Source organism: Diceros bicornis, chromosome 8 (genome assembly GCF_020826845.1).
Source record: "Diceros bicornis minor isolate mBicDic1 chromosome 8, mDicBic1.mat.cur, whole genome shotgun sequence".
Classification (NCBI taxonomy): Eukaryota; Metazoa; Chordata; class Mammalia; order Perissodactyla; family Rhinocerotidae; genus Diceros; species Diceros bicornis.
In genome coordinates this window covers 53,603,692-53,747,870 of record NC_080747.1, presented here as the reverse complement: position 1 = coordinate 53,747,870, position 144,179 = coordinate 53,603,692, and the positions used below count along the sequence as shown (strand labels likewise).

General features: G+C 36.3%; 2 protein-coding genes across 2 annotated transcripts; both read left to right on the top strand.

Moving 5' to 3' along the window:
- Positions 1-24,855: 24,855 nt before the first annotated feature.
- On the top strand, positions 24,856-64,472 carry LOC131409236 (transmembrane protease serine 11D-like). The gene is made up of 10 exons (XM_058546331.1): positions 24,856-24,928; positions 25,638-25,787; positions 28,012-28,130; positions 41,195-41,262; positions 49,449-49,606; positions 53,040-53,078; positions 55,790-55,967; positions 59,339-59,598; positions 60,998-61,140; positions 64,311-64,472. The coding sequence occupies exons 1-10, from the start codon at positions 24,856-24,858 to the stop codon at positions 64,470-64,472; spliced, it is 1,350 nt and encodes a 449-aa protein (XP_058402314.1).
- A 16,949-nt stretch (positions 64,473-81,421) lies between these two features.
- Positions 81,422-143,764, top strand: LOC131409649 (transmembrane protease serine 11C-like). The gene is made up of 10 exons (XM_058547179.1): positions 81,422-81,477; positions 87,758-87,867; positions 98,641-98,759; positions 110,502-110,569; positions 114,365-114,528; positions 131,795-131,833; positions 135,281-135,452; positions 136,642-136,901; positions 138,175-138,317; positions 143,603-143,764. Exons 1-10 carry the CDS (start codon positions 81,422-81,424, stop codon positions 143,762-143,764), a joined length of 1,293 nt encoding a protein of 430 aa, XP_058403162.1.
- Positions 143,765-144,179: the final 415 nt, after the last annotated feature.

Here is a 144,179-nt window from a genome sequence, read left to right as displayed (position 1 = left end):
ATACATACAACCTAGTAGCAACCATGCAATTCCACTCTACTTATGTTTATCATCGCTCTCCCCCATATCTTTCAAATACATGAATCAGCACACCGACCTGTGCATTCACTTCTACTATCATGCCAGCCCAGCTCACTAGCAGTGAAAGGTTTAATCAGACTGTAGGCATGACACCTACCACCAAGTCCTCATTACCAGCCGGGTGGTGAGTGATCCAGCCCTCAAATCTCATCTTAACACCTGTTTTCTTCGAGCTCTCTCAGTACTACCAGTACAGGTTGGGTTTTCTGAATAACAGACACTTAGACAAAGTAAAAGTATAAAAGTTTATTGAAAAGTAACACCTATTAAAAAAAGAAAAAGAAAAAAAGGAAGCAGCATTGGGCAGGGAGAGCTATCAAACCGGAATGCCAATCTGACAATATCTCTGCCAGACCACTGGGAACTCTGGAGTAAATACTACCTGTTAAAGAAATCCACACTGGGTGAAAATGGCTAGGCCCTTGTACCACCACCTTGCTCAGTCACTGGCTGAGGGCTACCCAGAGAAGAACATGCCCTTGGCTTGAAAATTGAAGCAAACCTTGACAAAGCTAACAGCTAGAGGCTGTCAGGTTGTAATAGGCACATCTTTTTATTCTGATGCTTTGATATCTGGGGCCTACTGACCCTGGAGGGACTGCCTCTCCCAAGGCTAGCTAATTTCCAGAGACAGCAAATGACTCCCCTGTGTGTGTGCCCTTCATATGTAAACCAACTAATCCAGAGTTCATACCCCAAACACTTCCTTTTTTGAGCTCTTACACTCTGGGTCACTATCCCCCAGGGAATAGTGTACCCACTAGTACAGTGTCCCCACCCCAGGGCCAGTTACCAGATAGCTAGGGACAGCCACTATACCATAGAGCCCAATGAAATTATAACAACTAGCCAACCCTAAGTCTTCTTACTCTGCTTCACCTGTTCCTTCCCATGGAAATCACAATCAAGGCTCTCGCCCACAGTTCTTCCTTTTTCTCTCTGCCTCCTTATTGACCCTGGTGCTTCCTCATGTGGCCCTGCATGGAGTGGCATGCCCCTTCCTCTTGGGGGCAGTAAATAACAAACTATCTTTTCAATGGCAATCTCTCCTCATTTGTTGGCCTCATCATACCTAAATAAAAATAAAATCTATATTTTAAAACACAGGTACTCATACTCTTTGCAGCTATGTAATTTGTCTTGAAGGATGATCTGAAGGATATCTCCAGGTACCCTACAAGAGTGATTTTTTTAAACAGCTCAAACATGGCTGTAGTACTTCAGAAAGCACTAAATTTTTATTCACTATTTTATTCAATAATTCAAAAATTATTGAATGAGTAGTTGAACATATGCCAGGTAGGGATGACAGGCTCTGAAAACACAGAAGTCCTCTCCCCCATGGGCCCTGTGGTCTACTGTGGAATAATTTCAAAAAGTGTGCTAAGTGCTGTAATGAGTGTGAGTATGAGAAGCAAACTGATGTAGGATCACAATGAAGAGGAACCAACCTATCCTAAGAGGTAAGAAGCCTTCACAGAGGAAGAAGCACATGGGCAGACCTGAAAGATTATTCAGATTTTGGAACTAAAAATAAATTTATTGAAAGAGGTAAGAAAGATGATCTAAGCTGAGGGAACAGACCTGGAGGAGATAGTGAGGGCAGTATATTCAAGTAACTAAAGGAAATTCAATGGACAGAACATAGAGTGTGAGAAGGAGGGTGGAGAAGGAGGGTGAAAAAGTAGGAATGTCCAGATGCTGCAGGGCTTTCCCACCCATGTTAGAGAGAATGAACTCGATCTTAAGTGCAAGTGAAGCTACTGAAGAGTTTCTAAAAGGATAGTGGCATAATACAATTTGTAACAATCATTCTTGTAGGTGTGAAGAATGGACTAGACTAGAAAAAGATTAGAGGCAGAGAGATTCATCAGAAGACTGTGGCAATAACCCACCTGATAAATTATAGTGGCCTGGAGTCATGTGGTAACAGTGGGGACAAGGACAAGGGAATAAATAGGTGCAATAAATATTCATGCACATAAGACATTGAGATACTACACGGAGTCAAAGATGACACCCAGATTTCTGGTGCAAGAAACTGGCTGAATGGGAGGTGACTTGTAGAAATAGGGAATATTGGAGAAGCAGGTTAAGGAAGAAGATGTGCGTACAAAGCACAGATGAAAAGATTAACCTTTCAAGGAAGGACGTAAATGTCTTTCACTATAATAGGAAGGGTATAGGCAGATGCTAAGATTTATAGATATGATAATAAGTAGCGTGGCAGTGTCCATCTGAAGGCTTCTATCTTTTTCTCCAAAAGTAGAACTGGAAGTCCTCTGTTGAAAGCAAGGGCAGGGAATAAGGGATAGGAAATAAACATATGGGGAAGAATAGAGAAGATTTGAAATGGTTTTTATAAACACTAAACTAGACACTGACCAGGGAAACCTAGCTGTATTTCCGGGCAGTACTGAAGAGCCCGCTAAGTCCAATAGTCATAAATTGATAATGGAATCAATCTTAAAATAGATACTACTTATAATAGTTATATGTATTCATACTGTTCTTATTATCAACCAAATAAAAGATCACTTAAAAGCCTTTTGTGGATATATTGGATAATTTTAATAGAGTTTAGCAGCCAGACCCTTCAGTTGATGAGATGATATATGTTGTATTATATTTATTTACCCCGATTGCTTCTCTGAATGTGGAGAAAAAAATGCGAGAGTCAAATTTGTGTATGTATGCAGGAAGGTGAAAATTAACCTCCACAGGAGAAAACAACTCCATGCAGCTCAAGGGAGATGGATGTAAAGAACGTAGGAGAGAGGTAAAGGATACATACTTCTTTCTTTAATAAGATAAAAAGGTAACCTATGACCAAGATGCTTCTTTGACATCTTACTATTAGAAACTGGTAAAAAAAAAAACGTTCACATGGAAAGCACAAGAAAATAACTGGCTGCCAACATGAAAGCCATCATCGGTTGTAATAAGCTTTGGATGTCTTAAACCATGTTTGAAGGAAGGCTTTAGGAATAAGATTGGTTTAGAGAAGCAAGAGCATATGTGTGAATCTAGGGAGGGGGTGTTTTAAAAACACCCAGGGCCATTTTCACACTCTCTCCATCTCTCGGAAACAATGACCCCTAAAAGTGTATAAACACACAAACACACACACACGGCCTTGAGAATCAGTGCTGAAGGAATGACTTATGTTACACATTGTTGACCATGCCAGGTGCTTTACATTTGTTCATTCATTTGATTTGATTTGACTGAATTTAATTTTCACAACTCTATAAGAATGGTATTTTAACTCCATTTGTACATGTAAGAAAATTGAGTCTTACAAAGATAAACAACTTTTCTGAATCCTGTTGGGTAGTAGATAGAAGAACCATGATTTGATTCTAGGTGTATTCTAACTCCAAAGAACATAGTGTTTCCACTACAACATGCCTTCTGAATATACAAAAGCCTTTGAAACATAGTGGGACATATGTATTCCCTTAGCCCCAACTACCTACAAGTCATAATCCACAAAATTAAACTTGGCCACACTTACAAAACCCAGTTATTACCCGATTTTTAAATTTACATTTACAATAAATGTAAAGATTCATATTTAACTAATATTTTACTACTTTCAAATGGTGGGCACATCCATTATCTTTCTTTTTCTATGTATATAACAACTCTGTGACCGAGGTCATGACAAATTCATTACCAAACATAGCCATATGACTGTGCTGCCCTGGACCTGGACAAACTTCAAATTCAAAAAAAAAAACCACTACTGGCCACACTTTTTTAGAGCATCTGCTTTTTGGTTGTTGTTTCTGCTGGTATTGTTATGACAGGCTCCACTAGATGATTCATACTTCTTTCAAAGCTAGGTCTATTATCAGACATTTGTGTATTGAGATATTCTCTTTACTACGATCTCTCCCCCTCAGCCTGGGTGGGCAAAAGAACTAATCTTGTTAGCTCGTACACTGGTTTGTACTGGTTTGTACTGGTTTGATGGAGGATGGTTTATCCTCCATCAAAATAATGATCTCTTCTATTTCCCTGAAGCCTGTTCCTGCCAGTCATCCTAGGTCAGGTTGTCTTGGTTTTCTGAATGTACAACTAGAGGAATAAAATCAAACCTATGACAGGGAGGAAGAGGATTCTAACATGTTTTGTATAATATCATTCTATATTCCTTATTCTTTCAATGACTGCCACTTAAGAATAGAGAAGGTCAAGTCCTATCCTGCCACTCCCTGAGGATCTGAAGGTTAAGAGTCAACATCTTTTGAACTAGTTCCTGCTAAGAGCAAGTCCTTTGCCTCACAAATAATTTCATGCCTCTCCTTTTCTTCTGTGTTGAGTTCATCACAGACAAGCAGGAAGTCACTTTCAGACTGAATGCAGTTTTCCCCAGGCCATTCCTCTGACTCATTTCCAAGTTCTGTTGGGAATAGTGATGGGTCACCAGGATCTGCATTAATACATTCAAACAATATGTTGACTAAGCACCTACGCGTTAAAAAGACCCTTGCTGAGTACTCTAGGAAATAGAAAGATGGAGGAGAAAGAGCATACATATTTGGGGGAAAGGGCTGTCAACAAAAACCAGAAGACAATACTTCACATCCTTGAAAAAATTATTTTAAAAAAAGTAAATTTTTAAAAGCCATTAAAATATTTAAATAACTTAGCCCAATAAATTATTTTTCCTTTCCATTTATTTCAAGGAGAAATTCAGCAGTTGGGTGAAAAAGAAAAACTATGTTCATGAAGGTGGTCACTGAAAGAACCATCAACAATAAAAAAAAGAAAATATCTAAATATTTCACATTAGGAGATGGTTTCAGTACTTTGCAATGAATCTATTCCATATAATATGATTCACCCTTTAAAATGCAGCCATTAAAATTGTTAATAATGGATGAATCTAGGTATTACATTCGCAAGTTTTCTGTAAGTTTGAAATTATATCAAAATGAAAAGTTATAAAATATTTTTATACAGCTACCAGATACACGTACAACTACTAGAAATAATATACACAGCTACCAGAAATAAAAACTAGTAACACAGGGATATGCTTATGAAATAACACTAAGTATAGAAAGCGTAATACAAGATACATACATATACACTGTGATATAAGTGTGTGAAAAAGACCTGTACATGTGAAAAGTACTTAAGTAAAATGAAAATGGTTTGTTTAGGTAACCTTGTTCAAAAGTTTTTAAAATATTGTTTCATTCTTTTTACCAAAAAAAAAAAAACATAAACAAAAAAACCAACAACGTCAGAATATCAGGTATGAGATATCGGATCTGACGAAAATATATAAGGGAAGGGTGGGGATGAATCCACTCATTTCTGTCCCTGTTGTCTGGTTTGTATGTTATATGAAAAATGTATAAGAAATTGAACACTTCTCTAAGTGCAGTCCTGGAGTGAATTTATTAGCCATTAGCTATCAGTATTTACAAGATAAAGTCAGAGAATTTTAGAGTTGGAAGAGTCCTCTAAGACCACCTGATTCAGCTTCTTGTGTTCTTAGCGCATAAATGAGACTCGCTGAAGAATAAGTGATTTTTTTCTTAGGCTACACAATTAGTTGACGAAAAAGCTGAGACTAGAATTCAAGTTTTAATACCCAATCTAATTCTATTACACATTCCAATTCTTTAGTATTCATTATTTCTCACAAAGCAACCCCAGCACAACCTTCCAAATTTGTCTTCTACTCCTTCCTAACACATTGGACAGGGATGTCCTTTCTCACTTCCATGCCATTCTTGCCTGTGTTCTTTTCTTGGGCTCTGTCCCTGCCTGGAAACACTGCCTGACACTCTCCATGCTTACCCTGACCACATACATACTCCCACTACACTCTGCTGTCCACGCATCTACTAGTAGTAGCAAGTTAGAATACTTTTTTCAAAAGACATACTTGGAAAAAGATGAAGTGAATTTTAGTTTTAACTGATCTACTTGCTTATCCCACAACTTTGTACACCTACTAAATTACTTCTCTGAATTTCTGTTCCATATGCTATGAGAAAAACAGTATTTTATCACAGAGAAGGGGGAATTCAGAGGTCGTACTACCCAATAATACATGAAAAGTATTTTCTGATAGTCCTTGGCTTGCTGTGGCAAGAAATGAGGAGTATGATGATATAACACGGGCATGCATGGCACATTCTCTTGAATTAAAAATAGTGACTTTACTGCATGTGAAGTAGTTGCAAGCTTTCACAAAATACCTATCACCTGTTACCATGTTTAATCACAATTTACCAGAATAAATGAAATTCTTACTGATTTTTGAAATTCCCTGTTTCTGACTCCATTTCACACGTCATACTATTGGTTCAAGTTGTTTCCTTCAGACTTGTTTAGCAAGTTAGATTTTAATTACATGAGATTTCCTCCTTTGTCTTCAGCTCCTTCACAGATCACACATAATATATAAGAGTCATCCATTTGAGTGGAAATCCCAGAGCCGTTGAATAGGCAGAAAAAGATACCTCTTCATTATTCAGGATTAAAATGTATAGGTAAGTCCTGTTTTTGCCCCTGTAGTTTTGGAATTTTTACTGTATAGTAAAGCATGTGAAAAATATACAGAAGCTTAAGAAGTTTTGGCTGTGTGTAGCAATCTTCTAGTTACTTTTCCAGAAACTTCACTGAAAATCCTAGATATTGTTTCGATAATGTGCTTGATATTGTATAAATAAGGTGCTTGGTTGCCTGACTGAATTTTTTATGAAATGAATAAACCTAAAGAGATGGCTTAGCATTATGAAACCATATCTTTAAATAAGGAAGTGTTTTTGTTTTCTCATGTTTAACTTTTCAGACAGTGATGTGTGGATTTTAAAAATGTAATCGGTAAAAAATTCCTCTGTTTTCAAAATTTTTGAGGATTCTGTATTTTTCCTCTTGTCACAGTGACAGTGTCATTAATAGCTATTAAATATGCAATCCTGAAGTCCTCTTTAAGAAAGTAAAGAGACTATTTGTCTACTTTTTATATATTTAATAGAATATTTTCAAGTAAATTCTTGTTGATAGTTAAGAAAAAATTAGCATTTATCTAGTTTTCAGTTAATGAATATTTATTTTCATACACTTTCACACAAAAAAAGCAACAAATATGCTTTCACAACAAAAAAGCATAATCTAGAGTCAGATGGTACAATCTTAAAATCATTACATAATCTGATGTGTTTGTTGTGTTTCTACGAGCATACATAGTGTTCATTTTGTTTTTCCATGAACACAGAAAAATAGAATACTGATAAGTCATTTCAAAAGGAAGATAGATCAAAGCATGGGCAATGTGTTGGCTATGTTAAGTGTAGTTGAATTTATTTTAAATCTCCTGAACGTTACAAAACTCAATCAAAATTCAAATCATTTTAATAAAATATATGGACAATTATGTGCACTTGAATATATATAAAGATGAGTGAAAAGTGGGTAACAATCTGTTTCCAACAATAGACAATAATTAACAATTAACAATAATATAAAGAAAATAAAATACATTATTTCATATTCATGTAATGGATAGGTTTAATGCCCTATTCAAATAGGTTAAAATCTACAAAGTAACTTATATACCGTGTCTGTTGTCATTTTATGTGAAAAACAAATCACAAAATTGTATTTACTCATTGACAATCACTTTGTAAATCTATACATGTGAAAAAGTCTAATGAGGAATATAAAACACTAATCATGTTTGTTGTATTAAAGCAGTGAGTTTATGAATTATATTTTTTCCATTATGCTTAAACTTTTTATAACAACATAACATTGTTTTGGTAATCACAATACAGTTTGAAATGTGTTTTGCTGAAACATTTTTAATTTTGCAAAGAAATTTCTCTGATTTTTAAAAAACTGACCCCTATAAGCAGCTAAATGTACATCAAAATGTCATTCAAAGGAAAACAAAGGAAGATATGTAAACAATGCAAATAATGAAAGAGATGTACAATTTCAGAATGCCTTGAATCAATCTAATTTCTAAATTGATCCATCCTTACAAGAAATATGACAATCAGAACTAAACTTCCAATTACAAAGAACTCTTCTTTGGAACTTTGGTTTCTATGGATCAGACTTTGAAATATTTTGTCTCTATAACAGGCTGCATCTACTAATAATCAGTTTTTTCTTTTTTATTAACCGAAAATATATATAACTCCCAATTAGTTTTGTTCATTGGTTGGTTGGTTGGCTTTTATCAGAACGAGATCATCAGAGTTACCACGCCAAACTGATGAAATTTTCAAAATAATTTAATTTATGGACCCTTATTCATCAATTTGAGGAACCACGACCGGGAAACAATGCCTTCTGTCAACCTGAATAAAGAGCAGAATTTTCAATAGGAAGAGGAAAGCATATTCAACTGGAGAGTTAAAAAAATAGACAAATTCTTATTCTGACAATCTTACTTCTAAGCCAGGACACCTGCCTGAGTTTAATATTGCAAGGAAAGAATTAAAATATACAGTTTCCGTCTCTGCTGAAATATTGCCATCAGCATAAAGACATGTCATACTAACTCCAACTTAAAAAAAAATCTCGGGGCCGGCCCGGTGGCGCAAGAGGTTAGGTGTGCGCGCTCCGCTGCGGCGGCCCGGGGTTCGCTGGTTCGGATCCCGGGCGCGCACCAACGCACTGCTTGGTAAGCCATGCTGTGGCGGCGTCCCATATAAAGTGGAGGAAGATGGGCACGGATGTTAGCCCAGGGCCGTCTTCCTCAGCAAAAAAAAGAGGAGGATTGGCGGATGTTAGCTCAGGGCTGATCTCCTCACAAAAAAAAAAAAAAAAAATCTCCAACTCCATTATTTTCCAATTCCTCCATATACTTTAAGGGAGCAGGGTATCCAAATTGGGTAGGGGAAGGGAAATGGAAAGGTGTAATATATTTTTTAGGTAATTCTAGATCATTTTTAGGTAATTTTAGGTAAATCTCCAAGTAATTCTGAGATACCTTTGGTTGACAATGGGCTCTCTTGGATGGTTTTATTACTTTTATATATAAATTAAACTCCCAGACCACTTCCAGGTTCTCCTCTCTTGAAGCATGCAAAGACAGTGTGTTCCTTTCTTTACCCACCTTGTTCTCCCTTTCGCTCAAGAAGGAAATGCTACCACAGGGCCCAGGAACCTAGGCAGCTGTGTTATAATGATATAATCATTATTCATTTCAAATCCTTGGGTATTCCAGATGTTCTCAGGTCCACTATGAGAGTGTCTATGTCCTCTGAATTACATAAAAAGTATGAGACGAGGTTTGGAAAATACAATGAAGATTTATAAGCTGGAATTCAGAATGTGGTTTAGATTTAAGGTAAATGAGCATATCTCAGCTCAGGAACAGACAAGTCTCAGCAGGATTCCTCCCACCACAACAAACGTTATTTCCATTTTCTTCCTTTTGGTCTGTGCTCGTGATACGATTAATTGACTACAGAGACATGTCAAAGCCAATCAGGTGCCCTGCCTCCTAACAGCTCAAAATAACATGAGACAAAAGTTAGGGAAAAAAAGCCAGAGCTGTCAAAAATGCATTCCAGACTCTGCCTGTAGTTTCAACCTAATTTGTGAATTGCTATTTTAACTTTCAAAAACCATGCTTATAATTGTAAATCACTAAGCAAAGGATACATTTCTTAGTAGAAACTAGGCAAGTGAACACCAACTTATCCTTACAGTTAGAGCCAAAAATAGTGCATTTAAAGTACAAGTTTCTGCTCACAAAAACCTCGGGACACATGCTAAAACAGTTGCCACATTTGGCCAGAATTTTGTTTCTGATGGTGGTATAGACTGGGGCAGTGGCAACAGCGTTATAATACACAGAAGGATCAGCTGCAATCAGTCACTTAAGAACACATATTGTCTAGCAAACTCTGTCATGTCCACCGCCAATTTTTTCTCTGGAAGGCACTCCCAAGCTATTTCTTCTGAAATTTGTCACTTATCTAACTCTTATGCCACTCCAGCTCCCAAGATAGCTATGGTTGACACCCCTAAAATAAGTCTTGAGGACAAGAGTCAATATCTACTATTCTAAGGGAACTTAAAGATATTCAATCCAATTCCTTAAAAGATGTTGCTCTAACATGAATGACTCCATTTTCTTGAACAAAGAAAACGTGCCATGATTTCAGTTTTTCAGAGTATTCTTTAAGTCTAAATGTAGCACACACTCATGATACGTAAAATAAAGCACCATCCCAAGTCAAAAACCATTTGCTGGGTAACTATCTAAAATGATTGGAGATAAAATTGACTTTGGAATAGTTTACATTGATGACTAACTCAGCAGAAAGAAAATGACAGATTCTATTGAATATTTACAATATCCATTTGCCAAGGGTATGAACAAGTGTATCAGCGATTAATAAAAGGATGTGTGAGCTCAGGCTTCAAGGCAGTGGATTAAAAAGAGCCATTGAACATATTTTTCTAACCTAGAAAAATTTTTATTCTGACAATCTTCCTTCTTAGCTAAGATATCTGCCTGAGTTTAATACTGAAAAGAATGAATTAAAACATACAGTTTGCTTCTCTGCTGGAATATTCCCATCAGCATAAAGACATGCCATAGTATCTCCAATTTAAAAAATATTCCTCCCTTGACCCATATACCCTCTCCAGCTATTGCCTCATTTCTCATTTCCTCCCCTTAACAGCAAAACTCTCCTAAAGGTTTATCTAGACCCACTGCCTCCATTTCTATTTTCTTCTCCCATTCACTCATTTTACTTTTTAAATATTTTTATTGTGAAATATACTATACATAGAGACTAATTTAAAAAACAAACCTCTCGGTACTTAGCATTTATTAAGAAAAATAACATCATCAGTACTATAGAAGACCCTGTGGGCCCCTCCCCAATTACACCCTGTCCATTAACTGCCCTCCCCCATCATGCCCAATGTAGCTGTTTTCTGGCATAGTATCTAAATTTCCCTCATTTTCTTTATGGTTTTACCACTCATGGATAGATCCCCACATAACATATCATTTAGTTCTACCTACATCTGAAATTCACATAAATGGGATCAAAATTATGTTTTATAAAGTGTGTAGTAATAATTTATTCATGTTCACAGCTATATGATATTCCATTGTAAGAGTCTACTATAACTTACATATCCACTCTTCTGGAATCTTGCCATTACAACCAATACAGCTGTGAACATTCTTGAATAGGTCCAATGGTAGAAACATGGAAGACTTTCTCTTGGGTATGTTCCTGCAAATGGATTTTCTGGGTCATAGAGTATGTGCATGTTTGTCTTTAACCTATTCTCTCTTATTCCATTACAAATAGGTTTTCATCCCCACAGGTCTGAAATAGCTCTTGTGCAGCTCTTCACTGTGATCCATATTGCAGAATCCACTGGTCAGGTCTCAGCACTCACTTTACTTAGTGGCTCCACAGCAGATCATTCCCTCCTTGAAATATAGTCTTCACACAGCTTCAAAACATCATTTTCTCTTGATTTTTCTCCCATACCACTGGTCAAACTTTCTGAGTTTCTGTCACCGGATCCTGTTCATTATCTTGTTGCCCAAATTCTGAGTAATTTGAGGTACAACTTCTCTTCTGTAGCTATACTTACTTTCTGTGTAATTCCATCCAGTTCCATAGTTTTCAGTACTATATAAGCTGATGGTTCCCAAGGGTAGGTAGTGGTCCCTCAAGTCCACAATCATCCACTAGGAAACCCAAAATGCTCTTGCTAGAAAGCAACTTTTAATTCAATATGGCAAAATAAGCCATTTGAATCCTACATACCCAAGCACTTTATTTATACCTCCTTTATGGTATTTACCTTATTAGTTCTTCTATTATATTTCATTCATTTATTCATTATTCATTCATTGAAAAAATACCTGCTTTTTGAGTGCCTAATTTGTGTGAGCAGCTGTGTTAGGTGCCAGACATACAGAAATGGAACAGAAATGCATGGACCCTGATCTCGTTGTTTATTGGGAAGACAAGCACTAAAAAAAAAACAAGCAAGTACTTATCTAATTATAGTCGTAGTAAGTACTGTGAAAAAAAGTTTAGGGGCTTTGGTTAATTAAGATGAATGGAAGCAACTATCACTGAACACACTTATTCTATGGAAACCTCAGCAGAGCAAAAAGAAGCTTCCTGGCCAGGAGATGACTATATCAGTGATTAATATGAAAATTTGTGATCTCATTTTGATTTGTTTAATAAGATAATATTAAAATAAGCATTATAATAGAGGACACTACCTAGGAATTCATGGAAGTCTTTTCTGAGGAAGTATTTTTTAAGTAGAAACTTAAATGCAGTCAGGAAACAAATCATGCTGGTCTTTGAAGGCCATATTAAAGAGTTGGGATTATATCCTAAGAGAAATGCTAAACTGTTAAAGATTTGACAAGGGCAGAGACATTATTATATCAGAATTTTTGAAAGATCATCTGCCTCTCTATGGAGAATGATCCCTGTGGCGAGGGGAGACACTCGCTGATAAAGGAAGACCAGTTACAGGCTAGTTCAGTACTTCAGAAAAGGAATGAAGACGGCTTAGATAAAAGTGGTGGGAGTGGCAATAAAAGTTGAGACATATCTCAGAAATAAAGAGGCTGGGACTTGGCACTCAATCAGATGTGAGGAACGAGAGAGGTGTCAAGTACGATTTTCAGGTTTTCTACATGAGTAACTTGGTGGACATGGGTTTCATTTACCGGAAAAAAAAATACCAGAAAAGGATCTATTTGATGTGGCAGAGAGAGGTTGTGAGTGTTAGAAGGGAAAAGACAATCAATTCAGCTTTGGAAACGTTAAGTTCTAAACATCAAGTGGGGATATGTGAAGAATGCAGTTGGATATTTCAGTCTGAAAATCACGTGTAGATCAATGTTTCTCAGAGTGTAATCTTCGGTTTATGTCTATCTGCAACCCCTAGGATACTTGATAAAAATGCAGATTTCTGAGCTGTAAGACCAGATGTACTGAAACAGTCTATCTGGGTGTGGGATGCAGGAATTTTTGCTTTTCCAAGCTTCTCAATGGATTCTTATGCACACAAAAACTTGAGAACTGTTGTCTCAAATGGTAACTGAAGCTGATTGAATGAGATCAACTAGAGAAAAAAGATATCACCCAAGACAGAATACAAAGCAACACCAGACACTTAAGGTTGAATAGAGGAGAAGCAATCAGCAAAAGACATTTAAATGGAGGAATCAGAAGGATAAAAAGAGTATAGAATCATGGAAATCTAAAGATAGTGTTTCAATAAAAAAGGAAGGGTTAAGGTTGTAAAATGCTGCTAAGACTATGGCTTATTCTCTCTCAGAAAGACATGAGTGCCTTAAGGCAAGGACAGTTCTTTAGTCATTTTTTAAATGTCCCCAGTACCTAGCAGAATGGTATGATAAGTACTCAATAGCTGTTAATTTTTCCAACATTCATTCAACAAACACTGTGTTAATAGAGGGCCCACCCTGTCCTGGGTTGCAAAATACAATAAGACTTCAGAGAACGAGCACAGACAAAAAAAGTCAAGAATCCTCACTGTGGCACCACTTAATCTCTCTGCATATCAGTTTATTCATCTGTATAATGGGGAAGTTGGAATGGATATTCCTAAAACTCCCTTCCATTGCTAACATCCTGTGATTCAGTGATTCTACAGAATGTTATCACTCTTACAAAACGCCATTATAAAAAATTATATTATTTGCAGCTAAACCTGATTTCTATCTAAAAGAGGAATGTAGACTTTACCATTTATTGAACATAGGCCAGAGTCTAAGTATTTTACAAACAGCATCCCATTTAATTCTCACAACCCTTTGAGGTATTTTATGAATGAGGAATCTAAGGCTTAGGGATGTTTTATCACTTGCCAATGGTCACGTGGGTCTGTCTGATTACAAAACTCACGATTATCACTACTATACTATATTATCTTTCTATATTACTTATATAGTAATTAAAAATACAGGCCTCTGGACAGGACTAGTATTTCATAGGAATATTTATATAAAAATAGAAGAAACTGAGTAAACAGATGCATTTGTTCAGGAGACAGAAAGGAATCCCTTATGTGTGTGACTCTTCATGCCCATGCTAGAAGCCATGGCAAAGTTCACTGAGTAGACAGGGCCTCACTTCCATCATCTAATCCCTCCTCTCACTGTGCAGACTCACTTAAAGAACAGACCACTGGAAACTTTGGGAGATACAGTGGAGAACTAATCACAATCAGTCCCTGCCTTCATTTTTTTGATTGACCAAGCACTGACACAGGGCTGAGTGCCAGACATTATTCTAGCTGCGTTAACAAATTTTTAACTCATTTATCCTCAAACAACCTGGAGGTAGGTACTATTGTTCCCTCCATTTTGCAGATAAGGAATTTGAGGAGAAGTTAGTTGGCTTCCCAGGTCCACATAGCAAGTAAATGGCAGAAGTAGAATTTGAACCCAGTTAGCCCAGCTTCAGAGTCTGTGCCCTCAACTGCTGCCTCTCTCACGGAGCTTACAGTCTACTGGGGAGGGGAGGAGAAGGTGTGGGGATGGGGAGACAGATAAGGAACCGGTAAGCAGACTCTCTTAAGGAATAAAGTGTTTGCAAAAGTTGAGAGTGTGCAGTAGAAGTGAGAGACTCTACCTAACAGAGTGGTCATGGAAGTGAGAAGAAACCATCCTTGTGAAGGAGGAAGGAGGATAGAACAGTGTGAAGGTGATAAGTAAACTCGCTGATTCTTCGTTTAAAGACAAAGAGGAAACTGAGGTCCAGAGAAGTGATTTGCCTCATGTCAAGCAGCTTTTCTGATCACTTCAACAGTGTTTTACCCCTTCCATGCATACTGCTTCCCAAGATAAGAGCTATATCTGTGGCATTTTCTCTGAGCTCTGAAGAATACATTCTATTTTGTAGGTCTCAAAAATATTTGTATCAGTGATCTTGGAACTCTGTTCATTTCATTATGACACAAAATCATGCTGGTAAACTGAGAATCTCAATTCTTTCCTCTGCTTCTGTAGGCAATTTGGGCAAGAAGCCACTAGGATTAAACTCAGAAGAGCCTGAGTACAAGATGTTGTTTTAAAAATATGTTGATGCAACTAAATATTACTCAAGAGCATTTCAAAGAACTAATCTTGGGTTTGGTCCATGATTCATTAAAAGCTACCTTTTTTTCTATGAGGACAATTATCATTTACTGGATATGGTTAAATAGAACTAACCACGATGATTCCAGTCTCCACTCCTCCCCTCTAAGTTACTGGTAATAACCCTCAACCAGTTGTACTAAGAGAATAGTTCCAGGAAATTTCTGGATTCTCTATTCTATCATGCCTGCTAACTTATTCCATCCAGTTTGTGCTGAAATGTCTTTCTTGCTTTAGACCCTTTACTAATAGATTTTTACTTCTTTAACGTATAAATTTAATAATATATGATATTTCTTTTTTCTTTCTTCTGTCCCATCATTTATAGCACCTCCTTTCCCACCTCCCTGCCCATCCCCCCAAGTAAAAATTGTTAAAAACCTTGTATATATCCTTCCATACAAATTAAGCAGGATTGTTTCCTTGGCAATTGTTAGAATCTTTGTAGATTTGGGTCTATATATAACAATCAAATCAAACATTGGATCATAAACACATTTGGGGCAAAAAATCCTGCCTTGAGCTTCTCTGGAGTGTGATGCACCAAATTCCTCACCTCATTGGGACCCACTTTGTAGAAACAATGAAATAGCCTGACACTTTCAATTTAGTATTACAAATCAGTTCACATTGAACTGGGAGTAAGGGCCCCTCAAGCCATTACTCATTTATTTTCTGTAAAAAGCAAACATGTATTTAGTTCTAGATTAGGGTCAGTATATTTTGACGAAGCAATAAGTTAAGGTTTGGAACATTTTATAATGATCTTAGAGCAGAAGAGCATTGTTTATGTACTTGGACTTTAGGAAACAGAAAAGGAACTAGTATGCCTTCAATAAAATCACTCTTTTGTCTTGGAGCTACTCTGATCTAATTGTACCCAAAACCCTTGTTACACAAAGTGTGATCCTTGGACCAACAGCATCAGCATCACCTGGGAGCTTGTTGGAAATGCAGAAGCCTGGGCACAACCCCAGATTAACTAAATTAACACTTGCATTTTAACTGGCAATTCATACATACATTAAAATTTAAGTACTAAACTAAACAACCACAACTAAACTAAAGAGCTACAAGGTAGTCTCTCAAGTATCCAAAATGGAGAGAGTGGTACAGCAAGAAGCATCTTTGTGTATTTAAATATGAATAAACATGCCCTCTAAGCTGGGCATGCGATAGAAATCCCATTCCTCTCCTGCAGAAACAATACCTTGGGCAAGTTAGAACTCACAGAGAAGCATTTTCTTAACTGAGTTCCCGGAACACTGTGCTTCTCAAAATGTTAGGTATTTCAGAAATAAATGTTTCTGCGCTCAAATAAGTTTGGGAAACACTGCTATCTAGTCAGTTCAGGCTGCATAATGGAAGGAAGAAACAGGAGAATTACAAAATGAGCAAAGAACAAATGGCTTTTTGTCATTTGGCAGCTTGAATTTAATGTTTTTCTCTAGGACTTCTCAGCCTTTTTTTCCCACCTGACACATGACAGGTAATGGTAATATGTGTGGCACACTCCCATGGATCTAACCAGGCTTATAAGCAGCTCCCAATGTAGTGCTTGTAACTCCACCCCCCACAAAAAAAAAGAAAATGCAAATGAGTGAGAGGAACGTTATGCCAGAATTATCTGCTCTAAATTGTGTTAAGAAGTAAATCATTTCAAAACTCTGATGCTTTAACTGTTATTTGTAACAAATTGCTTGCCATCAACAATAATACACCACTATATTCCAACCCCTCACTGAGAATTGCTTTCTAGGAAATGGCATTGAAACTTGAAGTGAATGGGTTATTGAGTCGTTTTCTGTTTCTCTGAGTTCAAGCCCACCCTCATTGTCAATTATTCACTGAAAGCTTGGTAATTTTGTTATTGCAGTAAGTTAACAACCATTAAAAGATAAATTTAATTTTAACAGCTTTATTGAGATGTAATTACATACCATAAAGTTCACTCCTTTAAGTGTACAATTCTGTGGTTTCTAGTATATTTATAGAGTTGAGCAACCATCACCAAAATCCAATTTCAGAACATTTTCATCATCCCAATAGATACGCTTAACTTTAAAAATTAATTTCAAGTACTCATTTCCCAAAGAGCATTTTGACGATAAAATATCACTTATTTATACTGTCATGAATACTTCTTTGTAACTTGCAGAAAGCTGGCAAAATAATGTTGGTACCAATAAAAGTTAAAGATCATCTTTAGTTAAAAATAAAGAAAAAAAGGAAAGAAAATTAAGGGAAAGAATAAAGAAAAGAAAAAGGAAGGGAGAAAGAAAACCTAGATTCTGAAAACTAAATCCAGATAGGAAAAAATGCTATTTGGAGGAAAACAGACAAGGAAGCAAATCTTCAACTTTATGGTTCTTTCTTGCTTTGAAACTACTCTGGGCTCAATGGCTCTGTCAATAGCTACACTTTCTACAACTCAGAAGGAATATTAGCATTGAACAGCAGTGCCCTCTAAAGTACATGCTAGGCTCTCCCTAACATTAATCAGCAAGGAGATCAGTAACCTGGGGCAGGACTTTCTTTGTTACAATTGTTGGTATTGAAATACTAGGTACATGTTCTTCAACAACAGTAAAGTGAACAGTATTGCTCCCATCACTTTGTGGATTTGGTGACTCCTAGAAAAATATACTTAAAATATCAGCATCATGAGGTTTCAGAAGAAATATTTCCATCCATTTTGTTGTTTTCAAACAGATCCTAGGTAGGATCATCTTCGTAGACAATGCCACCTTCTACCATAATGCTACTGTGCCCATTTGCACCCTGAAAAAGCCCCATAATCCCTATTATGGAAACAAGAACCTACCCTTTGGGCAGCTGCACAGTTCCAACAAAGACGACCTTCCTTATAAACACAAGAGTATATTAAGTGTAGCAGAGCAGTAACTAGAATATGACTCTAACGCTTTAACTGACTCTTGTCAGTCAGTCATCTTCAGACATCTTCTATTCGTCATTACACAAGGCTGCTTCTACAACGTAAATCCCCTAACTGCAGTTCTCTTTCCACAGCCCCTGAGAAGTCTTTTACAATGCAAGAATTAAACACTATGCTCAGAAGTTTCAAATCAATTAAAGGAATATTTTATATCTTAGAGCCTTCATTTCAAAAACATGACTGATGTTGGAACAAAGGAAATTTCAGAAAAGAAGAAATAATTATTTTTAATTGGAAAAGTTCCACACCTGCGTTACTTATCGCAGAAACATAAACTGAACACTATTAACAAAGAATACATTATAAAACTGGAAGTATTTTTCAATTACAGCAGGGTCTAAATAAATTAATATTTGGTACACTGTGATGAAGGATAATCTACAATATTTTCCTTCTCTAATAATTGTTTAATACAGCCTCAATCACTAGAACTCAGTGAAATTTTTTTAAATCAGGTAACAATTGCTATAAATCATATTGAAATACATTTTAGTGCTATAATAATAATAACAAACTGGAGAAAGAACGCTCATGGCCTTCTAGTATAGGAAAACGATTCCTTCAAGTCTAGAACCAATTAGACAAAGTATGACTAGAGCATCATTAGGGAAGGCATTTATTTTTCTCCCAGCAGTAAAGATAGATTTGGCCTACTGTGGCCACAGCCTCTCATGGTGTTCACTCTGTGATCTAGATCTGTTAAAAAGAACCTGAGTTCCAGAGTATAGCCTGAGTCCTAGGAAAGAAAAAAACTTAACCAGCCTTTGAGGCAATTGAGCCCACACTCTTAGTGGCAGCAGCTTCTCATGAACCATCGTCAACTCCCAACTCACCTACTACATTCACATCTACATACATACCTATCAGTCATTTGTCTGTATCAACTTGCAAACTTTGTGAGAAGAATTTGAATCCTGGATTTGCTTTCCCTACGAGTAGCAGATTCCAGAACTTCAACATATCATTTCAGGTCTGCTATATACAGTTGTACAGTTTGCACAATGCACAAAAATGCATGGCTCAGCGGAAGACTGGAAGTTAAGGTGGAGCCCATGCTCCCTGCCAAACTCTTTGCCCCAGAGTGGTGCTGCATGCAGCCCAAGGAGTAGTATCCTTTTATAATTGTCTCTCTCTCCCAGAGAAGTTGTCTTTTCCTAATTCTCCCAAAATCATTATACTAGCTCAGGTCTCATACCACTTGCCCAACCTCTGTATCCTCAGGAAGTATAAAGTGATGTATATCCTCAAGGAATATAAACTTATTTGAATGCTACCCAAAATAAAAATAAATTGGAAAGTAAATCATTGAATTAAAAGAAAGTCATGTAGTGCATGCCAAATGGACACACACACCAAGCGTTATGTATTTGTGATTCAAGCATAGGATTCTTCCATATGGACCCAGAGTTTTCAGAATGCATCATGGTTTAATAAAACAAATAGATTCAATAAATTTTAAAACTGTGGCACTGACTCTCCACCATCCAGTTGTTCAAGCCTGAATAATCCTCTGTGTCTCTTTCCTTTTACAGTGCTCCTAAGTTCATCAAGAACAAAAAAACTTAAGAAATTAATAAATAAATAAAAGTGTTGGACTAGATCAGTGATTTGCTGGAAATAGGAGAGGGTCCTTTTCTCCCATCCCAAATTCAGACAGAAAACCTACTCCATTTTCATCTGTTTTCCATTATTGGGCTTCTAAGCAAGACCTTGTTTGAACAAAGTGTTCCTCAACTTGAAAAAACATTAAACCATTAAATTGGATAGTCTGTACTGTCTGGCTAGTGGTAACTGTCTAGAGCTAATGAAACTGGCTAAAATAGAGTAAATCCCTTTACTTTGGAACCATTTCTCATATTCTTCATAACTCTAACATATAATGTAAACGCACATATTCAAATATATGTTTGTATATGCTGTAAGGATATAAGGTCCTTAAGAAATATAGAAATATTTTCGAACTTTTCATTTCTTAGCATCAACAATAAGGTAGTAAGTGTGATAGAAATTAAGAACAACAATGTGATAATTAACAGAAAATCTCCTCCCATCTGATGTGGACATTTGCAGTTTGAGCTTGACAGACCTCGACTCACATTCCAGCTCTGTCACTTACTAGCTGAGTAACTAAGCCTCTATTTCATCATCTGTAAACCAGGGTTATTTACAAGGATTAAATTGAGTGATGTAGAAAAACACAACACAGTGCCAGGTAAGCACTCAATAGACAGTCGAGATTATTCTCTGATCTATATTTTATTTGCCAGTATTCAAAACAAGAATGCACGACAAGAATCCTATATCAAGTCCCTCCGAACTATAGTAAAATTATTTTAAACCTCTCTATGCTGTGTCATTCATCAATTTTGCCATAAACAATGCCTGATGTGGAGTCTGTAATGGGTATTGTGCGAAGAATGGGGCATAACTGACAGACAAGATGCATCTCTACCTTTCATGAGTTACAGATTAGAGGTGGGTGCAGGCAAGAAAGTCATTGTTTACCATGTGAAGTGATCAGGACTAGAATAGAGAAATTCACTGGGCGTGATGAGATCAGATGAGGGGGAGCTAAGGGAAAAGAAGATAACTACCTGGAGGGAAAAGAAAGATGCTTGAATTATCTTAAGAATAAAATGGGAATTCACCAGGTAGCTGAGGAATGATGTTTCTCAGGCAAAGGGTCATCACATATAGAATTGGCTGTAACATTTGGTCTGGCTGGGGTTAATTGGGCAGGTGAGGATGCGGCAGAAGAGGAAGCTGCAGAGGTAATTGTGATGAGCCTTAAATGCCATATAGAAGGTTTGGATGCATCCTGAGGATCTTGACGAACTATAGATAAATTTCAAATGTGGTAGGGGAAGGGGAGGGTGTCAGAACCTAAGATTTAAATTTAAAAAGTCCCTAGAAGGATTTTTAAGGGTTGATTGGAAAGAAGCAAAAACCTTGGATTCACTCCAGATTTCTTTTTTTCCCCACATCTCATAACTGAACCATCAGCAAATCCTCTAGGGTCTAAATTCAAAATATATCCAGACTCTGACCACTTCTCTCCACTTGTTACCACCCCTGTCTAAACTACCATCATCTCTCATCTTGATTACTGAATGACCTCCTAAATCATCTCCCACTCCATCGCAGGCCCACCACTCCCCCCACATCACCCAGAGTGACCCTGTTAAAGAAACAGATCTCATGTGACTCCTTTGCTCAAAACCCTCGAAGAATTTCTATCTCACATAGAATAAAGACCAAAGCCTTACATGCAAAGCCCTAAATGATCTGTCCCCACCCACTGACTCCCTACTCCTTTCTGACCTTCTCTTGCTCTAATGTCCCCCACCTCTAATTTGCTCACTCCACTTCAGTCCAGCTGCCCCTTTGCTGTTCCTCAAATTCACCAGGAGAACTTCTCGCTCTGGATCTGCTGTTCTCTCTCCCTAGATCATTCTTCCCCTGGTATCTTCACGGCTTATTCAACTCACTTATTTCTGTTCTTTATTCAAAAGTCATCTTCTCAGCACAGCCTTTCCTGGCCATTTTATCTAAATTTTCAGCACCCCATACTCACTCCCTTTCTCACCTCCTTACTTGTTACCATTATTTTACTTATCTTATTCATTCCTGTCTCCTTATCCCCTACCCACTAGGACTGCTACGTTTGTCTATTTCTTTTCAGTGTATCCCCAGCACCTAGAACATTGCAGGCATTCACCAAGTGTCTCTTGAATTAACTGATTAGTCAATGGAAGAACGGAGACCAGTTAAGAGGCATTTCAAGTAATACAAGTAAGGAGATAACAAGCAAAATTAAGAAAGAAATACAGGGTATAGAGAAAAAGACTTAGGTAGTAAGCTAAACACTGTTTGGTGACCTCTTGAATGTGGGAAGTGACCAAGAGGGAGCAGGTGCAGCTAATTCCTGGGTTTTTAACTAAGGATACCAGGTAGACGGTAGTGACATTCGCCAATATTAGAAATAGTGAGGACTGAGTGCAGGCTGAGGAAAAAGATAGCAAGTTCAGTTTTGACTTAAACTGTTATATTTAAGGAGGTTGTAAAGCTTTCATAAGATGTCCAGTGGATAATCAGAAATGATGGTGTGAAGCTCAAAGACAGAGGTCTGGGCTAAAGATCTAGCTCAGGAAATATTACCCTATTGAGTGCTTGCTGAAACCATGGCCTAGGATGGGATCACCGAGAAAGAATGCATAGCAGGAATGAACCAAACCTTTGTTACTATGATACCTGAAATCTTATTTAAATGGACACAAAATTGTCTAAAAGCTCTGTATAAATTTAATATGCGTATCTGAATTTGCAATTACTCTGTCACTGTTTTCCTCCATTTTTGCAGATAATGGAAAGTTATTGCCAAATGGCTCTATTAATCCACAGCCAAGTATTGGTTGTACCTATATGTCAGTGACAGAGATTAATTAGTATTCCTACATAAATTTGATAATGTAAGGTGTACTTTCAAGATAAAATTAAATCAACAATTATTTTATTGCACACTACCATGTGTAAGACAAAGTCCTAGCACTCAATTTAATAAGCACTCAATAGATGTTGATTACCTTTGCTTCCCTCAAGTGAGGTCAGGAGAGATAGGAGTTCCAAAGCTTTCTGTCTCCCACAGGGTGAGAGAAGAAGCGTATGTGAGAGGAAGAGCATCTTCTTTGATTCCAACCAACCTGGTTTCCATTTCCAGCTGTGTCACTCCTGAGTAATTATGAGTTTTTTACTCTCTGAGCCTGAGTTTCCTTATCTTCAAAACGAGGATCATAATACCTACTTTACAAGACTATTATGAAGATTAGCAATACACATGTACAATGTCTGACACTTAGGCTTTCATAAGAAAAGTATAGAATAAGTTTTCCAACATTCATGTAATTTTCCAAGTCAGTGAAAGAGAAAAGAAGAGAGGGAACCTTGTTACTGTGTCACAACTGAATATTTGTTCTGCTGTTTAAATGCAAGCACTAAAATTCTTACTGGTCAGGACCCTGCTTTAAAAGCAAAGTATTTTCTTGTACAGATTTCCATCGAATGATGAGTCAAAATTCAGACAGTGTTCACAAACATATTTTCTCTAATAGTTTACAAAGTAAATATTGTGTACGACTTAGTTTCTCTTGGCATAAGCTTTATATCAGCCACATACAGAGGCTCAACGATAAGTTGCACTACCAAAAGCAAAGCAGGTAATTCTCCAGCTGTTTCTACAGGGTGGAACAACCCATTCTTATGCAGCTAATTAAGGCTTGTGAGATTAAGGTAATTTGGGCTCCACACCCTTTGTTTATTGAGTCATATGTCTCATGGTGCTTTTCAGTTATTGAGTTTAAGGAGTGTTACGTGAAGTGAAGCAAAGTGGGCTCTAAAGACATTCTCATGGGAGACTCAGCTGAGCAAAAGCACATACTAACTCTAGCCTTTGGGTTTTGTTTTTGGGGGTTTTGGCATTCAATTTAATTCTAGTTTTTTAGTACTTCTCACTCCACACTCATAAACCTTGACATATCAGTTCATCTCTGGAAATACAACCAGTCCCTGGTTGTTGAGGTGGAGGATCCAATCAGTTTGAAACTTATATGGGTTTTTGAGCTTACCCTTGCCTCCAACTGTCTTCCTTTGGCTCTGCCACTGCTCAGCAGCCACTAACATTTACTAAACTCACAAATGCCAAACGCTGTGCATTTGTGATCACATGTCATTGGCACAACAACCCCATAAGGAAACAGATGAGTAAACTCAGGCTCAAAATTTAGCAAACGTCAAAGTGCCAATTTTCTCCAACTCGAAAATTACTACAGTAGTGGTTTCCAAACGTTGCACTCTGGACCAGTGTCAGTGAAAGTCAGTTTCCACTAGTATAGCAAAATGAACAAGTAAGAGCAATGTAGTAAAAAGATATCATAAAGTTTGAGCTAAATTACTCATCTCATTATTCTGAGATTATGTCCCTCCTACTATTATGTATTTAAATGCCCTTTTACTAAATGATAATGTTTGAGCATGGTCAATTTTTTAAATTTTTAATGTGTTTATTCAACAAAATTATGTTGGCAAGTCTTTGTCCACCTCCAATAATCTTCTGAACTGTTACTGGTCCCAGAGCCACAGCATACAATGTGCAGATGGTTACGCTGTAAAATTCCAGGAGGTGCCCTTTCATAGGTATGTGAGCTGGGCAGAGCCCAAACAACACAGGCGACCCTGCTGTGAGACCTACATGTCTGGGAATCACTGACCCTCAGAGCATTCCCTTCATAGTTATATCCTAATGTTAGCAAAACAAATAGGAAAAAATGAAAGACTATATTCTGGCTAAATGTAACTGCTTTTCAGCTTTAAAGCTTTTAAATGTAAAACACGCCCAGGAGTTAACACATGCAACAAATACTTATAAATATCATAAATATTTATGAACCACTTATATACAGCAGGCACCCTACAAAGTGTCAGAAACAGAAGCATTAATACCATCACGATCCTCAAGGTTTTCACAGCCTAGTGGATAACCTATTAATAGAAATATATACTTCGTAACACCTAACATAACCTCATTGATCTTCAAAACAGCCTTGTGAGGCAGGTACTATTATTCCCATTTTTCAGATGAAGAAAGTCTCAGATAAATGACGATATGATCTCTAAGCAAACAAGGGATAAAACAGGAATTCACACTCGGCTCTTCTGGCAACCTCCCCAATTTGAACGTGTGTAGTGCTGGGGAGGGAGGCAATGAAGAAGAGAGTAACGTAGGCTCTATGCCTAATATAATACCAGATACTGTATCAGTACACATCTATTGCCTTACACTGCAGTTGATGAATTTGTAGGGGAAAAAATGATAAATTACACAAATTCTCTGCTGTCGGTGCAGTTCTAATTCATTTCAGGTGCCTGCTGCTCTCCTGGATCTCAGCACTCAGCCTCTGGCCACATCCCCATTTTTAATAGTGTGAAGAATATTACAGTGAGGAATGCTACTGTTCTGACTCCCTCCACCCCTGCCCCCACCCAAAATGATCTCTCTTCCGTACATCCCTGGGGATGGTGCCCAGGAAAGGGAGCTTACTACAGTAGTGTCCACATAGGATCCTGGAAGGAGTTGTAGTAAAACAGAGAACATAGTCATTGTTCTTGAGAACTGCATCAACTGGTAGAAGGGAAAGCAATTGCAAATCATAGATTTCCTTATTCTTCTGTCGAACCACCTAAATGTCAACATTTTTGTGTTGAACAAAAATTTGAAAGAAACACCATTGAGAAAAGTGTTGTTCAGTTCAGGTTCATTTGCAGGACTATATTCCTATCAAGAATTATTCAGTTTCCAATATAGAGAGCCATGTGCAAGCTAAGACACTTAGGAAGGCAGACAACGATCAGGAACACTGAAATGATGGCTTCTCTGAGTGAAATGAGTGGCTTTTATTTTTACTCTTGTTCTAAGGCCAGCACGGGTGCCATCGACCTCAAGATTCCTGAATCCATATGTAGTATGTTTTGTTGTTGTCGCCGGGGTGCTGATCCTGGCGGTGACCATAACTCTACTTGTCTACTTTCTAGCTTTTGGTAAGTACCAGAATATTAAAAGTACCACTTTTCAGACTAAATAACTAAATATACTTTAGGATTAAAAGTTTGGCAGTCTCTCTTTTATTGCCTTTTATTTTTTAATATAACATAATCATATGTCTTATTTATATATCCCTAACTATATGCTCATGTCTATATTTTCCTTCAATCAATATTTTTTCTCTTCTCTTTTTTGGTCTTTTTTATTATACTAAATATTATTAGCCAGGCAAACATTATTCTAGCCAAAGAAAAAAACTGGATACTTTTCTGATGCTAGGATTTTCCCATTTTGTTTTTTCATTAATACTATGATTTCCTTCTTCATTTAATAACCTGATAAAATTGTAAAAGTGAAATATTGCAAAGAACTTTAAGTTTCAACATTTAAAGAATGTGCCTAAGTATTTGTTAATTCATGATCTGTCTCCTGAAAACAGTATCAGGAGCAGAACAGTTATGATAGGAGATAAACTTGAGGTTAAGAAGCAGAAAGGGGTAAAAATAAACTTTAAAAAGGATTCTGTTCTTTTATTATTTGTTTCTCTTATTTTCTTGAACTTTTTTATTATTAAATCACAAAAAAATAGGAAACAATGACAAGGTACAAATAATATAAAGAAGACATATACCCTGCTCATTCACAAACAACTTTCCTTAATATCACAGCGAATATTCTTTCAGATGTTTTAATGCAGATAAAATGTGTCAAATTTCACTAAATAATATATGTTATAATCTGCTTTTTTCACTTAAAAATATACTTTAAGGTTATTTTTATTTTAGCTATAACTTTTAAATTATGTGTGGGGGCGTATGTATGACTGTGGAGAGAGAGAGAGAACATAATTTATTGTATGTCCTATTGTAAACAGGCAAAAATGCTTAACTATGTAAAGATTGAAAAACTCCCAATGATGCAATAAAATTACGAACATTAGAAAAAGCAGTAACTAGGAATAATCTTTTCAACCAATTAAATTATATAGTTGTGGTTAAATTTTGCTTTTGACTACATTTTGCTATCAAATCACCTGGAGTCGATTATGTCTAAGGTGAATTACAGAAAAAGGAAAAAGAAACATCAAGTTCCAAGTTAAATTAATGAGTTTTTACTCTTAATGACACTGTATAGTCATGCATTGCTTAATCACATGACTATGTTCTGAGAAATGCATTCTTAGGTGATTTCGTCATTGTGCAAATGTCATACTTACACAAACCTAGATAGTATAGCCTACGTACACACTTAACCTATATGGTACTAACCTTGGATGTATGGTACTAATTATGGATCCACCATTGTATATGAAGTCCATCATTGACCCAAACATCATTATGCAGACGTGACTATATTGTCACACTTAAACACAAAGGGGAGAGCCTAGGTAAGTCCTCTTCAAACTATATCCCAGTGACCACTTATGGCCCTAGAAATACTTATCCCTCCACCACAAAGAACTACATACCCTTTGCCCAGGATCTCCAACTCTTTCCTCTGACTGAGGTATTTCTCTGCATAAACTACATATACAAATGATCTAAGGGAAACAGAGATTTTTCCTGAGACAAATTATGTTATATTATGTCCATGTTCATAATATTTCTAAGATGAGTACAAGTATATTTTAAAGATTTTTATTTCCTTCACACAGCTGAGTATGTCCTCTGGAAGACCCTTTTTGATGGAAAAAATTCACATTGGACAACCAGATTACATATCTTGGCAGAAGACTTGTTTTCTAGCTTAATCCAGAAAGACTAATGACAATCACTAACTCCACCATAAAGAATATTATTTGAAATAATTTTTTAAACTATTCAGAATTACTTAGGGTTATTCCTTGATGATAAATGAATAATAGCAAATTACAATCATTAATATTTCTTGAATGAATAAATCTGCAATCACAAATCTCCCTAAAATATAGTAAGAATGAAAATGATGATACTTTTGAACAATTTTTAATTTCTCAAATAATAATGCTGTTCTGATTTTTATACATCTTTAACAGTTCTAGTTTTGCCAATCTTTTTAAAAACTGATAGAAAAATCATAATTTTATTATAGTTACATTTATATTAAGTTTAGAGTTTTCTTTCTTTCAAAGCAAGTAAATTTTTTAAAATTGCATAATATAGCCTCTCATAATCCTAAATGTACTAAAGATTAAAGTACTTAGTAACATGAGACTGACTCTGCCTTTTCTTTGTTTTACAGATCAAAAATCTTACTTTTACCGTAGCAGCTTTCAAATCCTAAATGTTAAATATAGTGATCAGTTAAATTCACCAGCTACACAGGAATACAGGACTTTGAGTGGAAGAATTGAATCTATGGTAAGTTAATATTTTATCCATATTTATTTTATTCCATCAAATTTTATTCCATCATAAAATGAATATGATAATAAACCTAATATTTTGTGATATATTTGCAATTGCTAAATGCTATGCATATTTCCCTCACTTGAATGGTGAAAGATGTGATTCTTTGTGCCTTTTCCAAGTTAATTTGCAGGTATCCTGGTTCTTACTCACATTTTAAGTTATGAGTGAAAAGTATTAGATGGATCATGAGTATATATGTATTTTCTATGGTTATGACTTCAAAGACTAGAAGTCTATTGTTTGTGCAAGTTAAGCATTTATTATTGCTCCCCTTGAGAATGCCGTTATAAATCCTTTCATGTTGCCTTCTTTCCTCTTTCTGTATTCAACTAAACACAGAGGTAGAAGATGTTAAAAGGTATGTTTGCATGTCAATAATACCATAGTTTGGACATCACACCAAAATATGTTCAACGATAGACATAGAAAATATACAAAGGAAACTTGGATTTTCCCTTGAAGAGGCCAACAGGCTGCCTACCAACAACCTCACAAGTGGACCCTTAGCATTTGTTCATCACCACTAACCAGGTCTGCCTGAGTCAGAGTTGACCAGTCTCACGGTTGCTCACTTACTCTTACCTTTTTTAAGAGTCCTAAGAATATAAATTAATCTAATGGTTCCAAAATTTTAGCATGTAACAGAATCACCTGGAAGGTTTGTTACAACACAGATTTCTGGGCCCCCATGTCAGAGTTTCTGATTCAGTAAGTCTAGGGTAGCCCCAAGAATTTGCATTTCTAACAAGTTCCCAGGTGATGCTGATGCTAATTGTCCATGGACCACACTTCAGGAACCACTGAGTTAATCTATAATGAGAGCTATCATGGCTGGGGGACTGAATCATCTGCTGATCTAACATTTTTCCTCAGAGGCAAAATTCACTGGAAGCCAAGTTATGAGCCAACTGCTTGCTGAGCATGGAATTAGAGCAAGGGAAGTTAGGTGTATCATTTAAATGTTTAATGAGATCAGAATAAACAGCTGAATCAGAATGATTTGGGAAGAGAATCTAGGCCAGGAGGCAGACGTAGGGTTAACATTGAACAAGATCAGTTTATCATGTCAGAAGTGGGAGCCTCCTGTCCCTGCAATAAAGTTATTAAGCATCAATCCTGCCAAATGCTGTGGATGTACAAAAACGGAGTAGATAGTGGATCCTGCACTTGTGGAGCTTAGGCTAACATGGAAGATTAAACAAGCCTACAGATACTTACAAAACAAGATATATAGTGAGTATGTGACATGAGAGCAACGCAGACATAAGTTTGTGGTAAGAGGATAAATTATATCCAATCAAGGAAATCAGAGATGGCTTCTTAAAAAAGATGACTTTTCAGGTTGGCTGTAAGAATGAGTAGGGCACACTACAGCCAAAACATAAGCCAAGGCGTAGAGGGGAGAAGGCGCTTAGCTAACAAGTTTGGACTTTATTTTGTAGGCAAAGTCTTGAGCTGGAGGCAACATGATGGAACCAGCTCCGAGAGCTTCATGTCCAGAAATGTAAAAATTAGATTATAAAGAGAAGAGCCTGCCCACAGTAAGACTAGCTAGATGCTTATAACAGCAGTCCAGAAAAGAGCCAAGGAGCTAAGAGCTTGAATTAGGCAATATTCCAGAAAATGTGGAATTGCAGATAAAACTTCCATCTTAGGCCCACCAAAGCAACTCTTCTCCCCAACTTACTACTTTCTCCTCCCAACCGGTTCTGAAAAATCAACATAAATATTTAGTTATATCATTTGTATCATGAGATAGCATTGTTTGGACTTCAAACCAATGGATATTTTTAAATTTCTTGAAGAAGCTACTAGAGATATAGACCTCAGGAGGCCAGTCTGAGGACAGCTCATTTTATTGAGCTTCACTTTATTGTGCTTCGTAGATATTGCAATTTTTACAAATTGAAGTTTTGTGGCAACACTGTGTTGAGCAAGTCTATTGGCACTATTTTTCCAACAACATTTGCTCACTTCGTATCTCTGTGTCACATTTTGGTAGTTATTGTAATATTTCAAACTTTTTCATTATTATTATATTTGCTATGATGATCTGTATCAGTGATCTTTGATGTCCTTATTGTAATTGTTTTGGAGCACCACAAACTGTGCCCATATGAGACGGTGAACTTAATGGATAAATGTTGTGTGTATTCTGACTGCTCCATTGACTAGCTGTTCTCCTATCTCTCTCCCTCTCCTTGGGCCTCCCTATTCTTTGAGACACAAAATTATTGAAATTTGGCCAATTAATAGCCCTACAATGGCGTATAAGTGTTCAAGTGAAAGGAAGAGTTGCACATCTCTCATTTGAAATCAAAAGCTAGAAACGATTAAGCTTAGTGAGGAAGGCATGTCAAAAGCCGAGATAGGCTGAAAGCTAACTCTCTTGTGCCAAACAGTTAGCCAAGTGGTGAATGCAAAGGAAAAGTTCTTGAAGGAAATTAAAAGTGCTACTCCACTGAACACACAAATGATAAGAAAACAAAACAGTCTTATTGCTGATATGGAGAAAGTTTTAGAGGTCTGGATAGATCAAACCAGCCACAACATTCCCTTAAGCCAAAGAATAATCCAGAGCAAGGCCCTAACTCTCTTCAACCTTATGAAGGCTGAGAGAGGTAAGGAAGCTGTAGAAGAAATGTTTGAAGCTAGCAGAGGTTGATTCATGAGGTTTAAGGAAAGAAGCCCTCTCCATAACCTAAAAGTGCAAGGTGAAGCAGCAAGTGCTAATGTAGAAGCTACAGCAAGTTATCCAGAAGATCTAGCTAAGATAATTAATGAATATGGCTCCATTAAACAACAGATTTTCAATGTAGATGAAACAGCCTTATATTGGAAGAAGATGCCATCTAGGACTTTCATAGCTAGAGAGAAGACAATTCCTGGCATCAAAGCTTCAAAGGACAGACTGACTCTCTTTTTAGGGGCTAATGCAGCTAATGACTTGAAGTTGGAACCAATGCTCATTTACCACTCCGAAAATTCTCAGGTCCCTTAAGAATTATGCTAAACCTACTCTGCCTGTGCTCTATAAATGGAACAACAAAGTCTGGATGACAGCACATCCATTTACAACATGGTTGACTGAATATTTTAATCCCACTGTTGAGACCTACGGCTCAGGAAAAAAGATTCCCTTCGAGATATTACTGTTCATTGACAATGCACCTGATCACCCAAGAGCTCTGATGGAGATGTACAATGAGATTAATGTTTTTTTCATGCCTGCTAACACTACACCCATTCTGCAGCCCATGGATCAAGGAGTAATTTCAATTTTCAAGTCTTATTATTCAAGAAATACATTTTGTAAGGCTATAGCCGCCACAGATAGGGATTCCTCTGATGGATCTGGGCAACGTTAGCTGAAAACCTCCTGGAAAGGATTCACCATTTCAGATGCCATTAAGAACATTTGTGGAGCCAGCCCTGATGGCCTAGTGTTTAAAGTTCGGTGCACTCTGCTTCAGCAACCCAGGTTCAGTTTCCGGGTGCAGAACCACACCACTCATCTGTCAGTAGCCATGCTGTGCCAGCAGCTCACATAGAAGAACTAGAAGGACTTACAACTAGAATATACAACTATGTAGTGTGGCTTTGGGGAGGGGGAAAAAAAAAGCAGAGGAAGATTGGCAACAGATGTTAGCTCAGGGTGAATCTTTCCCAGCAAAAAAAAAACCAGAAGAACATTTGTGATTCATGGGAAGAGGTCAAAATATCAACATTAACGGGAGTTTGGAAGTTGATTCCAACCCTCGTGGATGACTTTGAGAGGTTCAGTGGATGAAGTAACTGCAGACGTGGTAGAAATAGCATGAGAACTAGAATTAAAAGTGGAGCCTGAGGGGCCGGCCCAGTGGCACAAGCAGTTAAGTGCACGTGCTCCACTTCTGCGGCCTGGGGTTCGCAGGTTCGGATCCGGGCGCACACCGACGCACCGCTTGTCAAGCCATGCTGTGGCGCATCCCATATAAAGTAGACGAAGATAGGCACAGATGTTAGCTCAGGGCCAATCTTCCTCAAGAAAAAAGGGGAGGATTGGCATCGGATGTTAGCTCAAGTCTAGTCCTCCTCACAAAAAAAAAAAAAAAGTGGAGCCTGAAAATGCGACTGAATTGATTCAATCACATGATAAAACTTTAATGGATGAGGAGTTGCTTGTTATGGATGAGCAAAGAAAGTGATTTCTTGAGATGGAATTTACTCTTGGTGAAGATGCTGTGAAGATTATTGACATGACAATAAAGGATTTAGAGTATTACATAAACTTAATTGATAAAGCAGCGACAGGGTTTGAGAGGATTGACTAATTTTGAAAGAAGTTCCATTGTGGTAAAATGCTATCAAACAGCACGCATGCTACAGAGAAATCATTCATGAAAGGAAGAATCAATTGACACCACAAACTTCATTGCTGTCTTCTTTTAAGAAATTGCCATAGCCACCCCAAACTTCATCAATCACCACACTGATCAGTCAGCAGTCATCAGTATCAAGGCAAGACCCTCCACCAGCAAAAAGATTATGACTTGCTGAAGACTCAGATGATGGTTAGCATGTTTTAGCAATAAAGCACTTTTTAATTAAGGTATGTACATTTTTTTAGCCTTAATGCTATTGCACACTTAGATTACAGTATAGTATAAACATAACTATATGCGCTGGGAAACCAAAAAATGTGTATGACTCGCTTTATTGTGATATTCATTTTATTGCTGTGGTCTGGAACCGAACCCACAGTATCTCTGAGGTATGCCTGCATTCATAACAAGGTCCTCACACACACACAAAGACATCTTGTAATGTTTCAGCTGTGTACTCAGTTTAATAAAGGGAGCAAACTAAAAGGGTGTATATAAGAATCCCAGCTTCATTATAGGGAATTAGAATCCAGCTATTTGCTGAATTCAGCAAGATGTCAATGATGTCTTCAGCCTCAGGGAGGTCACTCAGGTCCTGCCAGACAGACTTAGCATGTTAGATCAGCTCATTTTTAATAGACAACATGCAAAATTGCAAAAGGCTAATTTGGAGAGAAATGGTACAAAACATAACATATGTTCAGCAATGTAAAGAGCATGAACTAAATAAATTTCTTTTGAAAAGTACTACCAGCACTTTTGGAAGATATTCAGTAAATTTTAGAACACAATGCCAATGACAAAAAAATATGAGCTAGCTTGTTATTTTTAAATTATTCTCAAAAATATTTTGTAAAGTAAATTATAATGCATATATAAACCTTGATATCAAAAGAAAGTAGTTTTAGTATTGTCTCTTGTTATAAATATAATACAAAAACATGTAGCAAATTCAAGGTATTCAAGAAATATAAAGAAGAAATATGCACAAAATTCAACACTCAGATATATTCACTAGTAGAATTTTGATGTTTCAGATACAGTTCTATGCAAACTACATACATCATACATGCAAAAACATAAAATTTCCTGTCAATGGAATCATACTACATATGCTAGTTTACTATGTACTTTTTTCTTAAAAATATGTCATAGAAGTATATAAATACCAACAAATTTAGAAATATACCACTTTAAATAAGCAGTATTATAGTGTGTAGATGTACAACATTTTATTTAACCAGTCCTCTATTGACAGTTTAAATTGTTCCCAGTTTTTCACTGTTATATTTAACATTTTGAAGACCATCCTTGTTCACACATCCTTGTACATGTGATTGATTATATTTTGGGGATATATTCCCAGAAGCAGAATTATCAGAGTATAGGGCCGATGCAGTTCTTATTTTTCTCTAGAGACTTTTAATTTTTTTAATAAAGATTTTATTTTAGAAGTATTTTAGTTTATAGAGAAGTTGCATCACCAGCAGTATACAAGTATGGATAGGTATGCTTATTTCCCCACCACACTAACACTAGGTGGTGTAAATTTTTTTAATTGTTGCTAATCCAATTGGTGAGAAGTGATATCTCACTATCATTTTGATTTGCATTTCTTTGCTTACTAGTAAGATTTAATTTGTCTTCATAAATTAGCAGATCATTTTTATTTAATTTTTTGAAATATGAAATTTTCCTTTCATTTTTATAATTTCATTTCAATTGCCTGGTCATGACCTTCCCCATTTTCCTACTGGAGTATTTGGTTTTGTTAATATGAATTTGAAAAAAACTTTTTCCTTATTAGAATATTAAAATTTGCCTCTAACTCATGTTGCATATATTTCTCTAATATGTGGTCTGACTTTCAACTTTGTTTATAATATAGGGTATTTTTAATGAAAAATAGATTTAATTTTTTATGTAGCCAGAATAATCAATCTTTTTTATGATTTCTCACTTTTGCGCCAGGTTAAAAGTGGCTTTCTCCACTCCAAATACTCTTCAAGATCTTCACTCACATTTTCTTTTTGTAATTTTATTTCAGGTTTTATAATTTTATCTTTGATTCATCTGTAATTTATTTTGTAATAAGGTAAAGATCCAGCTTTTTCCCCTCAAATAGCTAGGCGGTGGTACCAAAACAGTATGTTAAATAGTGCAATGGATTTATTTGTCATGCCACCTTTACCATATGCTAAATTCTTCCTTTTCTTTTTTCTGTACTCTACTCTCTTTCGCTGGACTATCTTTGCTTGCACCAGTACTAAGCTATTTAGAGTACTGTAGCTTTATAATATATTTAAACATCTGGCAGAGCAAGGTTTCCCTTGAAATTCTTCTGATGTATGATTCCCATAGTTAATCTCATTTATCTATCTTTCTGTAAAAACCCTTTTAACATTAAAAACATTATATGAATATTACTCTAATATAGTGCTTTATAGTTTACAAAGCACTTTCATATATATTATCTAACCTTCCACTCACAATAGCCATATGAATTAATAAATCATTTTTATAGATGGGTAAGTAAAGGTTGTGAGATTAAAAAACATGCCACAGGCCATTCAGCCGAAAAGTGGTAGAGCCAGAATTCAAACTAAGGTCTCTTGACTCCAAATCCAAGAACAATACCATTGCCCAATGATGACGTGAGTACCATCATTATCCTTGTCCCATAGACAACACTGCTATACTTAATGAGCAGTGGAATACTCCCAGAACATTCTCTCATATTAAGCAATTCACTTCTCTTTTCTGTTTATTCATCAGTAAAATAAAATCATTGGACTAGATGATTTTTATAGTACATTCTAACTCAAAAAATCTACAATTTTGTGATTTTAATGCAAGATATCCATGCCACCCATTCACCTGTTTTTCTTATCCTGCCTCTCTGGCCACTTCTTCTCAGTGTCCTTTATAGCGTCACCTTCCTCTACACTGCCAATAAATGTTGAAATTCCCCTAGGCTTTAATCTACACCCTCCTCTCTTCTCACACTATTTTCTATCGCTAGATGATCTTCGCTAGATGACCATTACCTCAACCAGCACTTACATACTAATGACAGTCTATCTCCAACCCAAACTTTTCTTCTGTGCTTCAGACATTTTCACCCACCTACCAGCTTGATATCTCTATGTGGCTGTTTTAAAAATATCTCAAATACATATGTGCCAAAATGAAACTCAGTCTCCCCACGCCATCCTAGCTTTCTTCCAATAATCCTATCCCCATTAACATCAATACCATTTATTCAGTTTCCGAAACTAGAAACCTAGAATTCATCCTAGACATACTGCTCTCTATCATTCCAAATATCCAATCCATTACCAACCCCCATAGGTTTTATCCCCTATATTTCCCTCAAATCCATTCATTTCTCTCCATATCTGCTACCACCATGCCCAGGCAAGCCATCACCTCTACTCTGGAGTACTAAAATAGCATCATAGCTAATTTGCCTGATTTCGTCCCTAAAATTGATTATCCATATGCAGCAACAGAGATTGTTCTCAAATTGCAAATCTGATTACATTATCCTTTTGCTTAAAACACCTCAGTGACTTCCCATTATTTACAATAAAGACCAAATGCTTCACACACTAACAAGATCTGCATGGTCTAGCTTTTCTATCACCCTAGCATCCCTGCTCGCTATGCTACAATTGCACTGGCCTCCTTTCATTCCTTAAGCACAACCTGTTTGTTCCCACCACAGGACTTTGCACGTGCCATTCCCTCTAACTGTGAGGCTTTTTCTTTCCTCTTCAACCAGCTAACTGATTTTTCCTGAAGATCTCAGCTCCATAAGCATCTCCTCTGAGCAACTTCTCTAATCTCACTGGCTAGACCAAATTCCTCTACTATATTGCTACATTTATCAGAGTTATAATTTTCTTTAAATGTGGATGATAATTTGATTAGTGCCTATCTCTTCCCATTGGATGTAAGCTCCATGATGGCAAAGACTGTTTATCTTCTCTCACCACCGTATCCCAGTGCTTGCTAGAAGGGGTCTAGAGCACAAGAGGTGTTCAAAAACTCCTGATGAATGAGTGAAAAAAGGAACAGCACCGTTTAGAAGTAATGAAAGCACCTGTTTGCAAAATACATGTATCAAAACTATGAGTACATTCTGATTGAATGGGTCTTTCCAAGTAAAACAAGAGACTTCAATCAGGATTCATACCTGGGATGAACTGAATCATTGAAACTCCCCTTTGGTATTAGGGGTGGTATTGCAACAGATTCTGCATACGACAATTGCCGTTTTTTCCAAAATATACCTAATGATAGTCCCATAAACAAACAAGGACACAGAAAGAGAAAGAAAGCAGTATCAATTTGAAATTAATCTTATCACATCACTTATACCATCAGGGCTTTTGGGTAAAATTCATTTCAGGCACATCCATTTAACAAGCATTGATTGTTGCCTAATGCCTAAAAGAGAATTTGGCACATACTTGGCATTCAAATATTTGTTGAATGAATGAATAAATGATACATTCTATCTCTTGGTTCCTGTGTCAAGTCCTAGGGACACAAAATAAAGACATGGTAGCAGTTAGGGTGGAGCTCACAGTGGTCTCCAACGCGGGGCTGTGCACCTCAGAGAGGAATTCACAATAATTTTTTGGAGTGATGGAAGAAAATACTCAAACGTCACTGCATGTATTTTTCTCTTAAAGAATTAAAAAGAAAAAAAACAGGAAAGAAAAAAAGAACCTTAGGTTTGTTACTATTTACAAATGAATTGATACTGGCACCCTTGTTTGGATTTATGTCAGCTGGTCCCACACCATGTGTGTGACGATATCTTGAGGGAAGGGGGTGAGGGCAGCAACACAATAGAACTGACTGGGCTTCAGCACATATTTACCTGCTCTCAGTAGATTTCAGTGATGTGAAGTTTTCACTGGATTAAAAATTATATTATCTAGTTCTAAAAGTAAACTAAATCTCCCCAAAATTAATAAGGGGACTAAGAAGAATCCTTCAAAATGCAAACAAATTTAAAAACTTGCAATTTGAACATTACTCTAATATGTAAGCACAGTAACGAACTAGTAAATGAACAGTATGCTTCTAGCTAGAGCCATATTACCAGGTGAAGCAATACCTTAGGTAAAGCCATATGCTTCTTAGAAGATATTTAATACACACACACACACAGACACACACACACACTCTGTCCCTTCAAGGTATAAGGTATTAACCACTTTTTAAATAAAACTCATCGTATGGAAAGAAGACTTTGAAAATATATTTTTAGCAATGTGCCCATCATTAGGTGACTGAGTTTCATTTTGCTTGGCTGGAAATGATGTATGTTATTTGTAAAAGTGCAGACATGCATACATAAAAATTTGGGGGAAAGGATAAGTTCTCATGTGTGGTTGATTTTGAACACATTTCTTTCTTTCCTTTTTTTTTTTTTTTCCTAAGATCAGCCCTGAGCTAACACCCACGCCAACTCTCCTCTTTTTGCTGAGTAAAACTGGCCCTGAGCTAACATCCACGCCCATCTTCCTCCATTTTATGTGGGATGCCACCACAGCATGGCCTGACAAGCGGTGCGTCGGTGCGCGGCGGGGATCCAAACCCGGGCCACCACCAGCAGAGCGTGCACACTTAACCGCTATGCCACAGGGCCGGCCCTGAACACATTTCTTTAAAAATATATATAAAATGAAATACCTTTCATTTGGTTTGCAAGGATAACCAACTGATATCAGGGAAGATGGAACGAGACCATTCCACGATGGGTGAGACTGACAACTTAGTGTCATGATTTATTAAGTTCTGTCAATGATGCCCCTCATGCATTTGGAGCCACATAATTGTGTGGAAGCTTCTTCAGCACTTCAAACAAAGTATTTAAACTAAACTCAGAATCATACCTTTGAGTCATTTTATCACAAAATGTTGCAAAAGTTATAAATTCTATCCAGTCATATTGTTAACACTGAAAATATAATTATTGAAAAGATTAACAGAATAAGGGGCCGGCCCGGTGGTGTAGCAGTAAAGTTCGCATGCTCCACTTCGGCAGCCAGGGTTTCACAGGTTTGGATCCATGGCGTGGACTGATGCACTCCTTGTCAAGCCATGCTGTGGCAGCATCCCATATAAAGCAGAGGAAGATGGGCACAGATGTGAGCCCAGAGCCAATCTTCCTCAGCAAAAAGAGGAGGATTTGCATTGGATGTTAGCTCAGGGTTAATCTTCCTCACCAAAAAAAAAAAAAAAAAATTAATGGAATAAAATACCTAAATGTTTATTCTGTAACTCAGCCTTTTTAATTTCTAATTTTTTCAAATGTTTTATGATGTACATTGTTAGTACAGTATTATTACATGCATATAATTTATAAATAAATATACTTGTTTTGGCTCCTCACACACAAAATGTTTTACCCACAGGAGTGTATAATCAAAAATATTTGGAGACCATTGTAGTAATAGACAGATCATATTTGCCATATATTTTATCTCTTTCTTGAAAGCTAAGCTTTCCAGATCTTCCGATTAAACAGAAAAGAAAGTTGTAACTGGAGGATGATTGAAATCACAAAAACAACATTATTCCTATTATTCATCCCATGAATAATATAAACAAAACTATAGCTATCAAGTAAGAAGGGACTGAAAATAAGGTGATTTATCTTCATGGGTAGCTAATGAGATCTTTTCCCTCTAAAGATAAAAAATATGTGACAATTATAGATAATCTATACGTAATGTTTTACCCTTTATATGATCTGTTCTATTAAAGATTTAAAGATATTCGCTTTGTTAGAATTTACCAAAATAATCTGTATCTCACTTCAGTTCTTACCAATTATGAATATTACTGAGGTATGAGGGTTCTAGACTATTTTAGAATACAAAGATAGTATTGTCACCCTCAATCAGGAAGGAATATAAAATAGTTCTCTCTTTTTTTCATTTTTTACTGGATTTTTGTCCAATGTCACGGAAGGGTCATAGTACAGGTTACAAAATCTAATGAGTGTGAAAGTAAACTCATTTGACCCTTTGAACACAGTAATAATTTTGAAGGGAGAGAAAAGGCCAAAAAGGTTGACTGTAAAGCTCACTAAAAGTAGATGCATAGTCTCTGGGAGTTGTAGTAGTCAATTGCATACAGATAAATTTTTTTAATACACTTTTGACTGTTCTCCTTTTATAGATGGAGAAAGTGAGAGGAAGAAAGGTTACGAGGTTCATCCTCCCACACCGTTAACTGAAATATAGCTTACCAAATGACAGCAACAATTAATTCTAGATATAGAATTTGGGGTGACTTTTTGTTTTCTTCTTAATACTTAAGAGTATTTCTTGAATTTTTTAAAAAGGAACACGAACTATTTACATGAAAGCAATAGTCTCATTATTCTTAAAAATGTTCAAGGCTTTTCTGGAAAGAAAGAAAATGATCGGCTGGCCTGGTGGCGTAGTGTGCACGTTAAGTGTGCACGCTCCACTGCGGTGGCCCAAGGATTCACAGGTTTGGATCCCAGGCACGCACTGACGCACTGCTTGTCAAGCCATGCTGTGGCGGCATCCCATAAAAAGTAGAGGAAGATGGGCACGGATGTTAGCCCAGGGCCAGTCTTCCTCGGCAAAAAGAGGAGGATTGGCATAGAATGTTAGCTTAGGGCTGATCTTCCTCACAAAAAAAGAAAGAAAGAAAATGATCATTTTCTCTAACAACTGGTTGGTCTGATACCAGCCTATACGAATGGATATTTAAAAAGATATCGTGTGGTATAATCGAGATTGCATAAACTTTACAGTTTCAAGAAGAATTAGCTTCAAATCCTGACTTAATGTAATATTCAGCAGACGACTTAATTTCCCCATCTTCATCTTTTCATGTCCACCTCCACCTTGTTGCAACCTCACAGTACAAGCCAACAGAATCCATTCTCCCTTATGAAAATTCAATACCTCTGACCCTGCATCTTGGAAGAACTGTTCCAATTACAGAACCACTCCTAGTTCACTGTGAAGCTGATCTTTATACCTCAAGAGGACCATCCTTGCTGGGACTGGCAATGATTCAGGGAGATAGATAAGGTTCAGATAGCTAAAGAAATTATCAACTGATGTTAAAAAATAACCTCTGAGGCTTAGGCATTAATCAAAAATAACAAGGAAAAGACTGTCCTTGCTTCTCCCCTTTCTCACCACACTCTCCACTGCTACTCATTTTAATCTGGTCTTACTCATTTAAAAACAGTTGTGAGAGATCACACAATGTAAGTTATATCAGTGGATTCCCCTAGTGTTGGCTTGGCTCCTGCCTCAACCCCCTTGGAAACAGTCACCAAATCACATAACATGAGCTCTCATTGAGTAAAACATCTGATGCGTTTAGAATGACTTCTAATGAAGACAGATCCCGTTCATTATCATGTTTGTGTAATAGATGAAGAAACAGGCACTGCATCAAGAGATTACATAACCAATCTAAATCAATCCCACGTGTTCTGAGATGGAATTGAACTAAACTGAACTGAACTGAAAACTCAAGTCTCCATTCCTCATTAACATAAGTCCCGTGTTACAGGGCTGGGAAGAAGGAGAGGAAGAACTGTAATTACAAAGATGCCTTTTTCTTTTCTTTCTACAGATTACTGACACATTTAAAAAGTCAAATTTGGGAAATCAGTTCATCAAAGCTCATGTTGTCAAAATGAGGTGAGTGGAACTATATCAAAAAATATATAAGCATAGATACAATTTGGCCCATTTGACTTTTGTTCACAGCATGGATGATGAATGAGACGTTCACACAATTTGTTGCAATATTATGAAAATAGTATCATGGGCAGCTTAAAAAACAATGCCAAAACAAAAACACAAACAAAACATGCTATCTGTGATTTACCTACTAATGTAAATAACCATATTACTTCAATTCTTGGTGGGAAAAGGAGGAAAGGGTGGAGAGAGAGTTGAGTGAAAGTACAGTAACAGGACTATCCTATTGTATAAATCCAGTGGATACCATTCATATTCCAGTCTATGTAAACAGTGCCCCCTGAAGTTGTGCCATGCTGTGGTGCTGGACATATTCATCCAAGATCAGAGCACTGTAACCAACTTCAAAAGTGGCTTCTGGTTTTTGTTTGCCTGAAATTCTATAACAGAAAGGATGCTGTTGCTAAATCCAAGCATGTCTGTCATGAATTAATAACAGAGGGAGTAGCAGCATGCATGCTAGCTATTTGCCATTCCTGCCTTAGTTGAACATTCACCTATCCAGGTGATGTGACAAAATGGGCCCTCTCAACTAAAACAGTCACCGTTACTGACCCTACCACAAACACCTCAAATGCCTACACTGCTCAATCCTTCAAGTAATATGCAAAAGTTCTTTGGAAGGGAGAATAATTGTATTAATTCTTTCTCGAATACTAACACCACAAGAAAATCAATTTTTCTTATTCTCTGTAGAGTCACCTAGTAAGTACCCAGGAGCATGGAGCTCTGGTTAGATAAGTTTTGTTGAGGAGTTAGAGGAGTAGGCAGAATCTACGGGAAGAGTATTTTCCAAAATGCATTTCAGTCAGTTCAGTACACATTCACATTAGTACTTTCTTGTGAACTCTCTGTATTAGTCACTAGCTCTCAAAATTTGTAGGACTGAATGATCCATCTGTATTTTCTCTCCTTTTGTCCGCTTCCCACTTACCACTCAATCCCCTGAAATCTCACTTCTGACCCCACCACAAAATGCTAATTTGTTCTTGCCAATTTCAGCAATGACATCTAAATCACAGACTCCAAAGAAACCATGTCAGTCTTCGGTTTGGACCTCTCAATGGTATTTGGCACTGTTGAACTTCAATTGTCCTTGAAATAGTATCACCCTGTGCATTCTATGACCCTAAACACTCCTGATTTTCTCTTAGCTCTCTAGTTACTCATCAGTTTTCTTTACTAGTTTTTATTCCTTCTCTGTACATTCCTCAAATGTTGTTGAATGTCAGGCCATGCTATAAGCCTCTCATCTCCATTCTCATTCTGTCCTTTCTGTGGCTTCATTGCCACCTGTATGCTGATTATTCTCAAAGTTGTATCTCTAGGCTAGTCCTCTCTTTTCTCTAGACCTGAATATACACAGCCATCTACTTGACATCATCATATGGATATCTTGCAGACAACTCAACTTTAATATGTCCAGACCTGAATCTATCCTCTCCCCCACCAAGTATGTTAGTTACTCTTCTAGTGTTGCCTACCTCTATAAATGACATCACCTTCAACATAGCTGCTCAAGAAAGAAATATGAGAGTCATCTTTAATTCCTGTCTCTCCCTCAACCCACACATGTAATCATCTAATCTTTACAATTCTATTTCCTAAATATCTCTAAGATCCATAACTTGTCTTCAAATACACTGCCTTCAACCATGTCTCTCCTAGACTATGAACAGCCTTCTAGTGAGTCTCCTTTCCTCCAGTCTTGCTCTACTCCACACTCTACATTGCAGCCAGAAAGATTTTTTGAAACAGAAACCTAAACATACTATTCTCTTAGATAAAATCTTTCAAAGGGCCACTCCTTACCCTTACATATGTCAAATATCATAAATAAATAAATATGTATGTATCAAAGATACATGTATCCTTGATACATACATAATGGATATATATATGTATATGTACATGTATGTCTCCTGAGACATTTACACTGGTGAGTAAAGAACAAGGTGGAGGGGCCGGCCCAGTGGCATAGCGGTTAAGTTCGCACGTTCCACTTTGGCGGCCCAGGCTTCATCAGTTTGGATCCTGGGTGCGGACATACTCACCACTCATCAAGCCGTGCTGAGGCAGCATCCCGTATAGAAGAGCTACAGCTCTACAACTATGATACACAACTATGTACTGGGGCTTTGGGGAGAAAAAAGAAAAAGAGGAAGATTGGCAACAGATGTTAGCGCAGGGCCAATCTTCCCCAAACAAACAAACAAAAAGAACAAGGTGGACAGTAGTGGAAGATAAGCCCAGAGATGGAGATGGTAGGAGGAAGTCAGATAAAGAAAGTTTAGTAAACTTTGTTTTAAAATTTTCACTGCTCCAAACCTTCCTTTATCTTCTTATTGATCTGTAGGAGTCCTATATTTATAGCAGGTACCAACCATTTGTCACTTTCTGAGTTGCAAACATATTCTGCCTGTCTATAGCATATCTTTACACTTTGTTTACGGCATCTTTTGTTGCAGAAAATCAGTTGTAAAATGTCTTATGTAAGAAATCCTTTCTCCTCCCGTATATAAAGACATTCTCCCACATTTTCTTGTAAGTTTGAAATTTTTGCTGTTCATATTCAGATGCTTTGTTTGTATACGGTATAAAGTAAAGATCTAATTTAACGTTTCCCATATGAGTCATTTTCTTTCAGATTTGTAATTCCACTTCTGTGATACGTTGTTTACATATGTCTGTAAGTCAGTTTCTGGATGATGAATTCTGTTCCTTCCTATTAAGCTTAATAATTATGTCATTCAAATAAAATCTACCACTATGGATTTGTCTATTTCTCCTTGTTCAATATATTTTAAGGACATATTATCGAGTGCCTATCTCTTTAGAATTGTTATATCTTCCTCATGAATTATTTCTTTTATCAAAGTATTAATCTTTTTTATCCCTATTTAGTGTTTTTTAATCTTAAAATCATTTATGTCTCATACTATTATGGCTACATTGAGTTTCTTGTGGTTATTATTTTTCAATATATCTTTATCCACCTTTTTATTTTCAACATTTATATATCCTTATAGGTTAGATATTTCTCCTAAAGTAAGATGACAGCTAGATTATATTTGCTAATGCAGTCTGACCATCTTTGTCTTCAATTGGAATTTACATTTACTGTGATGACTTCTACATGTGCATTTATTTCTTTCATATTATTTTGTGTTCTTTAGCCTGCTTTTTCTGTGCCTCTTTTTCCTACTGTCTTGCCTTCTTTTGTATGATTGACTTTTCTTCATTTTCTTTTCTTCTTTCACTAGTTTAAAAGTTCTACATTCCATTCATCTTATTTTAGTAATTATCCTTAAAATTTAAAAAAGGAAACTTGGCTTAATCCACTACCCTGCTTCCAGATAATACAAGGAACTTGAAACTCTTATTCATGTTATTATTAATGATGTTTTAGTTCCACCTGATTTGTAATAACTCCAAATTAGTCATTGTAATTATACTGTCAATGTCTTTTTAGATTACCAGTTTACTATTTTGTTTGTTCCTATTTCTTCCTGTATCTTACACTCTCCTTTTGGGTTCAATTTCCTTCTTACTGAAGTACCTCCTTTATAAATTCTTTCACAAGAGTACATGAGCAATAAACTACACTTTTTGTTTTGCTTTGATCTGAAAAAATGTCCTTATTTTAGCCTTATTCTTGAATAATACTTTAGTGTGGATATAAAATTCTAAGTAGATAGCTGTTTTCTCTCAGAACTTTGAAGATACAATATATACTGCCTTACATTGTTGCTATTAAGAGATTTTCCTTCAGTCAAAATGTTCTTTGGTAGTTAATCTTTTCTCTGTTGTTTGAAAATCTTCCATTTGTCTTTGGAGTTCAGAGTATTATTATGATGTACTATTTGTGTGTGGGTTTTCTTTTATTTAGTATGCTTCAGACTCATTGTGATCTTTATCAATTCTAGATAATTCTCATTATTTCTTATAATATTGCTGCTCTTTTATTTTTCTGTGCTCTTCTTTAGCATTGCATTAGGAAAACATTGAGCCCTCTCCTGTCTCTTAGCCTCTGTTTGATCTTTTTCATCTCTTTATCTGTTTTCTACATTCCATGTGATTTCTTCATCTCTATCTTTCAGTTAACTCATTTCTCTTCAGCTTTGTCTAATATTCTGTGTAATCCATCCAAAGAGTTTTTTAAATTATTTCATTGAGGTCATATTGGTTTATAACATTATGTAATTTCGGGTGTACATTATTATATATCACTTTCTGTATAGACTGCATCTTTCTCACCATGAATAGTCTAGTTTTCATCTGTCACCATATATATATTCTTCTTTACCCCTTTCACCCTCCCCCCATCCCCTTCCCCTTTGGTAACCACTAATCTGTTCTCTTTATCCATTTGTTTATCTTCCACATATGAGTGAAATCATATGGTGTTTGTCTTTCTCTGTCTGGCTTATTTCGCTTGACATAATACCCTCAAGTTCCATCCATGTTGTTGCAAATGGGACAATTTTGTCCTTTTTTATGGCTGAGTAATATTCCGTTGTGTGTGTGTGTGTGTGTGTGTGTGTGTGTGTGTGTATACATACAGCACACCTTCTTTATCCATTCATTAGTTGATGGGCACTTAGTTTGCTTCCAAGTCTTGGCTATTGTGAATAATGCTGCAATGAACATAGGGGTACATAAATCTCTTTGTATTGTTGATTTCACGTTCTTTGGATAAATACCCAGTAGTGGGATAGCTAGATTGTATGGTATTTCTATTTTTAATTTTTTGATAAATCTCTATTCTGTTTTCCATAGTGGCTGCACCTGTTTACATTCCTACCAGCAGTGTATGAGGGTCCTATTTTCTCCACATCCTCTCCCACATTTGTTATTTTTTGTCTTGTTAATTGTAGCCACTCTGATGGGTATAAGGTGATATTTCGTTGTAGTTTTGATTTGCATTTCCCTAATGATTAGTGATGTTGAACATCTTTTCATGTGCCTGTTGGCCATCTGTATATCTTCTTTGGAAAAATGTCTGCTCATATCCTCTGCCCATTTTTTGATAGGGTTGTTTGATTTTTTGTTATTGAGTTGTATGAGTTCTTTATATATTTTGGAGATTAACTGCTTGTCGGATATATGATTTGCAAATATTTTCTCTGAGTTGGTGGGCTGACTTTTTGTTTTGTTCATGGTTTCTTTGCATTGCAGAAGCTTTTTAGTCTGATGTAGTCTCATTTGTTTATTTTTTTCTTTTGTTTTCCTTGCCTGAGTAGACATGGCTTTCAAAAAGATACTGCTAAGACTGCTGTCAAAGAGTATACTGCCTATATTTTCTTCTGGAGTTTTATAGTTTCAGGTCTTACATCAAGCCTTTAATCAATTTTGGGTTAATTTTTGTGTATGGTGTAAGATAATGGTCTATTTTCATTCTTTTGCATGTGGCTGTCCAGTTTTCCCAACACCATTTATTGAAGAGATTTTCCTTTCTCCATTGTATGTTCTTGGCTTGTTTGTCAAAGATTAGCTCTCCAAGGACGTATGGTTTTATTTCTGGGCTTTCAATTCTGTTACATTGATCTATGTGTCTGTTTTTCTGCCAGTGCCATGCTGTTTTGATTACTATAGCTTTGTAGTATATTTTGAAGTCAGGAATTGTGATGCCTTCAGCATTGTTCTTTTTTCTCAAGATTGCTTTGGCTATTCAGGGTCTTTTCTTGTTCCATATAAACTTTAGGATTTTTTGCTCTATTTCTGTGAAGAATGTCATTGGGATTCTAACAGGGATTGCAGTGAATCTGTAAATTACTTTAGGTAATATGGACATTTTAACTATGTTTATTCTTCCAATTCACGAGCATGGAATATCTTTCCATTTCCTTATGTTTTCTTCGATTTCTTTCAATAATGTCTTATAGTTTTCAGTGTGTAGGTCTTTCACCTCCTTGGTTAAATTTATTCCTAGATATTTTATTTTGTTTGTGATGATTGTAAATGGGATTGTATTGGAAAGGAAGAAGTAAAACTCTTGCTGTTTGCAGATGACATGATTCTATATATAGAAAACCCTAAAGAATCCACCAGAAAACTATTAGGAATAATCAACTACAGCAAAGTTTCAGGGTACAAAATCAACTTACAAAAATCAGTTGCATTTCTATACACTGATATCGAACTAGCAGAAAGAGAAGTCAAGAATACAATCCCATTTACAAGCCATTGAGTTTTAATTTCAGTTAAAAACTACATTACAACTATGTTTTCCTGTCTGCAAGCTCTATTTGTGTCTTTTGAGAATCTGCCTGGTCTGTTTTGATAATGTCCCATACTTTCCTAATATTTATGATTCCCCCTTTTATGTCACTAGTCGTTTCAAATATACTTACATGACTATCTGTTAATTGTATCATGTGAAGTTTTTGAGGATGCTCTCCTTGTTCTGCTGATTCTAGCTCATGATGTATTGTTTACCACTGGGACTGTATGCTTATCTTTGATCCCACTTTATAAGTAGATCCTATACAGCCTGGATTTAACATAAATACCTCCACAACATTTGCTTCTATCAGACACTCTAGGAGGATCAGCAGCACATGGACCATTTTTTGGTTAATTTCTTAGCGTAAAGGTTCTACCCTGCAGGTAATATTAATGCAAACTTTCATGCAGCCAGGCTCATAATTGTGAATTCTTAGGAGAAGCTTCTTTTTTCTGTCCAGACCTGGGCTTCTGAGACACATAAACTTCTTTATTTTTCTTTTATGACATGATGAACAGATTTTTTCTTTCTAATCTATGCTTCCACTAAGGGTTTAGAATCTTTGCCTTATTCTGAAACCTCATGTCCATCTCCCTATTTTGCACTAGCCCAAAGCCTCATCTCCAATATTTATGTAAATGCTAAAACTCAGGGCTATTGGATATTCTAGTGCTTACCACATAATATTCATGTTCTTCTTTATTTTTAGTCTTCCATGATTACCTTTCCTTTCATGTGAGCTCATTTCAAATGGAACTTACTATATTTTATCTAGCATTTCTGGTTGTTTTATGTGGAAAGTTTTTAAAAATTATTTAGCATTTCATGTTGCTAGAAATGGAAATTATAATTATTTGTTCAGTATCTGCTTTTGCATCTAAATTGCAAGATCCTTGAAAATGGCAACTGTGAATCTAGGTCATAGCTAATTTCTGAAACTAAGAATAGTGCCTAGCACAAGACGGTGCTTATTTATTATTTGCTAAGTAAATATTAAATTAATATCTGGAATGAATATTATGGCAGAACTGGCGATTGAAATGAGAGGAAAAGGTCTAGGGTGAATATGGTAGCTTCAAAACCAAATTTGCCTAATGTACATTTTCAGAAAAGACAGCCAACTTAGGTGGAAGAAGTGATTTACATGGTAATTTACATGGAAATAAGTGGAAATTATCTCAATTTTAGATAGTTATAGCCATTAGTCAAATTATCAAGGTTCATTGTGAGGAATATCCATGGTTAATTGAAATGGAGATAAAATCTTAACATATGACCACAAAATTTGTTTTTGTTAAACAAAACAAAACAAAATTTTGTTAAAATTTGCTTTTGTAACCAGATGAATGGGTATAGGTACCAGAAAATTAACTTGAGCCTCTAAGTCACATAAATTTGGAACCTGATCTCTTTGTAAGTTTGTTTAATGAGATAAGGTGTTCTTTTTTTTTTGAAGATTTGTGAAGTCTAATAATAGCTAATACTTATAGTGCACTTACCACATGCTATGTACCCGTCCCAAAATTTCTGCATATATTAATTCATATAATCTTCATAACAACCCATTTTAATGGGAGTAGACTTAGATAAAGAAAGATTAAGAAACAAATAACTTACCAAAAATCGAACAGTAAATGGTAGAGCTGGTATTCACTCTGGCATTCTGACTTCCAAGCCATCTATATTGAATGGTGGGTACAGTGCACTATGCATTGGAGTCAAATATTTGTGAGCTAGCATTGTGATATATCATTACATATGCAAACAGTGTTATGTGAATCTGTTCTAAATTCCTCAAGTAAAATTTTTTTAATGTTTAATCAAGAAGAGTATATAAATAGAACAGCAGAAAATTATCATAATTACCCATTTTTAAAAATATCTTTATGGTTTTCAGACAAGGTGGTACTGGTGTGATAGCAGACGTTGTCATGAAATTTAAATTCACTAGAAAGAACAACGGAGCATTAATGAAAAGCAGAATTGAATCTGTTTTACACCAAATGCTGAATAACTCTGGAAACTTGGAAATAAACCCTTCAACTCAGATAACATGCAAGTACCATTTTTTATATACCATTTTATTTCAATACATCCTCACCTTAACCAGTTATAATTCACATTTTAATTTAATGAGATTGACTTTACGAAAACTATATTATAAAGCTAGATATAATATACAGCTCTATAATATAAAACATTCTAAAGTTTATAGAATCATTTAGCATTCATACAGTAAACTTTATTTGCTAAAAATTCTTTATTAATTTTCCCTCTCAACACTCCTTAGGAGGGATGTTGTTATGACATGTTCAATTGTAGGTATGCTACAGGAATGGTAAATAGCTGCTCAAGGTCAGAGAACAATTTAGTCTATGATCCTCCTCACCCAGAACAGAGCATACAATTGGAAGGCATCTGGTAAATACTTGTAGAATAAAGAAGGAAATTAGAAGACAGGATTTTTCCTATCTCCTCTCTGACGATCGTCTCTACTTTTGCCTGTCTTGAATCAATTTCCATTTTTTTCCATCCTTATGCTACCACTCAGGTTCAAGCAAACATCATTTCTTACTTAAACTACTGCACTAGCCTCCATACTACCTCCTTATGTACTTTCTTGGCCCCTTCCAATTCATGTCCATATATTGATCAAGGAAATATTTTAAAATACAATCTTGCTTAAAAGCCTCCCATGGCTTCCCACGAAAAAACCACCTGTAACTGGGATGTCATACTTCCTGGTTAGCCCAGGAAGTCAATAGTTCATGAAGTCCCAGTTCATGTCAATTGTCCAAGAATCATTATTAATATTGCTCCCTAAGTGTCCTGGTTTGGACAATAAATAATATGCCCATCTCATCTAAAGCACTGAATGAGCTGGTTCATACATACCCCTCCAGCCAGTTATTATACCACTCTCTTCCTCTTTCACCATAATCTGGCCACACTTTCATTTTCTCTATCTGCCAAGCTCCTCTCCTTCCTGCCTCAAGGCCTTTGAGTACATTGTTCCAGTTTCTTATAACACTCCCTAGAGCACACCCTTGCGTCTGTCAGGGCTCATCTGAATCACTGCTTTCTAATGTAAGCCTTTTCTAACTTTCATTACTCAATCATTTACCTGTGTCACAGACTCCTTCATTTTCCTTCATAACGTTTATCACAACGGAAACTACAGAATTATTTGTGTGATTTTTGTATTGTTTGTCTTCATCCTACTCTGTAAACTTCCTAAAGGCAAGAACCAGTCTGCCTTGTGCATCCTACTGACCTTCTACCACCCAGTATCTAGCACATAATAGATACTCCATTAATATTTGTTGCATGACTAAAAGAAAGGAATTTCTTAATACGTACATAGAATTTAAGGACACTCCTCCAACTTTGTCATGTACTGCTAGTTTAATAAACCATGATTCCCTCCTAATAAGCTCAAGATTAAAGGATTTTGGTGGCTCCCACACTGGACTGGGATTCGATCAGCATACACCTGTCACAGCTGTACTAGTTGTTAAAATATTGAAACGCTTTCCTATCTATTGGTAAACAACCACTGCACCAGGCCTACAGAGTTGTCTCCCCAGCCCCTCCAAATCCTCCCATCCCAACTCTGGTCCCTTACAACTAAAGAGTTAATGGTTAGCCCACAAGGACCTCCAAGACACTGCTCCAGCTCCATGGCTGGCTGTGTCCTTTCTGAGTGGCTGATGTTTATGCATTTGTTTATTCCTCACAAAACCATATCTTATAGATATTTTTATTGTCCTCATTCAGAAAAAATAGATAATTATCCAGGGTCATATTGTCAGCATGTAGGAGAGTCAGGATTTGAACTCAAGTCTGTCTTGTTCAAAGAAAGAAAAGGAGTGGTCAGCTCTTTTCATTCTCTGCCTCCAAGAGGATGCTTTGGCTCCTCTGACACTTACAAAGCAGATGTGACACGCAAACCTTTTGAAACTTTTGGCAGCAAATAAGTTTGTATAAACTCATTTTAGAGAGCACAAAAACCTGTCTGAGAAGTTTAGATTTATCTTATAGGAAATAAGAAGCTGATTTACCATTAAAAGACTTCAAGCAGACAAGGATATGATCTGACACATATTCTTAGAAAAATCACATCTGACATTCATTTTTAGAAAAATCAGAAAAAGTAGAGGTGGATGCCCTGAAAAATGCAAAAGTGGAGACAGGGAACCCAGTTTGAAGATTATTTAATAACATGCTACTTCACCCTGCACTTTTACATTATGAAGATGGCTTCTTTCTTTAAACCTCATGAACTCTGCTAGTTTCAAACTTTTCTTCTGCAGCTTCCTCACCTCTCTCAGCCTTCAAGGAATATAAATGTCAAATGACGAAAACATGAACTAAAGTAGAACCCAAAGAGATGGGGAGGATAGGATAATTCAAAGGATAGTTAGAGGCTAGAAAGGACAAAATCTTGAAACCAGTAAGATGTGGAAATGACAAGAAAGGAGGAGGCAGAGATCATTTCAGATTTGTAGCTACTGGTGGAAGCGGTGTCATTTACTAAAGGAGGAAATATAACATAAGAAGCAAATTTTGGGTAAAATCTGGTCAGACTGAGTTTGAGTTGGCTGTAGGACATGCAGAGAAAACTGTCCTGTAAGCAGACCTTCTACTGGAATAGACAGACCTTCACTGTCTGATACCAACACATTCTCCTTTCCATGATCTCCCACCATTTCCCTTCATGCAGCACTTGCACTAGCTCTACCAACATTATCACTCCACAAACATCTTCCACCTCCATGCTTCTGTGCCCACTATACCTTCCACCGAATACCTTTTCACCTCTTGTCTCCCTGAGACATTCCTTGTAGGTCTTCAAAATACAGCTCAAATGTTATTCTCACCAAGATAACTTCTGAAATCTCTCAGATAGCAATAGCTACTCTCTCCCTTCTCCTCTCCACTTTGTACTTAAATTTATTCGAGTGATTCCTTGATTAATTTCTGCCTGTAAATTATGTGAGGGCAGACCCCTTGTATTTTTCTCATTGTTATACCTGCAGTACTGAGAATAGCATCAGGAGAGTAACACAGATACACCTGTTCATATATACATATATATTAGAATAAATGAAAAATTAACTTCTCATAGCATTTATCACATTGTATCTTAATGACTTGCTTATGTTTCTGTTTTCCCTACTAAGCTGAGTGAGTTGAGAGCAGAGATATCTTTTAAATATTTTTTCAGTGTTTGATAAGAAATTAAAGCACAGACTTTAGTTTACATAACAATAAATTGGGGAAAAATTGCAAACACAGATTTCTGGGGCCTATGACTCAGAAATCCTTTCAGCAAGTCTGAGATGGAGTCTGGGAATCTGTATTTTAGCAGCTCTCTAAGTGATTCTGATCATGGTTGTCTGAGGACTACACTTTAAGGAATGAAGGGGAAATGATATACAGTCCTTATTGTATTCATCTTACTTTCACTTTTTTTTTTTAACACCAGCAATTACTGACCAGGATACAATAAATCTTTTCACTCAAGGTAAGTCTTAAAATTATTTTGTAAATACGGTTTGCCAAAATATAAAGAGTAAATGTTCAAGTCATTTGTGCTCTTTGCCAAGGCAATGTCTATTGAGGTGGTATCTTTATTCTTAGTTCAATCATGTGGGTTGCTGTTGAGACAAGACATCGCTGATTCCATTGGCGCATGGAGTGATGGTTAGGTTTAGAAGAAGGAAGAAGTAGTAGTGGCATTCCACCCAGTCTGTATCAAGTTTGAACTCATGAAAATTTTTTGGCAGCTTTGGGAAGCTTTTCCTGCCCTGGTTCCATGGTGGCATTTCTGTAGACTTGTAAACTATGTCTGGTGACATCATTTATATGGCTTCTCCTAACTACCAGAATAGCTTGTTTTGTTGTGGATCTAGATTAATCATAAAGTATAATAAAAAGAATTATAAAAAGTGTTGTCAGTTTTATGTCTATAACCTGAAGGAAAAGTCGCTACATTCCAATGTCATTGTGTATACTCTCAGGCTAGTACAGCAGAAACATAATCCCTGGAAAACAGCAGTTTACTTCTCTGGCTGATAAAATATAGTTAGAAATTAGTTCCAATGTCCCTCGATAGCTGGCCAATCTCAGATACTTAAGTGATGTTACAAGGTAATGCTACCTCTTTGGGTGTTTTTCTACTTCATTATATATTTAATTCATGCTTCTTTTCAATGAAAATATGCTTAAGTAATTTACTAGAGAATTTGGTTGGAGAATGCAGCAAAGGAACCTATGTTTCATGTATATTCTTAATAGAAGTCTGGTCCTCCTCTATCTGGGAAGTCTGTTAGAAAAAATGCCTTTGGATGGTTGTCCTATTGACGCAGTATCACTACTTTAGAGCCAGCCCAGCAACAGAAATTGTTGGTGGTGATTTACCTTTAATTTCTTAGTAATAGACTAAACAAGAGGAAATAAATCATGGGAATGGGAGGTGAGAGAAGTTAAGTGATCAGCTTACCCCAGCCCATTTCAGCTTTGGCCACTGGAGTGTTCCTGGGCTCTCTTAAGATGTTTAAATAAACCTCATCTAGATACTTAGAAACCCTCAGTTACCTTCAAGAACATTCTGTGGACCTAAGGTAACTCCTTATCAAGGACATGATTGGTAATATACAGTCAGTTATGGAGGTGGACAGGAACCTCCATGATGAACTGCATTACCACTATGGAATCTTCTTGTGAGAACGGTTTTCCTCCAACTTCAACGTGCACATGAATCACTCATTAAAACAGCTTCTAATAAGTTCTGAGGATCTAACGTACAGCATGGTGACTATAGTTAATAATATGATACTGATTCTTGAAAGTTGCTGAGAGTAGATCTTAAGCATTCTCATCATGCACACACACACACAAAAAGTGTTAACTATGTGAGGTGAAGGATGCGTTAATTATCTTCATCTTGGTAATCATTTAACAATGTATATGTATACCAAATCATCACGTTGTACACTTTAAAAATATACCATTATATTTGTCAATTATTCCTCAATAAAGTTGTGGGGGGGAATGCAGCTTCTGATTCATTCTCTGGTGTGGGTTTGAGAGTCGATATTTCTTTTTTGTTTTTTAGGTTAGAGGTATAACTGACAAATAAAATTGTAAGATATTTAAAGTGTACAATGTCATGATTTGATATATGTATACATTGTGAAAAGATTCCCCCCATCTAGTTAGGTAACACATCCATCACTTCACATATTTACCCCACCATTTTTTGTTTGTGGTGAGAACATTTGTTCTACTCTCTCAGCAAATTTCAATGATATAATAGTGTTATCAACTATAGTCGCCATATTATACATTAGGTCCTCAGCCCTTATTCACCAGCTAAAATTTGTACCCTTTTACCAAAATCTCCCATTTCCCCCACCTCCTAGTCCCTGGTAACCACTTTCTACCCTCTGTTTCTATGAGTTTGATTTTTCTTTTTCTTTCTATTTTTTTTAAGATTCCACATAGAAGTTATACTATGCTGTATTTGTCTTTGTCTGGCTCATTTCACTTAGCAAAATATCCTCCAGGTTCATTGATGTTGTTGCAAATGACAAGATTTCCTTCTTTTTAAGGCTGAATAATATTCCATTATTCCATTGTGTATATATATGTATATTCCATTGTATATATATATTCCATTGTGTGTGTATATATATATATTCCATTGTGTATATATATATATATATATTCCACTGTAAATATATATATTCATATATATATATGCTACACTTTCTTGATCAATTTATCCACTGACAGGCACTTTGGTTGTTTCCACACAATGTCAACATTTCTAATAAGCTCCCAGGGGATGCCCAAACTGCAGGTCCACAGACCACACTTTGAGTAGCAAGGTGGAAATTTCCTAGTGAGCCTATGGCCTGAGCTAGTACGTCCACCACTGACCTATCTTAACCCCCAGTCATGAGAAATTCCAGAGAATTTTGAAGCTGCTCCAGAATTTGAAGCCCATATGCCAATTAAATTCAGAAATCTTCTCTAAAATGTAGTCTATAGACAAAAGTAGTCACATAAGTACTCTAAAAATATAACATATTGATCATGCTTTTGGAAAGACGAGCATTTCCTGGGGAAAAGTAGATAAAAGGCAAGGCATAAATGATGGAGAGACTTGCAACATCTCCCAAGTGTGTGAATTATGATCTTCCCAGCACATTAATCCCCTTTTCTCATTAGAATGTGGGGCCCGTCCGGACCTAATAACATTGTCCGAGGAGAGAATCATAGGAGGCACTAGGGCTGAGGAAGGAGACTGGCCGTGGCAAGTCAGTTTACGGCTGAATAATGTTCACCACTGCGGAGGCGTCCTGATCAGTAACACGTGGATCCTGACAGCAGCTCACTGCTTCAGAAGGTGAGGCCACAGCTACCTACCCATCTGGGAACAACTAGGAGACATATACATGAGGACTCCACCCATACCCCCAGGACAGAACATGATTGGATTGAGTCAGAAATAATTCAATGCAAAAAAATTAATGAGTCTTTTCTTCCTATTTTATTATGATAACAAAAATATTTTTCTTCCTTCACCTTGCTAATTTACTCCTACTTCTCTGTTTCAGGTTATAGTATATCATCATGGTAAAGAACAAAGATTTATATGTCAGAATGTTTCAATTAAATCCTAGGTTTGAAAGCTTAGGAAATATACTGAACCTTCATAAGCTTCTTTTTTTTTTAGTTTGTTTTCAAATTAGGGGCAAATTAGGGACATACTATTGTTTGTATGTATGTATATTATTACTACTAATAATAGTCTAACACACTGTATTATGGTTATTAATAGGATTAAATACACTAATGTAAACATACATTAAATGTTAGCAAAAAGAATTGTTGCAGGAAATTTGCACGTTATATCATGTAAGCTGATCAGCGGGCTGATGGCTGATCTCAGACTGCCTCATGCCATTAATTTATTCGTTCAAAAAAATGATTGACTGTCTACTATGAGCACAGTGTTGTCTATTATAGAAGCTAATTAAACAAACACTGCCCCTACTTTAAGGGAGCCTACATTTTAATGTTGGAGGTACACATGCACAAAAATAATGATCAATTATAGTTATTAGTATAAATAATATGAATTTAAACAACTTATAGAGAATTCTTCATTGATGTGACTAAAGGCTATGGCTAACATTAGGGTAATAAACTGCCAGTGGAGAGTAGGATGCATAACCTTATCCTACTGGCATAAAGAAAAGGTCCTACTGCCCATAACAGAAGGACTTTACACTTCAGCATGACTACAACCTGTTAGGGTCAGACATACCTCATTATTGGGGCATCCTAGACCCCAACAGTTGTTGGGAACTAAACACAAAAAGTTCACTCAGAAAAGGGATGGTGATCTGACCTCGTGTGTCTCTGACCATATCTATTCTCTTCTCAGATTCTTTCAATAACCGCTGTCTAAAATCCAACCTCCTTACCACATTCCCAAAAGCCCTCCATCAGATCAATCCAGACTTATTTCTCAACCATGAACCTTGAGGTCCAGCCAGATTGTATTATTCTATTCCCCTGGCCTCTGCCTACATATTCCCACTTAAAAGCATTTGCTCAATCTGCTGCTTCTCCCTAAAATGTTAATAATCCTTCCAAATCTCCATTTCTTCCTATTCGAATTCTATAAAACCTTCACTATTTCTAAGATGTCTTTTGCAGACTTGAGGGTACTGCCTCATAATACAGTGCCTGTTATAAAAAGTGTTTGTTAAATTAAGAGGGAGCAAAGTTTAACGAAACTAGTGCATGGTTTCTGAACAAAAGTTTTAGGAAACCCCAAATTATTCTGAATTTTTATTATGGCTATTTTATAACAAGATTTTTTTACACAGTCAATAAATTTGAAACTTATTCTAAAAGATACTTTCAGAGTTATCAAATTTCTGATTTAGATTGACACATTTATTGCTGTGTCTCAAATAATACAAGAAATGAAATTCACAAAAAATTTCAATCTTCATTGTCACCTGAAAGGCCAAAGAAAAGGAATGGCACTAATTGATTTCAATCACTTCTGAGTGTGGAAACTGGAAATGCTAATACCTGGATTTAGCAGGCACTTAGCATAATCAAGGATGTAACAGAAACATTACTGGATTCTAAGCCCTATTCTGACCCAATCACCAAAAGCTAAGTAAAGAATATCACTGTAATGAAAGCCACAGTTATAAATATCATCAACGACTGCCCAAGGAATCCATCATTTTAAAGGCTTAGAACGTCTTTGAATTTTCCCTCTCCAAATATTTCTATTCATGACCATGATTGATCCAGGAGAGCTGACAAACTATGTGAACCTTGTATTGGCACCCTCCCTGTACACTTGATTGTCACTGAGAACCCATCGATGAGGATTTGTTTGAGGCATGACCAGCCTTATATCAAGGTACATAGAAGTGATGAGGCCCTCATAGAGAGGCTTCTTGAATTGTCACCTCCTCTATGAAACTTTCCCTGATGCTCTCTTCCCTCCCCCCATGTTATTCCCACAGAAATTTGCTTATTTATCTTTAACAGTAGTCCCTGTGATTTATGATAGTTAATTTGTCTCTATCAGTCTCCTCCGTTAGTGTGAGAGATACTCAAGGACAGAGACCATAATTATTTACATTTTTATTCTCAAAGACTCACATTATTCCTTATACAAAGTGGGCACTTAGTAATGGCTGGTTGAACTATAATTAACAAAAACAATAGTTACCTTCATTGAGCGCTTACCTTGTGGCAAGCACTAATTGACACAATTTACTTGTCTGAATTAATACTTACAATGGTGCAAGAGGTTATTATCAATCACATTTTATGCAAAAACAAACTGAGAATTAGAGATATTAAGTAACTTGCTCTAAATAACACTGTTAATATGTGACATAACCAAGATTTAAATCTAAATCTAACCGGTTCCAAAACCGTACTCTCATTTACTTGCTGGAAGAAAGGAAAGGAAGGGGGGGGGGGAGGAAGAAAAGAAGAGTTTCTTTAGACTCTTCCCCATAAAGACCCTGAGCAAAAGAAGTTCAATGCAAAAAATCATGTATTTGCTTGTTGTTAACTATTTTTTTCTTCAAAATTTTTAACTAGCAGTCACTCTTACACAAGCTACTGTACCTTATAAAAGTCATATATGCATATACACACACAAACACACACATACATACACACACACATATATACACCAAAATCTTCAACAAGTATCCCACGTAGTACAAAAAAATTCTTCATCCATTAACAAGAAAAGGAGCCCCTTATCATCACTGTTATTTAAACGGAGCTTCTAGCTAAAGGCAAAGAACAGAAAAAAATAATGATTGGAAGGAATGAGTTAAAACTAAAGACGACATTATTTCAGACTTCTTATAGTTGCTTGGATGGGAGGATGTAGAAAAGGGAGAAATCAAAGAGGAGATTTGTGGTATAATAATTATTACCGAAGAATCAGAATATCCTCACTGGAATAGAAAAACACCAAGATGTTCACCACTCCAAGATATAATTTTTAAAATCTTTCTCTGTTTCTTTAGACAAGTGATTACTCATTGCATCAGTAAAGAGTTAAACTCATTTACTGGCCATGTAATACAGAAATATATAGCAAAGAGATATTGATCTAATAGCTCCTAGATGGTGGTGGGGGATGACAAACAGAAAATCCAAATATTTGAAATGTTCACAAATTCCCTATTCAAATAGCATGTTTTCATACTTTTTCAGCTACTCTGATCCTCGGCAATGGATTGCCACCTTTGGTATTTCCACAACATCTCCTACACAGAGAAGAGGAATAAGGACTATTAAAATCCATAACAATTATAGACCTGCAACTCATGAAAATGATATTGCAGTTGTGGAACTTGACCTAAGCATCACCTTTACCAAAAATATCCACAGGATATGTCTCCCAGAGGCTACCCAGAATATTCTACCTGGTTCCACTGCTTACGTAATAGGATGGGGATCTAGAAAATATGGTGGTACGTATCTCAGGAAAAATAAAACCAAACCAAAAGAACAACAATATCTCCTGGTACCTGTTATTATGTAATTTTTTAAACCAGGGAACACCTTAAGGACAGGTTCTATGGACAGAACTATCCTATATTCTGGTCAGCATAAGCTCTAGTTATTCCTGAATTTCCTCAGCAAAGCAAAGCAATGCCTCTAGAAACTATGTGGAATTCTCAAACATTGTAATAGGGAAATATAAAAGAAAGTGATGAAGAAACATGAGTTCTTCAATGATCCAGAGACTGTGTAGGATTCAAATTCCTCCTCTATAAAGAAAAAGAAATTTTGGGGGGCCTGCCCCGTGGCGTAGCAGTTAAGTGTGCGCACTCCGCTGCTGGTGGCCCGGGTTCAGATCCTGGGCCCGCACCAATGCACCACTTATCAGGCCATGCTGTGGCGGCGTCCCATATAAAGTGGAGGAAGATGGGTACAGATGTTAGCTCAGGGCAGGTCTTCCTCAGCAAAAAGAGGAGGATTGGCATGGATGTTAGCTCAGGGTTGATCTTCCTCACAAAAAAAAAAAAGAAAAAAAATTTTTTAAAGAGGATTTGGATAGGTGTTCTCTAAAGGTTTTAATACCCTTTAAGGTATTGACAGCCATTTAAGGTATTCTGGGATGAAATAAATCCTGGCTCTAGAGCAAGAAACTCTATGTGTACATAAGCATTGCTCACACTTGTTTATTGAATGAATAAATGGAAATAAAAATGAGGGCAATGTGAAAGAGCAAATATAGCCACGGAGAAATAAGAGTATCAGCCAGGGAGTGGAAGGAGAGCAGTAAAAATTCCCATGGGCTTCTACAGCTGTTGCAGATGGGCTCTCCAAGGAATAATGCAAAGGCTTAATTATCCTAGAAAATATTTCATTGTATTTTTACAGCCCAAAGTAATTCGGTGGAATAGACAAAATTTGTGCCAATCACGAAAATGGCAGTGCCATTTTGAAGGAACATACATATAAAATAAATTAGCCCCTTAGCCTTGAAACCAGATTGATTTCTCTTTTGTTGCTAGATTAAAGGTTACTAAATATGTAATTTTCCAATTCAAAATCTCAGTGGGGAATTTAAATGCTACTAGTCAATTTTAAGATAGCCGATTTATTTTTTTTTCTCTTAAGGTCTAAGGGACACTGTATCACAAAGCTAAAGTAAAAAAAGAAAAACTTACCTGTGTAAAGGGGTTATCCTTCTCTACTATGGGAATCTTTGCTGAGAAAAAGCTCCTAAGTACATCTTCAGTAGCCTTCTTTGCTAAATAAGAAATAATGTTTGGAGTACATTTATTCCTTCCCATTTTCACCATAGAGTCATTAATTTATATATCCTGAAGTCTATTTTCTTCCTGCTTTTATACTTAACAGGCAACACAGTTGCAGATCTAGAGCAAGCAAAGGTCAATATAATAAGTAATGATGTATGTAATGCACCAGCTGGTTATGATGGAGCAGTCTTGCCTGGAATGCTATGTGCCGGACTACCTCAAGGTGGAGTGGATGCATGCCAGGTAAATTGAAGACAATGTTATCAGTGTCATCATCCAAGATTATAAGCACTTACTAGCCTGTGATACTGTGACAGGCATAGAGGTAACATAATTATAATTGACAGCCCTGATCCTCTAAAAGTTTATGATCTATAGAGATAAAATTCTTATATGAAGTTGATCTATCATGAGACACTAATTCTGAGAAGCCAAAGTGCAGAACAGTTAAAAGTCCACGCTCAAGAACCAGACAGATCCGAGTTTGAATTCCTTAAATCTCTATAACCAATCCTTTTATCTATAAAGTGGGGATAATAAAGATAGTATCTAACTTTTTAGGTACTACTAAAGATTAGATGGAGATTAAATGTGTCAGGTCCATACTAAGCAACGAAGAAATCTCAGCTACCTCAGTTGTTTCTACTGTTGTTGTTAACCCAGACGATCATCACTAATATTAATAACTTTAATCTCAATCTTTTAACCATTAGGAAGGATTAAATAAATTAATCACTCATCTAAGAGTCATAGACAATAATTGATTTTAAAATAAATAACACCTAAATATCAGCATCTTGAAGATAGAAAATTTATATAAAAGACTTAGTTACTTGAGATACAACAGTTCCCACAGTTGTAAAACAACACAAATGAGAAAAAAAATCTATATAGATCTAGCCTGTAATTTTCAACCAAATATAAAAACATAAACAATAAATATGAAATTCTTACAAAGTAATTAGAATAAGATTTTAATACTAAAATTTTAATGAAATTATCTGAACAATTGATGTGGTTATATCTTTTAATAGATTTTATTCCTATGTCTGAAACCCAACTCCATATAATAACAGCAGCAACTACTCAGTATCAGAAATTACATTTCTGAAATTAAGAAAAATCAATCTGTTTTCTTGAGGAATCTGCTGCCGTTTTCCTGGGTGAATTGAATGCAGAAAAATAAGGTTTATTCTTTCCTCAAACATTACTGACTTTTATATTTAGTGCTCACATTATTGAAAAAGTGGATAAGAAGTAGTTCCTCCAAATTTTTGCAAAGACCCCAATCCATGAGCACTTTCCCCAAAATGAAACATTTTTATTGACTGCAAGTTGCGTGTAGGTGGAGGAGAACTGTTTATCAATTTTCAAAATACTATTAGTTACCCTGTGGCCCTTTACTCCCTTTAAGTGGAGATGTCTTTGTGGTAGGGAACGCTTCTTGCACTCCTTCCTATTTCTTTTTTATTGCTAGCCCTGTAACAACAAATTCTTAACTTTCACAGTAGTTTTCCAAAGAATTTACCAATCAAATAAGCAACACACCTCCAGACTGACAATTCCAGATGTACTAAGAGCATTAATTAGAACTGACTTATGGATACACATGAGATATAAAAAGGTGTTACTCATGCTTTACTTACGATGCCCCTTACCCTCTGCATACACAAATTCTGCTCTTCCTCCTAGTCTAGTTCAAGCCATAACTCTTCATGAAACTTTCTCTGTGTGTTCCACTCCAGGCCTCACTGATTTTCAGCTGAAATAATAATGCATAGAGCTAGTGTCTCAAAAAAAGTCTCTACATAAGAGCTTACAAGATCCTATTTGTTTCTGTTCATTCATTCATTCATCAAAAAAAAAAAAGTATTAATTACTTTCTATGCGCCAGAAACTGTGCTAGCACAACAATGCAATCTCTGCGCTCAACAAGGCTATGGTCTAAAAGAGAGAACACAGGCTTGAATGTCTGCCCAATCAGGCAGTGAAGCCGGCCAGATTCAGGAAAAACGACACGTCCCTCTTAGTTTAACATTTGCTTGCCCACTCTTGGTAAGACATTATGCAGAGAAATTTCTTACTATAGAAGAAATAGCAGCAAAAACACAATGATGAGAAAGCACTGAGAACTGGTTAACTGGGCACATAAGCATGATCTAAAGAAGGCAGGGGCCAATCAACTCCATGCCGTGCTTGCCATGCAAGTTGGTGATACACACACTGACCCTTCTCCCCATCTAGACTGCTAATTAAGTAGGTATGGAAGAACTAGCTACTAAGAGCAGTCAACGAATGACAAACTATTCTAGAAGCACACTTGGTAATAATAACTGCCTTTTATGAGTACTGACTATATGCCAGTCTGTAGTCAAAGTGCTATGAGTGTTTAACTCATTTAAACACATAAAAACATTATTTACAGATGAAGAAACTGAGGTACAGAGAGGTATTAAATAGCTTACTGAAAGTCATATAGCTGGTAAGTGGAGGATTCAAACCCAGGCTATCTAACTCCAGAACCCACAGACTCAACCCATCATGCAGCATGTAAGACCTAATAAATTTGTCTCCCCAACTAGATTATTGCATGCACAAATATATGTTGGTTGGTTTATTATTATAATTGTCTGGTAAGTGTTTTATAAGGAGTGTTTTACTCATTGCCATGTAAATTTTTTTTTGATTTTTCACCAAAAGAACTTTTGATGACATACTATGCATCAGACACCATGTAGAGTGCTATGAATAGGAAGATAAGTGAGACTCCTAAAAGCTCATTCATTCAACAAATATTTCCTTAGTATCTCCTATGGGGTAGAAGCATAGGATACAGTAGTGTCCAGAATAGGTATGCCCCTTCCCCGATGGACCTTACAGTACAGCCAGAAAAACAGACACTGAACAAGTATCATAAATGCAATGGGTGTTGCAGAGATGTGCAGCAGCTACAACGAGGGGAGCTGATCCAGTGGGAGTGAGTTCAAACAGGTAGACAAATGTGCTTGCATAAAATGATGACGAAGCAGTGAGATACACCCAGGATGTGGAAACACAGGCGGTGAAAAACTCCTTTAGCCCAAAGCTGGAAGGGGTGGCATGGGGAGGAAGGCGCAGGTCAGGGAAGGCTCCTTGAAGGAGGTAAAGCCTGGGATGAGTAGCAGTCAACCAGGCAACTCATGGAGTCTGGGAAATGTGTTTCTCATCTTCTCACACTTGTTGAAGGAGGAACGTGTGTACTTGGAGGATTTCAGTAATTTTCACGTGACTTGGTATAATAGTTTGACACGAAATGTCATACTAACTTTATTTACTGTCATAATGGATGTGACTTCTACTGCCATAGAAAGAAACTCCTTAATACCTTTGGGTTGTCTTCACACTTACATAACCAATCATTCTGTTTCCTTCAGGGTGACTCTGGTGGCCCACTAGTACAACAAGACTCCCGGCGGCTGTGGTTCCTCGTGGGGATAGTAAGCTGGGGGTTTCAGTGTGGTCTGCCAGATAAACCAGGAGTGTACACTCGAGTGACAGCCTACCGTGACTGGATAACCAAACAAACTGGGATCTAGTGCAACAAATGCATTTCTGTTGCAAAGTCTGTATGCAGGTGTGCCTGTCTAAAATTCCAAAACTTTACTTTTCAGCCACAAAAGAAACTGAAAGTGTCCTATTTCAACATCCTGTTACATACATATGGTTTCACAAACACTGTTTAATCTTTCTTTATTACTACAGATTTTATATTTTCTCAAGAAAACTATATGAATATGGCATAGCACTGTGGCCATGTGCCAGGGGAAACAGGAAACTAGTGACAGAGATAATAATTTTATTACAGTTGTGATAAGTGCTAGCAGTAAGGAATACAGGTACCCTGAGAGTGGATACCAGAAGGACCTGGATTTCTTCAGGGTCACAGGCATCATCTCTGAGGAAGTCTCATTGAAGCTGATAAGTGGGCAAAGTTTAGAAACTTGCAAAGGAAGAAGTGGTGGAATAACATTCAAGACAGAAAGAACAGCATGTGGCAAGAAAAATACTATTTGAAATTTCTGGTTACTCAATATTTTATAGGTGGTGTAAGTCCTAAAATTAAATATATGATGTCATTTTACAGTTCTACGGCAATCTTAATTATCCTCTAAGAACACGCTCCCATCTGAACTAACTGATGAATTTCAGGCATTTAAGATCAAAGCTAAAATATTCACTCCTCAACTGAGACCCAAAGAATTATAAATAATTTTCATGATAACTTTTATTAAAAATATCCTTCATCTACATGAAGGAGAGAATATATCTCCTCTGTAGAGAAGCTGAGGAAATACACCTACACAACCTTCTCAGGCAACTTATAACTACACAGTACTTTTTAACAAGTAAATAAGAGTAATTTTAAGAACTAAAGATCACCAGTGGCTGTTACTTTTGAGAGTTTAAGCACTTTCAATGGCTAAATCCAAATAATGAATTGAAAGTCATGAGGACAAAAATGGGAATAGTTGGTTTGTAAAAAGAAAGGCTTTTTAATAAAATTATCTTTTAGAGAAAAGGAACTTCTCTCCCTCCCTCCCTCCTTCCTCTATACACACACTACCAAATAACAAATTCAATAAAATCCATTAAAATTTAATGGTACAGCAATTTATATAGTCTGAATCATGAACGTTACTGAATTTTTATGGGACCCTAGCATAGCTAAAGGTTGGTTATGCATGATTTTCATCTATGTGTCAGGGCTTCCTCCTTCTAAAAGGTAACTCACAACACCTGAGTGTCAGAACAACTAAATTCATTGTGATGAAAACTTCTTGTATTTTCTCATGTAAAACTGTGAAGAGATCTGCCTTAAAATTTTAAGGAAAAGAAAAGAATATTTAACAAATTCTTGGTGAAATGTACAAATAAATCATTGGTACACCTTATTTCAAATAAACTCTTGGAAATCATTTCCCTGCCTAAGTATTTATGGAAGTTATGATTTATGAAAGACAACCCAAAACAATTTCTTTAATTGGTTCTCCAACAAGAGAACTGCTAACTAGACTAAAGGCTTAGACCTTCTGCTGCCCTATAATCCAGCTCTATAACTGAGGCAAGCGCCCAGCTTGACACTCCCTGGCTACACGCCGTGAGGACATCATTTAGAGGAAGACTTAAGGGGAGTGTGTTTCTGTGCATGGGTGTGTTGGTGTGTCTGTATGTGTGTGTGTGTGCATGTGCCCTCATAAACATATATAACATATCATATCATAAACATATTTTTGTTTATTCCTGTATATTGAAAGCTATAAATGAAAGTATTTATTTAGCAGAAGACAGAGAACATTCAATTATTTATTAAAAATAAAATATTATTTAGCAAAGATGCACATTTTTATGAAGAGACATTTGAACATGAGAACACCTATTTTAAGAGCTTCTTTTTTTTAATGTACTGATGAGTTCCATTTTCCTGATAGCTAAGTAACTCCATGAAAGCAATTTTGAATATTTATGGGAGGGGTAGTGATTCATAAATCCTTTCAGTCCTTAAAAAATCATTCCGGAAACTCTGACAGGGACTTTCTAGCACCCTAATTCAGTGCAAGAAAGAGTTAGTAATTCCAGAGAAAATCCTGTTCAGCATATAGAAAACACACAGACTAACCAATAAAAAAAACATGGCACACACAGTGAATATTTGATATTTAAACGGAATCCTCCTGAGTTTAAAATAGTGAACAGAACTAATAAAAAAAGCCAGAATTATTCAAGCAAGTTTAGAGCAAACAACTGATTATTGCACTACTTGGAGGTGCAATTAATTACAGAGTGTAGATCATTCATTTAACAAATTTGTTGAGCCCTACTATGAAACTAAGATAAACTAATAAAGCTAAGATAAACAAGACATAGTCCCTGCCCCTAAGATACTCAGAATGGTGGTGTTGACAAACATTTATACAATATAACATAATGGATACAACGATAAAGAGTAGAATATTTATTACAGGATAACAAAAGAAGGGAGGTCGTCCTAGAGGACTCAGGGAAAATATTTTATAATAATATCAAAAGTGAGTCTTCCAGAGCATCAATTTGCCATGAACCATAATTACTCTGTGGTTAGAGAGACGGGGATAAAGAACTTCTCAGATTATTCATCTAAATCTGTCACAGGCTCTAATCTATACAATTCAATTCTTATTTTCCAATTTGCTAAACATCAAATGGTTCAAACAAATCCAAAATAGATTTTCTCTTTATAGTTTTCATTCATGTCTATATAATCCAAATCTCAAAACCCAGTCCTTTCCATTTATAATCAATCAATTTGATTAATCTCCTAAGGAGAAAACAGGTCATTCCCCTACACCCATATTTCTAGTGATTCATTTCTATAAGAATCAGTTGTCTTTTGAAGAAACGGGTCCCTTATCATCGAAGATATTTAAGCATAAGCTAGATGATCACCTGCAGAAATGTTTTAGAAGGGCCGGCCCCATGGCTTAGCGGTTAAGTGCTCGCGCTCCGCTGCTGGCGGCCCAGGTGCGGATCCCGGGCGTGCACCGACGCACCGCTTCTCCGGCCATGCTGGGGCCGCGTCCCACATACAGCAACTAGAAGTATGTGCAGCTGTGACATACAACTATCTACTGGGGCTTTGGGGGAAAAAATAAATAAATAAAATTATAAAAAAAAAGAAATGTTTTAGAAGATTTCTGCAATGAGTCAGGCTTAAAAACAGATCATTTTCATGGTCCCTTCCAGTCTAAGATTCTACCCATGATAAGCAAATAGTTTTGTGGGAGCATAAGATCTCTGTGAGAAAGAGGAACTTCAAAGTATTGGGACATTTGTTTGTTTGTTTAATCTGGTGCACAACCATGAAACAAATTATCTAGAGTAAAAAAATCAAACAGATCAGAATTCAAATTAAGCAGAAATCCATTTTGGAGAAAAAGGCAACTGAATGAAATTGAGGAATTAATTCAGAAAGCAAACAGAGCTCACAGGGCATTTTCTAGGGCTACCTCTACATTTAATCTACCTCCAATCAACGAATTAGACTGAAATTACTAGTGCAAAAAAAATCAGTTGATACATCAATAAAGGGTTTTATCCCTGCAAAATTCATCCATCTAACCAGTCATTCATTTTTCAATCCATCCCTTTGTTTATCAATAGCTTTTGAGCACTTACATTGTGCCAGGCACTATTCTGGGCTAGTCAAGACAACTTCTAGGAAAGAACAAGCCAGGCAAAGGAAGAAGCAAGTGTAAAAGTCCTGAGGTGACTACAAGTTTGTGGAACAGTAAGAAGTCAGTGTGGCTGAAGCAAAACCAATGAAAGACAGACTGGTATTAGATGAAGTTGAATAAATACGCATGCAGGCCATATAAAGAAGTTTCTATTTTATTCTAAATTTGAGGGCAAGAGTTTGGAGGGAAATCATATGATCAATTTTCTATTTTCTAAGGATTAATTTGGCTACTCTAAAGAGAAAGAGCTACAAGAGGACAAAAGTAGATGGGAGATGAGTCAGAAGGCTACTGCAACTATTGTTGTTATGTGTCGTCAAGTCAGCTTCTACTCCTGGCCGCTCTATGAATGAGTGATGTCCACAATGTTGTGTCCTCAGCAGCCCTACTGAGTTCCTTCAGACTCATGTCTGTGGCTTCCTTTGTGGAGTCAATCCATCTCATGTTTGGTCTTCCTCTTTTCCTGCTGCCTTCTACTTTTCCCAGCATTATTGTCTTTCCCAAAGAATCCTGTCTTCTCACGATGTGTCCAAAGTAGGACTGCAAAGTTTTATCATTTTTGCCTCCACCAATAGTTCAGGTTTAGTTTGCTCTAGGACCCACTTGTTCATCTTTCTGACAGTCCAGGGTATCCACAGAGCTCTCCTCCAACACCAAATTTCAAATAAATCAATTTTTTTCCTGTCAGTCTTCCTCACTGTCCAGCTTTTGCACCCATACATAGTAATGGGGAACACGAGAGTGTGGATAATATTGGGCCTTGGTCTCTAACGACACTTCCTTACACTTGATGATCTTTGCTAATTATTTCATTGCTGCCCTTCCAAGCCTCAGTCTTCTCTTGATTTCTTGACTGCAGTCTCCATTTAAATTGACGACTGAACCAAGGTAAACAAAACCTTTAACAATTTCAGTGTCTTCATTGTGTATGTTAAAGTTGTGTAGTTCTTCTGTAGTCAAGATTTTTGTCTTCTTGACATTCAAATGCAGTCCTACTTTGGCACCTTCTTCTTTCACTTTCGTCAGAAATCTCTTCAAGTCATCGCTGCTTTCTGCCAGTAAGATGGTGTCATCTGTGTATCTTAAATTAGATTGTCGACATTTCTTCCACCAATTTTCACTCCTCCTTCACCTGAGTCTAATCCAGTTTTTTTTGTATACGTTCTGCATACAAATCAAACAAAGAGGGAGAGAAAATGCACCCTTGTCTGACACTTTTGCCTATAGGAAACCATTCTGTCTTTCCATATTCTGTCCTGTCAGTGGCTTCTCGTCCACAAGATAGGTTACGCAGCAGTAATCCAAGGAAAAGATGGGACAGAGTTGGATTGAGGTGCGAGCAACGAAGATGGTGAAAAACAGTTGAATTTAGAAAATATTTGTAGGGAAAAACAACAGAAATTTCTGATAGAGTAGATTTAGGGACCAAGGGAAAGAGAAAGATCAAGGTTGACTCAAATTTTGAGCCTGAACAAGTGAGAGGAAAATTTGGGAGGAGGACAGGGTTGGGGGGTAGGGAATCAAGAGTTTCTTTTTGAATCAGTTACATTTGAAATGCACAAGCAATCAGATCAGATAAACAACTTTAAATACACTTCTGTAGCTCAGAGGAGGGAATGAGACTGGAAATATCAATTTGATGGCATTTACATTTTCAGGGGACAAAAGCCATATTGTATGACTAGAAGAAAGAATGAGAAATGTAGCTTTCAGAAAATAATGTAAGGAAATATTTTGATAACCTTAAGAAATATCTTGATATCTTAAGGAAGATGAAAAAAATGATTTTAGCATCACAACAAAAATGGGCTTAAAAAAAAATGTTAAATTTGATTTTATTAAAATTAAGAACTTTTTGTTATTCAGATAAAAAGATAATATTACAGAGTGAGAGAAGATATTTGCAATACATATAACTAACAAATAGCTTGCATCTAGAATACATATAGAATGGCTACAAATCAATAAGCAAAATATAGATAACGTGATACAAAAATGGACAAAAGAACAGAAAAAAGAGAAATCCAAATAGCCAATAAACATAAGAAAAGGGACCCAACCTTATTAGAAATAAGGATAATGAAAAATAAAGCCACTATAATATACCACAACTACATACCAATGGATAAAAATTGAAAGTCTAACAATATCAAGAACTGGCAAGGATGGAGGAATGTAAATTGTTTTAATAAACTTGGAAAAAAATTGGCAATATCTAATAAAAGATAGCATATGTATATACTATGACCTAACAATTCCACTCCAAAGTGAATACTCTAGAAATAGGTGCACATGAACTGGAATATTCAAAGCAGCATTATTCATAATGGCCAAAACAGTAGAAGCAACCAAATGTCCATCAACAGTAGAATGGATATGTAAATTTTGTTATGTTCATGTAACGCAATATCATACAGCAACAAAAATGAATAAACTAGAGCCACACTTAACAACGTGGATGAACCTTAAAAACACAAAGTTAAACAAAAGGAGTCAGTCACATAAGAATATATACTATACTATTCTCTTTATATGTTTAAAAAACTATATTGTTCAGTAATTCATTCTTACTCATAAAAAACTATTTTTAAAAAGCAAAGAATTTATTGCCAAAAAATACAAGACAATGTTCACCATTAGGGGAGCAGGGTGGAATTGTAATTGGGAAGGGAAAGGTAGAGAGTGTTACTGAGCAAGAGACCCCAAGGCCCAAAGTGCACAGACAGCAATACTTACGGCACCAGCTTTTGAGAAAAGAAAAGGCTTTATTGCAAGATGGACCAGCAAGGAGACAGGAGGCAAGGCTCTCAAATCTGTCTCTCCGATCCATGGTTTGGGGCGACATTTAAGAGGGTAGAGGGAACAGGCTGGTACACCAAAGTGCTGGCAGGGCAGGTTTCAATTGGAGGGCTTTAAACATTTATGGTAAGGTGTGGGAGGGGGCTTTAACACTGGACAACAGACCCCTTGCTTCCAATGAGAGGCCGGCTTTTGATTTCCGGTCGTGTCCTGGTTCTTTGGTTCCATGAGGGAAGAATCATTGGTTCTGGGTGTTATTTCAGGTCAAGATTTTCTCCTCTGCACATGCTCTGGCTACATGATTTGCAGTTTTTTGGCTTGCTGTCCCTGAAAAGCAACTTCAACCTTCTGTTGATAAGATGGGGTCAATTAAAACTGGTCCCATGATTACAAGAGCTGCTGGTTTGTTAGCAAACTTCTATGGATATTTCCTTTATAGTAAGCCATTAAGTTGGACATTTATGTTTTATGTACTGTCCTGTCTGTGTATTGTTTTTTACATCTCTGATGCAGAATATTTGTAGGCATCCCCAGGCATGGTGAGGGGAAGCAATCAATAACTCTCAGGTCATTCAGGAAAGAACCCTTGAAGAAATATATGAAACTCTTTTTTAAAAGTATATATCATGATGGACAGCAGGAAAGGCATTTTATTCCTCTTCATGATCCACACTAATATTTTAATAATAGTTTTCACTTGAATTTTACACATCTAGCAGAATTGCCTATCACTGTTAACATTGTTACTATACTAAACATTTCTAGCTTGCAGGGTTCTATTCAAATATTAGGTTCTAATTATTTCACAATTAGTAACTTTCCTAAACTATAAATTTTTGATGGTAAAATAAAAAAGATACATATAATCCCATTTTTTGACAAGACACAAGCTCAGATGTTTCAGAGAGATTGTTAAACAATTGTACTTGCAATAATAAAATAAAAGTAACAATGTTTTAAGCAATAAAAGTTTGTGTATATGCGTATGTGTGTGTTTAAATAGAATGCTTATAATAGTCCTCAGAAATAATGAAATAAATGTCCCCAAGTTTTCTTTGCTGGTAATTTTCTGCCTTTCCATTTTTAGTGCCTCTCTAAAAAAGATTATAATATTAGGATTAGCATTTTGCAGTTTTCATAATTTGGAATGCTTTCATAGAGAAAGTCCTGAAGTAAGCATCCTTTAATATTCTAATCATTTCCATTTTTATGACACTAGCAATGTATTTTCCTGTTTTAGTTATACTAGTCAGGGTTTCCTTCCAGCTATTTCTTTACTCGATTTGCAGCTGGGCAAGAAAACTATTAAATTTAGTGGCCAAGTCTATGACTTTAAGACACCAATATATGTTCAGAAGAAATAAATTCAGTAAATCCCTTGGATATTACTAGATATTTAGATGTTTGAACTCATAGCAGGAAAATTTTAGAATTTTGCCTAAACTTAATTCATCTAGTTTTCTAGATGAATTATGAGTGTCATGGACTCACAATTTTTTTGGAAATTAATAAAATTTTAATTAAATGTCTACCAAGTGAAATATTATGCTAACTACTAATTGTTAAATCCAGCATTCTGAAACTTTTCATTACATTTGAAAACAATTTGAAGGTTAAATTTTCTCACTTTGCAAGAATTTCCAAGGATGCATGATGACTGCTGAGCTATTACAGCCAAATAATTTCAGAAGTAAAATTATCAAAATTTTTTCAGGCTCTTTTCTGGCAAGAAAATCTCTATTGAATGAAGGATGTGGGTGAATTTTAGTGCTTGCTTTGATGTTGGATGGGACCTTCAACAGGAAGAATGCCTAAGACCTAGGCTCCTCAAATGGCCCTGAACCTTGCTGGGCCTCAGCTTTTTCATCGGTAAGGTGGTCCTTGAGGTCCCCTGAGGCTGTGGCTCAGCTCGTCTATTCCCTGAAGGTGCCAGCTCATCTGTGCAGTGAGAGGCTCTGGCTGTGGGACAGCGACGAGCCAAGGGAGGCCCTGGCTGGCAGGCCACGCTCCAAGTCTCCACCAGCTCCCCGGATGGGTTTGTTCATCCTGGTGGGCACCTACCTCAAGGTGGGGGGTGGGGGGTGGAACCTCAGTGGCACAGCCGCTCCATATCAGCTACGCCCTGGCTCTTCCTGACCCAGCTGCAGTCGGGGTCTGTGGCCCCAGCAGCACCTCAGTGTGGAAGCTGGACTCGTAATTTTTAAAAGTGGGTTTTATTGCAGGCATACACACTAAAGAGAAACTTTAACATTAGGTTAGAGCCTTACAGATACATTTCTATATGGCAACTACACAAAGATAAACTTGATAAACAGCAGTGGTAGCTAGTAGTCTAACTACTATGTTTCAGTGTTGGATAATCTTTTCATATCATCATCAGACATTTTTCCATATTGTTACTTTTAGAAAAAGAAGGTATGAGGAGGGCCAGCCCCAGTGGCCTAGTGGTTAAGTTCAGCGGGCTCTGCTTTGGTGGCCGGGATTGGGTTCCCATGCATGAACCTACACCACTCGTCAGTGGCCGTGCTGTGGCAGGTGGCTCACATACAAAATAGAGGAAGATAGGCAGCAGATGTTAGTTCAGGGCAAATCTTTGTCAGCAAAAAAAAAAAAAAAAAGAAGGTATGAGGAAACAAACTCAAGTCATAATATAATCTAATGGTCACAATTATTTGAAGTAGTAAGTATTTTCCTTTAAAAAGATATTCAAACTTTATGCAAAAGGTCAGAGAAGTTAATTGATGTGACCAAGTTCACACAGGAGGAAATGGTAGAATACAGCTCAATCACTGATTCTCTGATTCAGACCAAATCTCCTCACCACTGCCCATCACGTCTCGGCAGCCATTTACACTGTTCTTCCTTCCTCACTGGTCTTTTGAAGAACCATGTGTGCATGGGCAGTGTTTCCATTTCTTATCTACAAAGCTTCAACAATAATTTTCCCCACTTCATAGAGTTTTACTTCAGATAAAATGAGGAAATGTGAGCATTTTAATAAATTGTACAAAACAGACAATATAAAACTTAGTTATTAAGAAAAAAGATTAAAAAATAGAATAACTCCGAACCAAAAGAGTTTTTTAAGCAAGTGGGAATTTTTTTGCTCTGAACACATACAATGAGGTAATTTATTTCACAACCAGCTATATATTCTAAAAACCTATTTTATATTATTCCTTAATTTTAATTTTAAGCAAGATATTTTTTTCTAAAGATCTAAATCACACTCAAAAAAGAAGAGCCACACTTTAGCAGAAAGTGAAAAATCCTCTTGCACTTGGAGTTTCTGATTTTATTAGGTGAAGGATTTCAGTTACCTCCAGTCTGTCTGGGTAGTTAAATAAAGGCCATCTCTTTTTTGAATGGATTGCACTGAGCTCCTTTTCAGAATTTATGCCAAACAAAACGTGATCAGGGAAAATTAAATTGTGAAAGCTTCAAAGTTCACACTCTCTTGTTACCAACATTTGCATTTTCTATTAAGTGAAGTTAACATTACACTTCTCTTTTTACACACACTCTTTTACACTCAGGCAAATAGCTTTCCTCAAGTTAGTGAAAAAGAAAAAGTTCTCATAAAAATGTGTTCTGAATCTTTCTTTCGTAAAAATAAAGCATACCCACAGTATTATGAAGTGAGCATTTGTTAAATGATTAAAAAATTCATTTGGGTAGAACTCTAAATAGACAATTTCTCTGAATTCTAACATTAATATATTAAAAGTGTTAACATTTTCAGGCTTACCCTACTATTAAAGTCTATAAATTGTCCAAAACTTCCTCTCTCTGTTAAAATTTGCTCCAGATAAAATAGTTTTATAAGGATATCTGTTTTTACTGGTAGCAGTTTTGCTAGGATACTCCCATATAAGCTGAATTGCTGGGTTACTCCCATGTAAACTATTTTCAGTCTCTTCATTTAACCAATTTTGAAGTTATATTTCAGTTAATAAAATTTATTTTAATCTAAAACTTACACATATTTCCTCACTGACTGTTCTACTTCATTGGTGGTATTTGTCTTTGAGAAATAGAAACCATGGGAGCAAAAATTGCCTTTTTTCCCAGGACTTTTTTGGAAAATAACAGACCAAGCAATGTTTGTGTGTGTGTGTGTGTGTGTGTGTGTGTGTGTGTGTGTGTGTATATATATATATATATATAAGGGTCCATTAATAGTGAACCAGGCAAGTGTAACTGATACGCTAATGTTCTTTATAGTTGTAGCCTAACAATATTCAAATATCTGGTCAATCTGTCAGGTTGCTTCCCACATTAGGCAGCCCAGATTTGATTTTTGCTATGTAAAGAGCAAAGAACAGTTGACTCATTCATTTTCAACCGTTTTGCCAGTGTGTTCACACACACACACACACACACACACACACACACACACAAGGTGTATCTGCTTAATATTGCTAATTATTTAGCTCATGAGATTATTTTATGGAGTCCTGAATAGCTGTTTGTTCATTCTCCCTCAAGAGACCATTTGTTCAGATGTCCAGCATGTCATATATGTCTTAAATGTTAAGGAATAACGTACAAAACTATGTGAGAAAAATTCCCATTAGCAAGGAATAAAAGAATAATTTCATACAAGAAAAAAACCATGTTTTCTTATAGATTAAAAACCTAACTGTTGAAAGTATGATCTGAAATAGTAATGATAATGATAGTTATAATAGTTGATATTTATGAAGCATTTGCTAACCACCAAGCCTTCCATGTAATAAACCTAGGAGAGGTATTATTATTATTATAACTATTTTTAAGAGGAAGAAACTAAGGTTCAGAAAAGTTAAATAAATGTCTGAGATCACAGAGCTGTTAAGTTACAATTAGGATTTAAAGGCAGAGTTTCAGATCCTAAATCCTGTCTATATATCCTTTAGAAACTAATTGTTAGCATGATTTGAATTTTTCACAGATAAATGTTATTTTTACTTTCCAAACTCTATAAGTTTTCAACCTAAGAATCAGATTATCTAAATACAGTTTCCTCTATGTTATAATGATAGTTCTATTCTTACTAGTACCTCCATATTACGGGAATCATCATGTTCTGATGATCTAGATTTTCACGAGTTATTATGTATTCACATCCCTTATTATCAACAAATATACACTGGCTCTAATTCAAATTGGAAACTTCAGAATCGTGACACTCAGATGGTTTAGTAAATTTATGTTCTTCCTCATATCTTTCTAGACATATTCTCACTCTCAGTGTGATGATATACAACATATGCCTCCTCTTTGAACCACGCTGATTTCACCTGTAAGCACCACATAGAATCTGGCCTGTTTCCCTTTCTTTTCCAGGCTTGGATATGCCCACAGCCTGTGCCCATGAAGCCACTTATATAAGATTCACCACTGTGACCACCTATCTTCCACATCCAGGCCACAAACGCTATCTCTGGAGATTTCCTAAATGTCCAACCCTTGAAAATGATGGAGGCATCTGTGCAGGGGCAGAAAGACTGGCTTCTCCCAAAATCTGTGCTACTCCTTCTCATAATAAGCAATTCTGATGGGGTCTAGTGTCTCACAACAGACCTCTTGAACATTTCACTCAGCTTGTAGTAATCACTTCTTCCTTAAAATCTCACCAGACTCCTCATTACAATAAAATATCTCCTGTTTGGGTCTTGACTCCTGTAACTCTAAGAGATGACAGTCCCAGGAACTTGAGGCATCCCCTGCACTCTCTCTGGCTACTGCCTCCAATAAAAGCCCTTCCTCTGGAGGAAAGAAAACTAAAGCTTCCATACATATCATCGCGATAAAAACAGATGCTGAGAGGGAATGTAGGATGAAGGTGTGAAGGGTATCGGTAAAAGCTTTCTCCCGTGTTCATTTCTGCACGCATCTTGGAGGCATAGAATAAATGAACTACTGTCCCCTACTACTCTCAGTCACCATCAAACTCAACAAGGTTCCCTCAGGGTCTCTCTGCCTCAGTTTACCGTGAAGTCTCTCTATTCGAGGGCTTAAGCACCATAATGACACAAGGAACTCAGCAAGGTTGTCACTTTCCCTCTCCAAATGTGAAGGGGGCCACAAGACCTCTCTACTTTCAGATCCCTCCACACTTACCTAAATTTTATTATTCCTACTCCCCAGAACTAACCTGGAGTTGAGTGAGAAGTATGAGAAGGGTTTGGGGGTCACAGAACATTTTCCCAGGCTCAAATTCTAGTGCTTTCCCCTGACTCTCCACTCCCTTTTCCAGCCCACAAAATTTTACATAGTCTGGTCAGGTGGGGAAAAATTTTTCTCTGAACAATTAAGTATTTTTCCAGTTCTATAGCCTAAGCCTGGCCATCAACTTAAAATAAGTGTATTTTATATATGGTGAAATAATATATATACAAAAATTATATAATACATTGCTATAGAATTAAAAGAACATTTTTTAAATGAACACAGATGCATCTACCATAAGAAACAGAAAATTTTCAGTACTCTTGAATCACTCTGTGTAAGAGCTCAGTTTTTTTTTTTTTTTTAAGGAAGATTAGCCCTGAGCTAACATCTGTTGCCAGTCCTCTTTTTTGCTGAGGAAGATTGGCCCTGGGCTAACATCCATGCCCATCTTCCTCCACTTTATATGGGACGCTGCCATAGCATGGCTCAACAAGTAGTGCACAGGTCCGCACCAGGGATCCGAACCCAAGAACCCCAGGCCACGAAAGCCGAGTACGCAAACCCAACCTGTATGCCACAGGGGCAGCCTGAAGAGCTCAGTTTTTGATAATTAAAAGAGCTAGGCTCTTCTGATTAAAAATAAAAACACATTTTTTTAAAGATATTGATTCCACCATATGCTTAAACAGTCTATTTGGAATTGTCTTTACATCTCTGCTATAACAAGCTTTACTTGATGACAGTAAACTCAGAATGCATAAAGTGAGGGAAAGTCACAGGATCAAATGGAATTACCAGAAATTTAAAAAAAAAAATCAAAATGTTATTCTAAACACTTGTTTTGCTTTCTGAAAAAAGAAAATCTCACAAAATAGACCACCATGATGGTGTCTCAAATATTTATCTCAGCTATCATGTCTTGCCTTAGTCCTTGTGAGAGAAACACTCCCCAGTTTCTTCACCCAGTCTTTGTACGGTTTCCAGCCACATCACGATTCCAACTTTTCTCCTCTGGTTTTGCACTATCTTGTCATTATTTCTCTGAAACTACAGCACCCAGAGTTGCATAGAGTACTCCAGATATGGTCCAATAACTATGGAAAACAGTGAGAATACTACTTCCTGTGACTTGGAACGTATACTCCAGTTCTCGAGTCAGCAGTTGGGGAACTTTTTAAGCAACAGCATCATACAGTTGGATCATTAGGTGTTTGCACTTCTGAAACACAATGTTTCCCTCATTCTGTATTTATGTTTTAACTTAATGCAAAACCATGTAATATATGAATAATATTATATTATGTATCATCTTAGCATCTATTATTTTTCCAAGAATTTTATAATTTAACCTGTTAGTTCTATTTTGTATCTTGATTTTGACCCTATCATATTAGCTACTCCTACAAATATATTTTCCTAAATTGTTGATCACAATGTTAAATAGAATAAGGCCAAAGCAGAGTGTATACTAAATAACTTCAAGAGATTAATATCCAATTATTAATCGACACTACTTGAATAGAGTTGTTTAACAAGCTGGGAAGTAACTCATTATCACACAGCTCATTGTTTGTCATCTTATACACCAGGGTATCATAGGTGTCTTTGTCAAAATTGTACTTTCATGAAATCATTTATTACTGTTGTTCTTGATTCCTCAAAGCCCTCACTTCTCATATACAGTCAATCACTGAATCACATCAAACCTCTTGACTGAGTCTAGAAATCTCCATCTCATTGCCTTAATTCAAAGCCCTTGCACCTGCATAACTAAAACAACTTTGTAACTGTTTCCTTCCAATTCCATAGTCTCTTTTTCACATAGCAAGCCAGAGTGCTTTTAACAAAATGTCAATCTAACCCTATTTAAACTCTCCATTAGCGCTGTATTGCTCTGAAGTTAATTTCAAACTCCTTAAATAGCCTAGCAGGCCTTACAGAATCTGGACCCTTCCAATTTCTCCCATCTCATCTATCTCCTGTCAGCGCCCCCAACACACACATACACACTAATTCCTGTACCCTCTACAGTTTGGTCAAATTACTTTGGGGTAATATTCAGTCACCCCAAATTGCAATGCTCTCTTTTGCTTTTTACTGGGCTGATTCATTACCCTCACCTGTTGGAATACTATATTCCTATGCATCCTTCAGTTCTTGGGTTAGATATCTCATACTCTGAATACTCTTCTCTGACTCCCCGCCAACAACAGCAGGATTCAGTTTCACTTTCACGTTCACATAGTGCTCCATGAATGCTCCACCTAGGGTTTATTTTGATATGTTTTAATCACCAGCTTATTTGACTGCCTTTATTGTGAGATCATATTCACCTTAGAGTTTTATCTCTAATTCTATGATTACCCTAGTGCCAAAGCCATAGTAGGTGTGCAACACATAATTTTGAAAGACTTTATTTTTTTAGAGCCATTTTAGCTTCAGCAAAACTGAGAGGAAGACATGGAAATTTCCCATATATTCCCTGCCCCCACACATGCATAGCCTCCCCCATTATCAACAATGCTTACCACAGTGGTGCATTTGTTACAAGTGATGAACCTATACTAGGATATCATAATCACCCAAAGTCCATAGTTTACTTTAGGGTTTACTCTTGGTTTTGTACATTCTATAAATTTGGACAAATGTATAATTACATATATCAATCATTATAGTATCATACAGAGTATTTTCACTGCCCTCTGTGCTCTGCCCATTCATCCCAACCTTCCCACTAACCTTTGGCAACCACTGATCTTTTTACTGTCTTCATTGTTTTGCCTTTTCCAGAATGTCATACAGTTGGAATCATATAGTATGCAGCCTTTTCAGATTGGCTTCTTTCACTTAGCAATATGCATTTCAGTTTCCTCCATAGCTTCTCATGGTGTGGTAGCTCTTTTCTTTTTAGTGTTGAATAATATTCCTTTGTCTGGATGTACCACAGTTTATTTATCCAATATATATTTTTTGATCAATGAAGGAAGAAGGTATCCTGTATCAGAATATTTTGTTTCTTGATCTACAAAGACCATTCTAAGACAATAATTCAGGAAGTTTCTCATCTGATCCCTGGTCTTATATACCCAAACATTGTGTAGACTTTGGCGCAAGGTCCCATGAGTTTATGAGCTTCAGTTGATAAAGCAGTGTATTTTGAGAAGCCCACAGGGAGAAAGTAAGGATTGAGCTAAACTTGAAGGATGAGTAGAATCTACATAGACAAATGAGAGTGAGGAGAACATACTAGATATTTTGAAGACAAGGCAAAAGTATAGAATCTGGAATACTCAAATAAATACAATTAATGGGGACATTTTTAAAGAATGTAAATATATCTGATCAAGGTCCTAATAATAACTGATAGAAGAACTGCCATTTTGGTTCTTTTTCATCCTAATACAAATATGATTTCTCTGATTATCTTTCCCTTTACATGTTTTGGGAAGAAAGGAGGTTGCATAGGTAGAACAACGATTCTACTTGATCATGTAATAAGGTTGAGTCTCTTTATCAAAGACCGTCACCCAAGAAAGCCTTCTCTCAGCATAACTGGATTCTCCCTTACTGCTGGTTCCTAGCATCTGACAAATTCTCTCTCTTCCAGGTGGCTAAACATTAGGATGTGTCCGATCTAATCACACCATTATCTAAATTGGTTGTTAAGAACCAGAATGCTATCCAAAACTCTGGAAAATTACTGGTTAAGCCAGCATATATTTAAAAAAAATATCAACACCCTGTGGATTTCATTTCATAAAATTCTTTAATGAGCACTAGTATTAGAGTAGCAGTAAAAATTTCAGGGAGGAATTCATAAAGGATGATATATGGGTTGAAAGCAGCAAGAGAATTATGAGTTGGAGAGCATTCAGATCCTAATGGAGGGTTAGATCTTGGAGAGCCATTGGGCTTTCACCAAAAAGCAATAAAAAACTGCCACAATCTTTGGAAGTGGATTCTAGGGAGTGGAAGAGCAGCCTCTCATCTCCAAATTCACAAAATGCAAAAGCTAAGTAAAAGCTCACTGTTCTTCTCAAGGTGATCCTATTGCTTCTTCAGCCACAACTGAAAATTTTAAATTTTGCCTCCACTTGAGTCATATGATTATTTATTATTCATGGAGCAGCATATATACAGCTCATGTTTTACTATTGTAAAATTAATTAGTAAATGTTCAGAAAGCACTTTGAAGATGAAAAGTTGTATGAGTGCTAAGTATTATCATTATACCATTATCATAAAACACGTAAAAGTCACAGAATCTCGTAAGCTAAATAGGTGGAGAATGACTGTGCTGCACAGCACTCAAGGAGAAGATGGCAAAGGGACAACCTCTGCAGAGAGAGCAGGCATGGACACCACTGCAGAACAGGTGGGCTTAAGGGGGGCGGGCTGCAGGGTGGCCTGCCATTGTTCCTTACAGAAATATTCTGAAGGGACCAAATTAGCTAAAGTAGCTTCATTTGTATTTCAAAGTTCTTAAAAATGAGCTACTCCCTCAACCTTTTTATGGAAATAGGAGCTATATAAATCATAAATAAAGGAAAAACAAGAATGACTAAGATTGATAAATTTTAATCATTAAAGTCTGTTTTGCTTGTTAATTTTTCTGAGAAATCTTTTCATCACGATTAGAACATTTACAAAAAGTATATGTATAATTGTTGAAATTGCTGAAGTAAAATTGGTAGATTTTATTTTAAAAAGATCATTTCACTTTGAAAATGGAAAGAACACTAGTTGCATGTATATATTTCTAATGATGTATGTTGACAGAGACAATATTTACGTTCACAACACGCTATTTTACTTGTAGGAAGTGGTAGACCAAAGTTTAGGTCTTAATTTTCAATTATTAAAATATCACAATGCTGCACTGCTATACATTTTCAGTGGTGTGATTTAACATTTTAGTTGGAAAAAAGAACAGCAATGAAAGTATTTTATTCCTTCCCATTGGCAATGCCATATGCTCAGACAGCAATTGGCCTGAAACTCAAAGAAATGTGCTGACTGGTTCCATTGCACACAAAGATGGACAAATAATTCTTATGTTTTGATTCTTAAGCTAATCAAATTAACTCACAAAGATAAATGTTCACATGCACATTACAATCTTTCCTGGCACTCCAAAAAAATGCCTTGATATGCCTTGATAAACTCATTGAGATTGAGCCATATTTTTAACAAAAATTTTAGACAACTTTTCTTGTTTTGATATCTTGCCAACATCTAGATTCTAGGTGAACAGTATAATGTGAGCAGAGTGTAACTTCCTGATAAACAGCTTGAATAATCAGTCATTTTACACAATCACATTTATATTTACCTTAATTAGCTGTAAGAGAACCCCTAAAATATTTTCCATTGAATTAAGTTACTGTTAGTTCTTTGGCTTAATTAACAAAACTCTAGTAAAAATATTTAATCTTGGCTTCTACGTAATATGTTCTACATCCTTCATCTTAACTTGCTATGTTTTTTATGTTCCATAAACAATATTTGAGAAATAATGTGTAGACAGATCTTGGTTTCATCCTTTCAAAGAATTAATAATTTTTTAAGTACAACTCACCAGCAAGCCACTGTTTCTTAAATCTCTAAATAATCCTCGATATCATTACCACCTTATCATTATTACTCTGAATGGCTTCAGGATACGCTTGGTGAATAAATAAAACACTTTGGAAAATTAAGGCATATTGCTGAAATCAAAAAAAGTTTTTCTACTCCTCACTTTAACTCCCTCCAAAGACCCAATTTCTGTCAAATAATAGGTAGTCTTTTTCGATCAACATTCCACATAATAATCACACTTTGGAAAAAATGGAATTTATACGTCTGACATTGTTTTTAGAGAATGCTCTAAGGAAAAGAATCTGGATGTTGACAAAGTTGAATTTTCCTTTTGAATTTAAGAATACACACACACAAAAACTCCAAATCAATAAAACCCTTTGCAAGTAGGAAGGACATCTACATCTCAGAAAACTCAAGTGAGAATGACAGAAATAAATATTTAGTTCATCTGCCTTTAAAATTAATTTTTATTCATTACCATAATTTTACATTTGTGAATCAAGAGAGATAAGTCACTGTAGTGATTTTCGATTTTGGTTGTAAGGTAAGTGAGAGTTGCAAGTTAGAGTGGCCTAGATGATTTAATTTTCCCTCTGGAGACCTGGAAAGAACCCTAATCCTAACTCTAACCCTAACCCTAACCCTCAATATACTGATAATAGCCAGAGGACAAATCACTACCTAGAACGCATGTATTCCCTAGATTTAAAAAGTCCTAAAGAGAAAATATGGTCCTACAATTTCCCTTTCTTGAAAATTAGGAAACTGGAATGGGTGATTTGTGGTATTGGAGGAGGGAGAGACACATACATCAATGGAACAGAAGAGAACTCTGAAATAGACCCATATACATAGGCCTAAGTAATTTTTGACCTAAGTACATAAGAAATTCAATGGAGGAAAGATGGTCTTTTCAGAAAATGCTGCTGGAGCAAGTAAACACCCAAAGGAACAAAAATTAACCTCAACCTAAGTCTCTTACCTCATGTAAAAATTAATTCTAAATGAATCATAGAATAAAGTATATAAAATTTTTAAGAAAAAAATATAGGAGAAAATCTTTGGCATCTAGGGGTAGGCAAAGTTCTCAGATTTGACACCAAAAGCGTGAGCCGCTGGAGGAAATACTGAGAAATTGGACTTCATCAAAATTAAAAACTTCTGCTCTCTGGAAGACTCCATTTAGAAGACGAAAAGACAAGCCACAAACTGGGAAAAAAGTGTTTGCAAAACCCAAATCCCACAAAGGACTAGTTTCTAGAATATATAAAGAGTTCTCAAAACTCAAAAGTAAAAAGAACAATCCAATTAGAAAATAGGTAAAAGATATAAACAGATATTTCAGAGGATATATAGATGGCAAATAAACACATGTAAAGATTTCAACATCACTAGTCAATGCAAATTAAAAGCATGAGATATCTCTGCATCTCCATCAGAATGGTTAAAATTTAGGCCAGCCCCATGGCGTAGCAGTTAAGCATGGTGCGTGGGTTCGGATCTCGGGTGCGCACCGACGCACTGCTTGTCAGGCCATGCTGTGGCAGTGTCCCACCTAAAGTGGAGGAAGATCAGCATGGATGTTAGCTCAGGGCCAGTCTTCTTCAGCAAAAAGAAGAGGACTGGCAGATGTTAGCTCAGGGCTGATCTTCCTCACAAAAAAAAAGAATGGTTAAAATTTAAAATAGTGACAACAACAAATGTTGGCAAAGATGCAGAGGAACTGGATCACTTATACGCTGCTGATGGAAATATCAAATGTTGTAGCCACTCTAAAAAACAGTTTGGCAGTTTCTTAAAAACTAAACATACAGCTATCATACAACTTAGCAATTGTACCTCTGGACATGTATCTCAAAGAAATAGAGACTTACATTCATACAAAAACTTGTACACAAATGTTTATAGCAACTTTATTCCTAACAGCCAAAAAGTGGAAACAATCCAGATGTCCTTCAACGAGTACACAATTAACAAACTGTGGTACATATTTACTACGAATTACTTCTGAGCAATTTAAAAAATAATAATAAAAGAACTTTTGATACATGCAGTAATCTGAATGAATTACAAGAGAATTTTGATGAGTGAAAAAGAGCAAAACCGAAAAGATTGCATATTATATGAGTCCATTTACACAACATTCTTGAAATAAAATTATAGAAAAGGAGAACAGATTAGTGGTTGCCAGGGGTTAAGGAGGGCAAGAGTACTGGAGGCAAGTGGGTGTTGGTATAAAAGGGCAAGATGAGTGACCCTCGTGTTGAAAATGTTTGGTATCTTGGCTGTATCAATGTAAATATCTTGGTTGTGAAATCTTACTATAGTTTTTCAATTTGTTACCATTGGGGAAAACGTACAAGGAATCTCTCTGTTTTCTCACAATTGCATGTGACTCTATAATCGTCACAAAATAAAACATTTAATTAAAATTTTTGAAAAATAAACACACAAATTTCTTCTCTTAGGTAGAGTATTCTATGGGATAACTGATGTAATATCTTCAACAAGTCAACGTCATGAAAAATAAAAAAAGGAGGGCAGAGTATGGAAGCTGCTCTAAATTAAAAGAGATATAAGAAAATAATAACCAAATGCAATGTGGAGATTTTGATTTGATTTTTGTTCAAAATTGTGAAAGTCATTTTGAGGACTAGTAGAGATATTTGAACATAAACTTTGTATTAGAAGATATTAAGGAATTATTGATATTTCATTAGGTATGACAATGGTCATATTTTTTTAAAGCCCTTAATTTTTAGATGGAAAATAAAGTATTTAGGGGTGAATGTCATGATGCAATTATTTTTCTGTAACTACTTTAAAATACTTCAGAAACATAATGAAGTAAATATTGCAAAATGTTCATGGTTCTTAAATCTATGTGATGGATATACGGAGGTTCGTTAAACTATTCTCTCTACTTTTACACATATTTAAAATTTTCCATAATAGAATAAAACTTCTCTTGATCCCATTTCCTTCATCATGTATCAACTCATTTCTTTAATCCCCTTTTCAGCAAACGCTAAAAGAGTGGTCAATGGTCACTGCTTCTAGTTCCCTATTTCCATTCTCTTTCAAACCATCTCTAACTAGTATCATGCCGCTTCCACTCCTAAAACTTGTTTCATCAAGGTCAACATTACCTTTATAGTGTTAATCCAATGGTCAATTTTCAAAGCTTATTTGCAATCTTATTTGAGCCATCAGCATCATCTGACACCACTAATCCCCTTCCTCATCCTTGATACATTTCTATTAGCTTCCAGGACACCATTTTCTCTTGGTTTTCCTCTTACCCTCATTATTTACTTCCTCTCAGTCTCCTTTGCTTGGTCTTCCTCTTCTTCTTAATCTTTTAATATGGGAGTGTCCCAGGGATCATATCTTGGTCTTCTTTTCTTTCTACATTTACTTCCTCGGCAATCTCATCTAGTCCAGAGCCTAATCTATGTGTTGACGAATGCCAAATTTACACAACCAGCCTAGACCTCTATCTCATACACCAGACTTGTGTATCCCACTTGCATCTCTTCTTGGAAGCCTAGTGAACATCTAAAACATAAAATGAACAAAACTGAACACATAATCATCCTCTCAAAACCTGCTATATCAACAGCCTTCCCATCTCAGTTGATGACAACTCCATCCTTCAAGTCCACAAGCTAAAGAACTTTAAACCACCCTTGACTCTTCTTTTCCACTCACGTTCCACACCAATCCATCAGGAACTCCTGTCAACTCTATACTCAAAATATATCCAAACTTCAACCCCTTTTCATTTCCTCCACCTCTACCACCCTGGTCCAAGTCAATATCATCTTGTGCTAGGATTATTGTAATCATTTCCTATCTTGTCACTCTGCTTCCACCTTTGTCCCCTATAATTTACTCTCCACAAAGCAGTCAGAGGGATTCCCATTAAGAAATTAGATCAGGGCCGGCCGGGTGGCAGAAGTGGTTGAGTGCGCGCACTCCGCTGCGGCAGCCCGGGTTTCGCCGGTTGGGATCCTGGGCGCACACTGACGCGCCACTTGTTAAGCCATGCTGTGGCGGCATCCCATATAAAGTAGAGGAAGATTGGCACGGATGTTAGCCCAGGGCCAGTCTTCCTCAGCAAAAAAGAGGAGGATTGGCATTGGATGTTAGCTCAGGGCTGGTCTTCCTCACAAAAAAAAAAAAAAAGAAATTAGACCAGATCATCATAGTCTTCTGCCCAAAGCCCTCCAAGCTCCCATTTCACTCAGAAAAAAAGTCAATCGCATTACAGTGACCCACAAGGCCCAACATAGTCTTCTGCCCAAAGCCCTCCAAGCTCCCATTTCACTCAGAAAAAAAGTCAATCGCATTACAGTGACCCACAAGGCCCAACATGATCTGGGCCTCGGTACCTCTCAGATAGTCACTTACTACTCTTCTCTTCATTCACTGCTCCAGTCACACTGCTCTCCTAACATACTAGTCATGTCCCTCCCTGAGGGCCTTTGTCAAATTATTTCCTCTGCCTGGAATTTTCCAAATATCTGTATGACTAACCCCCTCAAATCTGCTCAGATTTTACCTTCTCAGTAGGCCTAACCTGACCACTCTATTGAATATTGCATCCTGCCACCACCACCATCTCACACACACTCACACATTTCTGTTACCTAGCTCTACTTATTTTCCCACAGCACTTAATATCTTTTTATTGATTATATATTTTATTAATTATGCTCTTTGTTTCTTGTCTATCTCCCCTCAGTAAAATGTAAGCTACGTAAGGAAAAATATCTTTGTTCCTACAACTATGCCTACCACATAGGACATCTATAAATATTTGCTGAATGAATGAATGTATCTTGATTTTAGTATTACCAGTATTATTCATATATGCTAAAAAATAAGCAGGCCAAACATTATATTCACTAATTCTCCATGTTGTTTTCCTAGCTCAGCAGTCTACTGAATCCATAGTTAATGTAAAATAACGTACTTTTACACTTAACATCAAATCCATATTTATTTCTGAAAGAGTCCTACATCTTGCTCATATTAACACTTGCTCTCCTGTCCTTTTTGCTCAGAAGAACAAACACAAAAATGAAACTCACAAGGTGTGGAAAGATAACCCTGGGTATCTTAATGATGGTGATTGTCGCAGTAGTCATCGGACTCATTGTTTATTTCGTTGCTTATGGTAAGTACTCACTACGTCCAGTCATGTGGAATTACTAATTCCATTATTGGGGGGAAAATTAAGAACTTTGAAAATAGGGGAAGGAAAGGAGCCAGACAAGATTATTTGGCAGAGAGAGTTTCTTATGGTTAATAACATTTACTGTAGACTTTGTTCTTCAGCAACCTTTGGCTTAGGGCATTCTAAACCCAGGAATTTGGTGTGCTCTTTTTTAATTATTGGTGAAGATTTAGGTGCCAGGAATACACTGATGAATAAAGTAGTCATAGTCTCTACCTTTGCTGAACTTGCAACTTTCTGAAGAGATAATCAATGAGTTAACAAACAAATAAATGTAAAAGCCTAGAATCTGGGATTCTAAGCTAAGATTTCTTATCCGAAAACCTATAATTTTTTCCCTATACAATGTTTTCATCTCATAAAATTCTCCCTAAAAAGTAGAGTTTTTCTATTATTAAGGGATGAAATACAGTTAGTACAAATTTTTCTATATATTTTGCAAAAAATAGAAAGAATTAAAGGATCCTTGATTTTTCTTAAAAATAGCTCTTTGTGCCAAGTTCTCTGTGTCCTATTTCTTGTTATTATATTTAACCCAGTATTTCCTAAGCTTTTCAAGAATGGAGGACTTTTTTTTTTTTCTGGTGAGGAAGATTGGCCCTGAGCTTATGTCTGTACCAATCTTCCTCTTTTTGCTTGAGGAAAACTGGCCCTGAGCTCACATCCATGCCAATCCTCCTCTACTTTGTATGTGGGATGCCGTCACAGCGTGGCTTATGTGGTGCATATGTCCATGCCTGGGATCTGAACCCACAAACCCCAGGCCGCCAAAGGGGAGCACACGAACTTAACCACTATGCCACCTGGCAGGCCCCTGGAGGACCTTTTTATAGGAAAAAAAATTTGCCTACATTCCCACAAGAAAGTAATTACTTTGTTGAATAAGAAAAGAAATAAAAACAAATGAGTACTATAAATTTAGTAACGCTAGTAAATCAACTTGTATTTAATGAATTACATCCACTTATGTTTGAAAATCAGTAATACATATATGTACAAGAATCATTGTTCATTAAGTCTAGAAGAACAGATATGTATATAAATATTTTTCCCTAGAATGATCTTCTACCACCATGCCCCTATCCTGTATAATTCATGGCTCACAGGTTGAGAACTACTGCTTTAAAATATAGTAATATTTTCTGAAAAAAATACTAACATTTAGAAAAGAGGCTGTGTAGCTAAATAAACATCCAGTTCAGTTTATAAGGGGAAAAGAAAATACATAGAGAGAAATAGAGAGAGTTGTACACAGTGGAGTAAGGAGTCCATCTCCCTAAGAACTAAGTGTTTGTGACCACCTCTGTTGTGTCTTCTATATACATCCTTGCATACACACAGACTTACTGTGCAAACACAATCATTAGGTAGACTGTAATGCCAGCTACTACCACTGCCAGACCAAGAGTCATCGTCATAGCATATGCCCATAAACCTTTGACTAAGAGGTTCTCACTCAAGACATACACATAGAACCTGCTGCCTTTCATTAAGGGTGTAAAAGTCCGAGAAATTGGAGATAAGTAAAGAATATTTAAAGAGGTTATCTTTGGAGGTAGGTGTGCTGTAATTTCTCATACTACTAACTACCCCAGTATGACAAGAGTAAATGATTTCCCCTTCACATCAAGCTCAGAGATGGGCTTTGAAAGAGAGACCAATATGACCCTAAGAAGATGCTTGCAGAATGGGAACACAGTGGACTGGAATCTGACTCACACCTGGAATATCTTAAGGGCAAGAGACTCGGTGCTTGTTTATCAGAGTGAAGAGGAGGTGACACAACTGGGAAGTTTGAACAATCAGTCTTTGAGACAAATAATGCATAAATGTTTCCTATGAAACAGATATAAACCGCCTAGAAAAAAAGCCCCATCATCTTAGGTCCTGTCCAAGATGCCACCTGGAGGGGTAATCAGATCTCAGGTTAAAGACTGAGAAATATCTCCAGCTGCCTAAATGCTGAGGAAGGAGTAAACTCAAGCTGGAATAGTTACCTTTGTCCACGTAAGGAAACTGTAGTTGAGACAACTCTAGCAATAAGTGGAAATGGAATTTCAAAGTTCAGAAAAACCTAGAAGGAAGTTAGTTTTAAATATGTACTAAGTTCCTAGAGTACTAAAGCTAGATGCCAAATTCTTGACCATTCCAGTAAGGACCTAGAGGAGTCCAAATCCAGTTAATGAAGTAGGGCAGGAGGAATAGAAGGATAGGGTGAGTAAAGAGCTTGGGAAGGGAAAAACCTCAACTTCAAGTCAAGTTCAAATTTTGATTATTAAACAGACCTGAGTATTTTAATTTTTGAATTGAGACCATGTTTTGTGATTTATAATGATCATAACACTTTGTATTACTAAAGAATTGAAAACAAAATTGTTTTATCATTAAATCCTATAAAATATACTTGTGTGAAATACTAGTCATATATATTTGTGTGTGTTTATATAATCACACCTTGCAGTTTATTCTAAAGCAATTCTATACAGATATTTTTTAGTAGGTCTAGAAGAAACTACTTATGTGAGAATGAATGAATTCTAATATATTTAAGATCTCACTCTTGGAGTTAGTCATAGTAATACCTATTTCCCAGGAATTAAAAACTTGTGGCTAATAAAAACTTCTAAAAAGAAGGAAAAAAAATCCAAAATTAAATACTTCTGCATCAGAACAATAAGTAAGTTTTGTTAATATGTAAGTTTTCTCAAGTCACAGTAAACCTGTAGGGGAACATGAATAGAAGCTCCCGAGACTGTGTAAAGTACTTTGATAGGGCTTCCCAATTCCCAGATTTTATTTCTTTTTTCTTTTAATAGTAATTAAATGGTTTTTCACTTTAAGACTGCCTACGTGGTGCCACAATATCTTGTATGAATGAACAAATTAAATCAGAAAGATCTTTTTAAGAACCTACATATTTTTCACTTAAGAAACAAAATCGCAATCTGATTAACCAAATTTTACACTTTTTATCCAGATGCTTTGGCATCATGTGGAGGCAGCCTTATGACACTCCTCCTTTGAATGATGCTTTCAGAATTCTGTTAAGATTTTCTAGTTCACTAGTCCAGACTCCAAACCTGGAAGCAACGAGCCATCTCCTCACCATAACTACTCTTTCACTTGGACGAGTAATTAGTTAAACAAGGAGAGCTGGATAAACCAAAGTACAGCACAAATATTCACTCGAGGATGCCTACATTTTTCTGCGTCATATGACTCTATATTATGGTAATGTTGTGCTTTCTACTTGTTTAACTTCTTAAGAGATAAATAGAAATAGATAGATGACAGATGATAGATAGATAGATAGATAGATAGATAGATAGATAGATAGATAGATAGAATGGAGAAAGTATAAGGGTATTTGAAATTGTACATGGATTCAACTCAATAAGCATTTACTGTGTGACTAATATGTACTTAATGGCAGGTACTAGGCTAGGTGCTATAATGGGGGTATAGCAGTAATGGAGGAAAGCTTCTAGAGCATCACACTAGTCCTTGCACTAAAAGTGCTCAGCATCTACAGCAGAGTCTGCACACTTTTCTTTTAAAGGGCCAAATAGTGTATATTTTCCTCTTGATGGGCCATTATAGTCTCCACTACAACTATTCGAGTCTACTGTTGTAGTGCTAAAGTAGCCAATAAGCAAATAAATGAATGTAGCTGTTTTCCAATAAAACTTTATTCATGAACACTGAAATTTGAATTTCATATAATTTTCATATCACAAAATACTATTCTTCTTTTGACTTTTCTTTAACTTTTAAAAAATGTAAAAACCATTCTTAGCTCACAGGTCGTACAAAACCAGGCAGCAGGCTAGATTTCATAGTTTGCTGACTCCTGATCTAGAGCAGTGAATCTTAACCCTGACTGCACCTTAGAATCACCTGGAAAGGTTTTTTGTTTGTTTGTTTTATTTTTTTAAATACTAGTACCCAAGCCCCACTCTCAAAGATGCTGTCTGAAGTGGAAATTGTCATTTTCAAAGCTCCCCAGGTGCTTCTAATGTACAGCCAAGGTTGAGAACCACTGATCTACAGGGAGACAGATACACATAAGATTCAGATACAAATAAGTTCAGAGGTCAGTGATCCAGATTCAGTATGTCACTTCAAGATATCAGGGACCAAGGCTCCTTCTATCTTGTTGCTCCACCATGACCCACTTTGCCCAGAGCATCTCAATGTCCAAAGTGACTGTGCCAGTCTGGCCATTATGTCCACGTTCCAGCCAGCCAACAGGTGGAAAAGGAAGGAGAAGAGCATGCCCTCTCTCAATGAGAAAACATCTCAGAAGTTGCACATACCACTTTCCCTTTCATTCCATTTGTCAGAACCTAAATGCACTAGATCACTCTTGGATGTAAAAGAGGTAGGAAAATGTAGTTTTTATTTTTGAATAGCATCTACTCAGTTACAAATCACAAATTGTATCACTATAGGAAAAGGGAAGAAAGGATATCAAGAAATAACACATAGTTTCTTCCTCAGGCAGTTAAAATTCTATTGCAATAGGTTAGGCTGGGAGTAACTGGTGAGGAAATTGACAGATGAGATTGCCAGTAAAGTTTCTGGACATGAAAGGAGAAAGTTAATCTTTCATGCCAGTTTTCTCACTAATACTATTTCAGGATATTTCCAAATCTTCCTGTGCTATCTATAAATGGAAACTGTTAGCCCCCCAAATAGCAATTTCACTTTCAAGGAATAGAAAATGAAAGGAAAAGCATCAAGGTACAGGCAAAAATAATGTCTTCTTGAATTCCAACTTATTTGCTTTGTTTTCTTGCTTCTTATCCAAGAGCCAAAATGATAAATATATGAGGTACTTTTCCTAGACTGCCTCTTCAGTGCCAAGTTTAACACCAACTCTAATGGATTGTGCAAAAGGCATCTCTTTGACTCTCCAGAGGCATGTTTGAGAGATCCTGGCATGAAGAACTACTTTCAGCAAGTCTTAAATGTGGATAATAGAAGCCAAGGATCAAGCTGGGAAGAATGAAAGTGTTTCATCTTCTAAGATAACAGCAGCCAGGAATGGGAGCAATTGGTTGCCACCAGAGCCCAGTTTAGAGCAAATAAGTCACCATATGTGAGAAAGATCCAGGTTAGAACCATACAGGGACAAGTGCACTGATACTGTTATCAGTTAATTATAAGCCCACAATATATGTATGGTCTCGAACACAAAAAGAAATCTATTTCTCAAAGGACAAGTGGCATCTTGAAAGAAAATTCAACATAAATCCATTTCCTTCTTCAATATTTTTAGATTACTTTTCAGTAATTTTTTAAAAATACAAAAAGAAGTAGTGGAGGAATCTGGCAGAGAGCCCCTGAAGCAAGTGAATGAAGTTAGCATCAGCTGTGATGGGACGAATGGATATCAGTTGCCTTATGTTTGCCAAAGGACAAATAACTGCTGTGATATTATTGGCCAGAAAAACAAGTAAATCATAATCTAAATCTAATCACAAAAAAAATGTTTTATTCAAATGTCAAGCCATATAGAGCACCATATATCCCGTTATCTCTAATAGTATATTTAAGCAGTTAATCTTCCTTTAGCATTCTAGAGAGCCCATCTCTTCTAATTACTCTTCAGAAATTCCTGAATTATTCTGGGACATTAATCTCATCCTTTTTAGATGTGCATTTTCTTAATCCTGGTCTACACAGAGCTGATGGAGCATCCAGATGGGACCTGAACACTACATTCTCGTTCTTCACTGATATGCCAGGACCCCACCTCATCCCACATAGGAATCTTGCATACCAACACCTTCTCAAGTTGACTGTCACAAAGGGAACATTTTCAGTAGTTGAAGATCATTAATTTATGGTGGGAATTGCTCAAGGCATATCAGAAGTCTGAATGGAGAAAATGGAGAGAAGGCTCTGGGATATAGGGGAGAAGAAGTATTCTAAACAGTTACTTTTGACTGTCATAGGAAGAGAAGGAAAAAATAGTAGTTGAAAACAAACTGATTAGGCAGGAACACCAGAGGTACAGAAGTAAATGTTTACATGTTCTAAAACCACGGCATTACAGAAGGAAAAGAGGACCTAGCCTCTGACCCAGGACACAACATTTGCCTGAAAATCTGCCATTTCATCCCTTCCTCTTCCTCTTCCTTCTCTGGCTTTCTTCCTCAGGTGAGATTATGTGGAGAAATCACAGCTGCATCTTGAGAATATGCCTTTAAAGGCTTAGGCACAGTCCCTTCACCTGCTATCACCACAGCCACAAGCAGAAGGGCCTTGAAATGCTGGCAAGTCCACCCTTTCCTGTCATTTGTCTCAGGAGAGATTCAGGAACAATGAGCTCCTACATGGAGACCAAACTTGGTGTTTGTTTTTCCCTGTCTTCAGGGGCCCTCCCTTCCCACAGATGCCCAAAAATTCTGCTACAGCATGGATAATGTGGGCTGCACTGACCTGCCCCTCCCAAACCCAAGTAAAGCAAACCCTGTTATGTCCCCTTGGACCAAAGGCTGGACTCAACTCTTATAAATATATTCAGGAGCCCTCATACTTAATCCTAGCCTCACTTTAGAATCAGCTGGAGCACTGAATTAAAACACTGATGTTCCCACCCAGACCAACAGACAAAATCTGTGGGAGAGGTCACAAGCGATGATAGTTCTTAAAACTGCACGTGATCCTAATTGGAAGCCTAAGCTGAGAGCCATGGATCTAAGCCTTACTGCTCAAGCTTTAATGTGCATAAAAATCACTTGGATGGATGCTAACTAGGCTTATTGTGGTGATCATTTCACAATATATACATAAATCGAATCAGTACATTGTACACCTGAAACTAATATAATGTTATATGTCCACTATATCTCAATAAAAAAAATCACTCAGAAATCAAAAAAATATAAAATAAATAAAAATACAAAGAGGAGAATTAGTCAGGATCTAGTCCTCCGTGGAGCTCTTAACCTCAGCCCAGAATGTGATCTAGATTATCTGAAAAATACGAATCTTCTAGAAAAGAAAAACCAATGAAAATAACACTTAGAAGAGATCCTAGAGGATACATTTTTTTCTCTGCTCAAGGTCTAGGTTACATTTGAAGGAGAGGAGCTAATCTTTTATTATGATAGTCTGCTAGTTCCTCTGAACACCAACAGTAGCACTCAATTTACCACTACACCTTCTAATTCAGGTCTTGGCACTCTAACAGGATAAGAGAGCTAGAGAATGGCTTTCCTCTCTAGTGACTGAAATTCATTTAGTAGTCCAACAAGTTATATAACATAATACTGTCTCAATGCCCTAGATTCTCAACCCTGATATTCCAAGAGAAAAATAAGAAGTCATACAGTATTTGTGAATAAAAATATATAACAAAAAAATTATGTTCCTTTGGAATTTTCCTTTTCCAACTTTATTAAGATATAGTTGACATATTGTATAATTTGAAAGTGTACAATGAGTTGATTTGATACATATATATATTGCAAAATGATTACTATCATATACACATATTACTTGAGATATTTCATTGTTACAGTTTAGAAACACAACTGATTTCTGTATGTTGATTTTGTATCCTGCAACTTTACTGAACTCGATTAGTTCTAACAATTTTTTGGTTGAGTCTATTTTCTCCATATAAGATATCATCCGCAAATAAAGACAATTTTACTTTTTCTTTTCCAATTCAGATGCCTTTTATTTCTTTCTCTTGCCTAATTGCTCTGGCTAGGACTTCCAGTACTATCTTATATAGAAGTAGGGAGAGTGGAAACTCCTTGTTTTGCTCCTGAACTTAGAAAAAGAACTTTCAACTTTTCACAATTGAGTATGATGTTGACTGTGGGTTTGCCATATATGGCCTTTATTATGTTGAGGTATGTTCCTTCTAGACTCAGTGGGTTGGCATTTTCACAACAAGAAAGGATGTTGTATTTTGTCAAATGCTGTTTCTGCATCTATTGAGATGGTCATACGATTTTTATCTTTCATTCTTAGTGTAGTGTATCATATTTATTGATTTGCCTATATTTAACCATCCTTGCATCCCAGGAAAAAATTTCACTTGATCATGGTATATAATTGTTTTAATGTGTTGTTAAATTCAGTTTGCTAATATTTTGTTAAGGATTTTTGCACCTATATTTATCAGGGATATTGGTCTATAGTTTTCTTTTCTTGTAGTGTCCTTATCTGGCTTTGATATAGGGGGTAATGCAGGAATCATAAAATGAGTTTAGAGGTGTTTCCTCCTCTTCTATTTTTTAGACAATTCTGAGAAGGATTCGTATTAATTCTTTTTTAAATGTTTGGTAGAATTCACCAACGAAACCACCTGCCCTGAGGTTTTCTGTGTTGGGGGGTTTTTGATTATTCATTCAATCTTCTTACTTGTTATTGGTCTTTTCAGATTTACTATTTTCTCATGATTCAGTTGTGGTAGGTTGTATGTTTTTAGGAATTTATCTATTTCTTCTAGATTATCCAATTTGTTGGTGCATAATTATTCATAATAGTTTCTTATGATCCTTTGTATTTCTGTGGTATCAATTATAAAGTCTCCTCTTTCGTCTCTGATTTTATTTATTTATTTGAGTCCTCTTTTTTTCTCAGTTACTCTACCTAAAGATTTGTCAATTTTCTTTATCTTTTCAAAAAACCAACTCACAGTTTCCTTAATCTTTTCTATCATTTTTCTGGTCTTTATTTCATTTATTTCTGCTCTGATCTTTGTTATTTCCTTCTTTGTGGTAACTTTGGGCTTAGTTTGTTCTTTTTTTCCTAGTTCCTTGAGGTGTAAAGATAATTTGTTTATTTGAGATTGTTCTTTTTTTCTTTTTTTTTCTTTTTTTTTTTTTATTTATTTTTATTTTTTGTGAGGAAGATCAGCCCTGAGCTAACATCCATGCTAACCCTCCTCTTTTTGCTGAGGAAGACCGGCTCTGAGCTAACATCTATTGCCAATCCTCCTCCTTTTTTCCCCCCAAAGCCCCAGTAGATAGTTGTATGTCACAGTTGCACATCCTTCTAGTTGCTGCATGTGGGACGTGGCCTCAGCATGGCCGGAGAAGCGGTGCGTCGGTGCGCGCCCGGGATCTGAACCCGGGCCACCAGTAGCGGAGCGCGTGCACTTAACCGCTAAGCCACCGGGCCGCCCCGTTCTTTTTTTCTTGATGTAAACATTTATCAGTATAAAATTCCCTCTTAAAACTGTTTTTTCAGCATCCCATAAGTTTTGGTATGTTGTGTTTCTATTTTCATTTGTTTCAAGATACTTTTAAATTTCATTTTTGATTTCTTCTTTGACTTACTGTTGTTCAGGAGTGTGTTGTTTAATTTTTACTTATTTATGAATTTTCCAGCTTTCCTCCTATTATTGATTTCTAGTTTCATACCATTGTGGTCAGAAAAGATACTCGGTATGATTTCAATCTTCTTAAATTTGCTAAGACTTGTTTTGTGACCTATCATATGATCTATCCTGGAGACTGTTCTCTGTGTCCTTAAGAAGAATGGGTATTCTGCTGCTGTTGGATGGAATGTTCTATACATGTCAAAGGTGTGGTTCAAGCCCAATGTTTCCTTGTTGATTTTCTCTCTAGATGATCTATCCATTGTTGAAAGTGGAGTATTGAAGTCCCCTACTAATTATATTGTTGCTAGTTCTCCCTTCAGATCTGTTTGTATTTGCTTAATATATTTGGATGCTCCAATGTTGGATGCATATATATATACGATTGTTATGTCTTCTTGATGAATTGACCCCTTTATCATTATTTAATGACCTTCTTTGTCTCTTGTTAGTGTTTTAGCTTAAAGTCTATTTTTTTCTGATATAAGTATAGCTGCCCCAGCCTGGGTATTATTATTTTTGTCATCTCTGCCAATTTAATCCAAGAAAAATGTTACCTCATTTTTTGCATTTCTTTGATTATTTGTGAGTGTACAGGAAAGACTTTTCCAAATAATTAACTGCAGCCACTGACATGAAGGATTTTCTCAAAATGTTACAAAATAGTTTTACTCCTCAATCTCTTTTTTTCTCTTCTCTTTCTCTCCTTCCCCTTCTGCTCTCCTCTCTCTCTCTTTCTTTCATTATGCCCTCCCAGTCTATGGAGTTGATTGGTACGATGGGACCTGAGAAAAGTTACCAAAAAATTTAATTTCTCCTATTTTTGATGTATTAAAATAGTACAGTCCAGCCTAACCCTCAACTTTTTCCTTTGCTTCACCTTTCTAAAGCTGTAGGTTTGACTTAGTTCTATTTACTTAATTTGCAGTATTTACAAGTCATACCTCATTTTACTTTCTCTTTTATTCATTTTCATTTCCTAGGTACTTCATAAATGACAAAACCTAGAATTCCACTGATTTTACTAAATGTAATCTGTGATGATCACAAAGACTAAGATAATTATCTATGCTTTAATATAATTTCTTCTCATAGTAACATATCTGTCTCTAGATTTTCCAAACTTGAAAGCTGGCACATTGAAATTTTACTTTAAAAATTCTGAATACATTCTTGGGTAAGGTTATAATTTAATAAACATTTCTCTGTCAAATTTATTTCAACAATCACTAATAATCAAAATGACTTAAATGTTGGGTTACCTGAAATTTCATCAGAGTATTCTATTTCCCATGATTTTCTTAAGAATGTAAGTAGTTACACAATGAGCAAAGTGAGAACTATTTTTTATTTTCTCTCCTTCTCAGGCAAGACACCTCTCTACTACCACCTCATCTTTAAAGTTAATAACATTGACTACGACAGCAAGTTTGAAAAATCATATTCACAAGACTATATGGACCTAAATAAAAAGATAGTGTCTTTGGTAAGTTGAATTTTTTTTCTGTTCATTGTCCTTTTAAATGCTATGCTCCTAGAAGTGCCAGAATCCTAACAATCACCTTCCAACTTGGAAATGATTGATAATTTTACACTATTTTTTACCATTACCTTGGTTCTAGATTAGGATAGTCAGCCCTTTCAGAAAGTCAATTAGAAAACACGTACAGGAAAAAAAAAAAACTATAAGAGGGGGCCGGCCCTGTGGCTTAGAGGTTAAGTGTGCATGCTCCACTACTGGCAGCCCGGGTTTGGATCCCGGGCATGCACGGACGCACCGCTTGTCCGGGCATGCTGAGGCCGCGTCCCACATACAGCAACTAGAAGGATGTGCAACTATGACATACAACTATCTACTGGGGCTTTGGGGAAAAAAAAAAGGAGGAGGATTGGCAATAGATGTTAGCTCAGGGCCAGTCTTCCTCAGCAAAAAAAAAAAAAAGAGGAGGATTAGCATGGATGTTAGCTCAGGGCTGATCTTCCTCACAAAAAAAAAAAAAAACTATAAGAGGGACACATTTTGAGAATACCTAAGAAATGCCTGACATGTAAAAGACAGTCAACAAGTATTTCTAATGTATTAGTAAACAATGAATAAAATATATCCCACCTCCAAGATATCTGACCAAGGCCATGCTGATCCTGCTGCTAAACTAAGTCCTTCAAGGAAGAGGAATGGCCAATGTAGAAGAGAACATAAAGACTAAAATAAAGATCATCTTGTAGCTCCTCAGTGTAGAGTGAAAACTTTAAAACGTCTACTTAAGAAAATGCTATGTTTTAAGTTAACCTTTACTTGACTAAAGACCTAACAAAGAGTCTTCACTGCCCCTTATATATAAGCTTCCTTTATCATAGATACCATTCTAATTAGCTCAAATAATTCTGTCAATCAAACTAAATCCTGCCAGGAGCAGTGGTGGCATCATTCATCTCCCATTCCCTCAAGCAGATTCCTGACAGAACATCTTCAGAACTAGCTCTATCTGACTAAAGCTTGTAGTCCCTCCATAATATCCACTCTCCCAGTTTCTAATAAATTCAAAGTCTTTAAAAGTCTGGGTGTTGTTTTACCATTATACTAAGAGTTAGTGTATAGAAAATGGAGAAAGAAAAATCTACACTTTCAATTTAGCTTTATGATAAAAAGAAAATGACAAGGAAGCAATGTAATACAATGGTTATGAAATAGGCTTTGAACTCAGAGTCCTTGTTTAATTCTAAGTTTAGGTATTTACTAGCTGTATGACCTTAGACAAGTCACTTAATCTCCCAACAAATGTTTCTTCAACTAAAAATAGATGACAAATACCTATACTATAGGATTGTTATAAGCATACATAAAATGAAATATGTCATAATCTTAGCAGAAGTCCTATTATTCTGTAAGCCCTTAAAAAAAGATAGCCTAAAAAAATTACCTAAAATAAGAACATAATTAATATTCTTAGTAAATTATAAATATAAAACAAGTTAATATATAACTTTAAAGTAACTCCAAATATCCCACACTAAGAAAATGACCTTTTCTGCTATAAATTCAGATCAACTCATTCAAGTCAATTAACCTATGTTTACTTCATAAATGAATATTCTAAAAATATCAGTTTTATCATTTATCATATCATCCTGGTCAATCAACCACCAATCCCGACATCTTGCTTCAGGCTCCTTATTAGCCCCCATCCCTATTTTCTAACTCATCTGTATTTAAACAGTCACCAGATACTTCTCATACTTTTTCATTTACATGCATCAGAGTGCCTACTTTTACATGCCTTTCTTTCTATTTTCATTTAATACAACACTCCATGTATTATAATTATTATCATGTACACAACATTCATAAGTAGAACACTAGTGATAATAGCACGTACCAAATGGAGCTATGAATCATGCAACAAACTTACCTATGAGTCATTATTATAATATCTACAGCCTATTTTTCTTCTTCTGATTTCCATTAAATAATTCTTATGATGATTCACTCTAAAAAGAGGAAAGGAAGTGGACAAAGAGAGATGCTGCTTTACTATGAATGATAGCTTTTTTAACTACAGATAGGTCTTCATAGGGAACATTTTTTTGTTTTAGATATGTGGTTTTCAAGTGAGCAACTCAAAAGAAATCTCTATTTTTTTGTAGCTCTCCAGCAAATATGATGCCCAATTATGGTGAATAGAAATTCTAAAAATTAGGATGGGGCAATACTTTAACAATAAAAATTAGCTTTACTAATTGTCATTCCTGATCTAAGCAGCTTATGCATTAATTTATTTGATTCTCACAACATCCTCATTTTTCGTAGGAGGAAACTGAGGCACTAAGAGGTTAACTTACCCAAAATCATATTTCAAGTATGCTTCCATCTTTTTTTATGATTTATTGTCCTAAAATTAAAGAGCATGCAAATATTACACAATCTCGAGCACATTTCAGAATACATCTATTTCACATGGCCAGTCAAATATTCCAAAATATTTAACCAAATTCTATGTGTTTTTCACATACAAATGCATTGGATTATAGATGACAAAAATGATACCTTAAAAGCATAAGGTTCCTAAGATTACCCATACAAAACAGGCCAGGCAAGCTCATACGTGAAACCACTTACCAGAATGTCTAAGAGGAGGGGGCATCTACAGTCCCTATATAACCAGGGCATTTGTCAAATAACAAATTTTTCTTTGAGCTAATCTGAACCTGGTATGGGCATATGCACCTTTAGGCAAATGCCTCTCTTTGGGGCAGCCTATCAAATGACAGATTATTTATAGAATTCAACAGGATTAGAAATATATAATTTTAAAAAGATAATAAAGTGAAGGACAATATTCAGGACTCCTGTTCCATCTAATATGGGTCTGCAATGTTTCAATTTGAGTAAAAATTATGTTAGTTCTCATTCAGTTTCCTCCCGCTCAAAACATATCGGAAAACTAAAATTCAGGCAATGGTCCTAAATTCAAGATTACTGTACTCTCTAATCCAGGCTATTTTTAAAACAAAATACTTATCTGATGTATTAAATGGAAATCATTGTACATTAAGTCTCTAGCCATGAAGGAACTAAGAAGATCCAAGGTTTATCAAAAAATGCAGCCAAGGGGCCGGCCTGGTGGCATAGCGGTCAAGTTTGCGCACTCCACTTCCTTGGCCGGGGGTTCGCAGGTTCGGATCCCGGCACGGGCGCCGCACGGCTTGTCAAGCCATGCTGTGGCGGCGTCCCATATGAAGTAAAGGAAGATGGGCACAAATGTTAGCCCAGGGCCAATCTTCCTCAGCTAAAAGAGGAAGATTGGCATTGGATGTTAGCTCAGGGTTAATCTTCCTCACAAAAAAAAACCACATCCAACATTACAGAGCTATTATTCATATTTCAAATGATATGAAGACAACTTACAAAAATTACTGATGTACTAGTTTTCTTTTCTATAGTTTGAAAACAAGCATACAAGAAATAAATACTAGATGTTCAGGATGTATGTAGACATGGGGGGAGGGTGGTTACTGTAAGCAGAAGGAACAATAGACCCAACCTTCACTCCATGTCTGAGAGTAACAGACTAGCAAACATGTGCTCTCTCTCTTGTATCCACTTTTGAGATACTGTCATGTGGAGGTCGCATTTTCCTGCTTCTATAACAATGCATCATTTTATAATCCTTTGTCACACTTCACAGCATAATTTAACAATATAACACCACCACCAATAAAACGTTTTCCTATACATTTGTGAGCTGATTTGAAAGAGAATTTTAAATATCTGGATGGTTTATATAAAAATTAATTATAAACAAATATGTTAAACAATACTATACCATTACTACACTAAAATCTGGTAAGAGACCAGAAATTCTTCAGAAAAGTGGCTCCAATTACTTTATGGAATTCTCCCTTATGTGATATAGTTATTTTTGTTGAACTTCAGAACATCCACTTTAGTCTGAAATTTTTCAAGGGACAATCCTTAGTATATAACCAAATATTTGCGCTTTGATCTGTTTATTAAAAACGTGTTGATTGGTACTTTTAAGCCTCCTGTATTTGATAAATACTGTGATGATGAATTTCTCACCCATAAAGGTGATTTTAATATCATAAATGATCATGATTTTGCAGTTAATAAGCCCATCCTTGAGTTCATCATTCTCAAGATCTTCCCATCAACATAGTCCAGAACCTCCTTCCACCTACTTGTCTAACTGGTGACTTAGAAGCATTTTGTACATTTTTCTTCAGAGAGAAAGGAGAGAGGAGGATGGAGTGAGGTAAAGAAGCTGGGAAAAGTAAAAATGAAATCCACCTCGTATGAAAGAGAAAAAGTTGGAGTTTGTGATATGTGTGTCTTTTGACACAAATTTCCAATATTGTTCTTCCTTATTTCTGGGAAAATAATTAGTTCTGAAATCCCTGCTCAGGACCTGCCCAATAGTCCTAAATAGGTTTCTGAAACTTGGCATTTGGTTTCAGGTCAAATAGCTGACAACCCTTTTGCTGTGGGGTGTGCCAAGAGACTGAGCTTCTTAAAAATAGGAATCGCATGAGTGATACTGGAAAAATTCCCATAACTCCACCTTACAGCTTCTTGGAACACCCTAAACCTAAAGTTACTATTCACTCTAAGAATGTCAGGCTTTGTTATTATTCAAGGTGTATGTTGATCTTTTGAGCTATTGTGAGGCTTGGGAAGATGAATACAATCAAAAAAACAGATGAAGAAATTAAGGACATTAGAACAAAATATGAATAGCTAGTGTTTGGAAAAGTGAACAATAACTAGAAGCACTACAAGTTTAGTTATATTTTGGTTTGGAGACAGTGCCATATCAAAAAAGGGTTCTATATCATCTATCTACCCACACCCTCTTAAATAAATACTATATGCTAGGGCTAGGTGTCTGAGCTTATACTGAAGCTTATTTTAAAAAGTAAAAATATCATCCAGCAGTCCTCATTTTTGGTCCTCAGTCTAGTCTCTTTCCCCAGCTTCAGTTCATGATATTCCCATTCTCCCACTCGCCTAGTCATTATATATTAAAGTCAGTTTTGACCCCTTCTTCTCCATTATCTAATCATTCACCAAATTTTATTATTTCTTTAAAGTGTTTCTAGCCTGATTTCCAAGGCAAGATTGCTGATTAAAAACAAGCATTTATCCCTCACTCTCTCCTTAAATCTCACTGAAATGACCAAAAAAAGAAAAACAACCCAATGTGTCTAAAAATGACAGAAGTATTGCCATCAATGGACTAAAAGAGTGGGGAGTTTCTGGAAGATAAAGACTAGAGCTGTGCTTAAGAGTAAAATCTCAGTACCACAGTTGCTGACAAATTCACAACCCCTGGAAGTAAAACACATGGTCCTCCAAAAGAGTGAGTCTTCCCCCTAGAAGCTTGGAATGAACCCAAGATCATGAAGAAAGCCAGATGTGGGTAATAAATTAAAATTAATTAAGGAATTAATTATTTCCACAGGAAATAAGATATAAATTAATTAAAGGACTAAATCAAATATTCTACTAGAATTTCACACCAATGTAATAGAAAAAGAAATAATACGTATATATTGAAAAGAATGGAAAAAAAAGGTCATTATTTACAGACAATATTACTATAAACTTAAAATATTCAAGAGATTCAATTAAAAAATTACTAGAAGCAATGACAGAGTTTTGTAAGGTGGCCAAATACCAGACCAATAAATAAAAGTAGTAGCTTTCTTTATCACCAAAAACAACAAAATATAAAAGTTATTATTTTTTAAATGCCATTTAATAGCAACAAAAAGTATAAAATACACATATATAAAACTAACACAAATTGTATAAAATCTATATAAACTAAACTATAAAATTTTACTAAACAACATAAAAGAATAAATAGAGAGAAAAAACATGTTCCTGTAAGGGAAGACTTTATTTTAATTATATCGATCCTGTCCAAATTAATCTGTAAATTCAGTACAATCTTTTAGTTTATGATAAAGATGTTATTTTAAGTTCAATAAATAGTGTTGGGACAATCAGCTAGCTATCTGGAAAATATCGGAAGTAATACTACTCGTGTTTCTGTCATAATCACTCGATACCATAGGTAGTTAGCTTGTACAAGGTTATGTTTACTTATTTGAAGAACAGGACTAGTTAAGATTATTTTTAACGTCCTTTATAGATTTACAATTCCATAAATCTGTGGACTTATTACTATCAATTCTAGGATGCTATTATCCAACAACTCCAACCCAAAATGTTGTCCCCTGTCTCTGAACACCTACATAAACCACAATCTATGGTACTAATTTTGGGACTTAATTGTCTTTTCTTTGCAGCTACAAGTATGCTCTCTGTATCTATTGTCCCAATTATCTCCTCAAGTACAGAGACTAGTCAGTATGAGCATATTAAAATAATATTTTAAAAGAAGAAAAAGAAGACAAAAGCCAGGGGGAAGGGGGTTTTGAAGGAGAGAGACAAGAAAAATGATGAACAGCTTATAGAGAAAAAGGTAGATTTATGAATCACCAGAAATATTTCTGTAACCTAAGAGAGTTAACACTGGAATTATTCTGAGCAGATAAGTAGCTATACTATTCTCTCTTTCCATAGGATTCTCTTTTCCAGAGGAAACAAGATACTGTAATACTATTGCTCTCCTAGAATGTACTACAGTATTTCACGGTCTCTTCTTCAGATATCATTAGCCAGCTCACACACTGTCATCTTCTAAACACATTGCTCTTGACTCTGTGTTCTCCTCCAGCATCATTTCCCTGCTCCCTTTTTCATTAAAATGTTGTTGAAAAAGTTAGATATCTTTGCTGTTTCCACCTCTTTATCACCTGTTCTTACCCTAATTCAGCGCAACTCAAATTCCTTTCTCTCCATCCCATTAAACTAATCTTATAGAGGTCACCAGAGACCTCACTGTTGCCAAATCCAAAGGTCACTTCTTACTTGAACTTCTCATCTTTACTTTCCTTCCTTTCTGAAACCTTTTCTCTTTTTGGTTTCTAAGACATCTCCTTCTGCATATTTTCTTCTTCTTCTCCAGCTGCTTTTCCCAGCTGCCTTTGCTGGTTCCCTATCATCTGTAGGTCTCTAGATCTCTACATATAGGTGGTCACCACTGTACTGTCCAGAGTCCCCCCTACTCCTTACTCTATCTTTCCCGTTCCTTCTATCCTCTCCTCTCTTCTCTATTGATTCTCCCTCTAACTTACTAATCCAAACTTTCTGTTTAAAAGCCATCTACATTGACCACTCCAAAAAGAGAACTCTTTCTCTATCTTCACCCCAAGACCTATTTCTCCCCCCTGTCTGACCCATCTCAGTAAATAACACCAAAATGAACCCAGTTGCTCAACCTAAAAACTTAACAAAGGAATTCTCCTCTCAACCAATAAATCAGCACATTCTATTGACTCCACCACCAAAATATAACTTTAATATCCTTAACTGCAGCCCCTATCATCTTTCTTGCCTAAACTCCTACAATTGCCTCCTAACTGATTTCTTTGCTTTCACCTAATCTCCCTATAATCTGTTCTCCATACAGTAGCTAAAGTGATTTTTTTTAAATGAAAATCAAATCACATCACTCACCAGCTTAGAAATCTTCCAAAGACTTTCAATTTCACTCATATTTATATAAAGATATAAACATAAAAAAGAAAATACATGAAACATACATAAAATGGAGGAATAGGATCAAAATATATAAAATGAATTTTTTTAAGTACGGACGTCTTTTTTCTTTTCTGCTTGTTTTTCTCCACTCCCCCCTCTCCCTCTCCACATATCCCCAAACTCCACCTCAAAATAACCCATATTAACAAAACAGTGTGTATCCTTCCTTATTTTCCTCCTTGATTATATTAGCATATATAGAAAAACAAAAGACATAGGGGTGCTTGTCAATATTTTACCAAATGTGTTCATCTTATACACAATTTTTTATAAAACTTGTTTGCTTTTCTCAGCAGTATCTCATAGAAATTTCTACAAATCAACGTAAAGGTTTAATCTATTCTTTTCAGTGACCACATAATATTCTTTACTGTGGATGTAGCACAATATATTCAACCCTTCCCCAACTTATAGGCATTTACTTCGTTTCCAGGTTTTGACTAATATAACCAACATTACAAAAAATATCCTTCTACAAACATCTTTATATTTATATACATTTGACAGGTTTCTAGACTAAGATTTCTTAGTCAAATAGGGATTTTAATTTTAAGAAATGTTGCCAGATTGCTTTCCAAAGGGTTGAAATAATTCACATTTCCACAAGTCGTGTATTTGAGTACTCTTTCTCCATATTCAACAACAGGTGCAACCACTTTTTACTTTGTGCTAGTTTGGTAATGTATATCACTGTTACTTTAATTTGCATTTCCCTGACTACTGGTGAGGTTGAGAATCTTTTTCTCTACATGGTGGCCACTGGGCTTGCTCACTGTGAATTTCCCGTTCACATCCTTTGCCTAAATTTTTCTGTTGGGTTGTTTGTCTTACCCTTGTCAATTTATAAAAATCTCTATAAATTACAGATGTTAATACTTGCTCTACTATTTGGGAAAATATCTTCCCAAATGTACTTTTTACCATCTGATTATTTACGTGGTTTTATGTTTACTTTATTTTCAATTTTCTGAATTTTCTGTCTTGATTCAAATGGTTTCCACAGCCCATAAAAGAAGTGTACCCAGTTTCCTAGGGAGTTTTTTTCCCTCTACTTTTAAGTCTTTATCTATATGGAAATAGCTTTAGTAAAAGGTAGGGATATTTTCTTTCAGGTATAGATAGCCAGTTGAGCTGGCACTACTTTTTAAATAATCCAGCCTTTCTCAATGATTTAAAATGCCATCCCTGTTATATTCTAACTCCCCATATATTCTAGGATCTATTTTTCCATTCCATATCAGGTTCCACACTAATTGTATAGTATTTTCTTCCCATAGCTTCATTTTCAACAGTCTTTCATCCCTTTATTTACAAATATGATACTTTTAAATAATAGATAACCAGGTTTTGTTTTTGAATGCAACTTAGATTCTTTAATGACAAAATTTTGTCTATTCTAATTAATTTTGTAACAAGTAATATACTTGATTTTATGTCTCCAGTGTGTTTTAAGGAAATAAAGTATTTTATTTTTTTGCTTTCTTTTCCTTATTTTTGCTAATTTAAATTGTTTTTAATTCTATTTTTTCTTCTTGAAAATTTCAATATACTTAGTTAATAGTTAACTTATCCTTCCTGGAACTCAAAATTAGATGAATATTTTTCTAGTATTATAAAAAAATTATTAGCCTCATCAAAACATTATATTCTTTACGTAACTCCCAACCCAAGAAAAGGAGGCCTTTAACATACTTCCACTTCTGTCCTCTCCTCCTCTTTCCATTCCACACTCCTGATGAGGCTTTTTAACACTTTTATTTCCCTTCCCTCCTCTGCCCTCCTTCACTAGTCCTAATAACTAGGTTTTTCTGAGATAGTACCTCAAGTTCTAAACTATTATTAGGATGTTTCTTAAAGTATGTTGCTTCTGCTGCAAGCATTTAAATTATACGTTCATTGTATTGAACACACATACACCCAGATTTCATTGCTCACCATTTGTTCTCTCTTCTCTTCATCTTCCCCTTTATTGAGATCTCAATTCTAATTTATATCTTGCTTTACTAGAGTCCTTAGTCATGTATTTTTCTGTTTTAATATATGAATGATATATTATGAAATACTCAAACATCCATAAATACCTTTCTTTTGCTCTAACTTGAGATTGTATCTTGATTGGGAATAGGATTGTTGAATTGTCAGCTTTCTCTCTCAGAGTATGAGGATATTATTCCACCAACTTCCAATTGCGGAGATGTTCTTAAATCCTGTAGGCTGAAGTTGGGCAGCAGGCATTCTGCCTCCTCATACCAAGTCCCCAGGAGGGAGTCTTCTAGCTCCTCATTTTCAGCCCCCTGTTAGCCTCGCCTCAGGAGCAAGGAGGCTTCAGCCCCTGCTTGCAGTTCCTTCTTGGCCTCGGTGGGGCCATGGAAACCCACTCACACGGTCCTCTGTCAACTTTATCCCTGGGCTTCCACAGAGCTGTTGGCCAGGCTCTTCCCAAGGCCTGTTGTTATTCTGTCCTTGCACAGGGCTCTCAGACTGTTCTCTAGGTTCTTCCCTGACTTGTGGAAAAGGAAATTCCTCATCACCTCCCTGTTTCCAGGTTCCCATAAAACCCAATCCCACTTGTCCCCAGGAGAGGCAGATATATTGGAATTGGGACTAGAAGAAAAATACAGTATAGTTTAGGTACCATCTTGTCAGGATTTCTCCCTTCACTGTATTTATGAATAACATCCAAACCCCTTACCGTGGCCAACAACACTCTCTGTAATCTCGTCCCTACCTACCTGGGCAACCTCAACTTATACACTCTCTCCCTTTCTCACGTTATTTGAGTCACAACAAATTTGCTTCTATCCCTCAAACATACCACTCTTATTCTTACCTAGGACCATAGCACCTGGTATTCCCTCTATCTAGAATACTCTTCTCCCTTTGATTGTCAACTTTTCATCTTTCAGGTCTCACTCAAATGTCATCTCTTCAAAAAGGCCTTATTTGATCATTCAAATACTGTCCCCTGAATCACTCCATCATATTACTTTATTTTACATTTTTTATATCATCTAACACTATCTCAAATTATCATGCTTATATATTTATTTCTTGGTCTGCTCATTATCTGTTTCCTCCATTGAATCTCCAAGAAAGTATGGATCTATCTAATATCTTCATAGTTTTATTTCAATAGAAATTTATTGAATAAATGAACACATTCCAATTGCTTTGGAGCAAGAGGAAAAATATAAATTAAGTCTTTGCAATTCCAATAATAAGTCACTATTTTTGAAGACCTGTCTTTGCCAAACTACAAGTCCTGGGCAGTGCAATCTGCTGTCTGGTGCTCTATGAAGGTCCTACTGTGGGAAATCATCTATTAGGTTGAGATCAGGAGCAGCTGAGAAAGTGATTTTTGCATAAAACTTCTCGAAGAGATTTCTATGTATCCTGCTTTGAACCTATCAGCAGGGTATAATTGAAAGAGCAAAGAAAATGGTTTGCAGTCCAGGCATGAAAGGGGGCTGCCATAGTACAAAAAAAAAAAGAAGAAGAAGAAAGAAAGAAATATGTCCTCCTCCTGGGGACATTTCTGTTAAGTTTTATGGCACTGATGTTCAATAAAAGGATGAACATGGAAGACAAACTATCAGTGGGTCCTTTGAATTCACCTCTTCAAAATAAATATTCTGCCCTATCATATTACTGTTAGAAAGCAAATATTTTTGCCTCACCTTGCCATGTAATTTATTGATTTAAGAATATGTGTGAATGAATTGAGCTAGTGTAAAGATAATTTTCAAAAAGACACGTTTAACACATGTTGCATCATTTTCTTAAATGGGTCATGATCTAGAGAAATTTTAATACTAGCTATTTGACCATATTAAGGAATTATTTAATTCCTAGGATGTGGGTGGTAGTAAAATGAAACTGGTTTGGCTATTTACTGATAATTGGTGAAGCTGAATGGTGGGTATGTGGGGTTCATTATACTATTCTATTTGTTTTCACTTATATTTGAAGTTCTCCACAATGAAAACTTAAAAATAAAAGAAGAAAACAAAAGTCATTATTCATTTTACTTTTTAACAGATAAATGAAACATTTCATGGATCGAAACTGAGAGGACAGTATGTCAAATCTCATGTTGTCCAAGTAAGGTACGTAAAATAGCCTGAGAGGCACAGAGGAAAACTTTTGTGCTTTGCCTTCATATCTCATACTCAAGAGAATATCTTTGTTTGGTATACATTTGAAAGATCGAAATAAATTTGAAATTGGAGTTTCAAAACCGCTAGCATTTTCAAATGTGGAAGAAGGTATTCAATGTCTGTTGGGAAATTATTAAACCAGAACCAAGAATTGTGGCTAAGTGTGAGTATTAAGGAAAGTTGAATGGATTGTTTTTTATTTGAGGGTACAAAGTCAAAAAGCAAATCTAGAATCAGGAGATCATTTCAATATAAGAAAAGAATGGGTAATACCAGAGAGCAGTGTACAGGATGTCTGACCCAGGAGTGGCAAACTAGTAGCTAATGGCCCAAATCTAGCTTAGAGTTGTGGACTAAATGTAAAAGTTGGGAAATTTCACACGAAAAACAGAATTCTCAGAATGTGTTGAGAAATCAAAAGATCTGACAATTCGGAGCCCACATTCCCACACGGTAACAACAGGCTAAAACTGAGGCTGCACAGTTTGTAGCAGTCCCTAACACTCACACAATGTGTGCATATGTACTTATACCCAACCAGCTTCACTCTTTACGTTACCTTCCTGGCTCTTCTAGAAATCCAATTCTATAGCTATTGTCTAGCAGTGAAGATGTTCATGCAAACACTGGAATCTGCCTCTGCCTAAAACTAGAACTTGTGCTATTTTATTTTCTTGGTTTATTTTTAAATAATCCATGCTCTTAAGTAGTAGCTCCAGAGAACTTTATTTATACTAACTTATTTAACCTGATAACAACCCTTTATGGTAGGTATATATTAGTTTTCCATTTTACAGATGAGGAAACTGAAGCAAAGGTAGGTTAAGTGACTTGCCAAGGTCACACATTTAATAAATAATAAAGCTGTAGTTTGACTCCAAGCAGTCCTATCTAGATTATTACATCAACTTGTGTAATCTTCATCTTGCACTCCTGCTCCACTACAATCCATTCTCCACACTCAAAGTGAATTGGAAGAACACATCATCCCCCTTCTTAATATCCTCTGACAGTTTCCCACAAATTCCAAATTCCTTATATAGTCCACCTAACCCTACCTGATCTGGCTCTGCCTCTGACCTCATCTCATACCATCATCCTCACTCATGAGTTTATAACCACACTAACCTCCTACTATTCTTCCAATAAACATGCCAAAATTGTTCCCACCACAGGGTTGTCAAAGCATAAATTGCACCTGACAAAGTTAAACGGACAGTCAAGACTTTGTTCAAGGCTATTGCAGTAGGGTAGAGAAGCCAGAACTATGTCTTAACTCCCCAAAACAAAGGGTGATAAGGTTTTTAAAGGCTGGGGTGAGAGAAAGATCTTAGGCCATCTGTGTTTGCTAATTTGCTTTGCCCAAAGAAAAATAAACTTCTCAGATCTTCATGAGAGGAGACAGTTTTGCAACTTGGAGCAAGGTGCCCACCAAAGTTAAGCTTCCACCCTCCCATGGAAATTGAGAGATAGAGGCGCTATCTCTTTTGATGTTTACATTTCAAAGAGATGGCTTTCAGGTCCTTGAGAAAGACATTTCTAGGGTTGTAAAACTGGCAAGAGGCTTTTAAAGATTTACATATAGTTCAAAGGGGCAAAGAAAGGATTCACAATTACAAGTTTTCTAAAGTAAATGTTGTAACAAAAAGAACACCAGAGGCCTAGAGTCAGGAAGAAGCTGTCTAACATTTAATAAAACTTAAGTGAATGTTAAGGCTATCTCCGTCAGGACCTTTGCACTTGACATTCCTTCTTTCTGGAACATTCCTTCCTCAGGTTTTAGCATCACTCACTCCTTGTCATTAGGGTCTTACTTCAAAGAGGCCTTCCCTGAAGCTGTCTATCATGTTCCCACCTCTACCATTCAAGTCATTGCTCTATTTTCTTCATAGCAAGTACCTTGAAGATTATTTTATTTATTTGTTTTCTTGTTTATCTGTCTCTCCTACTAGCATGAGAACAGAGACTTTGTGGTCTTATATGCTGATAGCTGATACAACTCTGGTACCTAGAACTCTGTCTGTCATATTGCCTGAACTAATACACATCTGTTGAATGAATGAATGAATGAACCAATCAATTGAAAGTTCAGGAACGGAAAGGAAAACTGCTTGTGGCAAAGAATTACAGGCATTTGTCATATCAAACTAAAGATTATTTTATGAGTCAAAAGAAGGTAAAATTAAAATAACTTTTAGTTCCTGTTTTCAGTAGAAAAGAAGATCATATGAACCCAAATGATGTCATATTAAATCCATATGTCTACATTTACTTTAGTTTTAGATTGTTATTTGACCCAGGAGAAAAGCTCAGAGTAACATCTATGGTTTGACAAAATCTTTAAAATAAACAGAGTAATGTGACGTCTTGCCTATTCCATAAGGAATAAAGGGTTGTCCCTATAGATCAGACAAGAATAGATTAGCAGTGTACCTGCACAAAAACAGAAGAGGTAAGAATACTTAATAAATTGATACGTAATCACTAAAGGCTTAACACTATACAAAGCAAATAAAAATAATACATGTATAGTACTCAAAGGAAGAACATCTGGTATACATACACCCTAAAACATAAAGTAACAAGGAGTTATATAGAAATTAGCTAATCTATTTATTTAGAATTGTCTTGGAAAAAAAGAATTGAAATAATAGGGCTTTATAATTACTCAGAAAATTTTGGATCTTGGCCACGGTTTATGTGTTTGTTCATGAGTGTTATGGAGGTTTGGAAGTGGATGTTTTCAGGATCTTTCTTGAATCACATAGAGCTCTGGGATTGTTGTAGATTTTCAAATGCACACATGCAGAGAAATGCCTAGGAAGACGTGAGGAGGCACAGGAACAGAGGGTAGAGCAGAGTAGACATTCCACCAAGTCAATAGTAGTTACCCCCTTTTAAAATTTCTGGTTTATACATTTGCATCTTCAAGTCAGAATTACAAATAAAATAAATCCAATCTAATGTTTTTGCTTAGTCATGATTTCCAACAGATGAGAGAGAAGTGGCCCACTATTGCAAATTGTGCCTCCACTAAAAAAAAAAAAAAAAAAAAAAGATAATAATTCTTTCATCTTACCAGTTACATTTCATTCTATTGGCCCTTCTTACAGAGTCCATAGTGGATTTATACTACATATATACATTTATATTAATAAATAATTTTTGCACAGGGCCAGCCCCAGTGGCCTAGTGGTTAAGTTCACCACAGTCAGCTTCAACAGCCCTGGTTGGGTTCCCAGGCACAGACCTACACCACTCATCTGTCAGTGGCCATGCTGTGGCATTGTCTCACATACAAAAAGAGGAAGATTAGCAACAGATGTTAGCTCAGGGCAAATCTTCCTCAGCAAAAATAAATAAATAAATAATCTTGGTAAAGCACTCTCAAATTTTAAAAATATCTCCATATACATTATCTTATATGGTGTTTACAATAACCCGGTAAATAACATTATATCCCCATTATAGAGAGGAGGAAATTTAAGTACAGAGAATGCCAACAGCTTGCTGTAGTCAAGGAGTAGGCAAACGGTGAATCTAGAATACAAACTCAGTCCCCCTGAGTCTAAACTACACTTTCTTTACTGTTCACTATGTCCATAAAGTGCCATTTCCACTCTGTTGGGAGGAACTGGAACAGCTGCCAGGAGCTTTGCTTAACACAGGATAGAATGACTCCACTAAGAGCGATGGAAGCTCAGTAATAAAAGCGTAATTTATTTGTCTGTTTCTGTTCTGCAGCCGAGCCAAAGGGAAAGTGATAATACATGCTGTGCTGAAGTTTAAATCCTGTTATAAAAATAATGCAGCAAAATTTGGGGATAGAATTGAAACCATTTTACGTGAGAAGCTAAAGGGTGAAACTGGGTCTTTACATATAAATTCTTCTTCATTTAAATTTTCAGGTAAGCCTTTTGATGTATGATAGAGAATGATTTTCATCTTTTAATTTGAATATGGTTTTTTTGTGTAAATGAAAACAGCACTTCTCTCTTTAAATATCATTTCATAGACAATGATAATCGTTTTTAACCACTGTTAAAAATAATCAAGGTCCACATTAATCAAGTTCCTGATATAATATCATCCTTGTATTCTTGGAATTAAACATTATGTGATGATAGAGTTTTAAAAAAAAAAGTCATTAGGGTCCCAAATAACATTTCTTTGCAAAACAAGGCAGCCTTAAACTCTTAAACTCTTGTTCTGTGGCTCCTTCTGTGGGTCATGATTTCTCCCTCAGTTCTTTTGGATGTCTCAAGAATCTACACTCATAGGGGCCGGCCCTGTGGCCTAGTGGTTAAGTTTGCATGCTCCGCTTCAGCAGCCCAGGTTTGCAGGTTTGAATCCCAGGTGCAGACCTACACCACTCGTCAGCCATGCTGTGGCAGTGTCTCTACAAAATAGAAGAGGATTGGCACAGATGTTAGCTCAGGGCAAATCTTCCTCAAGCAAATAGAGGAAGATTGGCAACAGATGTTTGCTCAGGGCTAATCTTCCTCAGAAAAAAAAAGAAGAATCAATACTCCTAAATTCCAGAATTGAGTTTGAATCTCTTTAATATCAAACTTACTTTTTGATAGCCCTTAAATGGACTTTGTCTCTCTCACTCTTATGACCAATTCTTGGTCACCTAACAATATTGTGAAAGACAGCTTCTAAAATGTCAGGATAAACATCCCTCCATTCCCAGGATAATGAGCGTCTCTCTGGTGTTGATAAAAGTAGAGCCAATACCTGGCACAGCTAAGCTAGGCTATCAGTTCTCTGGTACAACAAATTTGACCAAGGGCAGAAAAGTATCCCTATCCCTACAAGAAGGACTAAAAGGACTAAACGTTTATGAAAAACAAAAAATCTAGGCCAAAGGTTTATTTGCATGGAACATCAAAAGGATCAAAAAGCAAAACCTAAACATGCTTCTCCTGGATAAGAAGCCATCACGTTGTTGAAATGTGATTCTCCTTGGGTTATATCAGACGCTTTCTCTTAGAACCTTCCTTCCCACACAGCTTGTCCCATGTGTGGTGACCTCGAAAGAACAAAGAGAAACAAAGCAGCTCTCCAATTTATAGAGAATTTGCCACCGAAGATACATTTTTGGAAACTCATCTGCTAAAAACATGAGCTCACGTAGTAAAGAAAAAGCATTATATTCCCAGTATTCCTCCAAACTTTAAGAACGTTATGTAGGATCCTAGGAAAACAGACTTTCTGGGGGTCTTTTCCAGATTTGTGGTTTTTCTCAGTAGTTTATTCACTACAATCCCATCCTACAATTTTATGAAAGGCAGTGACTGTTAAATGTAAGACACTTAAGGAAGGATGGATGGTGTTTCAATATTGTCTTAGCCTCTACCTGTTGCTTAGAAACTTCCTCTCCCTCCTTCTTCACCTCTCATTAGAAGCTAGATGCCTTGTGAAACCAGGTTCACAGGTGCAGGATCAAACTTAGCAGCCAAGTGGGCCAGTCCTCCAAAACCACAATGAAATGAGTTAACACAAAGTTCCTACTGATTCAAGACACCTCCTACTGAAAGGGATTGTGAGTCTTCATTGGTCACCACATAAATGGGTCTCTGGCTTAGGGATCTACCAAGAGCTTACTTAGGTAGTCAAGGTTGCTGTCACAGCACCTTATTGAATAGTCTGACCTTCCTATACTACCTGGTTAGTTCAGTTGCTTAGAGCCTTCATTTTCACTCAAGCTGCTTAACACAGAGGAAAAAGTCACTACTTTCTACAGCTGTGGCTTAGACATCATTGGCCAGTGCTATTAGCTACAACGAATGACTGTATATAGCACTAGTGTTCCTATGTTATTGTTCCTAGAAAGAGGGGATATAGCATAGTGGGTAAGGTCATGGGTCCTGCTATGAGATATGAATCCCAGGTCCTCGACAAATTAGGTGTGTGACTTTGGAAAAACTACTTAACATTTCTGTGCCTCAGTCTAACCATCGCATCATGAGGATGATGACAGTAATAAGAAATACTTCATATGGTTGTTGTGAGTATTTCAAAGACCTAATACATACAAAGCTCTTAAAGAAATAGGACTAATACAGAGTAAGTGTCATTAATAGTTGAGTTTTCATCAGGAGAACAAAAACACTCAAAATGTGTGTCTTATAGATTGTAAATTTGCAAGTCACCTATATATATATATTACTACTATTATATATAATGTACTATTATTTTTATTAAAAGAGTACTACCTTTACCCTCCCTCTCCCCACCCCCCCCAACCCCCACCCAAAGCAAATCCCTTCATCTCACAGAGCCTCAGCTTCTTCATCTTTAAAAAGGAGATTATGGTTCATATACTTCATAGTGTTTTTTTCTGAAAAAAACACCATGAGCATATACATCTAAAGCCCTTAGTGCAGTGCCTGGCACAGAACAAGCACTCAATAAATAGTAATCAAGATACTTTCTTCTATATGTACACTGTGCAAAGGAATATTTTCCCAGCCCTCATGGTTATTCTCCTGATAATTGTGTACTTGGATGTTCACTGCGCAGCCGCCACCTGAATCTTAGGAAGCATACCTATGTGCTTTTTATGTATCGATTCAAAGCAGGGCAATAGCCCATTTAAAGAGACTCGACAAGCCTCAGGGATGAAGTAAATCAGTGGCAGTTGAACCAAGGGATAAAAATTATTGCTCTTGTAGAAATAGAAAGTTAATCAACTAAAATATCCATTAACATTTCAGCACTTAATAATTACACCTACCCTAGGAAAATTGCTTTATATAACTCTTAGTTATAATACTAAATCAGAATCAAGAAAATTTTTAAATCATCTATTATTGGCTTAATTTATTTATTCATTTATTGAATAAATACTGACTGAATGCTGACTATGGCCCAGGAAATTTGGATAAAATTCTACCTTACTAGTTATTTTTTGTTTATGCTAATATTATAAATTCACTTTCTTTTCCTATGCACATACCAAATGATAATGAAATGAGAATCTAAAAAGGGTATTATTCGATAATTCTTTTAAAATTTGCCATGGATCATCACAACCAAAAATCAAAATCTCACAGAATTTCTGCTCAGAATTTGTATTCTCTATAACTGCCATGTGTGTTAAATTATTAATCCTAGATCAATGGCAAAATTAGGAATAGTGAAAATGAGTTACTGCTTTCTGGTCCAGATCAAATGCATGAAAATTCATTGCATAGTGGACATCTAGAAGACTTCAGACTTGGAAAAGACTTTGGAGATCTTTGGTCTGGTTCCATCATTTACAGGTTAGGAAGATTCAATGAAGAGAAGTCATTCACCCAAAGTTATAAAATAAAGAACAGGCAGACCTAAGATTTGAACCCATATCTTCTGATTCTAAGTGCACTGTGCATTCTCTACACTATCTTATGAATCAGATTGGAATTGACAGCTGCACTAAAAATCTGCTTAAGCTGCAGGTTTAAACTTCCTAGTGAAAAAAAAATCTACATCTTTTTTTAAATCTGTAGTCAACCATTCCAAATCCAAATCTTTTAAACTCTGTCCTCAGTTTTAACATCAATGAAGAAAGGATGTAAATCCACATATAACTTAAAAAATTCATGAGAGGAGTTAAAATCAAATATTATGAAATATTAATTTTAATAAATATGAAGTACTTGTAGAAACGCTTTGCTAGGCACTCTGGGGAATTCCAAGAAAAAAAAAATATTGTCCCTCTCAACAAAAAGTCTACATACGGTAAAGCTCACACTGAGTTACTATATATGAAATGAAAGGCACAATTAGTATCATCATTTCAAAATATATTTCAAGTTTATTTAGTATAAACAGTGTGATGTGGATTGGACCTAACACTGTCATCATTTGGTAAAATCAAGCAGTGACTGCAAACTGCTAGATGAGAACAGCTGAAAACTGTTTTTGTCAACAACATGCCCAAAGCCCTGTGTTTCTCAGTCCACTGGCCTCTACACCCTTGTCACTACTTTTGGAGAGCAATCCCAGTCAAGGTCGGGTTCCTTCGACATAGCTCACAAAGAAGCCGTTCCTTTCCGTCAGAGCACTTTCTCAGGGTTTAATTATATATTCACTAAGGTGATTATTTCATTAGTGACTGTCTCTCCCATCAGATCTTAATCTCCATTAGAGCAGAGGCCATATCTATTTTTCCTCACCATTATATATTCAGAGTCTAGCACAGGGCCTGGCATATAGCAGTAAACAGTTGTTGGGTGAATTAACAAATTCCATAACACCAAAGCTGCAACTGAGAACCAGAATACGAGAGAATATATATAGCCTTTCTCAACTGAAGTTCCACAAAAGAATTAAGCCTTTAAATAAAATGGTATAAATGACTATGTTTTCAGTTCTTCCAAGGATGATACATAGTTAGTACTATTCCAGATGCATAAGAGAGAAGTTCATTCATTTCATAAAAATGAAGCCCCCTAGGACTTTAGAGCTTAATTCTCTTCCAGAATTCCAACTGAGGAGGCCTGATGGCAAGTGTGGCCCATGTATACTACTAGTAGACATCACCACGCCCAGATTTAGGATATAAAGAGTGCTTCAGTTATTGAGAGCCATGAACATAATGTGTAATTTCATCTTCCACTCACTCCCGAATTTCATGAAAAATGACAGTGCTACTACCTTCCAAGGCACTAACAACACCAGTATTTGTGGAATGTATTCTTCCATGAGAGATCAATGTTTTCTCCATCAATTCTAAAACTCAGTAGATCAGAAGAATTTCAAACTGACTAGTGAGCATAAAACCTAGAAAAACCATTGATGGTAGTTTTTCCCTGCCTATGAAAGAATTATTTCCTGAAAAATCTCTCATAAAGGCAAATTCCTTAACCTAATAGCATTGACTTCAGTGGAGAAAGTTTTTATGCATTCTCAAACCCCCAAATTTATATTCACTTGTGATTAAACAATATCACATTCCTTTAAAATAGAGATAAGCTCAATAGTTAAAATTAGTTAACAAAATCAATTTTCCTTATTATTTTATGATATAACTGCTTACATGATCTCGTTACTTTATAGCCTAACAATCAAAACAGAACATACATATGATATTTAATGTTTATGTAATTCAAACTTTAATGCAAAATAAAACAGAAAGAAAGAAAAGAACAAGTAAAGCAATGCAAGTGATATCTCACCAAACAAGCTGACCTCACAGCATGATGCACTTGACTATCACTGCCATAAACTATCAAGCCAAGAGCTAAGAAGAAATTGAACACTAGATTAGATGTACCAACTACACAACTGCAAGGATGATCACACGGTGCTCTCCTGAAGCTCTGGAAGGAAAAATCCAAGTCATTCCTTGTAAAAGCAAAGAAATGCCTCATAAGCTAAAGTGAAGGATTTATATGAAATGCCTAACAAAGTTGAATGCTCATAACTTTAATTGGCATATTTAAGGGTATGACTGTGATTTGTTTTAAAAAATAATAATCATTTCCTACTCAAAATTGCTTTGTATACACTGGTACACTTACCCATCTATTGAATAAGCATGAAAAATATTTTAAATACCTATGCTAAATCATAATTGGTTAAAATAAAAACCCAAATTATGTAGAAGTAATAGAAATAATAATAACATAGACCTACATACATGAGGATGATGATCCTGACCCACTCTCAAGAGTTTTACAAGAAGAATGAAGCTCTGGCCTAGCACTCATTTGTGAGCAGCTGGCCAGCACTGAGGTATGGATCATGTTAGTAAAACACACCTTTTTCATGTGGCTTGACCCTGAGACAATGCATGGCTTCATTTATACTATGCTTTAAGCTACTAACTTAACCAATCATTCTTTGATAAATCCTAGAGGACATTGTTTAAAAGCATATTATTGCCCAGAGTGTCCTTTCTTAATCAAGAGCCAATCTTCAGCTCTACAAACCTGTTTTATCAGCAAAAAATCATTCTTAAAATATTCTAAGCAGTGTAAACCTTAATCATTGACAATTTCTTGGAATTAAATCTTTCTAAATAGGCAAATTTTCTGAATAGTTTATATTTTATCCATTTAACAAAATATAAAAAGTCTCCTTAAAATTATATTTTTACAAAAATCTGTCTCAAACTTACCACCTACTTTTCTGACATCACTATGGACATCCACTAATATACAGTGGATATTGTCGTGCCCTCCGGGCATTTAGGGAAATGTAGGGTTATTGGCGCCTTCATCAAATGACCCCAACATTTGGGTTTTTGAGCTGTCATATTTGTTCTTTATATTTTATTTCTTTCTCATACTTTAATGTCAAGCAGAGATCCTGCTGTCACTTCTATTTTCCCTATGTTCTTTCTTCTACCTTCTTCAAATTCCTTTTAAATATTTTTCAGTAATTTATGTATAAAAATCAGAAAAGCAAACAGCTTTTGAATGAGGGTGTGCTGGGCCTTCTTATCAAGTATTTAAGCTTTAGTGTATTGATTTTTCGATATATCTTTTGGCTCCTCAGACACTCTTGTTTCCTGATACTTGACTTATTTCCAGAGAAAATGTTGCTAAGTCTCCTGAGAGATGTGGAGCACTATTCCTGACATTTTGAAATATGTCTTTTAATAAAGCCAGGAATTTACTTAAAAGAATATTTCTTTAAGTATTTTTCAAATGGATTCTTGAGCTTAGAGTTTGAAGTATATATTATTGAATAATACAACTATGTATTAGACACAGTCCAGATACTTTGAGAGTTTAAATATTAATAGATAGTCATTACATTAAAGAACACACTATCAATAGGGCACACAAGACATACTTCCACAAAAATATCCATGAACTAAGAATGGCCAACCAAACTAATTGTTCTTAATTTTCTAATCTCTATAAGAGGAAAAACCATTATAATTTTATAATAGTTATTTTGATAGTCAGGCACTAATTTTAAATGATTAATACTAAAATACTCCATCTAGGAGGCCAATTCAGTTAATTGCCCAGACTACTTGGTAGATCCATCAGGAGTGACTCAGTTCTAGACACAGAAAAACTCTCTGATATTTCAGACCAAAATAGACAGGCTATTAGTAGGCAAGACCCCAACAGATTTTATTCAGTGGAGTTCTAAATTCACCGTGCCAATTTAGGTCCAATATACCTGGGACGAATCCTGAACTTCTGCCATACGCTCTCTTCATCATATCCTTGTCTTGACACTACTTGACTGAATTCTCAATCTGCTTCTCCATTTTAAATAGTTTTGTACAACTATCTCTATTTTAGCAATGTGTGGTTCTGCATTCTCATTCCCTGCTAAAACTGAAATTCTTCTCAGAAACTCAGCCCTTTAAGCTGGGGTCATAATAGCTAGGCTAGCTCTTGCCACCTCCCCATAAAATGGTTGGGGTCTTTTACCCATGGGATTGAATACCTGGAACTCAGACACTACAGTCCTGATTGATATCCAGCATCATCCCTCTGAGGTTGGAATACGTTTGTGTAATGGTTAATTTTGTGTGTCAACTCGACTGGGCCACAGGATGCCCAGATATCTGGTTAAACGTTATTTCTAGATGTGTCTGTGAGAATGTTTCCAGAAGACATTAGCATTTGAATTGGTGAACTGAATAAAGCTGATTGCCCTCCCCAAACTGGGTGGACATAACCCAATCCATTGAAGGCCTGCATAGAACCAAATGACAGAGGAAGGGTGAATTCTCTCTCTCTGCCTGACTGAAACACTGGTATTCTGCCCTCGGACTAAGATTTACACCACCAGCAGTCCAGTTCTCAGGCCCTTGGTCTTGGACTAGAATTACGCTACCAGCTTTACTGTGTCTCCAGCTTGCAGACGGCAGATCATGGAACTTCTCAGCCTCCATAATTGCCCATAAGTCAATTCCTCATAATAATTAAATAAATAGATAGATGAAAGATAGATAGGCAGGTTCTGTTTCTCTGGAGAACCCTGACTAATACAACCTGCCAGGGTAACACTGCCAATCACCATCAAGCCCAAATAAGCTCAAATTTGTTATGGCCTTTCGGGAACCCCACTTGCCTCACACACTCCTATGAGGTCAACCTTACCTACAGCTAGACCAACTCCCCTACCTCTTTTCAAGTATATCCTAGCTTCCTTTCATTTCCCAGGAACCCAAGCCTTTGAGGCCACTGCATCCCTCATGCCTACCTTGAGTGAATTATAACATAATCAAAATTAAGAGTGATGAGTTTTAGGTTAAAGAGTTTGTGCTTTGCTAAGTATAAAGAGTCCATTAAGATCTATTAAATCATGCAAGACACATAGTCAAAGCTTTGCTTTTTAAAATTTTATCTGATAATATTGTGAAAAATGAAATAGAGGAGAGAGTCTTTAAGCAGAGAGATCAACTAGGAAGAAATTACAATGGTCCAAGTGTGAAGAATTGAAAAACCTATTTATAATAGTAAAAATAATATTAGAAATAGTAAACATACATCAAAGAGATTACAATACGGAACTGACAGAATTTAACAATTGGATGTGAGGCACAATAGTGAGAGGAATTGAATACAACATACAAGTTTTAAGTCTGAGGAATTAGTGGGATGATAACTTCATAGAGAAATAGGAGACAATGGAGAAAGAGTAGAATACCAGTGGTTAGCTTATATTTTGAGTATGAGATAGAATATATATCTCCTGATAAAGTTATTTATCAACCATTTGAAAATAAAGGATTGGTCTTCTGAAGGAAGCTTGGGTCTAAAACCATAAATATAAGGGTCATTCCCATAAGGTGATAACGAAGTCCTGAAAAAGAATAAGATTGCAAAGAATATATAAAAATGAGAAGAGGGAAAAATCAAAGATACAATTTGGGGAAATATTTTTCTTCATCAAGAAGAAGGAAGAGGAGTCAGGATTTCAGATGATAAAAGAAAAAAATAGACAAAAAGTTAGTAGAAAAATAGTTTTATAAATAGTCAATAGGGGATCCATGACTTTACCTTCCAAGAAGATGGAGTGGATGTACTTTTCCCTATACTTCCCACTAAATACAACTAAAACCCATAGATATTATATATAAAACAAACTTATATATATAAGAAGAGCCTAGACTGGCTAGTGACCTCAGGGCCCAACAACATGGTGGTGAGTCCCATGGGTTTGCTTCATATATCCCAAAATTGGAGCTGCAGAAGCTAGCAACCCAAAAACTCCCAAAGGTGCAGGAAAATAAAAACCCCCACAGGCCATCCCAGTGGCGTAGTGGTTAGGTTGTCATGCTCCATTTCGGTGGCCCGGGGTTCATGGATTCAGATCCTTGGTGTGGACCTACATACCGCTCATCAAGCAATCCTGTGGCGGCATCCCATATACAAAATAGAGGAATACTGGCACAGATGTTAGCTCAGGACCATCTTCCTCAAGCAAAAAGGAAAATTGGCAAGATATGTTACCTCAGGGCCAATCTTCCTCAGAAAAAAAAAAAAAGCCCCCCTCAAAAACCTGCTCTCTCTCTAGGCAAAAGACCAGGAAAGGATCAGCATAGCAAGATAGAATACTTTTAGACAATAATTGCCTTACTCCAGCCAAAATACCACAGAAAAAACTATGGCCTTACCGCTACTCATGTTAGCAAAGGCTGAGTGGGGACCCTATGCTTCCACCCTTGCTAGGCTCTAATAAAACTATGACAGGTCTTGTATGCTGAAAACTACACAACACTGATGAAAGACAAGAAAGAAGATCTAAATAAATCGAGAGAAAAATCATCTTTATGGATTAGAAGACTCAACTTCATAAAGATGTCAGTTATCCCCAAATTGATATACAGAATTATATCTTTTAGAAAAAAATGTAAGAGAAAATCTTTGGCATCTAGGGCTAGGCAGAGTTCTTAGATTTGACACCAAAAGCATGATACATAAGAGGAAAAACTGATAAAGAGGACTCCATCAAAATTAAAATTTTCGTTCTGTGAAATTTCATCCTATTAAGAGGAGGAAAAGATAAGCTACAGACTGGGAAAAAATATTTGCACACCACATATCAAAGGACTAGTTCTCTTGACTATATAAAAAACTCTCAAAACTCAGTGAAAAAAACAAACAATCCATTTAGAAAACGGGGAAAAGATGTGAAGAGACATTTGACCAAAAAGAATATAAAGATGGCAAATAAGCACATAAACAGATGTTCAATATCATTAGCAATTAGAGAAATAAAACTTAAAACTACAATGAGATACTGCTACACACTTATGAGAATGGCTAAAATAAAAAGTGATGACAAAATCAAAGGCTGGCAAGAATACAGAGAAACTGAAGCACTCATACATTGCCTGTGGGAATGTAAAATGGTATATCCACTCTGGAAAACAATTTGGTAGTTTCTTAAAAAATTAAACATGCAACTACCAGCAATTGCACTTCTAGGCATTATCTCAGACAAATGATGACGTGTGTTCTAACAAATCTTATACATGGGGCCAGCCCCGGTGGCCTAGTGGTTAAGTTCATCACGCTCCGCTTCAGCGGCCCAGGTTCAGTTCCCGGGTGCGGACCTACACCACTTGTCTATCAGTGGCCATGCTGTGACAGAGGCTCACGTAGAAAATAGAGGAAGATGGGGGCCCACCCCGTGGCCAAGTGGTGAAAGTTCTATGTGCCCCACTATGGTGGCCAGGGTTCACGGGTTTGGATCCCAAGCGCAGACCTACTCTACTCATCAGCCATGCTGTGGAGGCATACCACATACAAAATAGAGGAAGATTGGCATGGATGTACCAAAAAACAAAGAACAAGATAGAGGAAGATTGGCAAGAGATGTTAGCTCAGGGTGAATCTTCCTCAGCAAAAAAAAAAAAAAAAAAACTTATACATGAATGCTTATAGCAGCTTTATTCGTAATAGCCAAAAACTGAAAATAACCCAGATTTCCTTGAACAAGTAAATGGTTAAACTAACTTGGGTACATCATAACCATGGAATACTATGCAGCAATAAAGATAACTTGGATGAATCTCTAGAGAACTACACTAAGTAAAAGAAGCCAATCCAAAAAGGTACATACTGTCTGATTCTATTTATATGAATTTATGACATTCTTTTTTTTTTTAATTTTTATTTATTTATTTTTTCCCCCAAAGCCCCAGTAGATAGTTGTATGTCATAGCTGCACATCCTTCTAGTTGCTGTATAGGGGACGCGGCCTCAGCATGGCCGGACAAGCGGTGCGTCGGTGCACGCCAGGGATCCGAACCCGGGCTGCCAGCAGCGGAGCACGCGCACTTAACCGCTAAGCCACGGGGCCGGCCCTATGACATTCTTGAAATGACAAAATTATAGAATGGGAGAACAGGTTAGTGGTTGCCAGAGATTAAGGAGGGAATAAGATGGGAGGAAGCAGATGTGGCTATAAAAGGGCAACATGACGAATCCTTCTGGTGATGGAAATGCTCTGTATTTTAGCATCAATGTCAATATCCTGGTTATGAAATTGTACTATAGTTTTGAAGATGTTACCTTTACAACATCTTTGTAAGATATTACCTTTGGGGGAAATTGGGTAAAGGGTACATAAATATTATTTATTATAACTACATCTGAATCTACCATTATCTCATAATAAAATGTTGAATTTTTTAAAATTTCACTATAAAAAACACATACATACACATTTCTTGGGATTACATCTTAGACGTCCTGAGTTTGGCTCCTTATCCCTCATGGTCCTAGATCTCTGAGTTACTGTCATAACAAATATTATTTAAATGACTCATAGTGTGAGTTTTTTTAAATGTTTTTGTGAAATTTAGAAATCCTTTTAAGACTCATAAAAACTACCATTATGGAGTTACTCTTATGAAAATATAATAATGGTATTTTATCTTCCATTCCAGCAGCCTGAAATCTTTTGACATTCACAAACACTTTATATAAGATTGTAAAGATACTAAAGCTATCAGGCAAAACCACTTTAAATCTTCTTTTATATTAGTGATAAATTACATACGACTGTTTCTTTCCTGCTTCTCTTGTAATACTAAATGCCAATTTTAATGATTTTTTCCCCTTAGAGTGATTTTTGTTTCTGATAAGATATGCATCCAAGAGCTTTTATTAAAGCTCATAATGTGGAAAAAAATCAATGAGGGACAAGAAAAGGCATTCAAAATATTAATAGCTCTTTTTTAAAAAGAAAGAAATACCTTTACCAAGTCTGTCAACTCAGGCCAGGTAGAAATTTAAACCTAAAGATTTCAGAAATTTCTTCCAAACCAGCTTTTCCATTCATTGTACCCTTCATATTCTTTGTCTCTTATGTAGAATTTCCAAAGAAACACACAAGAATCCTATGTGTTCTGAGCAAGAATAGTTGTGGTTTGTGTTTAATGACAGCTTATTTGTGCAATTTCAAAAACCATGTAACTGTCAAGGATTTACACATAAGTATTACATAAAACAAGTCTATAAGTTCTGTTATGGTTATAATTGGGTCTTTTAATCACTGCCTGAATATTTTTATTTTTCAGTATTTTTTTTCAAATATATATAGTTCCCAGAAGAAATTCCTTTTTTTCTTTACTATAGGAAAGATATATTTAAAACAAGCAACTTGACATTAGTTCCAGAGAAAAAATTTAATTCATTCAGAATGAACAAGTGAATACTACCAGGTGCTGGTTATTTTGCATCAAAAACTACTACATGCAAACCGAAAAGGGAACATGAAGGTTAGGAATTATCTGAAAAGAGGGAGTTAAGAAGGAAAGCTTCTTGGAGAAGCTACCTGTTAATATGGATCTTAAAGAAAGTAATGGGGGCCGGCCCCGTGGCTTAGCGGTTAAGTGCGCGTGCTCCGCTGCTGGCGGCCCGGGTTCGGATCCCTGGCGCGCACCGACGCACCGCTTGTCCGGCCATGCTGAGGCTGCGTCCCACATACAGCAACTAGAAGGTTGTACAGCTATGACATACAACTATCTACTGGGGCTTTGGGGGGAAAAAATAAATAAATAAAATCTTTAAAAAAAAAAAAAAGAAAGAAAGTAATGGATGTGAACTGAAAGGAATCCCCAAAGTGTTCTCTGCTGGATGAAACACCAGAGCTGTGCCATCAAAATGCAGACCTTCACAAGACGTCTAGGTACCTGGGAGAGCCAAGATAGACACTTTCCAAACTGAAAGTGCTAAACCTAAATATTAACCTCCTGTCCAGCATGTGTCCTCAAAAGGACCCCTTAGAAACACAAGGATGGCATTTCAAAGCATAAGACAGATGTTATCACTTACATTATCCACTGCTCACTACATCACTGCAGCTGCCTAAATACACTTCTTGGTACATGTCTTGTTCTCTCTTCATTACAGTAGTCTTTTGTACTGCTTCCAAAGCTTAAAATCAACAATGGCTAAGTCATAGGACAAGCATATATAATATCCAAATCAAAATAGATATTTCTGACGTCATATTTCTTGAAATCTACATTAAAAAATTGGAGCACACAGTTCTACCTTAAAAACTACCACCTGGGGGCCAGCCCCATGGCGTGGCGGTTAAGTGCGTGCGCTCCACTGCTGGTAGCCTGGGTTCAGACCCCCAGCACGCACAGACGCATTGCTTGTCAGGCCATGCTGTGGCGGCGTCCCACATAAAGTGGAGGAAGATGGGCACGATGTTAGCTAAGGGCCAGTCTTCCTCAGCAAAAAGAGGAAGATTGGCATGGATGTTAGCTCAGGGCTGATGTTCCTCACAAAAAAATTAAAAACTACCACCTTCATATACAATTGGCTGTTTAATTAAGTTTAATTAATTTATATTTAAGTAATTAAATCTTAATAAAATATTTTTAAAATTTTGTCTTCAGAATCAAGATTGCAAACATATTGAGGATATGTACTGTGAAAAACTAATCCACATCACTCTGAGGAATGACAAATGATATGTAATATTTAACCACAGAGATCATTTTCAGTCTAATTAGAAACATAAAGAAAAGCAATTATTGAGGTTAAATGTGCAGCCAGGTGACTAATCAAAACCTGCAGTGAGTAAAGGATTCAGATTTTGTTCAACCACAATCCAAGTCACGCTCTGATCCTTTGCCTTTTTATGCAGACCAGTCATATTAATGCTCCAGTAGATTTTTTTTCTGGTGAAAATATTATGAATGAACTTCCATGGTGGAAGATGATCATTTCCATGTCATAAAACAATTTTATAGTAGTTACCTTCCTCAGTAAGTCCATGTACAATTTATAGTTTTAAAGTTTTCAGAAATCTACCACAGGAACATTTTTAAATATGCCATAAAATGCATTCTGTTAGGGAATTCAGCTTATTTCCTCTATGTTTTTAATGCTAGACTCCTAGGAAAACTATCTGAAAAGTAGGATTAATGAACTAATTTAGCATTTGGACTCATGTAAAGTAATAAATTCACCTAACTAGCATTAAAGCCCATGGTCTATGTAAAATGTATATTATAAATGTATCTACTCCTACTGTAAAATTCTTCCTTATACTTTAGTCATACAGCTTAGCTTTCATTATCATTATGTTTCAGACTTCTTTTTTTAAGGAATGAAATATTCCCTGGATATCAGACTTTTAGGGAGTCCTCATTCTTACCAGGGCATGCAAAATTGCATTTCTTACTCCCTAATCTCAGACAGACACCAAATATACAACAATGACAGATCCAAAAGCCCATTTAGATAGCGTCTAAGCATATTGTCTAATCTAATGTTCAATAGTGAGTGAATTATGCCTATTTTTCCCCCAATAAAATTAATTTCTTGACTCCTTCCCAAAAGAATATTTGTCAACAGCTATTCCTATTCTTCTGTCACCCTTCTATGCTAAGTGACTTTTCTTGGTGCACCCAATTTTCTATGCACACATCTGCCATAGGACTTATCACATAATATTATCTTCTTAGCTGTCCATTGCTTCCACTACACTCCGAATTCTTCAAGGGCAGGGTCCATTCTATTATTCTTTGATTCCTAGCCCATAGGAGAAGACCAAGGAACACTTGCTGAGCTGTTATTTAAAACTGCTTTGTCTTATTATGCTGTGATGAAATCCTCTTCTTGGCAGGGTCAGTGCCATTGTTTTTTGTCACTTCCCATATATGGTACTTTTATAAAGAGAGTATCTTAGGTTACAGTGTTGACTCCTTGATTCAGAGGTAATTCCACAGGAGTTCCAGCCATAAGTGTGAGCCAAGGGACTTAAAAGGAAGAAAACACAAACAGCCACAGTAATGACTCAGTCCAAAGGAGTGACAACTTAAGTCATTCTCTATTCATTGTACTTGTCTGTCTGCCACCCACCCAACTGATAGTTATTCTAGTAAGCTCTGGGATAATACAACTATTAAAAGTAAATTATAAGTCAAAAACAATTCTTCCCTTTAGCAAGTCATGCATCAATAAAGACAACTTCAAAGAAAGAAGAAATGTTCTGTGAACACGGTAGAGTTTCTAAATAATTAGTTCTTAAGGTGTAGGAATTAACATTTTTCCAGTCAAGTTAAAACAGTTTAATTATTTCTCAAAATCTTAATGTGGTTTGATATATTTTACCAACCACACAAAGCTCAAAATTAAACTCTAAAGGTATCAAATCAAACAAATATTAGCCTCTGGAAGGCAGCTATGAAAGATTAGATGGAAATACACCACCTTTCTGTTTAAGTAGGTGTGGCTCATATCTACTCATAGTTCATCTGACTGCTGAATTGCTCCTGCCTTTTTGTTCAGACAGGTTGACTCTGGGAAAGGATTCTTTTGTCTCCCTGATTTGTTGTGCAACCTAATGTAAGAGTGTGTGACTGTACTTGGCATATAGAGCTGGATACTCCCTCCTGGATTTATAGAAATCCAAGAGCAAAATAAAAATGAATCTACATTGGCATTTATAGTATTTAATTTATGGAGCAACTAGTAATTTCTTTTTGAAGAGAAACTCTTAGGTAGAAATGGCTAGCGGATTTACAGTTCTCTGCATCTGACATTTGGGACATAACTGTGACTCATTTGTTCACCCTCTCTTCACACACTTCCCACATGAATTGTACAAGTTTGCAATTCTGCAGGGATGTAGAGCCCATAGCAAAATTGTCTGGAGTAAATCGCATCCTATAATATACCCTAGATGTCTAGGAATGAGTAGACAATGTTAAAGTCTGCCTTATTACTAAAGTAAAATTTTTTTATCCAAAATAAATGGGAAATGGAATGGCATACTTAATTGAATGTTCTGAATAATTGAAATTCACCACACAAAGAGTATTAATTTTAAAAGGATCAAAATATAGCAAAATGCACTCAACACCAAAAAATGCCCTAAATATAACAATGTATGCACTTTCCTAGTTATTAGCATTATTTGTTATGATATATAGTTATTTGAGTGTCAGCCTGGTTTCCCAAAAAGCAGAGCCTGCTACAGAGATTTGCATGCCGTAGCTGATTTGAGAAAGAGTAAAGGAGAAGAGTAGGGAAAAGAGAAGGAGTAGGGCAGAAAGAGTAAAATGAGAATAGAGAGTTGGCCACACTAGGGGCAACTCAAGCTCCATCCCATGGGACCCTATGAATTATATTTCAGAACTGTGTTCCCTTGTGACCAAAGAGGGAAGCATCTGTCCATCAGCTCCCATCTTACACTGGCTCCAACAGAGTTAACTCCCACATTTCCTATCATCCATCTGGGAATGTCCACTGGGTCCTTCTGGCAGAAACTGAGAAGTCTTAGGTGCTGACTTGAGAAAGGCATCTGTCACGTTACTCCTAAGTAGATCCAAATCTGTGTGGAATTGGTCATCACATTGTGGCTGGACTAAGAGATGGGCCAAAAGTATTTAAAGTGCTAAAAGATATCAAATACACTCAATTATCTGGTGATTTGGATTCAAGATACGGTGAAAGATCACCTTTTTGTATATATTTGAGTACTTTCCAGAACCAAGACCTCTTTTTCAAATAACTTATAATAGTAAACCTGAGTCTTTTTAGAAACAGAAGAATGAATACTACGATTTTATTACACTATGCTAATTTATGAACATAGAAATTATATAGTCAAGATTGAATAAAATGATTATGTGTACAGAATAATGTGCTCCCAAAAACAAAATTATTAATAATATTAAAATAAAATGTGTTCATAAATGTAAATATTTTCATTTTCTTTTCTCTTGACTTTTAGACATTGCAATACCAACAGCAGAAAATCTTCTCAATACCTGTAAGTTCATTAACAAAGAGTTATTTTCTAGTGAAACTTGATTCCTTGGATGGCAAAAAGACCTCCACTTGACAGTCAATGTGGTGCTCACAAAGGTGTAATAGGAAGCCTACTTTTAGAAAGTTGTATGAAGGTGACTGAAGTTGGTCTTAAATTGACTGATATCATGGATTTAAAATGATGTACATATTATCATATGCCATAATGGCAGAGGGGATCTAGGAACAAGCAGTGATAATTAAGAATTTAGAGTCTAAAACCAGCTACACATCAGTTTTGAGCCCTAAATCTGCCACTTACCAACTTGCTGTATTTACACAGGTTATTTAACTGCTCAAACCCTCAATTCCAAGTCGTTGTGACAATAAAAGAGGGTAGCACAAGTAAAGTACTTACAAGAGTATCCAGATCATAATAAACACTCAATAGAGGTCACCTATTTGTATTTTCTATTCTATGAAAATTCCAGGCCTAGGAACTCACTGTGGAATTCTAACCCTACAAGCCAGATTTAGTCTGCTGAGAGGTCAGCTGCCTTACATGTGAGCAGCTTCCTGGTTGGCCATGGCATTCTGCTTCCGTTCTCCCCATAGCTGCCCTGGGAAATGTGATCCCCAGCGTTGCTGGAACCTGGAGCAGGCTGTCAGGAGAAGCACTGCTCTTATCTGGGGACAGAGACTGACTCGGGCAGCTGGATTAGAGGAATCACCTTCCAGAGCCAAGGTGACACTGACCCCGATGGCTCTCACTATCCTTCAGTCACAGCATAATTATTTCTGAGCAACCTGGGCAAAACTTAAAGACAAAGCTGTATTAGATTATTTTTCTCTCTGATATATTTTGACTGAACCATCCCTAGCAACTTAATAAAACATTTCAAAGTCAATTATTCCAGTTAAAAACTTTAGTAGTGATATAATCAAAATCCACAATTAGGAATTCATCAGGTTGGTAGAAGAGAGGTAATCAAGACAGGAATAAAAGCAGTGGTAAGAAAGAAATTAGCCAATTTGTCTATCCCCCAGCTGGAACACTAAACAACCACCCAGATCAGTGTTCCGAATTTGATTTGGCCTATCTGAGATTTTAATTGTAATTTAAATGAAAAGGGAGAAGGGAGAGGTAGGCAAGAAAAATCAAACAGGGTTGAAGCAAGACTAGAGTTTAGCAGGTATCATAAATTGTATTCAAGTGCAGTAATAGGTGGTGGGATGGAAGTTAGAAGGGTAGGGAGGCTGTAAGAGCTTGGTAGATTCCCTGATGTTTCTCAAAGTATCAGCTAGGGAGTCTTCATTATATTCCTTAAGTCCTTGAAATTTACCATACAACCTCTTTTGACATAACAAAAGCTACAAGGTGCCATGTAAGTCAGAGGTAATAACAAAGTAATACTGCAGAGGTGGCAGCTGAAAGCTTAACAGACACAATAATCATGAGTAAATGAGAAGTCATGGAAATTGATGCATGGATATAAATAAGATTAAAATACTAAGTAAAACCAGAAACAGGGAAATCAAGTCACCCAAGGGAATAGGGAGGAACTATTATACCTTTGCGTTCTGGATTATTTGCGTCCATGATAGGGAGTGGAAACAAAGAAGAAAAGAAAAGGGAGTTACATTCAGTGAGTCAATGTGCTATTCAATTCAAAAATAGCAACCACAAACAAAGGCTCTGCTTCGGTTTAGCGATTTTTATAAAGTGGATGCCTTAACAACCTGAGGTTTGGCTTGCATCAAAGATGCAATCTGGAATCTAGAACAATTGAGAATCAGAAGCAACATACAAATTTAAGAACTTCAGAGGGCTAGTGAAGGCCTCTTAAAAAGCCTGCGTGTCCCTCCCCTGTGCTTCTAATGCCTTTCCACTTTCAGGAAAGAATATCTCAAGATACATCTTGTCACATATAATTAACAACATCTCTGTGAAGTAACTGACCATCTAACCTTTCCAATTAATGTAAATGTTCTCATTCTTGATACAAATACCTTTCTCTAGCTCAGAGTTTCTCAACCTTAACACTACTAACATTTCGGGCCACATAATTCTTTGTTCCAGAGACAGTCCTGTGTGTTATAGGACTTTTAGCAGCCTCCCTGGCTTCTATCCACTACATACCAGTAGCCCCTTCCCCAATTATGTCAACCAAAAATGTCTCCAGGTATTGCCAAATTTCTCCTGGGGATGGGGTGGGGGGGTGTGCAAAACTGTCCTTAATTGAAAGCCACTGCTTTTAATCTATGCCCGCTGCATTGATTATGGCAAGTTTTCTTCACTCTCTAAATGCTTAGGAACATACCCATTTTAAAAAACAGTTTGCGGGCTGGCCCCGTGGCTTAGTGGTTAAATGCGTGCGCTCCGCTGCTGGCGGCCCGGGGTCGGATCCCGGGCGTGCACCGACGCGCGGCTTCTCCGGCCTCACGGCCGTGTCCCACATACAGCAACTAGAAGGATGTGCAGCTATGACATACAACTATCTACTGGGGCTTTGGGGGGGAAAATAAATAAATAAAATCTTTAAAAAAAAAAAGAAAACAGTTTGCAATCAAATATCATTTTTATTTCAAGATGTCTCATGGATTACACTCCATAGACTTCACTTCTACAAACGTTTATTGAGCTCCTTTTATGTGATAGGTTCTCTGCGGTAGGTTCTGGAGATACTTTTTTTAAAAAAAGATATGGTCCCTGCCCTCTAAAAATATTTATTAATTAGGCTGACAACCTCTAGTAAAAGATAGCAAAAATTGTTAAGGGACGAGCTCAGTGCTTTAGCTGGAGTAAGATAAGACAGTCAAGAGACTCAGAGAGAGAGTCAAACAAAATCACAATGAAGTTGTACTATTACTGCAGATTTGCCTTGAAGACTTAACAATCTAGCAGTTTCTCTGGATCTAAATTGACACTAGAGCACAGTCCTGATTCAGAGAAGCATATAACTTTGGGAAAGGGTTGGCTATCTTCATGTGTTAATTCCTTTCATCCAGGTATTATGTATTGGAACTTGAGTGTGAACACATTTCTGTCTACTCTGTCTCTCATCAATATCTCATTCACATTCACATTCATTCTCACTTTCTTATGAGTGTTTCATAGCAATCATTGCTTTAAACTACTGCTCACAAAATTAAAAAGCACACATTTCCCTATGCAACTTAGTAACTGGTTATGTCACTATTATATGCCAAATTCAAACATTTAATTCTTGACACACAGAGAGTGTATGTGAGCGATGAGGATGGGAGAGGAAGATGTCAATCTATTTTGAATGAATTCTTAGGAAATCTCATGTCAGCAGTAAATTAGTCCTAATTTCTCCAAGACTGTAAGTTTTTCCTCAGTTAATAGTTAACAGTGACACATATTATGGGGCATTTGTTTACTATAGCAATGCATTCATAAGCAATATCGATATCATTATATGCTAATGAACTCCATTTTGAGCAGGTTGTGGACAACGCACAATAACTCCCTCTGGCAACAAGATAGCAGGGGGCATGGATGCCCAGGAAGGGGAATGGCCCTGGCAAGCTAGCCTTCAACAGAACAACGTCCACCTATGTGGAGCCACTCTGATTAGTAACAGCTGGCTTGTCACTGCTGCTCACTGTTTCATAAAGTAAGCTCTGGGCCACATAAAGGCCTCAAAACCACTCAAGTACCTAAAAGTCTGATACATATCTTTCAAAAATATGGTCACACAGCTATGCCTCCAACTGTTCGATATTGTGAGGTATAGATCCTCAAAATTATTCAGTGGAATTATCAGTTTAAAAAAAACAGATATATTCAGGCTAGAGCAGGGTTTACCAAAAGTCACACTACTGATATTTCGGACCAAATAATTCTTTGTTGTGGGGTATATCCTGTGCATTATAGGATATTTAGCTGTATCCCTGGCCTCTACTGACCAAATGCCAGTAGTACCCCACAGGACTGAAAACGAAAAATGTATCCAGACACTACTACATGTCTCCTGCAAGACAAAATAGCCTTCAGTTGAGAATCCCTAAGCTAGATTCATTTAATTCAATTTTATAAAGAAACTATAAATCCCAAATTGAACACAGGTCTGCTATTTCTTTCTCATCATTATTACATTTTGTGTTATTTATTTAAGCATAAGTACTTGAATTCATCCTGCATCCTCCCATATATTTTATAGCCCTATTTGAAATGATTATTCTTTAAAGGATATATTATTGCATGAAAAGTTTGCTGTTTTTTTACCCAAAAGTTTTTATCCCTTTATTTGATGGTTCATTTCACTAATCTCTATTGGTTTTACGTAGCACTTACTGGTTTTATTTTTAAACAAAAATCCTTCTCAAACTTGAGAGTTTGAAAATGTTCCAGCAGCACTATTTTTCAGTGCTTAATATACAAACCCTTGATTAACAAATCATAGTAAAAGTCAGAAATATCTTTCTATTTATAGTTTTTAATGATTACAAAAGAGGACTAGACTACTTCCTTAACCTCCGTAAGTTTACTCTATCCCATATCCTTGCCCACTTTTTATCTTGTGTTGTCATATTTATTTTCTAAGTCCCCTTGAGTCTTTTCTGGACAAAATAAGGAATAAAGTGTAGTTTCCATAGGTTATCTTTTAAAATATAGCTTATTGAGTTATCCAAAGTCTATTCATGTTACTATTATTTTTGTTTTTTCTCTTACATATAGCTTCACTTTTATGTGCTTGTGCGTACTATGGAAATTCAAAATATATCTGTTTAACAAAGTTTGAGATATTAATTCCTACAACTCCAATATACAGGACTTTTAATAAATAAATTTATTTTCTTTAGGGACAGAGATCCCAAAGAATGGAAAGTTACTTTTGGGCTTCTTTTAAGTCATCCACAAACACAGCGAGGTGTCAAGGATATTATAATTCATGAAAACTACCATTACCCCGCACACGATAATGACATCGCTGTTGTACATCTGTCTTCACCAGTATTATATACAAGCAACATCCGAAGAGCATGTCTTCCGGAAGCTACTTATACATTCCCACCCAACTCAGATGTGGTGGTCACTGGATGGGGAACATTAAAGTCTGATGGTAAGTTCCTAACCTTCCTCCATGACATGGTTTGAGTTTTAGGAGTTAAAAAAAAACAACTCAGAATCAGAACTAAACCTAAGGGCCGGCCCCGTGGCTTGGTGGTTAAGTGCGCGCGCTCTGATGCTGGTGGCCCGGGTTCGGATCCCGGGTGTGCACCGAGGCACCACTTCTCCGTCCATCCTGAGGCCGAGTCCCACATACAGCAACTAGAAGAATGTGCAGCTATGACATACAACTATCTACTGGGGCTTTGGGGGGGGAAATAAATAAAATAAAATCTATAAAAAAAAAAATAAAAGAACTAAACCTAAGATATACTTTCTCTGGATCATTTTAAAGAGAATCATGTGCAATGGATTGAAAATTATCCTCAACAACATTCATACAGAAACTACAATTTTATAGAGCTGTTTACCATAATTTCCCTTAACAATGGCAGTTTTACAGAAATGTATTATTTGAATAAGTAATTCATTTCCTTCTATTTCATTCATTCATTTATTCATTCCGTAAATGTTTATTTTGATCACCACCTTTGTTCCAAGTACTGTCCCAGCTGGTTTGGATATGTTAATGAATAAAATTGGCAAATATTTCTGCCCTCATAAAGCTTAGCAAAGAAAGACAGATAATAATCATGAAATATAATAAATAAGTAGATTACACAACATGTTTCATGCAGGTAAGTATCATAGAAAAAATGAAGACCACAGAGGATTGAGTGCTTTTGATGGGGTAAAATGAGTAGCCCTCTGCAACAAGGCAAAACTTGAGCAAAGACTATCTAAACATGTGCATCCCTATGACCCCAAAAGTGTAAACATTTAGTGGCTATTTATGATTATAAATGTATTTGAAAGCAGAAAAAAATAAACCTAAAATTAATTCCAAGATTTAGAATTATAGTAATAAACAGCAGAAAAATCTAAAAATGATTATAAAATTATATGTTTCTGGAATATGAATTTTTCACTTTGTTTTTTAAGGCATAGATGTAATAAATATAAAATTCCAAAACAATTCAAAAGGAAAAAAATCCCATCACATATGGATAGACACAGCAAGTATTTCAAAAGATGGTCATTTTTAACAATAGCTTGGTGTGTTCATAACATTACTTCTTTGTTACTAAGAAAGGAGACAATTAAAGCTTAATTAAAACGTATGTTTTACATTGATTAAGAAATTGTACATAGTGTTAGATAATAATAATCTAGCCAGAGGGATTGATATTGACTTTAGTAAAAATTATACAACTTCCTCCCTTTAGGAATAAGTCCTAATATACTCCAAAAAGGATTAGTGAAGATCATAGATAATAAGACCTGCAACCATGAAAAGGTATATGGTGGTGTGATCACACCTGGAATGTTGTGCGCCGGGTTCCTGAAGGGAAATGTGGATGCCTGCCAGGTAAATCTGCCTATTCCATTTTCAGGAAGGGTTTTTTCTTGTAGTTTTTAATTTCCAATTAACCTGTTCAATTTTCTCAAAAGACTGGCAATTTTTAAAGGCTTAAGGATGTTTTATAGCTGAAGTAGCTAATTAAAATTATATTGCTATCTGATAGGTCTCATTAAAGTACTAAAATACTAAACTACCCTTATTGTTATAAGAAGCTGTGAGTGGGAGTGGGGAAGAGACTCAATTTGGAATAAGCAATAAAGAGATGAAATGGAATGTTGGTGACTTTAGCTCAACTGGCCCTCTTTCACTGAGAAACACTCAACTAGGTCCAACACCCTAAATATTTTATTTATTTAACAACACATATATAGCATTTCCATGTGCCAAGCACTGTTTTAAGCTCTTTACAAATATTAATTTATTCAAGTTATGACAATACTGTGATACATGTTTGTACTATTATAAACTCTATTTCTCAGATGAAGAGACTGAGACAAAGAGATCAAGTAATTTGTCTAAACTCACACAGGTATTAAGTGGCAGAACAGAGATTTAAACACAGGAAATTGGACTCCAGAGCCTACACTCCGAATGGTACCCTAAGCTGCCTTTCCTTATGTATAATATGCTTCAAACACCTCTGATGCTGTTTATGAGCAATAGTCCTAGAGCTAACAAAAGTACTTCTAGGGTTGGGGCCGGCCCGGTGGCACAAACGGTTAAGTGCGCGCGCTCCACTGCGGCGGCCCGGGGTTCGCCGGTTCGGATCCCGGGCGCGCACCAACGCACTGCTTGTCAGGCCATGCTGTGGCGGCGTCCCATATAAAGTAGAGGAAGATCGGCACGGATGTTAGCCCAGGGCCAGTCTTCCTCAGCAAAAAAGAGGGGGATTGGCATTGGATGTTAGCTCAGGGCTGGTCCTCCTCACAAAAAAAAAAAAAAAAAAAAAAAAGTACTTCTAGGGTTATCTAGGTAGGCAGAATCAGTAATAAATCCAGGAGGACCCTTATTTTATTCATTCTTTCTTTCATGTAATGATTATCTATTGATTACTATGTACCAGACCCTGTGCTAGGCGCAGGGGAGTTAAAAGTGAATAAAGCATTGTTCCTGCATTCTAGGGGCTAGAAGACATGCAAACAAGTACTTGCGATACATAATTATCATCTCTAATTACAGATTCCCTTCTTTTCTAGTGTCTCACTAAACGTAATCTCTGAAGTCATGACGAGCTTAAATCTCTGTTTCTCTCCATTTTCTCTCAGTCCATCACCCTCAGCCCCATGACTCTCTTCTAACCTTATGTAGCCTAGAACCCACGCTTTATTATTTCAACCACTCTACTGACAGCTCCCCCAATGACTACACCATCTTCCACTACCTCTATACCCATCCTAATAATCTCCAACCACAGAGCAATCTATCTACTTTATTTGCTTTTATATGTGAGCTGCTGAGCACAGCGAGAAGAAATCTTATAGCCTTGTAAACTGGGGTCATATAATCACAGCTGGGTCCTTAACACACTGTGGAATTCTTTAATGCGTCTTTTACGGTGCTATGTCAAACTGTCATTACATTGTCTGAATGTACCCCTCTATGCCCTTTTATTTCAAAACATATGACATTTCCTCCTACTGGACAAAAAATGAAAGCAATCATACCAGAACTCCTTTAATTTCTTTTCTACCTGATAGATTTATACTTATACATATCCTCACCTTCTAGGCTCAGGATGAACAAGTTTCTTCTATTCAAAGCTAATCTTCTACCTGAGTTTTTTATCCACTCTTTTTCCACCTACATAGGTATTTGAACTTTGCATTAATTTGAAACTTTCTCCCATATTTTCCAAATTGTCCCACTCTAATGGACTCTTCCACATATTCTGCAAACATTATTAGGTCTCTCTCTTGATGTATCCTACTCTCTCTTTCTTTTTCCCTTCTTGGTCAAATCTCTACAGAATAGTTTACCATCATTGTTCCACAATCTCAACTTATTCATTCTGACCCACTGCTTGCAGATTTTTTCCCTACCAGTCCACTGAAAGCATTCTAGCCAAGATTACTAATGATTGTCTAATTGCCAAATCCAATACATGCAGAGTAGAAGAGCACTGGAAGCAAGTGAGCTAGAGATAGTGGACTCTATTAAGATATTTTATCTGAGATAGTGAGGGCTTCAACTAAGACACAGTAGGAATGAAGAGCTAATAAGACAGTTGAGTGGACAAGATTGTTGGACTGATTAGATGTGAGGAAGAAGGTAAAGGAGGAATACATGCTAACTCCCATATTTCTCCCTGAGCAACTAGAGAAGATAGAAAGAGCAGGTTTGAAAAGGGTGAAAGTTCAGTTTGGTTGTGCTAAATTTGAAGTACCTGCAGAATAGCCAGGCAGATATGTCCAGTATAGCATTGGAAATAAAAACTTTGAGCTCAGAAAAGAGTTCTGGCTAGAGATATATACCTAAAAGTCATTGCCATCTGGGTGGTAGTTAAATTCATGAGCATGAATATAATTGCTCAGATAAAGTGTGTAAAATAAGAAGCTCCTAAAAGTAACAGAACTTGGGTATATGTGCTTTTAATGGGCTAACAGTAAGAGATTAAAAAGATCAGAAAAACAATAACAAATTGGAGTCACAGGAGTAAGAGATCAGAAAAAAAGGGAATAGTTAATAGTGACACATGCCATAGAGAAGTCAAGTAAGATAAATGCTGGAAAGAGTATCAAATTCAACAACTGTTTATTGGTAAAGTTTGAGAAGGGTGGATTGGTGGAAAGAAAAACTATTTAGAAATTGAGAATGGGATGAGAAAATGGAAATTTCAATATAGACGATTACTTTAAGTCACTTAGCTATGAAAAGAAGATAATTAGGGCAATAGAGGAGGTCTTAAGATCCAGAAAGGTTGTCATTTTTCAGGTAGGCAAGGCCACCTCCCCCCAAAAAAATCTATAAGTTTGGAGGGGAAAGACAGTTAAGAAAATGAAGACATATTAGGAGAACACAAACAAAAAAAGAGAAGGTTATTGATAGAACAAGTTTCTTGAACCAGAGAACGAATGGAGGGACTAGCCTTGGAAAGAACGACATACATCCATTTATCTGAAAAAGAAAGTAGATACAGATGTGGGCTGATATAGGTGAAATGGGAAGTCGAAAGAGACAAGGACAAGAAATGGAGAGACTGCTACCTGTTATTCTCTACTTACTCTATGAATTTGAAACTAAGCAAGACACTAGGTTCAGAGTGAGGGAACTGGATTTTTTAAAAATTGTGAAATGAGCCTTGCGCACCACTGGTGGGAATGTAAAATGGTGCAGCCTCCATGGAAAACAGCATGGTTGTTCCCCAAAAAAATTAAAAACAGATTGCCATATGATCCAGCAATTCCATTTCTGGGTAAATACCCAGAAGAATCGAAAGCAGGGACAAATAGATATGTGTGCATCCATGTTCATAGCAGCATTATTCACAAAAGCCAAAAGATAGAAGCAGCCCAAGTGCCCACTGATGGATAACTGGATAAACAAAATGTGTTATATACATAAAATAAAATATTATTCAGCCTTAAAAGTGAAGAAAATTTTGACACATGCTACAATATGGATGAACTCTGAAGACATTATGCTAAGTGAAACAAGCTGGTCACAAAAGGGCAAATACTGTATGACTCCACTCATATGAGGTACTTAGAGAGTCAAATTTTAGAGACAAAAAGTAGAATAGTGGTTGCCAGGAGCTGGGGAAATGGAACAATGGAGAGTTATTGTTTAATGGGTGTAGAGTTTCAGTTTTACAAGATGAAAAGAAGTTTTGGAGATGGATGGTGGTTATGATCACACAATATGAATATACTGAATGCCATTTAATTGTACACTGAAAAACGGTTAAAATGGTAAATTTATGTTATATATATTATACACAATTAAAAAATAATGATTATTTTCATTGTAAGATGAGAACAGTTTGGATTGGCTGCTCTTAAAAATGAGAAAGGAATATGACTAGGGACAAATAACTATTGGGAAGAGGTGTTAGTTTGAGGATGTAAATTTGTTTTTTTGTGTATTTTTTTAAAGATTTTATTTATTGTTTTTCCCCCCAAAGCCCCAGTAGATAGTTGTATGTCATAGCTGCACATCCTTCTAGTTGCTGTATGTGGGACGCGGCCTCAACATGGCTGGAGAAGCGGTGCGTCGGTGCGCGCCTGGGATCCAAACCCGGGCCGCCAGCAGCGGAGCGCGTGCACTTAACCGCTAAGCCACAGGGCCGGACCTGAGGATGTAAATTTGTAACATGATTTTTTTTTTCACTGTGTTTGGGTTGGCCCAGGTTATGGTGGGGAGGAAGGTATGAAGCTGAGAATCCTGTTGAAAGAGTAGTGGTATGGCTAAATTAGGAATATAGTCACATAAAGAAAGATGGGAAGTAGGAAGTAAGCTAATACACGAAGAGAAAAGGGAGGGGTTAAGAATTGGCATTCTTAATGAGGCTGAAGAGTAGATGCAAAGTGAAAAGTAGTGTAATGAGAAAACTGAAGGGATAGGTACATGTAATCATAATGCTGAATATGGCATTTCAGAGGTGGAGTAGTTCCAGATGATGACAAGGAGCGACCTGGAAATGTTTAATAAATATACAGATAGTTAGAATCAAGGAAACCAAGAGACTATAGTTTCATCCAATAGATGCTGAAATTATTCAGGATGATGGGAAGGATTAGAGCAAAGGAAAATACAGATGCCAAGGTGTTCCATCATTCTGGAAAAATGGCCTAAACATCAGTAGACGACAATCATAAGGAGTGTAGAGGGTAGTTTAGCCAAATTGCATAATTCTGAAAATTGAAGGGATGTTTACCCAAGAAGGGAAGAGCAATAGTCCAGTGTTGGTGGTAGGTAAATATAAACCTTCTTTTTCCCCAGCATCTGCATCAAAATAGGGGATTTGAGGGAGATAATCAGAGAATTCCTCAGCATACCGATGACTGCATAAGCAACAATACCTTCAATATTTCTTTTGGGTAATAATTGAGTTGAAATTTTTCATACATATTTTCCATTATTGTATTCTTATATCCAAAGACATATATTAATATCTTTTATTTAAATAAATTATTATAGAACACAAAAATATTCTAGACTGGAATCATTTTAATATTGAAATATCTAGGTTTTTTCCCTTCTTCTGTCTCTCCTCGTCTTTACTACAAAAGAGAAAAATTAACATTATTCACCTTAAATTATAGTAATTGTATATATATCCTCTTTTTTTCTAGGGTGACTCTGGTGGACCTCTAGTTGGTGCAGATTATAAAGGCACTTGGTTCCTTGCTGGTATTGTAAGCTGGGGAGATGAATGTGCTCTTCCAGACAAGCCTGGTGTCTACACTCGAGTAACATACTATCGAGACTGGATCATGTCCAAAACTGGTCTCTAGTGCAGAAGTTCTTTGTAGTTTAAACCTGAAGATTATATGCTTGTTAATTGTGTTTATAATTCCCAAACTACATTTAACTAAGAATTACTTGATGCATATTTAATGCTGCAAATTTAAACATACACAATTTTAGAACTATGAAAACTCTTTGTGTATTAGACGTTGAGAAGGGTTTAGTGAGAGTAATGGACCAGGACATACAATTTTCCTTTTTACCCCTTTCCAGACTGAAGGTAATTATATGAGTAAATATGGATTACAATTTACTAAAGAGGTCTTCTCTGCTGATTTGCAGATGCAGGTCCCTTGAGAAATCATAGAATAAGTTTTCAAATCAACTCCTCTGAGTGTATAAATAATCCCTGCTGACAAGCACATGAATTCCACATGATCAACATACTGGTAGGTTGTAGCC

Excerpts from the sequence above, each read along its gene's own strand:
- LOC131409236 (XM_058546331.1), top strand. The coding sequence starts at position 24,856 with ATGATCTCTAAGCAAACAAGGGATAAAACAGGAATTCACACTCGGCTC. Across the intron at positions 41,263-49,448 it reads GCTCATGTTGTCAAAATGAG|ACAAGGTGGTACTGGTGTGA; the intron begins GTGAGTGGAACT and ends TATGGTTTTCAG. Across the intron at positions 49,607-53,039 it reads CCCTTCAACTCAGATAACAT|CAATTACTGACCAGGATACA; the intron begins GCAAGTACCATT and ends TTTTAACACCAG.
- LOC131409649 (XM_058547179.1), top strand. The coding sequence starts at position 81,422 with ATGGCAAAGGGACAACCTCTGCAGAGAGAGCAGGCATGGACACCACTG. Across the intron at positions 98,760-110,501 it reads ATAAAAAGATAGTGTCTTTG|ATAAATGAAACATTTCATGG; the intron begins GTAAGTTGAATT and ends ACTTTTTAACAG. Across the intron at positions 131,834-135,280 it reads AGAAAATCTTCTCAATACCT|GTTGTGGACAACGCACAATA; the intron begins GTAAGTTCATTA and ends CATTTTGAGCAG.